The sequence below is a fragment of the Thermobia domestica genome, chromosome 18 (assembly GCF_964235325.1).
Source record: "Thermobia domestica chromosome 18, izTheDome1.hap1.1, whole genome shotgun sequence".
Classification (NCBI taxonomy): domain Eukaryota; kingdom Metazoa; phylum Arthropoda; class Insecta; order Zygentoma; family Lepismatidae; genus Thermobia; species Thermobia domestica.
The window spans coordinates 17,808,059-17,933,407 of NC_137471.1; the positions used below are offsets into that span (position 1 = coordinate 17,808,059).

The 125,349-nt window shown below is 37.4% G+C and overlaps 2 protein-coding genes across 3 annotated transcripts; one reads left to right on the forward strand and one right to left on the reverse strand.

The window, feature by feature from the left end:
- Nucleotides 1–16,286: 16,286 nt before the first annotated feature.
- LOC145675635 (carbohydrate sulfotransferase 11-like) lies at nt 16,287–89,604 on the forward strand. 2 transcript variants are annotated; one of them, XR_014129173.1, is made up of 6 exons: nt 16,287–16,392; nt 28,072–28,197; nt 39,805–39,921; nt 48,265–48,500; nt 60,423–61,897; nt 87,763–89,604. XR_014129173.1 is itself a non-coding variant. In XM_081746183.1 (5 exons), exons 2-5 carry the CDS (start codon nt 28,093–28,095, stop codon nt 61,078–61,080), a joined length of 1,116 nt encoding a protein of 371 aa, XP_081602309.1. In that variant the 5' UTR covers nt 16,287–16,392; nt 28,072–28,092; the 3' UTR covers nt 61,081–61,955. The 2 variants fall into 2 exon arrangements, 1 of the variants encoding a protein (XP_081602309.1); XM_081746183.1 differs by lacking the exon at nt 87,763–89,604 and having other exon boundaries at nt 60,423–61,955.
- Nucleotides 89,605–101,937: 12,333 nt separating this feature from the next.
- LOC145675634 (sperm flagellar protein 2-like) lies at nt 101,938–118,363 on the reverse strand. Its single transcript, XM_081746182.1, has 2 exons — nt 118,031–118,363; nt 101,938–107,938 (listed from the first exon to the last, which is right to left on the reverse strand). Exon 2 carries the CDS (start codon nt 107,783–107,785, stop codon nt 101,942–101,944), a length of 5,844 nt encoding a protein of 1,947 aa, XP_081602308.1. The 5' UTR covers nt 107,786–107,938; nt 118,031–118,363; the 3' UTR covers nt 101,938–101,941.
- Between the last annotated feature and the right edge of the window lie 6,986 nt (nt 118,364–125,349).

Below are 125,349 nucleotides of genomic sequence, written 5' to 3' on the forward strand. Positions count from 1 at the left end.
AATTCATACAAGAGAATGATCGTGTGGGAGAAATTTACAAAGAAACATCATTCTGGGTGGGCAAAGCTACATCGATTTAAAAAAAAAAAAATAGGTGTTACTAGGTGGTGGAGCAACCACAAAGCTCTATCATCCATAATAGATTTACATTATGATAATGTTGAATCTTCTAAATTCGTTACGTGTATTGTTAGATATGTCAACAGGCAATTTCGATTGCAAAACAAAATTTACAGTGCGTTTCCTTCTAGGACAGTGGTGCAAATTCGAAAATTTGTTTCTAGCTGTAGTCATGCTAGACATGTTTTTAGTTACTTCTTCTGTGTCCATCTTTCTCCAAAGCAAGTCTTTAGACTATGCTAAGGCCTGGTAGTCGGTAGATGCATTATTACACGGAATTAGAAGAAAAAGAAGTGACAAAAATTTTAAAAGATTGCATGACAAATGTAAATCCCTGATTAAAGACATCAAAGCTTATTTTAGAAATGGGGAAATTGATATAGAAGGTGATTTTCCAGAAAAAAGAATTCCTAAGGTGAAGAAAATGCCTTGTGAACAAGTTTCCGACGAGACTAGAAATTTGTGACATGACCAGTAATACAAAGCACTATACTTTAACATTCTCGATTATGCGAGTAAAAGTATAGAAGAACGGTTTGTACCCAACAAGACTCTACTGCAAGGTACGAGGATATAGTTGCAATGGAGGTAGAAGATTTTCCAGATGATTGCTTGCAAACTGTTTCTCAATTAGCAAACGTGAATAGAAGTGAGTTGTTGCTAGAATTAAAACAGTTTGCAAGCCAGTATCGTAATTTGAGTGCAGATTTTAGTGACAAGTCTGAAGAACTAGAAGAGAAAGAAGTGTGTAAATTTGTGAGAATTACAAGTAATGATGGTGATTCAGATGAAAGTGTGACATCTGAAGAAGAATCTGAAGATAGAAAGAAAAGGTCTGAAACTCAATGTGGTACTAAAAGGAAGTGTTTAAGATGTCTCTCATGTGCATTTCCCATTCTATATGAACTATCATCACAGTCTGGATTATTTAGTAATTTATATACTATGTTTAAATATATAATGAGCATTCTATCCACTCAGGTAACTTGTGAATGAGTTTTTATCGAAACTGAAAATTGTAAAAAACAGACTCAGATATTCTTTAAGCGAGAACTTACTATCTCCCTTAATGTTGATGAATGTTGAGTGAGACTTGTTTATAAATTCAGACAAAAATAAAGTCATTGATGAAATTGCGGTGACAAGCGAAGTTTTGAAAAGAAAATTAATATATTGATATGTTCCTGATACTTTGTAATTCCTGTGTGCGTCTGAGTCATTTTCAATTTTACAATTTTGTGCTTTATGATATTGTAATCATTTATTAGTAGTAATCAATCATTTGCCTGTTTGTATTAATATAAATCTAGAATAAGCTTCACTTTGTTAGTGCATTCCAATATTTTCGTGTTTTTACAGTTATGTGGTCATATAAATGTTGTAATACATGTTAAATATGTGTCATTAGTTCTCATAGAATAAAAAAGATGTTTATAACTATACGGGTTCCGCATAATTTTGCCATATCAACACATTTCTCTTTATTTCACTCATAGCCTCATTACATCATATAGTACAATGCTGAACTGACGCCGAAACCTGTATCATGATTTATATCTACGTTATATTGCTTAAGTATGTTTTACCTTGTCATTTATCGTAACATAGATAGATTTAAAATACTTCAGAAACTTTTTCTTCATAAACAAACCTTTAATCATTGTTGTAAGTACCGAAGATACGCTGTGAAAAGTTTCTCGATCAGGGGACCCACAACCAACTTTAGCCGAGGGCCCGTGATTACTCCAGACCGGCACTGGGCAAATCCATAACATTGTACCCTCGCGATATGGTCTCTATAAAGAACGAAAGACGAGACTGACAAACTGACGAAACAGACACACCCTCGTATTCTATAGGCTCCGGGCTCCGGGCTCCGGGCTCCGGGAGATTCTGGAGGCAGAAGAAAGAATAAAGTCCAGAGTTGCAAGCCGTTGAGTCGTAGAATAGTCCTTGTAGATGTCACAAACAAATGAAAGAAAAAGTGTTCTATTACGCTTCTAGACTAGGATATTACAGAAACCCAGTCTACATTTTCATAATAGAATGCTAATATACCGGTATTAACTTGTCAGAACATACATTCTCTCATTTTTCCTTATCAAATCTGCCATACTTGGTTAGCAGCCAAGTTTCTCTCTCTTCTGCTTGTAATGTTATTACATGAAACTGCAATGACAGACCTTCTTTTTTTTTTAATCGATATTTTCATAATCTGATTGCTTGTTACTTGTACACCCTATAGAATAGTGTTGCCAATTTTGCGGAAAAGTCGCTAAATATAGAGGATTCGCCTCCCTACATACCGTCATTAATTCGTTTTTCAGGTTTGCGAGCGTTTTGGTGATTTTTTTTTTTTTTTTAATGAAGATTTCGTGACTTAATTACAATTATTTGTGCTGCAAACCACTTGTTCTTCCTTAATCAAGAAGTGCAAGCGACGACAAGACAAGCAAGTAGGCCTTTATAGCGTGATGACCCCTGAATATTTCCACTTTGTTTTCTGTTACCCCTTGCCCTGTGATGAAGAACAACATCAATCTTCGATATCCTCTAGCTTCCAGTTTCCATTCAGAAACCTAAGCAAATACAGCATTATCGAAGATATCAAATTGATTAGCTATAGAAATGCAACTTAGAGTATAATGGCTGTTATATTTTCCTTTTTGGACTGGATTTTAAATAGCGTCTCTTTCAACACTAAGCCTATGTAAAAAAAAAAAAAAAAAAAAATGGACCTACATGTTAACGTGGGACCCGAACCACATCATTTCTCGCCAGGAATCGAATCCTGGTCTCCTTACTTTTTCTCCATTTTAAAACTTATATAATACTATAGCTACAATTTTCAACTACTTTTTACCCAAGATTAGTTATTTCATCTGTCGTTTAGTGACTTTCTTGTGTCAACGTTTTGGCAACACTGCTATAGAACGAATTTCAACGGATAACATAGGAAAAAGCTGTTCATTTGTTTTTTGTCCGTGGCTCTGTAGTTTTGATTTGGCCACGAGCCAGCTACTACATCTCTTATGAAACCATAACTTTCGGTTATTTAAATTTAACGTGTAAAAGGCATCTATCACATTTCTGATTGGAAGAAAGCTGAAAAATAAGTTTCTTGAGGACTCTTCCTATCCTGCCAGTATTCCCCATTAAAGCATTCTATCAAAAATTAATAGTATAATGTAGCAAGGACTTGCCTGGCTCACGATTCCTTTATTTTCTGTGCTGTGTGTAAGTGGCGGATCTAGGCCGGAGCCAGGGAGGCCTAGGACCCTAGTTTTTTTTTTTGGGTGACAAAAACAAGTTATTGTTTATATATTTTTGAGACTTCTGTAAACTCATGATATACCGTAAGACGGGGTAGTTTGCACAATATTTAAGGAATTTTAAAGAGAGTCGCATGTAACTTACAAACGTAATTATTTAGAACACCATGAAAAAAATGAAATGAAATATTTTAGTTTTACGTCCCACGGTTATGCCGGTGAGGCTAAAGGAGACCGTGATGATGAGAAATGAATGAAATGATGGAATGAAGAAAGTGGGAGAAAACGGGAGAACCCCGACAAAACCCACGAACATGGTGTTTGTCCACCACAAAGTCCACACGGCGCGAGCTGGGATCGAACCAGGGATCCCAAGCACTGGAGGTGAACGCTCTACCACTGAGCCACCGCGCCTTAGAGCATTGTGTTTTAAACATATAATAACTAGATATATAAGGAACACATTCGTGCAAGTGCATTAGTAAACATTCAGTATAACCATAGTTATTGAAATATAAACTATGGTGCAAAGTAACCACAGCTATGGGGTTACTTTGCACAACATACAAAAAAAGTATGTTCAACATTCGAGCATAACTTTCCTGTGCAATGTTTTCCCTTCAGTATTTATGCAATTTACTTTCTACACAAAACTGCACGCAGTCTACAAATATTGATATTAGAATGAGGGTACCGGTATCGATACCTAGTATAAATTATCAATATTTGTAAGGAAAATTATGTATTTTCTGCTATCGGCACGGGAACCACATTCTAATAGTTTAATCTATGTCCCACAAAAACAGCAACTCAGAAACAGAGAAAGAAATCCTCGTGAACTGATTTGCCTTGGTTATTCCTTATGTCCCAAGAACATAATCCCAACTGTAATCAGTGGAAGATTTACAGGGTTTGGGACTTTCAGATTGAAGTCCACCTAAATTGCATGATTTATTTTGTAAAAGGATCTAATATTAGTCATGCTTATACGTAAAAGTCTCTCCCAAAAGTCTAGTGATTTATTTTTAAAAAAAAAAAAAGCCTTTTTTGAGTGAAACTCCTCTCAAACTATTTTTCGGTATCCACAAGAAATTCATTCCGGCATCTACCTAAATAGGAAATTTACCTAAATTTAGAATGCAGGAGATTCCACTAGTAACAATTTCCTGTCTAAGAGGTATTTTGGACCTGTGCAAAGTAACCCCAATTAGAGGCTGAAATCCCCTTCTCGCAGTTTTACTTTTTTTTTTTTTTTTCATGACTTTGAAACGTTTCACATATCACTTTCAACTATTGCGTAAAGGTTTGACTATAGCTAGCATTAATGTGTGGGATCACGTGTCTCCTATCTTTTTCAATGTATTTTGTATGGTGAGACAATATTCAAAATAATTCAATAAAATCAAGTCCGACTTGTGCCGAAAACAAATTAAATCATTAACCAGAGTATAATTCCAAATGTCAATGGATTTTTTAAAAATCTTTTAAGATGTACTCAATTTGTACAGAGCCTGGATATATATTAGACTTAAGGCAGAAAGTATTAGCTGAAGCACTTTTAGCAAAGTACAGGGTGATCAAAAAATCCCATTACCCACTATTGCGTATCCACATATTCATAAATGGTCGCATTGCGTTAATATGGGATCATGACAGAAGACAACTTTGAAGGAATGTGACTATGCTTTACAATTTATTCCAGAGAGTCTATGAATACACCATCGTTTGCATAACAGAGTATGATTCTCCTCCATGTGCGATGTAAAATTCTCCTTAACATTGCTGGCGTCAGGTACGTAGCCAGGATTTCGTGAAGGGAACGTCCCTGACATGAAATACTGTGGTCATCATACGAGGGGCTCGGTCATTCTAAACTATTTTACTGGAGCATCTTTTAGCCAGGATTTCGTAACGGAGGGGAGCGTGACATGAAATTCTGAAGGCCCAGGAGCTCGATCAATCTAAACTACTTTACTATCAACATGTATTGTTTTGTTATTACAATAAAATGAGGATATGTTGGTAAGTATTTTAATAACAAACTACGAAGAAATCTCGAGTAAAATAAAAAAGCGTATTGAAAAAGATTATACAATATTTACGTCCTTCCTCTGTTTATTCAAATATAACGATTTTCCTTACATTATGACCTCAACTATTATAAAAAGTACGTACTCGATAATGTCTTTATAAAATATTTTATAATATCTGTGTTCCTTTCTCTGTAGAATCAAATGTTAACACAACTTTCTTTCCACATAAATTTTTGTTTTTATTATTCCGTTAACTACTGTCTGTTTTAAATTTCAGGTTAAAGGAGCAGTAGAAAATTGTTTTTGAAATAACATGTTTGATACTGCAAGGATGCGATGACGAAAAATTATGATTAAAAAATATCCGCGTTGTTATACAGCGGCACTATGCCTTCGGAAGCTTGAAATCTCCCTGACTAGTAGCAGAAATTCTGAGAATTCCGTAATTTTTCTAGAAATTTCAAATTCCCAGACTCTTCCAGGATATTTCGCTCAGCTCGCCACCATGTATTGCAAGTAATACAAATCTCCTCATAAGAAAGAGTAACCAAAAACTTCCTATAGTTTATTTTTAACGCTGATCCTTCTTTTTCTCGTTTCATTCTGTTTCATCCTTCCTTAAATTTTTAAATTTCTGGTCTCGAAGGGGGGCGTCCGGACACCCCGGACACCCCCCTTGGCTACGTGCCTGCTGGCGTGATGGCAGTAAATGCACGTCGAACAGCATCCTTAAGTTCGTCAACTTTCTCGTAACGTATGACAGCGATCTTTTGTTTTATGAACCCCCCATAATGCATTGTCGCAAGATGACAGATCAGGACTTCGGAGTGGCCCTCCAAAGCTGCATGCAAATGGGCAGAACCACGACCAATCTATTTATCAGGACAATCATCTCATTGACATATTCTAACGGCAATAGCATAATGGGGAGGTGTTCCATCCTGCTGGAACCATGCTGAAATAGACGCTGCGGCCTCCACACACGTTTCTAGTCGTGTTTTTGGTCGTCTTGAAAGGGGCTTACCTTTTATGCAACCAGTTGCAAAGAGATTTTTTTCTCCCACCGTAAAATTGTTGGTTTTTGAAGGTTTCTGAATCCTTACAGTGAAATTATGTTGAATATCTCTTTGATTTTTCTGTATGGGGTCGTTCGTGAGCCCACGTGTTCATTACGACCCATTCCTTTATGGTGTAAGTAGATTCATCAGCCATAATTTAGAAGTATATCAGCATCTGCAACAATAAGAAACAACAATTCATTAACATCTATGTAATACGTAGGGGATAACAGGACTTTGTAATGATTCTAGAAAAGAAATGAACGAATTCTACTTTATAATTTAACGTCCCACGAGGTCAAAGAACATGGATGACTAATAAACATAACTTATATTAAAAGAATTGGTAGAGTAAAGTATAGGAGGAAACTCAAGAAAACGACCGGCCACGATATTGCCCGCCACAAAATTGCGTGACTTGGGATCGAACTAGAGGCCCCCTCGCTTCAGAGGTGCTCTCTACTATAGTGAGCCAAATTACCGCCATCGATTTACAATTAGGGCTATATATCGCTCCCAGAAAGCAGAAAGTTGCTAAGCGCCAAAATGTAAATTTCTCAGGAGATGAATAAAAACGAATGAAACATTAATTAATTCCGATTCTTTATTTCTTCTAGAATTCAGTTTTCACTGCAGACCTTTCATATTGTCTCCTTTCTGCACAATATTAAATATGAAATTGGTGGTCAGGATATGCACTTGGTTGGAAATCAAGGAAACTGGCGCTTAACATCTTTCTGCCTTTTGGGGGGCGATATGTTTCACCTACAATTTAAGGTGGAATTCGAACCGCCATTAGATAACGAACTCAGGACCACCTGCATCAAAGACGTGCGCGTTAGCCACTTTCTTATATAAAACAAGAAAATGCTTCGACCCAATCGTGATTAATTAAATTTGATTGTGTAGCAAGTCTTCTCGAGTCTAAATTGTCCGTAATCCAATACGGCACGGTTATGAACACACCATTTTTGAGGACAGTTAAAACCACCCATGTTCTTCAGAAGGACTCAGAATACTCAATGTGTTTTGCCTGACGATCATCAGCATCACACCAGTGATGGGCAAAATTATTCATTTTGGCGAATTTATTAATTTATTATGACTCAGATAAATGAAGCGCTTGGAGGATAAAGGTGTTATGTTACATTTTTTGAAACGTTGCACAGTGGGGCGAAAACGCAAAAAGCTGGCCAAAAGTAAAAAAACGAAAGTTAGTAATATAGGATTTTTTTATGTAGTTGGCTAGAGTGATGTTAGAAGGGCCCAAATCCATAAATAGAATAGGGTTTTTACTTTATTACGACTACCTGAGCCACTCTAAAGTAGACCCTTCATCAGCTCATATGCGTAGAGAACAATAGAAGAATTGTGACGCGTCCGTTGAAACGGTTGTAACTTTCGAACGCGTTCATAGTTTTTAAATCTGTAAAGTTTTCCTATATCGTACTCGTAAGTAGAATAAGTGTATGAAGTGAAAAATTAATAATAATGATGTAATAATTTATAATTTGAATCGCAAGTCAGGCAAAATTTTCACATTGTTTATATATTTTATTAACTTAAAGCGTTCAAAACATTATGTGCACCCTCGTGCACCACATTCATATTTTGTAGAATGGTAGTCTGAATATTAATTAATGCTGTCGACGAAAACGTAGCTGCCAAAACGTGCCAATTACGAAGCGTGTTGATGTTAATTATTGTTTATTTAATGTTACAGTGACAAGCCGTTGCAGTTATCATAACGGAATCAAATACCAATAATTTGTGTCATTTAAGTAATAATACATTTCTAATAAATAAGAACGTAAGTAACATGTAATTGTTCATCAAAATATGTGAAAAAAGTGAATGTTGTTAAAGATACATTGTGAAAATTACCAAGTATGTTGACATTCTTTTTATTTCGCCATTTTGGATCCGCCATTTTTTTTTTTTTTAACTTTAGTTGCAGAATCGTAATCAGCAACCTCAATAATCCCTTTATCGCCACTTTTGAGAACATTTCTACCACTTTTTTCGACTTTTGCAAATTTTATTCCGCCATTTTGGATCTGCCATTTTGTTTTTTCAACTTTAGTTGCAGAATCGTAATCAGAAACCTCAATAACCCCTTTATACTAAATTTCATTCAATTCGAATATAGTTATCATATTTTGGCCAGCTTTTTGCGTTTTCGCCCCACTGTGCGTTGCATTCTGGCGGTTCATGCACGTGTTATATGTTAATCATACCACGTAACACCTTATTTAGTGAGTCCTCGTCTGGGTCCAGGTATTTAGAAAGAATGAAGGCGGTATGTTAAGGGACAAACTTGTGAAAGTCAATTTTACCGTTATATTCAATTTGTTACATAACACATTTATCCTCCAAGCGCGTCAAATGAATCGAGCATTTGATTTGCGTATATGAATCACTGAGATTTCTGCGCTTCTTTTCCATTTCGATCACATGAATTGGTTAGAAGTGACTCGATCATATGAATCGTTTAGTATTCTGCGTGTTTTCCTTTCACAGGTGAATCGAGTGGGAAGAGAATGATCAGATGAAATGAATCGCTTTTCTCTGTGCCTCGCTGTCTTATTATTTTTGCTGAGTGTTACTTTCGCTCCACTCTTCAGGTAAAGTTCCCAGATAGTTTTACAGTCCAGATGCTATATTATCAATTCGAGCTATCAAGAAGATATGCTTTATATTTATTGCAATGCTGATTTTATATTAAAAAAAATATTACAAATGATTGACCTGATTTCATAAATTCATTGTAGCTTTATTATTGGACAAAACTTTGCACACATATATCGAAAAACTCAAAAAGGTTTCTTTATGACATTAGTAGATTTGCGACACCTGACTTTCACTACCTGAAAAATCATCTTTTCATCCAGGGCGTCCTGCTAGCAAGTAGTCATTTTTCCAGTGTCCCACGATACGTGATACTACTTGTAGTGCCTCGCTATAGAAAATGGAACACCCCCCCCCAAAAAAAAAGGGGTCATAAAAGAGAACGAGTTTTCAGAGTGTTCGATCATTGGCTTTATTATTGAACATATTGTCACGAAACTTTTCACACATATATTGAAAAACTCAAAAAGGTTTCTTCGTGACATAAGAAGATGGGCGTCACCTGACTCCCATTATCTGATTTTTTTTTTTTTTCAGAGCGTTCTGATAGCAAGTAGTCGCTTTTCCAGTGTCGCACGATACGTGATGCCACTTGTTGTACCCCGCTGTAGCAAATCGAACACCCCCAAAAAAGGGGTCATAAAAGAGAACGAGTTTTCAGTGTGTTCGATTATTGGCTTTATTATTGAACATATTGTCACGAAACTTTTCACACATATATTGAAAAACTCAAAAAGGTTTCTTCGTGACATACTACAAGTGTTCTATATGTGCCTCCTAGCAATTCTGCCAATACCAAGTCGATAATCAAATTCTTCCCACACTCGCTGTATCTTTTACATAAACTCACACACACACACACAAAAAAAAAGCCCACGGGGTTAGGTCCGAAGAGTGAAGAGGCCATGAAGTGAAGAGGCCATGACAGGAATTGCTGATTATTCCCACCACGACTAATCCATTGGAATTCAATCTTCTGTTTAGTCATTGTTGGATAATCAGTTGATTTTTCCTTACAAAGGCATCCTGAAGCTGTAAACTGGGCATATCATTGCCGAATGGACTTGACAATTGGTGGATTTTTGAACTTTGTTCGGAAGTTCAACGCTGCGTTATACTGTTAGGATAGACAGGCTGTTGTGAAAGAAACTCGAGGACAATATAAGGATTTAGGATTTAGCCCGTCATGTAGGAGGGATAACGTCCCTCGACGATCACGCTACCCGGGGAAAGAGAAGGAAGGAAGGAAGTGGCCTGTGACCTATAAGTTAGGTACCACCCCGGCATTTACCTGATGTGAATGAGGAAAACTCAGCGAAACTTCATTCAGGATGGCCGGCCTGGAAAAGCTTTTTAGATATTTATTTTTCGACAACACAAGCTTTCTCTGCGCCTGTCGCCATTTTGAAGAGGATCTGCCCATATGTATCTTCATCCTATTAAATCGATGAAGCTAAAAAAACAACAGAGCATCGGCACGTCTGATTGGCTACTCTCGTTTCTACCATCGTCTGATTGGCTACTTTCGTTTACGCCATGATTGTTGGCTCAAAACATAGCGATCCTATTGGGCGGAGCGGGCAGAGTACGGGTGGCGAAACTGTGACGTATGGCTTCAAGATTTTGTTGTAAGGGCAGATCCTCTATTTTATAAGATCCTTGGAATAAATACTCACTGCTGCGTTATCATGGCAGAAATCAGAAGCGAACCTGGAACACACACACACACACACACACACACACACACACACACAAACACACACAAAAACCTCTTTGAGTTTTTCAATGCGTCTACGAAGTTTTGTGAATAGACCCAATAATAACGCTAACCTGAATTTATGAAACCGAGTCAGTCGTTTGTAATAACCCGATATTGTTGTTGCACGACTGACTTGCTTTGTTTCTTCTCTTATCTCATTGCCTGCAAAGGCAGTTGTTGTTTCTTCTGTCTTCTTTCTTGTCCCTTAAGCTTCCCACCCCCTGCAGTACACAAAGATGGATATACTGCATGTGCAGCCTTTAAAAACAACGATGTTTCGCTCACACATTTAGTGGTTAGTGAATCACAATTCGATCATGACAAACCTTTCATAAGCAATAATTATGATTCATTTGATTCAATGCCATGATTCGATTATGAATGATCTAATCTCAACCAGTGTTGCCACAGTCCTAGCTCTGAAGTGGGCTGAAAAATAGTACCAAATTAAAACAAAAAGGGCTGGATTCATTATTTTGTACCAGTGCAATACATGGCTCTATAACACAAAACTAAAAGAGGTAAAATTCTAGAACACTCCCTCCCCCTCTTCCAAGAGTCAAATCTAGAAAGTGCTCTTTTTAAAAATTACTTTTTAAAAATATCCATCAAACAATTATCTTCGGTATATATTGTAAGGAAACCAAACGCGCCTTTATTTCAAAGTGATTAATAAACAAAAACCATCATGATTAATAAATATATATAACGAGGAACAAATCAATCATCTCCGAGTTTGTGTGTAAACAATACGTTATAATAAAATATTAAAATATAAATTATTGCACCGTATTCTCGCTTATTTCAAGACCGAAGGAGAATAATAGACTGTAAGAAGAATATAAGGTAAGTAAACTGACATTTGTAAAAAAAAAAAATGTAAAACTCGTCCAGTGTCTAGAACCTTCCCTGAAAGACATCACAAGAAAGAGATATTGAAAAAGTCTTACTGACACTTTTGCAAATGTGACAAGTATTTGTTAGATGGTACTGAATCGGGTAGAATTGTACCAACTTTTTCACAAAAAGGGCTGAAAATGCCAGTGTGGTACCAACGGGCCATTGAATGATAAAAAAGGGCTGAATTTGGTACAATTATACCAAGTGTGACAACCCTGATCTCAACACTACCTCAGATCCAGTGATGTCAATTTAGCCTATTTTCGTCTAAATCAAGCCTATTTGGAGAGGCATTTAGCCATACAAATCTACGAAATGCTAATAGCTTTAAATATAGCTTATTTCATAAAAGTCTTTTGCCATTGTTGGCTTTTTTATTAGCCATTAAATTAATTCTAAAAATACCTTTCTTTGAAAATAAAGTGTGGTTTTTAAAACAGCCTATTTTACATTATGTATTATCGTATTAATTGATTTCTCTAGACAGAAGGTGTTTTATTACACTTTTTAAATTCCTCTTCTCACTCCTTACCCACAGATTTACAACTACTTACAAATACGTACTACTTAACTACGACTCAAAAAGAATTTTAAAGTCGCTCCCGTAACGGCCCCGTTCCCTACTTCTTAATTATTTTAATTTTCGCATTTCATTGCAAGAATGAAAGTTTTCTAATACAAATTTAGTAAACTGTTCTGTTCTTCAAGCTACAGAGATTCTTTATTGAAGGAAACAAATAGGATATCTAATTAACTGGAAAACTCTCATTGCAATTATGATGTTTCATGTGGGTGTTCGGACGGAGAAATAAGAAGTGTTTGTAAGGAGTTTGACCTGCCGAAAGAAGTACTACTGAAAATTGGGACAACTTCAGTCTACACAAACACAACCAATTCACAATCCAACGATGGTGTATCCAGTTCCAGTGCCTCGGCTAGCTGTGACGTCATCGATGATAACTTTTTTTTTTCAATTGAACTGATAATAACATGATTGTTGACTTTCACAAATCAGATGAATTGTTGATGGATTTTATTGTAATTTAAAACCATGTAACTCAATTATAATCCTACGAACAAAAAGGGGTTTAAAATCTACAATATGGATTATAGGTTAGCCGTTCAAAATCTAGTCATTTTTTGCGTTAAAAAAAAAAAGCCTATTTCTGAAGGCCATTTAGACTATTTTCTTCAGAGGTTGTTGGCAACACTGCTCAGATCGTTCTACGAAACCATACCAGTAACCAGAACAGTGTTGCCAGAGCTACTGATTTTGCAGATCTCCTGCTTTTTTTTTTTTTTTTTTTTTACGTACTACTGATCTACTGCTAACGAAAATGAAAAGTTAACAATCTCCTGCTTTTTCATAATTTTGAGAAGTTAAAGAAATATATTATTATTAATATTAAATTTTCATTTATTCCTTTCATAAAAAGATAAAATTTCTCTGTATGCATACACAAAGATCTGTAGAGCATATAGTTATAGAGCTTTGCTGCATATAATATGAATACAAGGATACAACTGTACGCCATCTTTTGTATGCATGGTGGTTGGTGATCTTCATGGCTTACTATAAAATTTACGAGTACATGTTGTTTAGATTGGGACTTGGGTTGGAAGAGTAGCTTAGATCACCTCTCCACGATCGTTAGCGAAAAATCGTCTTACGTCATGATCACGTGTGACTGTACCATATAGTTATGCTATCCCTAGGTGCATGATAAGACTTTCACCGCACTCTACTTTGCTCTTTCACTACGTCTTACTTCACACAAGTGTGTATCAAACATTATTGATATAAAGGGACCATGAGGGTCTTTCTACCTCCAAAAGATTACCTAATCATCGGAAAATCTGAAATTTAAAATTCAAATTTATATATATGTATGTATTGTTTATTTTGAAATGAAAGTAATAATGAATTCTGGACAGCTTGTTTTGACCACTGTCCCCTTAATAATGGCAATTTTTTTCCTCTCCCTGGATTTGCACTTTTAAATGACGCCCCTTTACATGTCTACTGTTTTCTCCTGTTTTTCATCTTCAAGTCTTCTGCTTTTCCATCTAATCGGTCTGGCAACAATGAACCAGAATAACACCCAACATGCCTCAGTAGAAGGGGTCAATTTGCTGTGTTGACAAATGGAAAGATCGATGTTAATGTTATGACGATGAATATGTTAAATCTTCCCCTAGAGCATTTGACTACGCAGAGAATATTGGAAGTTTAGTTGAGCATCCCTTGGCAAAGAGACGTTTGGGTAAGCCAAGAAAATGTTTACTTGTTTACAAACTTTCATATCCAGCCTGCGAGGAAAATTAATATTGTGCTTATTAAGGAATCTGGCACAGAGGCTATATTTAAAGATTCCATCCTGAGATTTGACTGCTAGTACTGAGAAAAAATTGGAAGCATTTTCAGTCAGGGTCAAACTATGAACTTCAGCGGATTCGAACTCTGAACCTCCCAAATGAGAACCAAGAACGGGAACCAGGCACGTAGCCAGGGAGAGGCTAGAGGGAGCCCCCCTCTAAATTATTTTATGCCCCCTCTAAAAAACACGCTGAAGGGAATTTTCAAACTGACACAAAACCAGTGAAATTCTTGCTATTATAATTACCAAATTAAATTCAACTTTGCGAATTCTACCCATTTATGTGTAAAATTATATGTTTCTTTGCTAGATGTACCAAACATCTTCAACTGCCTTTACCCATTTCAAGAATTTGAAACCATGCCATGTTATTGCAACCTCGACAAGCATCCAAGAATATCAGGTGCACTTCCAAACAACAGTATCATAGTCCACAACGTTAGCTGTGAATATAAATAAACTGTAATGTCTCTCTAATTTTGGAAGGTAGAAAATTGAGTACAAACGTTCAATAAAACATATACTTCTATTTTGTAGTGATATAATCTAAAGTTGCTGTAATATAATTTTGTTCTAATGTTTCAAAAATAAATACTTCAATTTTAATTAAAATGAAACAAAGTACCTCGCAAAGAGCTCATATTAAGCACACAAAAATAAAACCAAAAAATTACATTCGATTATACATATATAATAATATTCTCTTTTAAGTTTTTCTATTAATAAATGCAAGTGCTTTGGTCTCAATATTTTTATCTTATCATTCTTAGGAGTTAATACAAACAAAAAGCTGCAGTAAAGGCTTACGAGAAATTAATAATTTGTAAAACAAAACTACAAAATAGCCCTTACCGCTGGTCTAAGTGAATAGAGCGCGCGTGTTTGAATGTGATCTCGGTGTTTGATACCCGTGGAATTCTTGAATTCGAGAGCAATGTGGTGGTTCGTATTCCACTTTTAACTGCAAGCTTCCCGTTTTTTTTATAGCCTCAGTATTGAAGAAAAAAAAAGGTACAAAATTTTAACAAACAAACAAACAAGTTGGCCTCGTAGAATCATAAATCAATTCTAATGAACATATAATGATGACATTATACAATAAAAGTTAATTGGAGTGTTTTGTTGTGACAAAAAAAAGTCTATGTCAAAATATTCTGTTTATAATATTTTGTTTTCTGCAAATGGGACAATCCTGATTAATGGGTCATGTGCTCGCTCTAACATTCAGTTAATTAGCTTTTGTTTAGTGTAAATGCGACGTACAATGACGTTCCTCATCTACGTTTACCATAGCACTATATTGCTCCAAGCACCTCAATTGTATTGCATCGCAGTTTTTTTAAAAAAATCTTTGTATGTTAATGATCAATGTTCTTAATCTTGAATTTGTGTACTGTAATATTGTCAATACAGAATATTATGAATAAAAGAAACTATACCTGTTACAGATTTTGTAAATAATAAATAAGTATGCAATTTTATGGTGTTTTGTCATGTCTTAATCATTGCCCCCTCAGTATTCATTTCTGCCCCCCTAAGAAATCAGGCTGGCTACGGGCCTGACGGGAACCGCTAGCCTATCTTCGTCCGGTTAAGTTGTGAGACTAAGGAGATTATTACAGCAAGGAATAACAACAAAGATTAGACACAACACATGATTACGTGATTAGTCTTAGTGTTAGATAGCTGACGTCTGCTGTAAGGGGTCAGTGATTTGATAACATGCCACGTAAGTTTCTGGTGAGCAACATTTTATCAAGGGATTTGTTTGGGTTCTCCCGTTTCCTCCCACAAGCTGTATTATACTCATTCACCTAAAATCATCGTCTGTCTCCTTTAGCGTAAAGGAGATAAACCGCATGTCTTAAAACTAAAATATTTCACTTTGGTATTTATTTTCTGCGGCGATGAACTTCTTTGGCGTTTCTTAAGCCATGGGATTGGTGAGATATTTGAAAAAAAGAAACAATTTCGAAAAACAATAAAATAAGCCCTTCCCCCCCCCCAAAAAAATTGAAGCTGCTATCTTGAAGTCAGTTGCGAGTGAAAACACCACAGATTCCCGCTGTTTTGTTATCTCTGGTTGTTCCGAGGGCTCTTGTGGGAGGAAGCGACTGTGATTGCAACCGGATGATCGACAGGAAGTTATTTGGAGGGACGCGGGTGGATGATAATATTAGGAATGGAGAGTGAAGCATCTTGGAGTCAAATTTTAGCAGCGCGTGAACTGGTTGTAGGCAGCAGGTAAGTAGTGTTTTCTTTTTCTTTCTTTTTTCTTTTTTATATCATATGTAAATATTTGTATGTATAAATATTTGTCTCAAAAATGGTGCGTCTACTTTCTTACCCGCGAGTATCACGAGTGAATTCTTTTCAAATCCCATACTTGCCTTTCTTCCTAGTCAATAGAACTGAACGAACAAACAAACTTTGGCAAATATAGAAAATATGCTGCAATTAGTATGTTAAGCACAAATCTCGGGGGGATGAGGAGGACATGTTCCCCCAATCTTGGAACTGGGGGACTGAGCCCCCCAATAATCTGATTTGAAATGTGTTTTTCGCGGGAGAAATGTGATGATTTGTGACCGACAGCCACAAAAAAAAAAAAATGATAGTGTCAATAATAACTTATAGGAAACTGGTTACTTTAATGCACTGAATCTAGCAAAGCACACCGTTAATCACAAGATTGCATCTATTGTTGTTTAGGTCTCCTTATCTGTGACACTCATGTTCCTTTATTCACATACTACTTATAATTGCTAGAATGAGGATGTTGGAGGAAACGAAAGAATCCGGTGAAATATCCCTGATACGATGTTGTCCACCACAAATTCACAAGGCCTAGAAATGAGCTAGGGAACCGGTCAAAACCCCCACAGCCAAAACACCCACACTCAAGAAATGTCAAAACGCCCACACAATCGGTCATAACCTCCACACAAATGGACAAATCTCCCAAATACACGAACGGTCATAACCCTCACAGCCAAAACACCCACACTGGTAATCGGTCATAACCTCCAACGGTCATAACTCCCACACAAATGGACAAAACAGCCACACATAGCAACGGTCACAATCCCCACATAAATGGACAAAACCCCCACACAAATGAACAAAACTCCCACACAATCGGTCAAATCTCCCACACTCTGAAATGATCCTGGTTGTATGTCTTGCCCTTGTACTTTTCAATAACATTTTTTGTTCCACTTAAACCGATGTTGCAACTATTTTTCTTGCACTGTTTTGTAATGACAGAAACACTAAAGTGGGCTTCGTAAAGAGCCGCAACAAAGACGTGCAATCACGATATTTTCAGAGTGTGGGGGATTTGTCCGATTGTGTGGGGGTTTTGTCCATTTGTGTGGGGTTTTGTCCATTTATGTGGAGATTGTGACCGTTGCTATGTGTGGGAGTTTTGTCCATCTGTGTGGGAATTATGACCGATCGTGTGGGCGTTTTGACATTTCTTGAGTGTGGGGGTTTTGGCTGTGGGGGTTTTGACCGTTCGTGCGTTTGGGGGATTTGTCATTTGTGTGGGAGTTATGACCGATCGTGTGGGCGTTTTGACATTTCTTGAGTGTGGGGGTTTTGGCTGTGGGGGTTTTGACCGTTCGTGCGTTTGGGGGATTTGTCATTTGTGTGGGAGTTATGACCGATCGTGTGGGCGTTTTGACATTTCTTGAGTGTGGGGGTTTTGGCTGTGGGGTTTTTGACCGTTCGTGCGTTTGGGGGATTTGTCATTTGTGTGGGAGTTATGACCGATCGTGTGGGCGTTTTGACATTTCTTGAGTGTGGGGGTTTTGGCTGTGGGGGTTTTGACCGTTCGTGCGTTTGGGGGATTTGTCATTTGTGTGGGAGTTATGACCGATCGTGTGGGCGTTTTGACATTTCTTGAGTGTGGGGGTTTTGGCTGTGGGGGTTTTGACCGTTCGTGCGTTTGGGGGATTTGTCATTTGTGTGGGAGTTATGACCGATCGTGTGGGGTTTTGACATTTCTTGAGTGTGGGGGTTTTGGCTGTGGGGGTTTTGACCGTTCGTGCGTTTGGGGGATTTGTCATTTGTGTGGGAGTTATGACCGATCGTGTGGGCGTTTTGACATTTCTTGAGTGTGGGGCTTTTGGCTGTGGGGGTTTTGACCGTTCGTGCGTTTGGGGGATTTGTCATTTGTGTGGGAGTTATGACCGATCGTGTGGGCGTTTTGACATTTCTTGAGTGTGGGGGTTTTGGCTGTGGGGGTTTTGACCGTTCGTGCGTTTGGGGGATTTGTCATTTGTGTGGGAGTTATGACCGATCGTGTGGGCGTTTTGACATTTCTTGAGTGTGGGGGTTTTGGCTGTGGGGGTTTTGACCGTTCGTGCGTTTGGGGGATTTGTCATTTGTGTGGGAGTTATGACCGATCGTGTGGGCGTTTTGACATTTCTTGAGTGTGGGGGTTTTGGCTGTGGGGGTTTTGACCGTTCGTGCGTTTGGGGGATTTGTCATTTGTGTGGGAGTTATGACCGATCGTGTGGGCGTTTTGACATTTCTTGAGTGTGGGGGTTTTGGCTGTGGGGGTTTTGACCGTTCGTGCGTTTGGGGGATTTGTCATTTGTGTGGGAGTTATGACCGATCGTGTGGGCGTTTTGACATTTCTTGAGTGTGGGGCTTTTGGCTGTGGGGGTTTTGACCGTTCGTGCGTTTGGGGGATTTGTCATTTGTGTGGGAGTTATGACCGATCGTGTGGGCGTTTTGACATTTCTTGAGTGTGGGGGTTTTGGCTGTGGGGGTTTTGACCGTTCGTGCGTTTGGGGGATTTGTCATTTGTGTGGGAGTTATGACCGATCGTGTGGGCGTTTTGACATTTCTTGAGTGTGGGGGTTTTGGCTGTGGGGGTTTTGACCTAGACCCATGAGCTAAGGATTTATTGCACCAAAGATGGACGATCTACCAGTTCTTTTAATTTCCTGAGTGGCACGGTGGTTCTGTGGTAGAGCGCTTAACCTCTAGTGCGTAGGGTCCCCGATCAAGTAAGTTTGTGATGGACAACGTCATGTCTGTGGGTTTTCTCAATTGCCCTCCCTCATTCTCATGCCACCAATTTTTCCATCATTATTCATTTGCCCTAGCCTAAAGTACATAGTCGTGGGACGTTAAACTCTAAAATTTCATTTTTATTTCATTCCTTTTGCTTTCGTCATTTCTACTTTTCCTTTCTTACACTCTTCAGGACAGGGCTGTTCTCTTTCGTATGTGTAATACGTGCATTCGCATGGAGCGGCAAAATCTCTCATAAATATATTATTATTACAATAAATATTTCTTGTTGGAAACAGACTTCATGATAATGGTAGTTAAGTTTACTAACCTGACCTTCTAAGTTGAATACTACATTCATAAATCATGTTCAGGTCGCAGGGGCGGATCCAGAACCGACTTCTGGGGGGGGCGGAGGGTTGTCATACTGCTACTTTTAAGGGCTCCAAACTTTGGGATGGGTTTTATTTATATATATAAAATAAGAAAGCTTCCTCTTCTGGGGGGGCGATCGCCCCGATCGCCCCCCTGGATCCTCCCCTGGTTTAAGGTCACATGGATAGTGCTAAAGCAAATAGTCAAACAAATCCTAGCATGAATTTCTTGATTGTTGTCAAATACAAGAACTCAATTCTCGAACGGTAGCGAACATCTGTTCCATTTAGTTACCTATCACAGTTTTGATATGAAAACTAGTCTTGTGTTTGTCACAAACACATTCCTTATCATTCAAGGTGCAAAAAAGTTTTCTTTAAAAAAAAATAATAATACATGTAGAAGGAAAATCAAGAAGTAAAGATAAAAGAGCTAGTTGCACTGGAATTGCAAACTAATATATTGAGATGGAAGCTCGATATTCAATTCTATAAAAAAGATTTACATTTTCCTCTGCAGGTATGTTTTCTTTATCTTTCAGTAACATAGTAGATTATTATTTAAAGAAAAATGGACGTAACGAGATTGTATTTGTAGTGTTTAGGCCTTTCTGAGTGCGAGTGATCTTTCCCTCCCGTTCGTTGTTCATGATAGGGTATCAGACTTAAAATCGTGGTTTTAAGTTTTGTTCTTTCTGGAGAAAAGTTGGGGCGGCAAATAATACAATTGCACGAGGCGACAAATTGCCAATTGCCCTACGTCCGGACTACCGGCCTCGAGAGGCACGCCAACAGAGAAACAGCCAAGACAGTTAAATATCCCACCTTCATCTTCAGAGGGTCTTAAACCCAAATGAATTTTGTCTCCTGGTCACTGAGCCACCGTACCCCCTAGGAAGAGTGGAGATGCAAATCTCTTGACCGAAAATTACGTATTATACACAAGGGCGCCCATCAGGAGGGACAAGGTGGGGCGCTTGTCCCCTCTAGAGGAAATTGTACTTCAGAATATCGAAAATTCAATAGAATTTTTACATTAATTACAGCAAAATTTGAAACTATTTTTGAAACATCGCTTATACTCGCCCCCCTTGGAAACCACAACATGGGCGCCCTTGATTATACGAGCATACGAGGTTACTCTTCTAGCTAGCCGAGGTATAGTAACTGGAGTACGTAGATTTGGTACACGAGGTTCCAGGTTCAGTGACCGGGGAGACAGAATTGAACTCCCACTTTAAATTGTACACCGCAATAAATAAATAAATAAAATAAACCACTGTGTGAATATGATTTGGACCCGTTTTTAGAAACAACTTTTGGTTATTGTTTACCATGTGGAAAAATATATACAATGTCCCCTAATAGATTCAAAATGTGTCTCAACTTTGCTGTGTCCCATGAGTTTACGCCACAGAAACAACTGTTAAACACAATTACGACATTTTACACATTTACAAGTCTTTTCTATCCGTATACATTCGACATATCAGAAGTGCAGGTACATTTTGAACATTTTTAGAGCACTTCCTATAACCACTAAAAGGCATCTAGACGTTTTTAGTTGGCTGATAGAATACTTCAGGATACATTTTTTTTATCATGTTCAACAATAACCAGTAGTCCTTTGTTCAAAAAAAAAAAAAAAATAACAAATTGTTGTTATTATTTGCAGCGTAGGTAGTGTAGTGCTAATATAGCACGTTGAAACTAAGCTACCAACCAATGAAATTCCGTACAGCAATGATTTCCAACTGAATGCTCTGTGACACTACAAAATTTGCTGCTCCTCTTCTCATTTACCCACACGGAGAGGGGAAAGAGCTTCTTGAAATGTAGACAAGACAACGGTGACGTCGATTGGATAGTCGATGGTTTCGTAGACCTACTACTCATGAATCCATCAATTCAAGTACACTCCCAACACTTGCTTTTTCCATCCCCTTCCAATCTTTGCTCAACGCTTTTCTCCGATTATGAAGCACGCTTCTACGTCTTAGACAGGCCAATTGCAAATGACTGCCGTACAGCATTAATAAAACACGCCATCTGCAACTAACACTTTTGCGATCGATTATCCAATAATTGGATTGCCTGACGAGACAAGAAGGGGGCCGGAAGAAATTTTCTGGGGAGCACCTCCATGGTTTCTATATTATGTCTGGTATTTCTGGTATGTAATATAAGTGGTTTGCTCAGGGGAGGCATCCTGCTTTTCCCTTCGGGCGCCCATGGAAACAAGTCTAGAATCTGCTATGCTAGGAAGTCCTCAAACATACGCATCATCATCAGAGAATGTCTTCTCTCTCAAGAAGTGACTGAAATATCAGATCGGTTGTAATCAGCGGAAGAGATATCGGGGAAATAAGAAGGATAAGAAAATGTTTCAACTGCAACTCACGGAGAGCCTCCAACGTCTTTGTGTGACAGCATTGTCGTACATCATGAGTACACCATCTGTACTGGCGATTGCTGGGTGTTCGAAAACAAGTTTGTGGTCCACTTCATGTAGATCAGTATTAATGATTTCACCTCGCCTTAGAAAGATATGATGAATCACTTCCGCGAAAGGCCACTATAACGGCAACAGCACCTTTTGCTGGTGGAAAGATGTGTCGAAGACCATCCTGGACGTTAAACACGAAGCAACAATTTTCTTGGATTTTTACAATTGTCATTGCACACCCATTCTTTTTATCTGACGTGACAATTTGAAGCAGTAAGTTTTCGTGATTAATCTTTATGGTCAGAGAGCAATTGTTGTTGTTGGTTGTCAACTTATGTAGTAACCACTAGTCCAAAATTTTCACTTTACCCATTGAATGTAACCGTCGAACAATAGTGCTATGGTGTAAGCTTTATTCATCTGCAATGACACGAACACTTTTCCAAGGATCTGCTTCCACCTTGTTCCTGAGGAGATCATCTGGTCAGTGTCTACGTTCCTCATCGTTCGATGCTCTGTCACTGAAATGAATTTAGCAAACGAACGCTAAATGAAACTCTCTACTTCCAAGGTGAAATGAGAAAAAGGTAACGTAATTGGCACTACTTTACAAGAATGTAACCCAAAAAGTCAGTAGAAAACACATTATAAAATTTACTTTTTGAGGCTCGTTTTGGCGCCCCATTCATTTTTGCGCCTCGGGCAGTCGCCCGGGTTGCCCGGGTCCTTGGACCAACCCTGGATAGGAGACGAGACGAGGCCTGGTTGTGCTTAGACGTCCGCCCCAAAGGCACGTGGTTATGTGGTTAGCGTACGTGTCTTTCGGGCGGAAGACTCAGGTTCGATTCCCGATTGGAGCCAATGTGGTTCAGATTTCATGTTAAGTTGTAGATCCAGGTCTCATATAGCTTTACCGCTGAAAGGGACACTAAACTCATATCATACCACGCCATACCGCATGAGATGAGACAAAACTCTTCCAATAGAAGTGTAACCTACTACTTAACTTAATATTTATTGTGTACATGTATTGATAATAATAACTAATATGTAATAAATTATGGAAATTGGACACTTTTCTTCCCCCCCCAATCGAATTTTGTAGTAGTTTTTGCACTTGAGGTATTTCTTCAATTGTTTTGTTTAGTGGATTTTCTTTCACAATTTCGGTTCAAAACTTCATTTTGACTTTAATAATTAAAATTGAGGTGAATAAAGTACTTTAGTTCAGCTAAAATCAGTAAAATTATGAATTATGTTTAAGAGCGAAAGTTACATACGACTTTCTCCATTTAAAAACCACTATCAAGTACCTCGTCTCAACTCCAGTCGTTCAGCAAATCAGAGGTTCACATACCTGTTTCCATCACAACCAGGGCCGGACTGAAGGGGGCTTAAGGAAGCTGTAGCTCTGGGCCTATAGATGGATACTGGCCTCCACTGTGATCAAAATCTCAACTGACTATCTAAAAAGAATCATGAAGATACAATCATTATCATAAAATAAAATATGACCAAAAATATGAAACATATTTCCTTCAGTACTTTCACAGAAAAGTATTAGGTAAAGTCATCAGGGGCCACATATTTTTTCTAACTCCGGGCCTCCAGATGGCAACATTACATTGAAACTATGGGAATGCAAACTATGAATATAATCCGCCTATTTTTAACGATTATCGAAGTCTCTGAGTGAATAATGTTAAAAATATTTATCCGAACTAACGAAATCGAATATTTGGAATACGACAATAGAAGTATTTTCCTAAATATATGCACTTTGATGGGTAACACATTTTTGATCACTAGTATCACTATGTCCACATATAAGTTAGTAAATATCGAGTCAGTGGCGTATTTAGGGGGGAGATTCTGGGCTTAAACCCCCGAAATCTTACTATAGTAAAGTATATGAAATATCTTGCTGAATTTTCACATTTTCAGGCAAAGCCTCCCGAAAGTTAGCAAAGCCCCCCGAAACAAAATCGTAAATACGCCACTGGACATGATTAACTAATTGGCATAAACAAAAACTTGAAAAATTAAATAATAATTATTATTAATATACGAAATTTGAAACAAAATACGATAATATTATTTTTTAAAAACTAACATTATAACAAAAATTAAAAATGAGATTCCTACAGAAGCAGATACATTTCTCAAGACGAGACAGTGTCAAATCCTGCCTCATATGTATCTTTACATACTTACAAAATGTCAATAAATGAAATACTATTCATTTCCAACACAATTCATGCAGTAAGCTAAGTAATTATGACGCCCCCAAATTTCTAACTTGTAATAGAAGAAATTGACCCATATACTGCTTTTCAGGGTAAGACCGCGGTGGCTCACTGGTACAGCACACACTTCTGATGCGAAGTGCTTCTGGTTTGATCCTAGTCTATGTGTGTTCATGGGTTTTCTAGAGGTTTTTATCGTTTCTGCTACATTCTTATTGTCCAAATCTCCAATCATACTGTTAAATTGTTATTAATCATCCATATTTACTCAATAGGACATGTGCGTGGGATGTAAACCTAATCCCCTATTAAGGGAAGTTATTATTTCCCTTAATAGCATATATAGCATCTGGCTTACTGTGGAGTTTTTTTCTATATTCTTTCTTAGGATGGCGCAGTGCGACTTACAAGGTAACTCTTAATACGTCCGTTACACCACATGATAACTCTTTCGAATTCTAACTTCTTGCAATAGATAACAAAAGTGATCATTTTCTGCTAAATTCGTAAATCGAATCAATCCGTTGATATCTTCATGGGTGACGGTGACAGTATCGATGACATTCCGTAGCTTTTTTGAGAACCTATACAGCAGCAAAGCATTGTTGGTTGCATATGATAGGAACTATGTAGCTTTTCTTAATGTGAAAAGTTCATTAGTAGTTAGTTTCGGGTGATCCTCTTTATTGTCTTTACCAAACATTATCTTTTAAAGTTACTTTGTAAGATTCAAAAAGAGCAGTTGGGGGAAGAGCTAAAAATTAAAAAAGAATGGTTGGGGAGAAGAGCAAAAAATTTTAAAAAACAGCAGTAGGAGAGAAGGGCAAAAATTCCAAAGGAACTGTTGGGGAGAAGAGCTAAACAATCGAAAAGTGTGGTTGGGGAGAACAGCTAAAAATTCAAAAAGAGCTGTTAGGAGAACAACTATAAATTCAAAAGGAGTGATTGGGGAGAAAAGTTAAAAAATCAAAAAGAGCGTTTTGGGAGAACAGCTAAAAATTCAAAAACAACGGTTGGGGATAAGAGCAAAAATTCAAAAAGAGGGGTTGAGGAAAAGAGCTAAAAAAAAAACAAAAAGAACGGTTGTGGAGAACAGCTAAAAATTCAAAAAGAGCAGTAGGAGAGAAGAGCAAAAAATTCAGAAAGGGCATCAATATTACTGAAACGGAAGTACTAGTAAATTTTTCAACTACGTATTTCCAGTTTTCATGCAATGTTGCAGGTGGTGATGATATATTCTCGCTGAACCGATGGAAAAAACATTTCGTCGCTATCTCTTACCATATTTTTTATATAGTAACTAGCTGAAATACCAGCTTTTCGCATGGGTCAGATAAAATATCTATGTAAAGAAATTAAACAACGAAAGGAAAAAAATATCGGTCATTTTCTACTACTTTTACATATCCCGGTAAACGCCCCTTGAGACCACCTGGTTCGAATTTTGAAAAAAAATGACTCGGCTCCCAGCCAATGAGGGCTGTATTTGGAAGTCAACGCCTGTGATAGTATCACCATTCATCTCAGCGAGGCGAAAACTATGAATTCGAAACTAATATCTGTCATTTTCTACTACTTTTACATGTCCTGTTAAACACACCCCTGAGACCCCCCCTGGTTCGAAGTTTGGAAAACACGCTTCGTCTTGGTCTAGGGCCTGGACCAAGGTACCCATGACCAAAATTTGGTAACTCTCGGTCCACTCGTCTGGTCTCCAGGCCGCATACAGAGATACACAGATAGACAGACACACAAACTCTTTATTTTATTAGATGGACGTTGAAACTGGAAATGATTTATAATATTTATAATACTTCTAGTTTCAATATAAGCTTAATGGAGGAGATGAAATCTATTCTTGGGACGCTGAACCGATTGCAAAAAAGCCGCTTCTTGATATATCTTACTGTGTTCGCTCTGATACCTGTCGACGGGAAGACAAACACAAATAAAAAGATATTCTATAAAACTTTCGACACTTGTGCATAATATAGTTTTATTTCTAATAAGAAATGACAGGTGCATTTCCCCGGAATACCCGCTGGATACTAACTACACCACTATTCTCAATAAAACATTCTTGAGCTTTGTCCTCTAGTAATTTCTAACTACTCTTCCAAAGGAGTGAGTGATACGTGTCCCAAAAGTCTCTTAACAGCCATGGTAGAGACTTCTAGGTCAGAGGGGGCCGTGGTGGCTCAGTACTAACCATAAACCAAAGTTAATTAGGACGCAAGTCTATAATTTTCATTTTAAAGATTGTGATTTCCAAAGTGTTAGTACTATTTCTGACATTATTATCTTTTCTTTTCTTTTTTTTTTTTTTTAATGGACGGTTCGTGATCAAAACTAAGTTTGTATTTTTTTTCTCAGAAGCCAAAAAACTATAAAGAACACTTAGATTTATGCCATATAAATCAAAGTTCAATTTGTTCACTAATGTAATATTTGGACATTTTATTTTCGTTAATGATGATATAAAGGTAATCAAAAAAGTTCTGTCGCTTTTTGTGGAGTACTGTGTTCAATTGGCCTTTACAATGTGAGTTTAATGCGAAGGGCAGTTGTTGGTGTGGGTATATCCAACATACTACCTGGTTGTGGAAGTTGTGCATCAATGAACTGTGTGCTGTCAGCAGTTGAGCCGTGTTCAAGAAAAAATCAAAACTCTGGAGCCAACACTTCCGAATTCAAAGGGAACCTTCTGTTAGAAAACAATACTAAGCCCCAAGCGGCTAGAATAACCCGGGACACCATTCTACGCCTGGGATGAGAAACATTATGCATCCACCATACTCCCCGGACATTGCATCGTCCAATTATTCCTTGTTCCATTCCTTGGACAATCACCTTAGAGGACGCCAGTTCAAATCCCTCGCAGAGGTGCAAAATGCACTTGATACTTTCTTCGTTTCACGTCCCACCAAGTTCTACCGCGATGGAATCCATGACCTTCCAGAATGTTGTCAGAAGGTCGCCGATGCTGATGGGGCTATTTTTTATCTTTCAGGTACGTCTTAGGTAACATATCGATGTTCGAAGGTGGTGGATGAAAAACCGACAGAACTTTCTTGGTTACCTTTTGTTTCTGAATTTGTTTCTCAACTAATATCGATCGTTTTCGATTATTTTTACAAAGCCAGTACCATTTTTCCATATAAAGAAAGTGCCCCCCGCCCATAAAGGAGAATTTAAAAAATGCTAGGACATTTACTGAATTTGAATTTGAGCTCCGTAAGTTTAACTGCTTGCGAGATACTTTTTTTTTTTAAATATTCGGATCCCCACTACCCCCTTAGGATGTGTATTATAATGAAACCGATATGATAATATCCCATTATGGATTAAGGCATAACTATATACCAAAAGTCATTTCATTTGACTTTGCAATTTGGCCGTGATGGTCAGGCACACATCGTCAGATTATTCCTTGTTCCATTCCGTGGACAATCACCTTAGAGGACGCCAATTCAAATCCCTAGTAGAGGTGCAAAATGCACTTGATATCTTCTTCTCTTCACGGCTCACCAAGTTCCTTCGCGATAGAATCCATGGCCTTGCAGAACGTTAACAGAAGGTCGTCGATGTTAATGGGGACTATTTTTGATCTTTCAGGAACGTCTTAGGTGACATATCGATGATCGAAGGTGGTGGATGAAAAAGCAACAGAACTTTCTTGATTACCTTTATAATATTGTAAAAGTATCTAGATTTGTAAAAACAATGGATTTAATATTTTTAAGCGAAGAATACTTTATTAAATAACGAAACCATACTTTTTACATATTATTAATTAATTTTCTTTCTAATTTTGGTGAATGTATGGTGTTAGAAGAGGTGGTGATGCTCTGAGATGCTGCGGCTACTGAAGAAAGGGCCGGCTGCGTCACTCCTTCTCGTCTTCCTGGGCGTCTCTCTGATCATCACGACCACGAAATACATTGTTCTGTTTCCTCAGGTCAGTATGTTATATTTTGACTACGAATCACATTATTATATCTAAACTTATAATTTCAATGCTATACGTATACTTAAACTACTAAATTAAAAGGGGCTAAGAACTTTTCCAAAATGAAACTGACACGCCTTGTCGATTAATCTGACCTTAATTGTGCAAAATCTTACAGTTAATGTTACCCACGAGAAGAGTCGAGAAATAAGATTATTCAGTTCAAAATATCTTGTCGTCGCGAATTCTGTGGAGGAATTTGAAGCTTAAAATATATAAAATTTTAACCATGCCTGTTGTGCTGTATGGTTGCGAAACATGGTCGCTTACTCTGAGGGAAGAACATAGACTGAAAATATTTGAGAACAAGATCCTGACACGAATATTCGGACTCAAGAGGAACGGGAATGGGAAATGGTAAAAACTTCATAACGAGGAACTACATAATTTATACGGTTTACCAAACATTGTTAGGGTCATCTAGTCTTGGAGGCTGGGCATTTCATGTAGCGAGAATGGAAGAAAGTAGGAACGTTTTCAAAATTTCAACTGGAAATTCAATTGGAAAACGACCATTAGGAAGACCTACGCGCAGATGGGAGGGCAATATTAAGATAGATCTCGCAGAAATAGGAATACAATGTAGGAAACTAAAAAACGGTTTTTCGGTTTTCTCCAAGAACTGGTTCGGTTTTCACCGAAACCGGTTCGGTTTATGTGTTTTCCAAAAGTTTTCACGAAAATTGTTTCGGTGAAAACCGAACCGGTCTTGGAGAAAACCTAAACCGGTTTCGATGAAAAACCGAATAGGTTTTTGGAGAAAACTGAAACCGGTTTTGGTCAAAAAACCGAAATGTCAGTTTTCGAGTTTCGGTTTTTCTAGAAACCGGTTTTTATTTTTAAAAAAAAGGTTTTGCCCATCTCTAGTAGGAACTGGATCCAGTTGGTTAAACGCAGAAGTCAATGGAGAGGTTTTGTGAACGCGACGTAATCAGTGTTGTAAACTTTTTGCTTCGTTTCGATTTCCGAACAATTCTTTTTCCTATCGTTTCGGTTCTCGACAACTTTTCTAGCCTCGTCTCAATTTGTTCTCTTGTCTTTTGTAAACGTATGTGCAAAATTTATGTCCTGATTTTTTCATAATTTCATTTTTTAAAATATATAATTTCATCTAGAAACAATCAGAATCCTTCCGCATTACAAGAGGCCCACATAAGATGTATAACATTTAAACCAGGGTTTTTATTATTATTATTATTGAAGTACGTGAAAATGAAATGAAATCTTTAAGTTTTACGTCCAACGGGTATGCCGGCTAAGCTAAAGGAGACGGTGATGATGAGAAATGAATGAAATGGTGGAATGAAGAAAGTGGGAGGAAACGGGAGAACCCCGGGGAAACCCACGCACAAGGTGTTTGTCCACCACAAAGATCATTGGAGTACATACAGATGGTGATCAGAAAAATGGAAACACCTGTAGTTGGCAACACGTCAGATGTATGGGTTGGCAGTGGTGTCGTGGTGCCCGCAGCGCCGGACCGCTGGTGATGGTGTGTTAGGTCGGTCTCCATACTACGTCAGGCGCAGTGGAACAGCAGTGTCCAGTGGCTGCAGCAGACGGAGGTAGTGTAAAATGGGAGTCCTCTCAGATTTTCAAAGAGGGCAAATTGTTGGTGTGCGGTTATATGGAGTGAGTGTGACGGCAGTGGCTACTGTGTTAGGTGTGTCGCGTGGGACAGTGTCAAAGTGATGACGGCCTACACAACACACGGGAAAACCACATCGGGGAAGCGGAACAGTGGGCGGAAGAAAATAATGAGTGACAGGTCACGCCGGGTATTAAAACGCATTGTCACACAGAACCGTCGTGCCACTGCGGAGCAAGTGACGGAGGAACTTAATCAGCACCTCCCCCACCCTGTTTCGACAATCACAGTCCGCCGCGAATTACATGACATGAACTTACGGGGTGGTGTTGCACGGGCCAAACCGCTCATCAGGGACTATAAAGCTTTTGCACGCCGCAAATGGTGCCACGACCATGCAACTTGGACCGTTGAGGACTGGAAACGTGTGATATGGTCGGATGAGTCATCCTTCACCCTATCCCCAACCACGGGTCGTGTTTATGTGTGGAGAACGCCCAAAGAAGCTTATGATCTGCAGTGTCTCCACCCAACTGTGAAACATAGCGGCGGCTCGGTGATGCTGTGGGCCGCCATATCATGGTTTTCATTGGATCACACTTAGCGGACGAATCACTGCCAACGATTATGTCGCAATTTTAGGAGACCACTTGCATCCTATGGTGCGGATGTTGTTCCCGGACAATGACGCCATCTTCCAGGATGATAATGCACCCATTCACACAGCTGGCGTTGTTGCAGCGTGGTTTGAGGAACATCGGGATGAAGTTCAACACCTCCCCTGGCCCGTCCAATCCCCAGATCTCAACATAATTGAACATCTGTGGTCCGTCTTGGAAACACGACTCCGGCGACGATTTCCACCTCCATCGTCTCTCACAGAACTGGCCGATGCCCTGCACGAGGAATGGTGTAAAATTCCACTTGCTACCATTCACGACCTCTATGCCTCCATCCCAAGTCGCATGAAGGCTGTTCTGAAGGCAAAAGGTGGCCCGACACCATATTAATCTGGTAAGTTGCAATTTCGTTCAGGTGTTTCCATTTTTCTGATCACCATCTGTATATTGGGCAATCACTTACGTATCTTTAAACGTTAACAAATGCTCTTCATTGGTTCGTATAATCGCTTTTTTAATTTATAGTTTTTATAGTATGAATTACGTAATAGTAAAACAATGACTGAGAACTAAGATTTGAGTGAACTAGTGTTGCTCACGAGACTCATCTGTTGAAATTGAAGAAGCAGTTCTCATCTTGTGACGAACACTAATTACATTTTTTTCTTTTTAAACACACTATTAACATAAACGGCAAAGGAGTCCGAAAATGAATCGTATACTCAGAGTCGGATTTAGCTTTAGTGGGTCCCTAAGCTATTGAAGGTAATGGGACCCTTTAAGTACCAAGATGAATGTACGCACTTTCTAGACAGAAATGAACGAACTAGTGATATTTTAGGAAGCAGACTACTAAAAGGGGCCCCATTCCTTACATCATCGAAGTCTACACAACACGAAGCACTGTTGCTATATGTAGATTTTATGTTATTTATTATTTTTCTTACATTTTGGAAATGTACATCCAGTTGTTTCCTTTAATTTTTGGGGCCCCCAAGAGAGTGGGGCCCTAAGCTATAGCTTATTTAGTTTATACGTAAATCCGGCGGCACTGCATATACCAGTCGATTAGTTTCACTGAGCTGAATAACCCTTTGCTTCCCAAAGAATGAATTTATAAAGATAAAGAAAACCTTTTTTATGAAATATATGTTTATTATGATACTAAGAGAAAGAACATTACAATAAAATTTTGGAGCAATAATTACAGTGTTGCCAAATGTCGTGGTTTCTGGCTCTGAAACTACCGGGCAATAACTGCTATTGCATTTTTACTATATTAAAGTAAACACATTGCTAAATATTAGATGATACAAATAGAAAACCAGTAATATCACAATAATTGATATATTGGGCCAACATTTCTAGGAACCAAGTGGTGTGGTTCACCTTCTAACCACAAGGCTACATCTAGCATTGCACTTTCTTATAGTGGCATCGGCGCAAATCTGTCTTCAACATTGGGGGGGACGGGTAAGACTGATCCCATATATATAAGGGATGTTCAAACTATTTATGAAGTTGAAAAACAATGCTGTGAAGGATCAGGGGAGTAGAATTGTCTTCAATGGCTTATTTAGGGGGCTATAGGATTGGGCTCAAGCTCGCCCCGAAATAAATTTGTTAGTTTTTCGCATTCCACGCACAATAATAATCCTTCTTACCATTTCTAAGAAAGTCATTGACTTTCCATTTTCTTATGCTCTTTGTTCAGAAATAATACTGTATTTTTCAAATTTCATTCCATGTAGAGAACTGCGTCCTTTTGTTCTTTCTTTCGTCCTTTCTACGTTTTTCTTTCTTTTTCTTGGTGTTACTTACTTTCATTTTGCTTATCATACTTTATCGGCCGTTGTCAGTTGCGATTCAAGTCGGCCGTCATCAGTAACACCAAAACTAAGAGGAGTTGATAAGCGAAACTGGTGTTCCACACCAACTTGCGCGGATATCAACATGACAGGACTTTGGTTATTATAACAAAGGAAAAATTATATCGGTTAATTATTTTTAAAAGAAGGAAATGTTTGAATTAAAGAAAATAAAAACGGGGGAATAATTAGCCCCGGAAATTAGATGCTTTCTTTTTTTGTATGAATAAAATAAAGGGTTAGATTCACTCCTAAATTTTTGTATTATATCATATAGGATTTATCGGTCTGCAATTCTTGCCATTATAACCAATTTATGCATAAGTTAAAATATATTTAATTCTAAACTCAGGTAGGTAATTGCTCACTTCCTTCCTTGTGTTCGACATAGCCCCTCGAAACAAAATCCTAAATACGCCATTCGTTGTCTTCAACATTGGATGGTGGGCAGATTTGAGGCTTATTCTAGAGAAGGGAGATGAAACTCATATTACGGTAGATGAATCTGATTTCTGAGGTGAACCTGTTGTAGAGTATATTATATACTGTATTAGGCAATGTAGATGAAGTAGTAGTACATATCAGTATTACAAATCACTGCCGTAAACACATTCTGAAATCTGAATGCATGCATATTTATAATTAGTATGTTTCTAATTAGGCATCCACAAAGATCAACGTTAGAATTGTTTTATAATAATATAAATAATGACCCCCAAAACTATGAAGAAAGAATATTAATTATGTATGACTCAACAATACTCGTATTTGAGCAAAATGATGATAATCTCAATAACATTACAGGAATCATAACAGAAAACTGACGCATGTCATATACTCTTTCGTTAACAGATGTAACCTTAAGATTATAGAGAAAAATATTCCAGCAATTGAATTCTTTTCCTTGCTTACGAAGCATCCTCTCTCAAAAGAAAAATTGGAACAAAGCATGGTTCGAACTAGCAGAGAAGACAAAACAGGCAAAATTACGGTAACCACACAAAATTTCATAGACATCAGGCAGGAAACTTCCACAACTTTTAGAACAAAGAAACGCGATATTTTGAAAGCTAAAATTAAGGAACTTGAAGATAATAGTAAAAATAAAAAGATTCGGGACATGTATAAAGGGATCAACGAATTTAAGAAAGGTTATCAAAATCGTTCTTATATATGAAAGAAAGCTGATGGAACAGTTCTCACTGATACAGATAGCATTTTAAATAGATGGAAAGATTTCTTTGACGATTTGCTTAACACGCAGCCAAAAACTAATGTGCGTGGAGAAAGGAAGATACACACAGCAGAACCGTATATTCCAGAACCCAACCGAATAGAAGTAAAAATCGCTATAAAGAAATTAAAGAAACACAAATCTCGGGTGTAAACGAAATTCCGGCTGAGTTAATTTTAGCTGGAGGCTAAAATTGTGGAACAAGGTACACAAACTCATTCTCCTTATCTACAACAAGGAAGAATTGCCACAAGAGCGGGAAGAATCAATCATTGTTCCAATCCACAAGAAAGGCGACAAAACTGACTGTAATAATTTTCGAGGCATCTCTCTTCTGTTAACATCCTATAAAAATCCTTTCAAACATTCTATTAGCAAGATTGACCCCATACGCAGATGAAATTTTTGGATGAGATTATCAGTGTGGATTTAGACGAAATCGATCAACTATCGACCAAATATTTACCATTCGCCAAATACTCGAAAAGAAGTGGGAATACAGTAGCCCGGTACATCAACTATTTATTGATTTTAGAAAGGCTTATAACTCGGTTAGGAGAGAAACATTGTTCAACGTTCTTACAGAATTTGGAATACCGAAAAAGCTAATTAGATCAATTAAGGCATGTTTAAATGAATCCCAAAGTAAAGTCCGGGTAGGAAAATTTTTGGCCACGAGCTTTCACGTTAAGAATGGCCTGAAACAAGAAGATGCGTTGTCGCCATTATTATTCAACTTTGTCCTGGAATACGTTATAAGGAAAATCAAAGATAAAAACCAGGGCCTAGCGCTGAACGGTGTTCACCAGGTTATGCGTACGCTGATGATGTAAATTTAATAGGGGATGATAGGAGAAAAATAGAAAGAAATGCAGAGGTCTTATTAGACGCGCTTGCATGGACATGGGTTTAGAACTAAATGCAGAGAAAACTAAATACATGAAAGTGCGTCGGGACCGTAATACGTAAAATTATGTATGTGTTAAAGTATTAAATAATACTTTTGATAAAGTGGATACTTTCAAATATCTAGGATCAATATTAACAGACGAAAATCATATTCACGAAGAAATTAAATGTCGACTAAAAACAGGGAATTCGTGTTATTATTCAGTTCAAAACCTCTTGTCGTCGCGAATTCTGTCGAGGGATTTGAAGCTTAAAATGTATAAAACGATAATCATACCTGTTGTTCTGCATGGTTTCGAAACATGGTCGCTTACTGAGTGCAGAGCATAGAGTAAAAGTATTTGAGAACAAGATTCCGAGAGAAATATTCGGACCAAGAGGAACGGGAATGGGGAATGGTGGAAACTTCATAACGACGAACTACGTAAATTATACGGCTTACCAAACATTGTTAAGGTCATCAAGTCTAGGAGGCTTAGGTGGGCAGGACATGTAGCCAGGATGGAAGAAAGTAGGAACGCTTTCAAAGTGTTAGCGGTAAGACCAATCGGAAAACGACTATTAAGAAGACCTAGGCGCAGATGGGAAGACAATATTAAGATGGATCTCGCAGAGTTAGGAATACAAAGTAGAAACTGGATCCAGTTGGCTAAGAATAGACGTCATGGAGAGCTTTTGTGAATGCGGCATTGAACCTCCGGGTTCCATAGGCTATAGAGTTAGTTAGCTTACGAAGCATGAGTAGATGCCTAGGCTGATACTACAAATAGATTAAATGCGCACTTACTGAAAAGATGGGTTCTACTGACATTGGATAGTCTATATACTCTTCGTGTGCTAGGGCCTAGGGGAGAGGAGGAGATAAGATTTCATATCAGGTTACGACACGCACAGTCGCACGCCTTCATTTTCATTAAAAATGGAAAAGCCAAGAGAAACAAATTTCATCTCACTTTCCTTTGTGGCAGTCGGACACAACTCATCACAGTTATCTGCAAAAAGCACTTTTCAAATCGGATTATTGGGAGAGCCTCCAGTTCCAATGTTGTGGGGGACATGTCTCCCCATTTCCCCGGAATTTGTGCCCGTACCTACAGCTGAGACAACTTTCCAGCATGAGGAGAGGGGCATATCCTCCTCTGACATTTATTGCAATTTGTGCCCAAATAGCGGAAGTGGAATTAATACATATTCATGAGACTACTAAAGTCACTAAAGCACGAAGTTCGGTTTGAAATACTACAGAATACGATTCTTTTTTTTAAAAAAAAAAATGGAAAAGCCAAGAGAAATCAATTTCATCTTACATTCCTTTGGGGCAGTCGGACACAAATCATGACATTTATCCGAAAAAGCACTTTTTAAATTAGATTATTGGGGGGACAGTCCCCCCAGGTCCAAGATTGGGGGGACATGTCCCCCTCGTCGCCCCCGGGATTTGCGCCAGTGCATCTGCGAGATGTTCCTCTTACTGGTATATGTGAAGCTTTTGCAAATCTTCTTTCAAGTTGAACATATGGCTTATGTTTACTGAGACCAGAGTCGCAACTTGTGAAGGCAGGGGGCAACTGCCCCTTCCCCCAAGAGAAGCTTCCCACCGTTCGAGGAGGCCCATTTTAAGACAAAATTTTCTTACTCCACATACGATACGAACATGAAATTATAAGTGGAGCATCAAACAGATTCACTACAGTACATAAAACAGCACACAAAACGTATATAGTACGTAAAGTAAATATGAATAGAACATTGCCAAAAGTCAAGTTGTTTGAGTACAATCAATAATAAGTATGTGCATCTTCTTCGAATTAGCTAGCACGCCCCACGCGGAAGTCACGTGCTTGAAATATCTCACATCTGGATTTGGAATCTCCAGACTAGATTTTTTTTCGTACCTTTTGACCTAATCACGTGACACAGTCTGGTCTCAATCAGGGGCGGATCCAGGGGGGCGATCGGGGCGATCGCCCCCCCCAGAAGAGGAAACTTTCTTATTTTATATATATAAATAAAACCCATCCCAAAGTTTGGAGCTCTTAAAAGTAGCAACTTGACAGCCCACCGCACCCCCTTAAAAGTCGGTCCTGGATCCGCCCCTGCACGGCAAACTGGATTAGCCCTTTGTGTAGTTTTACTATCTGGATCTGAAGTGAAAAACATCACTTTATTTTGAACTGTTTTCGATGTTTTTACAACAGTGGCACCATCTTCACGATATATTGTTCAATACTTTTGGTTGCTGAAATATCTTAGTTTGAAATATAGGCGAACTAGAAGATTAGATAAAAATTTTGGAATAGAATCAGACAGGATAGAATTAAGAATAGCTGTGAAGAAATATGTTTGAAAAAGACTAACCAGAGGATTTGATATGACTTTGAAATAGAGATGCAAGGGCTCGGAAAAAAACGGCTTTTTTGAAAAAAAAACTCGGTTTTTTCTGCTTCGCTTTTTTGCTTAGGATTTTATTTTCAAATTTCTGCTTTATTGATAAAGCAGACTTTGTTTCGCTTCTCTATAACACAAAAAGTCATTTAATTAGTGGTTGATGCCGATAATAATATAAAACCTCGAAAGTAAACCATGAATTTCAAAAAGATATTTCAAACGATTTTACTTCAACATTTTTACGTTATGAATTCCAAAGGATTAACCAATGTATATAATGCAAAAAAAAAAAAAAAAAAATTACCTCCTATATACAAAAGCGAGCAGAGTTGGCAAGAACCATGGTTGTTTCTGAAAATGCCAAAAACCCGTTTTTGGGGGGAGTTTAAACCAGGTTTTTCTGGATTTAAACCAGTTTTTTTTTTATTTAGATATTTTGCTTTATGTATTTATATTACATATTCACAGACATAAGTTTGTTTTGCCTTGGTGTTATTATGCAACAACGGGGTTATGCTGGAAGAGGTCCCATAAGCTTAAAGAAGTCCGGTCAGTAAATTTCTTAAATTGAGAAACTCCCGCCCTAGCCATCGGGAAAATCCCGTCATTATTTTAAATGTAAAACAATAACAGGAAAATCCTGTTATTGCTTTCCATGTAAAAGTTAAAGGTCAACGTATCATAATCAGTACGCTAAAACTGAGGTATTAAATTACAAATTTAGTATGTAGATATAATTGAAAGTCCAATCCAAGCTAATGTTGGAAGCTACGTAGGCAATCGATAAATTTTGCCAACTTCTATTAATATATTTAAGCAACTTTGGCTTCTTTATAAAACAACAGACATGCAGAAATATATAATTTGGTTTCATTTCGTATGTTTAGGCTTAACATCCTTACGTAATACCGAGGTTATCAAGGAGAAGACTTTCGCTTAAAGTGACATCCGAACCGCTACTTGGTTTACACATGAAAGAAGGGTTGTAGTTCGACCGAGAATTGAACATGGGACACCTTGATTAAAAGGTGAAAAGTAAATAAGATTAATGCAGATGGTTTGACATGTGGAAACGTCACCATGAAGTTCACACGATTCGCATTTTTGTTCTTTTTTATTTTTTTGGTTTAAACCAGTTATTTAAAAAAAAAAAACAGCTGGTGTAAACGAGCCAACCCTAAAAGTAAAAACTTCTTTTAAAAAATATACAAATAACTAGCAAAATTGTATGTAGTGTTTTTATTTCAAAATATTCCATACCCTCTTTTTGAAACAAAATAAAATTAAAACAAAACATAAGAGAAATACTTCGATTTATATGATACACTTAAAGGCTGCACATCTAGAGCTTTTGGTTCTGTATATTCCTGAAATTCTACAGTTAAGTTTTATATAACCACCATGACGGTTTACCAAATCCTCAAGTTTTCTGAATTTTCAACAAGAGGGATTCAACATATCATTACGGAACTCTCCCCCCTACCAACAAAAAAGGACTACGAAATATATTTAAACTAAATACAACTGCACAACAAACATGACTGAGTGGTTAGCTTTTGCGCTTCTATCGGGAAGTCCGGGATTCAACCCAGAATTCGACCATTCTGACAAAGCTTTTCTTTATTTCATCTGTGAATGTAGAAATAGTGCGTGTACTGGCCGACTAGGAGTGTAGGAGTTGGCCGATTTCCTTTCTTATTGTTTTTAAATCGTTATTATTACTAATTACCAGCAGTGACGGTTTTGCGAAGGTTAGGGGGTCGGTCTTTCGGACTGAAGCCTGTTCCCCAAAGTTGCGGAATGTCTAAAACGAACGAAATATCTATTACTTATGCCTTTACTCATAAACTTTAAGCTCCCGTCAAATAAAAATTACGAATGTTTAGAAAAACTAAACATTAATAAGAAAAACCCCTTCCAAAATACTTTTCTAAATTCGCCACTGATTCTCAATATAAAATGATCTTCAAGATTGTATCCGGAAGATTATTCCTAAACATATAAACGAAACGAAATATTAGTTATACCTGTACTCATAAACTTCAAGCACCTCCCAAATAAAATTAGGACTTTTTAGAAAACGAAACAACTAGAGAAACCCCTCCCAAAGTACTTTTCTAAATCCGCTACTGATTATTTGTATAAATTGGTATTCAATGTTGTATCCGGAAAATTATTGCACAGCTACAGTATAACAAAGATGTGGAAGTACGGTTTGACGGACATATTGAAAAACGTATGCTTTGACGGATATGTAGAAAAACGTAAGTTTAACTTTTGTGCTAGAAGCTAGAATACTAAGATCTTAGAAATGAAACACGGATGACAAACTAAAATGATCTAGAGAAGAAAAAAATGTCGATAACTCAAAAGTTAAAATAAAGTTAAATAGCCTGTAAAATTGCCCTCAAATACTACATTCTTCATGTTAGCTTTAATTCGTAAAACATGTGCTCCATCCATCTTGATGGTTAATTACAGAGCTAAATATGGCATTTAGGTCATGGAATTCTTATCTAACTATAGAATATACTATAAGAAAGTTATTTAGATAGAAAAATCATGAAAATGAAAAAAGCCAAAATTTCCAAAATTCTCGTTTTTTTTCCAAAAAGCCGGCTTTTTATGTAAAAAAAAACATCGATTCAAAAAAGCCGGCTTTTTTGCATCTCTACTTTGGAATGTAATCAAACAGGTTGAAATTGAGAATGGCTCTGAATAGACCGTGAAGAAATGTGTTTTTTGAAAAGAGAAACCAGAAAATTCGACATAACTTTGGAATAAAATCGAAGCGTTGAAATTGGAAATATTTCTGAGTATGACCATAAAGAGTTTTATCGGATGACACCTAAAACCTTTCATTCCATTCTCCTAATTCTCTCTATCTTCCATTTATAAGTTTGATCTTATAAAGTATATTGGCTCCTTTTAATTTTATTTTAATTGCAGGTAACATCATTAGTTGTACAGTGGAATGGAATCATGACATCAACTACAGTTTCACTTCGCTTTAACCATAGTAATGTAACGGAAGAGCGCCATATCTATAATCACCAACAAGTAGAAGTAAGTATTATGTATTTCCTTTATTGACTTGTCGTTTTATAGGGTATTGTCAAACAAAAGAACTGTGATATTCTATATATTAAAATCCTGGATTTATATGTTTGTAATCAAGAAAAGTTTATATACTTGTGGACGTTTATATGTTTGTGACCCTTTCTTTTGACAATCATATCTCGGGAAGCATAAGCTCTACAAAGATTCCGTTTTCACTAAACGGTTTGCAAATTTTGTGTAGATTGTTCAGTTCTAATTGAATATTTTAAAAATGAATGGCCGTTATTTCTTTATTACTTTTTTAAGGGGTACACTGAAAGTATTGAAATTTTAAAAAGTAAAGCATCATATCCTACGACTTACACATTCCAACATCATACATTTGTATACGGGGTTAGTATATCTCTCCGGCGTTTGTTTTATGGCCAAATGCTAATGAAAAACGAAGGATAACTATGTCTCCAGTCTAACCAGGGAAGAGTCCGAATGGGGAACTCGAGTTGCTGAATGACATATATCAAACATGAAAGAGGGTGTGAAACTATGTGCATATACACATTTATAGCGGCTGAGGGCAACACGGCAAGGCAGGAGAGCCGGAAGAAATATCGCCGACCGTAGGGCCAAGCAACACAGAAAGCTAAGGAATCACTCGTTTTACGCGTGAGTGGCCACAGAAATTAAGGTCAAATGTTAAGTAGTAGATGCATGATAAGATCTGCTATATGTAATGAACATCAAGGCCGCCATATTGAGTGACCATCTTGAATTTGGATTCACAGTATAAAATATAAAGTCGGTCATGTGGCATATGAAATAGCACTGAAATTTTACCAGAGATTCATTGGTATTAACCATTTTGTAGTAACTTTATTGTGAGTTGAGAACTAACATGAAAGAAAGTCTTGAGGGAATATTTGAACGAACTTTAAAATAACCTATCGGAATAATGTTGGCACATGATGCACATCTAGAAAAAATTACAAAGAGCATTTGCACATGCAAAGAGCTAGTAAGTGTTAAAAATGGATATTTTTGTCACGTTAAAACACAGACACAAAGGAGGGCTGGTGATTACAGGTACAATTACGACGTGGTTCTTCTCAAGGAAAATATCATATATCATCGCATAAGCAAATATACTGATAAAGGTACATACAAATCTATGAAGGACAGTTGATGTGAAGAGTATCTATAAGAGTGTGATGAAAACACAAGAGCTGTTCTCACCTGACACGCTTTCATCTATCTCTAACGTTTCTTATTGTTCGACCACTGTATCAATATTCACCAAAAACTATATTTCTGATCTTCTCCACTTCCTAGCACTTTCTAGCTAAAGTGGGTCATTTTCTAGCACTTTCTTAACAGTAGCTCACTGATCAAGGGTACATTAACCTTCCTACTAACCACTCAATCTTACTTGAATACTTCGCTGATAAGGTAGATATTACCCAATGAGCTTTCTCGCGTATTTTCTGTCACCAAACAGGACATACAATAGGTGAGACGGACTCACAGAGTTTATATACGTTCTTCTTGCATGTTACTTCTCAACTCACAATAGTTACTATAGAATAGTTAACACCAATGTATTTCTGGTAAAATTTCAGTGCTATTTTTGGTATTCTGGTAAAATGCCACATGACCCAATTTAGCTTTTATATTGTGAATCAAAATTCAAGATGGCCACTTTCAATATGGCGACCATGATGTTTATTACATATAGCAGGTCTTATGCATCTATTACTAAACATTTAACTTCATTTCTGTGGCCATTCACGCGCGGAACGAATGATTCTTTAGCCTTTTCTGTTGCTGGGCCCTGCGGTCTGCTATATTTCTTCCGGCTCTCATGTTTCTCCATGTTGCCCTCAGCCGCTATAAATTTGTAGATGTACGTACATAGTTTAACATCATCTTTCATATATGATACATATCGTTCGGAAACTCGAGTGCCCCATTTGGACCCTTTTCTGATAAGATGAGTCTTTATTGTTTGGACTGTTTTGCCCAATGAACACCATATCACTGACATTATAATTAATTGTGTGTGTAATGTATTTGTTTGTTATATACTGTATGCACGAAGAAAGAAAACACTGATCATATGACCGCAAGTAGGCTCAAATCTTGCAAAACGGTGCGAGATATTGAAAAAAAAAATAATCGAAACAATCTCCCCTTTATGATATTCCTTGCCGCTTTTATAAAGACGTCCTTCACTTTTGTCTGTAAAGGGGCATGTACAGATGTGTAGAATGCCAAGGACATTCATGATGATAGGTAAATGATGCGTTGTGTAGAGAGTGCAGGTTCATCTAGTAATAATACATTATTTTGGAGTAAACCTCATGCGCAATGAGTTTTTTTTTAAGTGAGTCAAAACCTTTGTCCCCCTTCCCCCCGTAGCAGCATTAGTCGTAAAACAAAATTTAAAAGACAAACTTCTAAAACTCATTGGTCATGTGTAACGCCAGAATAATCTATACTATTATGTAAAGGCATGGATTGCGCACAAGCGAGAGTCATGATGATGCAAAATTAAAAAAAAAAATCAGGTATAAACCAGGGATCACATCGATTCATCGTTGGGACGTCAAAGACGATAGATCTAACTTCTTCGAGCTATGGAAAACGCTAGTGCTAACCGTGTTGTTCATCTTCGAGATCGCACAGGGGCAAGCAAGCAATATGAACTGGTTAAGCCGGAAAATTTAAAAAAATGAAATGAAATCTTCGTTTTACGTCCCACGGTTATGCCGGTTAGACTAAAGAAGACGATGATGATGAGAGATGTGTTATATGTGGTGGAATGAAGAAAGTGGAAGGAAACGGGAGAGCCCTGAGAAAATCCACGAGCACGGTGTTTGTTCACCACAAAGTCCACACGGCGCGAGCTGGGATCGAACCAGGGACCCTAAGCAGCGGAGGTGAACGTTCTACCACTGAGCCACCGCGTCTCCCCGGCAAATGTAAGATTATTGGACACGCAGCATATTATGTCCGGTGAGACATGCGATTTATGTTCAGGACCACATTTTACTGCTCATCACATTGATGTTTATGGACGTCCTGTCAAATCAGGTCTTGATACTGTAGTTCATCGTAGTAATCGACAAGCAACTTCCGGCTCTTTTCAGGAGCGGGCAAGACTAACTTCCACGAAATTTTCTGAAGAGCCACCATTTAAGATGGCAAAACATACAGTGAAATCTCATCTATTGACTACAACAGCAGTACCTGTGACCAATAAATATGCTCTCTTAGCGGAAACTGAGCTTTCATCAGCTGATCCGGACGAGCGGATGGATATTCCTATTGCTGAAAACACTCCACAAAATATCACAAAGGACACTCATCATACAGATGGTATTACGAGATATATCAAAAGCCTTACCATTTATGAGTACCCTGACAGTAAGGGCTATACACTTACGCATGGATCCTTTAAATACCTTAGTGTGCAGTATATCCAGATAGAATTAAATTTCAATGCCACTCACAAGAAGACTATGAAGAATTAACCAAATTTTGCAAACATTTCAAGTTACAATATGCTCTAGAAATGGCCGAAAAAGAAAAAGATCATTCGACAACTTCCTATTGATTCCAATCTAGCTAATATCAAGACTGATTTCAACGTTTTAACAGTTCAACAAATGAAAGGCCGAGGAGGTACTCTCTTGTCTTTGTTTTAGTGACATTAGAAAAGACACCTATAGTAAAGGAAATTTATGACTTCAAATTCCTGGAATTTTACGGCATTAAAATTGAACAGTATAGGCACTAAGCACCACGTTCAATGTTTCCAATGTCAAAGATTGTTCCATACAGAATCCTCGGGTTATGCCCAATCAAGATGCATTAAGTGCTCAGAAAAAGCATGTCATATGAATGTACCAGGAAACAAGAAGACAATTCAGTCAAATGTCCAAACTGCGGCAGCGGACATCCAGCCAATTACACTAGATGCTCTGTTAACCACAAAGTTTTAAGTCTCCAAAGTACGCAACCACATGCACTCAAGGCAGAAGAATTTCCGTCGTTATCTTCAAACTCTTCTCTGGCTTTAGAAACACCGAGTGGGACCAAACCTTCATATGCGGAGAAGGTTAACCCCATCAGTAAGACTGACACCTCGTCCGAAAAATCAGCCAAACCTGAAGAACCACTGTCAACACTACATGAACTTTTAACTGTCTTTAAAGAACTTCATCTCAGCAAATTACTCCAAATCAGCAAACTCAACCTACCAAGATAGCTGATCGCAATCCATACCAAACTGAGAATTATTTGTGAAATTACTGATGAATTACTCAAATAGACATTTGGAAATCATCAGCACATAGTACTAACTTACTAGTGCTACTTGCTAACGATAAAATTGTTAAAATTGTTACAAGAACTACCTCTCACCAAAAAAAAAAAAATCTAATGGACTGCGACAGTTGCGTCCGGCAACAGAGGAAATTCGCCCCTACAAGCACGTCAGTACAAATTCATTATAAGAGGCAAGAGCCCACACGGACTCGGAACTCGCATACTACAAACTGTCATGACGAACTTGCGAACTTCCGAACTTGCGAACCAGGGAGATAGAAATACTATTTTCAATAAAAAGTGTATAACTTACAAGAGAACAGCATGTATCCTGAAATGGGGAATTATTTTTGGAGATAAGATCCACTTAGGAAGTTTAAAAGTAAATATTGATTTCGTGACTGAGATGCCAGGAGAATTTAGAGAGAGTGCGATACGGACTTTGGAAGAATAAGAGATTCCACGATTAGATTTTTCTCAATCGATTTGTTTTTTTCTTTTCCGAGATATTCTACGTGGCCTAAGTCCAAAAGTGAAATTTTTGCAGAGACAATTCAAGTTCAACAACATATGAAAAATTCATATTCCTATTTTATTGGCAATCAAAGTCATAGGTACGTAGTGTAACGGATCATCAACTACGGTTGGGATAGGTTAAGAAGTTTTAGTGACTCGCAAATGAACATGTACACTCATGTCCAAAATTATTGTCGCATATCTATAAATATGTTGTTGTAGGAATATAATTTGATAACGATTTCGCCCGGTATTTCTTATAATGTTAGTATGTTTATAATCGGCAAAGACATGTATGTGGCAAATTTCACGTCAAAAGAGCAGTAAATAAGAACAATAAAACGAAAATAAAACTTTCTTATCCATTTAGCAACATTTTGTTTTACTCATTCTAATTTTCGTATTTATCATTCTTTTCCTATGAAATTTACCACAAATATAGGCCTACATTTCCCGATTATATACTTAGTATCAGTATTAAGAGTACCCTGGAAAATCATTATCAAATTATATTCTTACAAGAAGACAGGTATAGATATGCGACAATCATTTTGGACATGAGTGTGCAAGTGAGGGAGCGTTCCACCACTTGCTGCTGCAAGAATAACGTGTGAGAATTTCATTCTTATATTGTCATGTGAATAGCAATTGACAACTTTCGAAAAGGATCAATTTCAATAATAAAACAAGAATTTTGGGGAATGATAAAAAATGCACCAAAAGATTGTGATCTTTATCAAGAATGTTTGGAAATGGTCCAAAAAATGCATCAAAAGATTTCGATCTTGGCCAATAATTAGTTTTTCGATTAAGGGCCACAAAATTTTTGAACGGCCCCTAAATCAAGTTTTCGTATTTTCTACGGAATAAGCACATTATACTGACAAGGAACGGACATGAACGTGTCATCCGGACATCCGAATCAAACCGACTCCATTCGATAAACATAAAAAAAAGATATGTTTAAGGGCCATGGAGAACGGAGTAAGTCCCTGGGGCCCATTAACCCTGTTGGTATAATGAAAATCGTAGACTCGCAGTTAAATACCTATTGCATCAAGACTGTTCAGGAAAGTCATGGTTTATAGTTCATTCTCCTCAGCATGAAACAATGTATTCAGAGGTGCTATGTCAGGGGTGCCCACAAGGAGGGGGGCTATAACTGCGTCATTGAAATATTTGGGGGGTTAAAAATCTATATAAATATGTTTGAAAGGGTTTAAAAATTAATCGAAGAGATTTTTTTTTCATGGAAGAACACCTACAGATAGGCGATTGAGGGGGGTGCGTCATGGACATGAGGGGGGCTGGGCACCACTGGCTATGTATTGGGGTCCATAACGTACTTGAACACGGAAAACTGGGAGAATGTCCGGAAAATTTCTTCTAAAAATCTCTCCCATCAACTTTGGACCCCTCTGGAATGTCCCCGGGTAAAAGCACACAATCTAAATGAATCTCGAAAAATACTATGGGTGATTAGAAATGCACGTACTGAGTTCTGTATTGATAGACAGAATAGATATGAGGAAAAGCTTTATATCAATACACGTTTTTCCCTCATACCTATTCTGTTTATCCTAAATTGTCACTATATACGTCTCCGGACTCTTCATTACAATCTCTGAAGATGAATGCGATGTCTGTATTCGAAATGTCGGATGTCAATATATATTCACCTGGCTGATAGCTCGAGAATAGGTTCTACAAACAGAATTAAGCTGAATTAACAGAAAGTAAAAAGGAAATTACTGTTTATTCCTAGTGTGACGTCATGGAATCAATGTTGTTCCAAGCAAGGATGAACTCCAAGGTAAATGACCAAATGCTCTGATGTTGAAGATAGCTAGACTTCTGTGTACGCTGGTCTCTTGACGATGGTAAAGATGAAATTGATAAATTTCTCCATCCCTTGACTCAAGGCCCAGGGGACTATATATACAACAGTAGAGTATGATCTAATAATTTGTTTACATTTTTTTAATATGTCTCTCCTTCAAAATTTCAACATTGGACTTAAGTCTCGACAAAAGTTAATACTTAGCTTCTCCTGAACATTGTTAATAACTTTCACATTCAGTCAGAATTCTTTTACGGCGTTGGTGCGAGTGAAATTCTGCCCCAGATGCATTATTGCCAAAGGTAAAAAAAAAAGTAAATAAAGGAAAACTCAATAACTGGTTGATCAAAATAGTAACCATCTGCAAAAATCTAATTTTGTCGTGGCGCAAGCAACAATTGCGTTCCGTGGCAAAAGAATTCTGTAGTCTGCAATGCGAAGAAATTCTCAACTGCATATTGCAACGTCCAATCATCAGGGAAGATCTTCTCTTCCAAGAAGTGATTAAGATGCCAAAATCAACAATAATGACTGGGAGAAGTATCAGGGAAATAGGATAGATGAGGAAACGTTTCATACTACATCTCATGGAGAGCTTCCACCGTCCTTTGCGCGATAGTATTCTTGTGCAACATGGGAAAACCCATGTATCTTGACCATTGCTGGACGCCTGAGCACAAGTTTACCGTGCATTTCATCGAGTTCAGAACTGTAAAGATCCTGAGTTTACTCTCGACAAAGAGAGATAAGGTGGATCACCTCCACCATAGACCACCCCTTCCAGCAACAAATTATCCTGGATATTAGTGGCAATACAACCACTGTCCTCACAGTTTACAACTGTCGTAGTAGATCCATTTTTTCATGATAAGTGACGATCCAATGCAGGAAACCTTTCCGGTTACCAAATACAATCAGAGAGCCGCACGCCTTCGGACGGCAAACTTTGTTTGCCAGTATTAACTCATGTGGTACCCATGAGTTCAACCTTTTAACCATACCGATTGCACGGAAACCTTTCGACAGTGGTAGATGCCTAACTCCTCTTCAATGACACTCACACTTCTCCGAGAGTCTACTTCCATGGTGTTCCCAAGGAGCTCATCTTTGAATGCTGTCATCAGACTAAAATTTGTCAAACCAATGGTGAATAGCGCCTTCATTCTACATTCCTGCTTATAAAACACTGTTAATAACTTTCACAACTTGCTGTGTAGAATGTCCCACTTTGAGTTCGTCAAGAGAAATCACTCGTACTTGCGTGTTCTCTATGGGGGTTTTCATTCAAATCTGTTCAACAACACACTATCTTCTGACTGTCTGGATTCCCAGCCTATTTTTTCTGGATGTGTACAGAATTTGTAACGTAAGACGTGTAAGCATAGCCCATCCTTCTGTTGTGTCGCTGAGGATCAGACGTCAAAAGGAAACATTTCACTGTAATATATAGCCCAAAGGAAATTCTAAAATTAAACAAGCATAACTGACTTGCAAGCATAAGTGTCAATCTATGGAGCACGAGGGAGTAATTGATTTGTCTAAATGAATATTCCATTACGTGTGCAGTGCGTTAAATAATTCACAAAATTTTAGATTCAGATATTGGTTAGAAAATTTTGCCCTTCAAACTTCATAGATATGTAACTGAAATTCGCATGTCCTTATTTCAGAGAGAGCAGTTGGTGAGGCGACTCATCCTGAGGAAAGGTTGTGAATGGTTGCTCCAAAGCAATGCTGGAGACAACAGAAGTCGCTCTCGTATACTATCAACGAACAAAAACAATTTCTTAATCAACCACCGCCATCGCCTTGTCTATTGCTGGATTCACAAAGTAGCTTCTACTTCCTGGATCGCCTTTTTCACTCATCTCGTCAATAGGAGTCGTCCTTATGGTGATTATTACAGGTAACCATTATTCTCTTACTTTCTTTGCCAAAGACATTTCTGCTATAAGTAACAACCAATGAATAAGATAGTCAAATTGTCAACTGGAACCTATGAGTATCCCGAAACTGAGTTTCTTCCGAGGTTTTCTTTTAGTTTCGATTGATCTGTTTAGCATCCATTTCTTTCACTACAAAATCTTATTAATGTATCCATTGCATCTAATTTAAGGCTACTCTCAAAGAATAAATGCATTCTTCATAAACCTTTATTGGACGATTCTCGAATATATATAAACAGTGTAGGCCTATATTGTAATTAATGATTTGGCATCACTAAGAACTTGCTCACCTTGCACTGATAAGTGGTTAGTATGTCATTTGGGTCCTATTCGCCTCATTGTCAGGCTCGACCCTTCCGGGATGACAGTATATTTCGGCAGAGCATTCCTTCCTGTATTACCTTGTCTTGAACTTTCACTGTCTTTCTTTGTAGTCATATCCTTAAAATTTATCTTATTTTCCTCTTCTATTTCTAACTTTATTCATTCTGCTCATCGTCAGTTCTCTTAGTACGTTCTTGCAATTGCATCCTAGTCCCTTTTCATATCCCCAAACAATCGTCTACATACATAAAAATCGTTATAATGTTCTCTCCTCTCGCTTTCTTGGTTTTTTTGTTTTTATTTGTCCATTACAATTTCCGCACGTACCAGAATCCATCTCGACCTTATGCTTAATGTTTCTTTTATTTTCATAACTTTTTAACCTATACTACAAAGGCTTTTATCACTTTCTCGTTTTTCCACCTCTCATAGTCTTATCTTTTGTTCCCTCTTCCAATGCCCTCAAGACATACTCTCTTTTAATGATAGGAAATATTGCTTTCACATCTGCACTACACAAATCGTTTTTATTTCCTTTCTCCTTTTCGTTCTTACATACTCTTAACATCTATTTTTAACTCGTTTGTTTCCTTATCCTTTCTTTTATCTCTTTTGCAGTCTTCTTTAATTCTTCTCATAGGAGTTCGAAAATATTATTCCTACACTCCATCACTGGTCTCAGACGAACTCTCTTTTTACGTACCTAGTATATTTGGAAATCTCTTCATTTTTGGTACTTTGCCTTCCTTATTCAGCAATTTCTTGAAACTTACTTCTTCATATTCTTTACAGTTTCTTTGTCACATCTTCTTTCATGATTTTCTTTCCTATTACTTCGTGTTTTATCGCACAGTTCCTCAATCTTCTCCTTGTACAATTTATCTTCCTTGACTACTATTTTTCCTCCTTTGTCTGTTTGTTACTTAACAATGTTCTTTCTTATTCGTACTACTTTCAACCTTCTTTCTTTTCCTTCTTAAGGTTTCCAGTTTTTCTGCCTACGTTCTGTTTCACCACTGAAACTACCTTTCTTCTTATTTCTCCGCTCTGATCTTCTTTTATCTCCATAATGGTCATACGTAACATGAAAAGAGAGATAGAAAAGGTACATAGTAAATCCATTCCGTGAAAAAATCAAGATATAGTTTTGATTTTTTTTTGACAATTTTCTAAAATATAAACAGATATTTCATCAGTGAGCTCAATATCTGGAATGACTAATTTCTTATGAAAAAATCTTTACAAGGGGTAGTTTAGTTTTTGCAATGAATTTTCTTAGGACGAAGGTTTCGAAGAACGTCCTATAAGTTCGCTCGTACTGCACAACAACATTTTTCATTAGCAACTACAGTATAAATGATTTACTTAAAGTTATTTGAGCGAGAAAATTTAGTGTAGTGGCTCGTATCTTTCATTTTATTTATTTATTGCATTGTTTTTAAAAAATCGTTTACAAACGAAATTTTATCAATAAACAAGAAAGAAAGGGGTAACGAATTCTTTATTTCTGAAAATAAGGTCTGCTACACTAAAAAAATTCATAGGTAAATTTACAAAAAAACGGTGATAATCTGTTTGTAAATCAAACCTCTATGTAAATCAATTTACACCTATAAAGTAAAATTACTAACATGAAATGGTGTAAAATTATATTTCTATCAATAAAAATATCACGTTTTCTTATAAATTTACTGTACATTTGTAAAACAACCAGCAAATTTTGTAATTTAATCTAAGAAAACGTATATCAACTTATAAAATGAAGGGTAAATGATTTTATATTGATATTTGGTAATTTAAACTAACTACAGATTTTTTTCCCAGTGTACGTACAGTTGGCAGCGTCTCTTTTGCTTTTAATATAGCTGTTTACGAATTGTAAAAAAACGAAAATTATATGAGAACAATTACGAATAAACAATCTGCATGGTTTATCTTCAATTATATCGTATTTTTCAATATTGTATCTTGTTCTTGGTACGGAGGCGGCCTTAGTAGTATGCGGGACCCCGGGCGGGGGGTTCGGTAGGCGAATCCAGCCCTCCCCCCAAGCCAGGAAACATAGGTGAAATTTTTGAGGGGCTAAGGGGTTCTTATGGCATGGGGGTCGATATAACTTACGACATTAATGATTCGGAAACATTTTACATGCATGCAAGATTAACAAACTAGAACACATAATAAAACTATCACTGACTTACGAAGTAGCTGATTTGACGGTCACAGACGGAAGTCCACTTTTCTGGCTTTTCGCTGTGCAAAATCGTTGATAAGGTCCTCGTAGTCCATTGTTGAGGCAACTTCCTTTTCGATGGACAAAATAGCTATACCACACAATCTGCTTTGCGACATTGTTGATCGTAGATAGTTTTTGATAAGTTTCAACTTCGTAAAGCTTCTTTCCGCGCTGGAAACTGTCACAGAAATTGTCAACATAATTCTGTATGCAATAACGATGTTAGGAAATGAATCTCGAATGGGCCAAACGTACTGAAGACACTCTTGGGCGGCATTGATGTTACCAGGAAGCATTTCTCGAAAAATCTTCAATTCTGCGCACAAGTCAATTCCGTCCAAATCGCGTAAATCTTCTGAGCGTAACATGCTGTCCAAATCCAAGCAGCACTTTAACAACTAATCGTCGTTCAATGATTGCAAACCCTTCAAGTTGTATAGAAATCCAAAGATTGAAGCAGAATCTTCCAGTTGTTCAAATCTTTTTTCCATTGAGATAATTGCTTGATCCACTATCCATAAGAAATATCCTGTTCTGAAGGACTCTTCCGGCGAAGATGTTTCTTCGTCGTTACCCTCATAATCGAATTGTTTTTTCTTGCATCTGACTCTTCGTTCCTTGAATTTCTGAGCTATGTTCATTTCGGACGCAATTTCCTTTGCTGCGATCATAGCATCGGAGAATCCGGTTTCCCGATACTTTCTCAAGAAAGTAACAAGGCCTTTGATTTGCTGTATTGCCACATCGAGCTGCATGTCAGCTGATTGCAAAGTTTTGCTGACAGCATTCACAGCAAATAAAATGTCATACCATATGATTAAGCTCAGAATAAACTCGAAGCTTTCGAGCTCATAATTTGCAAGACATTCGGCTTCACTTTTTACTAGCGGATCATTGGCGGTATCTGCGACAGTCAACAGTGCCTCCCTGATTTCTTTCGTCTGACAACGTAGCGCTTTCACATTTTCCAGGCGGCACTCTCACCGCGTTTCTGAAAGTGATTTTGTAGTCATGAAAGGCACGGTTTCTTCCGAATTTTCCACCTTTCAGCCGAGGCAGCAAAGCATTTATATATTCTCTGTATGACACCAAAACACGTCACTGCTTGGAAGTTGCATTTAGACATGTCTCCTAAAACAAGGTTCAAACGGAGTGTAAAATGCTCGACTGTCCATGCGAAGAATGTGCGCTTGAACTCCTTGGTGTTTTCCCTTCATGTTCGCACCATTGTCGTACCCCTGGCCACGACAATCGGCGATGTCCAGACCGAGGTTCGCCAGTGCGGCAAGAAGAGTTTCAGACAACCCCTTTCCTGTTGCATTGTCCACATCCAGAAATTTGATGAAGTGCTCTACCACCTTCACTTCCGGATCTGATACGTCCACAAAACGCAATATTAGGGACAATTGCTCTTTCTGCCCAACATCAGGCGTGCAGTCAAGGATGACGGCAAAATATTTAGCAAGTTTCACTTTATCAATGATTTTCCCCTTTAGTTCTGACGCCATCAGGTCGATAAGCTCGTTTTGCATCCTATGCCCGAAGTAATGATCGTGAGCCTCGTCGTTCTTAATTCGGCGGAGATGTTCTTGCATGGTTGTATCGAATTTGGCCAGCATCTCAACTAAGCCTAAACACTGACCATTGTTCGGCGCATAAAGTTTCTCCGTTCTCCCACGAAATGCGCTGTTGTTTTCGGGCAAGGTACCGGTACTGTACAATAGCTAGAATTCTTGTTAACACTGCGCGCCAATGCAGTTTTTCTTTTCTAATTCGTTCTAGCATCATGTTATCTATTGCGCTACCATTGGACATTCTCCGAGCTGATTCCAACCACGCTGTCATGCACTTAACGTGATTTACAGAAACTTCGTGGTGCTGAAGTTTATCGCCAAGATGCTTCCAGTCGCAGCAGCCTTCGTTTACTAACTGGCCTCTAGTAGCTGTCGTGCCAAACAACTTACAAGGAAAGCAAAATACTCTGTCTCTGATCTTCGAATAACTTAGCCATCGCCTATCCACTGTTTCTCCGTTCGGCATCCTCCGTGTAAAGAAATTGTTCGAAAAATGTCTGTTACCTTCGTCCTTTGGGTATTCACAGTCACTTAGCCTGATTGGATCCTTCTCCACTAACGTGTCAGGCACTTCACTGTTAATATGTTTCCAATTACCTGGATCGTATATGTCCTCGAACAGTGTGCTCGTCCTTTGAAGAGTGTCAGAAGTATGCAGATGAATGGTCGCGCTTTCACAGGAGAGGTCACTTTCTGGGTCTGTTACAACAACGTTGTCCCCAGAGAATTGCACCAAGTTTTCATTGTTGCTTGTGGGACAACAGGGCGTAGAAACAGTTTTGTTGCCGGCTAGTTTGTTTTCTTCGTCGGACGCAAAACTTGGTATCACAACCTGGTCTGTCGCATCACACCGGTCGCTCACAGTCACAGACAAATCATCATCCGTGTTCTCAAGTTTTTGGTGTTGATCCGCTGGTTTTACCGCTACAACAAACTTGTCCAAAGATCCCTTTTGTTTCTGAATGAAATCTTTATATTTCCGTTTCTTGGCTTTCGCAGCCCCACTTTCGTATTTACGGAATTTGTCTCTGTCTCTGCCACTCATGATGGACACTTATTCTTTGCCCAATAAACGAATAATCGGAAGACACTTACGCACTAATCATAATATTACGTATCCACATCTCACTACGACTGCGCGGTCCGAATTCCGAAGCCAAACTGAGGTCCTACACAAGGCGTGCAATAGGAGCTATTTCTTGGAAGCGATGACTCAGAGGTGTCCGTAGCAACAGGACCACTCTTCTGACCCAAAAGCAACAAACAACATGACTTCTCACTCTATTTCGACAACAAAGAAAAGTTGAGATAAGGCCATTTAGAGTCACGTGCATGGTATTAGCGTTGCCTTGTTTGCTTACCCATTGTTAATCCGAAACTCAAGGGCGTAATTATTACGGTACTTTAAAACCAAAAATATCATGCTAAACGCTTTCATAGTAATGGTGTAGATTTCGGGAATTTAAGGCTTCTAAAAGTAAAATAATGAGTAAGAAGTTCTGGTTTATGAAAACTGGTTTCCGAAGAAATCCACCACACCGTATTATTGGCCAAAGTATTCACTTAATCCTTTTAAGTTTTTTCGTTCGTTTTCGACCGATATTGTAGTGTCTTAAAGATTCGATTAAAAGAGAACTAAGAATGCTATTTAGTTCCGTTTTTTTTCTATTTTCCAAGAGAAGAGGCATTCAAGAAAGCCTTGGAAGGGTCTATACGCTTCCGAGCGTCAGAACTTAGGGGGAATGACGTCATCAATTTACAAATTCCCTTTTTTTACTGAGGTCTAACTTCAACACTTTTAGGTGAGCTTCTCTTTAATCCTAGAATCCTAACATTTTCCCTAAACAATTAGTGAACCAATTAGTTTTTATGAGATTTTTTTCGGATCTTTTCGTCAACATAGAAAAGGGGTTCAGAGGGACAAAATGGTAAAAAAAAAGGGATATTTTTGACCAAATATCCCACTTTCGCGATTCTTGCTCCGCTCGGCTACATGATAGGGACATTTGAGTGGCACTTTCTGAAAGCCTACTCAATTCTAAAGAGAACTACGTATGTATCACCATCCTGCGATAATGAGGGACGTGTCAGGAAATTTTTGAAGTTTGTATAGTATCCTTGGAAAATTTCGGAAATATTCGCAGAAGATGGAAATATTTTTCCCGCTCCGTCCTTAGTATTGAAGATAGGAAATTGGTGTTTGGCACAAGTAATTAGTACACTACGTAGTATTCCAGATCTCCAGATCTCCAGATTTCCAGATCTCTATGTTTACCCAGGGCCGCACCAGAGGGCTCCAAAACGGGAAAAAAGGGATTTTTCAGCAAAAATCCCTATTTACTCAATTTTTCCCTCCTTAGGGACGTCCGAGGGACATGAGCGTAATACAATCTGGAAGCCTGCTCTATTCTGAAGAAAATGGTGTATGAATCGTGATCCTACGATAATTAGGGACGTGTCAAGAAATTTTTGAAATTTATATAGGGTATTCTCGGACATTCTGGGAATATTCGCAGAAGAGGAAAATATTTTTCTCGTCCTTAGTGTTGAAGATAGGAGATTGGTATTGGCACAAGCAATTAGTACACTACGTAGTATTTTTGAAAGTGATTTCTGGATCTCTATGTTTACCCAGGGTCGCGCCAGAGGGCTCCAAACCGGAAAAAAGGGATTTTTTCAGCAAAATCCCTATTTTCCTCAATTTTTCCTTCCTTAGGGATGTCCGAGGGACATGCGGGTGATACCATCTGAAAGGCTACTCCATTCTGAACAAAACGACGTATGAACCATAATTTTACGATCATTAAGGGCGGGTCAGAAATTTTTTAAAATTTGTAGGGTGCATGTTAGGGAAATTCTGGGCGTTTTTTGATACTCTCTCAACATGGGTAAAAAATTTTCCCGCCCTTACTATTGAAGACAGGAAATTCGAATTTGTCACAAGTAATTAGTACACTACGTAGTATTTTTCCAAATTTTTTGAGGTTTGTGCGCAGACCCAGTAGAGCCTCAGGGGGCTCCAAACTTTGAGGAAGTTTTTTTTGTAAAAAAAATCCCGATTTTTCCTCAAATAATTCCCTTCTGGCATATTATCTGGACATGTAAGTGGTACCGTTTGAAAGGCTGTTCCATTCTGAGAAAAACGAGGTATAAACCATGATCCTAGGATAAATAGGAATGTCACTGTCGCTGCTTATCCGAGACAAAAGAAAAACGCCGAAAAAGGCAAGAATTTAAAAGGGTTAACACTAAGCTACGGTACATTAGAATGTTGCAGAGGCCCCGCATATTTGAGTTGACTGTGACAAGAGAATATCCTATCATGGGGCCTGGGGCGGATGCCCCAGTCGCCACCCCCAAAGGCCGCCTCTGCTTGGTATAAACTATGTATAAATCGTGAACACACGAACATTTTATGTGAACAATCGCGAACAACCGGTGAACAAATGTCTCATATAGTTTATTATCAATTCCTGTTCGATTTCCGAAAAAAATTCCAGGTGCGTGAAGTTGCCACAGCCGAATTTGCTTTCGGTATAAATTATTTATAAATCGTATATAACGGAAAATGTACAGACAATCGTGAAGAAGATATGACCAAATGATCTACATGGATTATTTTCTATTTCTGAGAAGTTTTCAGCTCTGTGAAGTTGGCACCGTCTTTTTTTCTTCGTATAAATGGATTACAAATCGTGAACAAACAAAAATTTTATGGGAACAATTATGAAGAAACGAAAATTCTGTGAAACAAATTATCTGCATGGTTTATTTTAGATTCCCAAAATTTTTCATGGGTGGACTTTTCATGGGTAGGTGAATTTTTCATGAGTGGCAAAGTGAACTTTTTGATGGACAAACATCGTGCGCGTAAGTTTTCTCGGGATTATCTCACTTTCTTCATTACACCATTTCATTAATTTCTCATCATCTCCGTCTCCTTTAGCCTAGCCGGCATAACCGTGGTACGTAAAAGTTACAGATTTCATTTCATTTCAATTAAATTGTTCAATTACAATCCTATGACATGGCATAAGTCATTCTCATTAAAAATTTCAGGGAGTTGTTTGTTTTACGCATGGGGATGAGTTTTTTTTTTAATTGCCCGGGGAAATTTTCTCAACGAGTCATGTTTTATAAATTTTAAAATATTAGCGTTTGTGGAAAAAAAAAATGTCCAAAGATGAAACATACAAATCGGTGGGTCTTATTGAGTTGAAGGAAACAAAATGAGTGTAACACGTCATACCTAGTTGTCTATAAAATGTAGCAAAACGAATTGTAAATCTGAACAAATAATGTTGTATGAGAACCGCACTACTTACTGACGGGGAAACTAATACTGAAATAATAATATGTGTGGATTCAGCTGTTCAATGTAGTAGTATCAACACGATAATACTTAATAAGGTATAGCCAGTGCTTGAAGTGGGGCCCTATGCGGGGATATGGCATATTCCCCCCTAAGGAAAATTGTAATCAACATAACCCTACTTTTGATCGCTTTTCTTGCGTTCACGAAATTTTCCTTTATAATAAGGGGGTGTATTTACGCTGAATTGTACTGAAACATACCACTTCATCAGACTTCAATTTCGAACACTGGATATAGCTTAAATGAAGGATTTAAAAAAATAAAATAAAATAGGACGAGCCGTTTGGGCTGTACATTCTTTATACGCCCAACGTTAAATGAAAATGGAACGTTGCCATTTACCTGGACTCACAATATAAGTGAATGAAGTTAGTATCTTTTACGCTAACGTGTCGATGGCCAGCCCCCATTTTAAACATGCATCCATTCACCATACTCTTACAAAATTTATATCGATAAAATCTTAGTTCAGGAATAGAATCTTAACTTCTGGTGCGTGGGATTACTATTTAGATTCTAGCTGAAGTCAAGTCTGTTTGTAGTGGGAAAACACAATGTGTGAGGGTTTTCTTAAGGTTTTCCTATTTCCTCCCACTTTCTTCATTCTTCCATTCAATTCATTCTCACATCACCGTCTCCTTTAACCTATATAACATACCGTGGGACGTGAAATTAAAAGATTACATTTTATATGTGTAACCATAAGTCAGTTATGGGCAAACTTAAAAAGTTAAATGTAAATCACTAAAACATTTGATTAAATACGATTTCAACCTACAATGTACACTCATGTCCAAAATTATTGTCGCATGTCTATAAATATGTTGTTGTAGGAATATAATTTGATCACAAATTCACTCGGCATTTCTTACAATGTTAGTATGTGTGTAATCGGCAAACACATGTATATGGCAAATTTCATGTCAAAAGGACAGTAAACAAGAACAATAAAACGAAAATAAAACTTTCTTGTCCATTTAGTAACATTTTGTTTCACTCATTCTAATTTTCGTATTTATAATTATTTTCTTATGAAATTTACCACAAATATACATTTCCCGATTATACACATAGTATCAGTATTAAAAGTACCCTGTAAAATCATCATCAAATTATATTCTTACAAGAAGACAGTTATAGATATGCGACAATCATTTTGGACATGAGTGTACACCAAGACTTCGGAAAACAGCTATATTATTAAATTTAAACATTGTCATAGTGTGGCTGCCAGGCGCGGTTTTTACTTGATTAGTCAAAATCTCTGCAACCTAATTGTAATTCAGTAGCAAAATCGCAAACAGGAAGAGGAGCAAGTAACCAAAAAGAAATTCTTAGCTTTACGGGGTAGCGTTATCTTTGGCCAAGACTACGCTTCAGATAGTCAAGTTAGACCATATCTCACAGCCAAGCAAATTAAAGAGTCTATTTCCTTGCAGAGTAACTGCATTTATTACATAAAGCAAAACTGTACAAGTTCCAAAAGCAGGAGAAGTAACTGTCTGTAAAATTGTATATAAAATCAGTTTAGTTACAATACTGCAACCACACAGTGACGAGAGATAGGAACACAACACGAAATAAGCACTTTCTAAAACTGAGTGACTCGGAGGGAGAGAAACAGACCAGATACTTCGTTAGAATGTGTATGACATTTCCAGGGTTGTTTAGTTACGGCCCAAACGATGCAAAACCTTGGGTACTATAGTGCGTCCAGTAAGAGAACGTCTCTGACAGCTCGCAGTGACATTGCCACTACTCGCATGTCAAGTTTTTTTTCTCGGTGCAACTGTAGTGGCAATTTAATTAATAGTATAAGAGAGAGTGATCGTGGTTGGTAACACTGGTGTCAAAGTAGGGGCTGCAATGTCCCACCGCATGTGGTAAGAAACGTCAGAGACTATCTCTTGTTGGCCGTGCTTTAGACCCTTATCGCCTGTCTCATAGGCAGTGGTACTACTCATAGAAGCGGTGTCCAGCCAAACCTGGGTCCAAAACGACCGGGATGGTTTACTACTCGAGGTTTTACCAAAATATCAAGCCTTGAACAAAACGGTTTGAGATAACAGCTAGGTGTTAGCTGGCTGATTGAAGAACAGAGCTTTCAGCCAAGGGAACTTGTAGGGATACCTAGAACTTATTCTCGAAAGGGTCGTTGTGGAGAGCCAATCACAAGCTCCTGGCAAAGCACGATTATGAGGATGAACCTGAGCAGAGTGGAGGATCTTAAAAAATGCCAGGAGTTACTATAGCTAATTGTGTATATCTCGCAGATCTATCGTATCTACTTAGTAATTCCCAGGAAATAGTCTGGCATCTGAGTATTTAAAGAACCCAGGTGCATCATGTGCAAAGATGCACGCAGTATAATACAACTGTTCGTGTGCATATTCTGAATTCAAAAGTTCAAAGGTTGAGCATGCGTACTGAGTTAGAACTCCTTCGAGGGTACCTAAGAAGAAGTGATTATCTTTGAGTTAACTCTGATTGGACACGAACCGATCCGAACTGTAAAAGTTCTTTCGGAAATCATCGGGAAAAAGTCTTCCGTTATCTGTCGACTCGGTAGTCGGAACACGTCATAGAACACAGCGGAGTTATCACAAAGATGTTCACAGCTGTGCCTGCATAGTTCATGTTGCCCATATATTTGTGTCTGTTCAACCCTCTGGGTATCTCCTTGATAACACAAACAAAAGTAATTTAGGTATATTTATAACTTATCATATTATCCTCAAACAAGAACAAATACTTATGAAAATATTTAATCAAAAAATATTCTTATTTTTAAAAGAATCAAGACACAAAACCTAGAGTAAGGTCCTAAAAGCTACCTTTTCAGGAATAACCAGAGGTAAAAGTGCGGGGGAACGCGGGGGGATGCCGTCCAACCACCTCCAAAAAATATGTACGGCGTCGCCCGAGTTCCTAAAAGAGTACAATGGGCGAAGATAGGCAGGGGGACGACGTGACCCCCCTGCCGCTACCCACCGTTCCCCTACCTTTCCAGACCCACTTTTACTCCTGGAAATAACAATACTACTAGTAGTAATACTAATAGCATCAATTAAAATAGTTATCAAGAAGACATTCATATAGACGCATATATACTTATGTCTTCCGATATTTTCAACATATGAAGGAGAAATTAAGGAAGGAATTATCTTAATTACCAAGAGTTGAGCAAAAGCCAACGGGCAGAGCTAAAGAGTCAAAATCAATAATTTTGAGAATTGCTCAAGAGAATAAAATGCAATGTACTAATGATTCTGTAATATATTGTAATATGTTGACAATGGCAGATTAGGACTCTTCAGAAATTAATGTATTATTTGAGAATCTTAAAGTAAAAATTTGTTTTTCTATTTTTCAGAGAAATTTCCCGGTTGTCTGCGCAGACAGTGAATGAACTAGAAGCAGCGATAGAAAAGTACTTCAAGTTCCTTGTAGTGCGGCATCCCTTTGATCGTCTTCTGTCTGCCTACAGAGATAGGATTCTGGGCAATGGACGTTATTCCTATCAAGCCTGGGTTCACAACCCAAGAATAATACGCCTCTTACGTCCCTCAGCAGCCATGCAAGAGATCAACCGCCATAATTTATTCTATAAAAATAAAACAGTGAAGATTGCTCCGTCCTTTCGTGAGTTTATACATTACATTTTAATTAACAAACCAGGGACTGTGGATATTCATTGGGTCCCGTATTCTATGCAATGTTTGCCATGTTTTATCGACTACGACGCTATTGTTAAGCTGGAATCTGCTTCGGTTGACCAAGAATTCATTCTGAGAAAGACTGGAATACAAAATATTCAATTCAAATCTCTTCACGAGACTCCAGGCGGCTCCACGAAAGATCTACGTCAAAAGTTCTTTTCTGAAATTGGTTGTGAAGATTTACTAGACCTCTACAAACTGTATTATGCTGATTTCATACTTTTCGGGTACACGGTAAATGAGTTCCTGGAATTTTGTAATAAAAATTCTCGCCTCCTAAATCCATTGCTAGAAACTGTTTCCGAAGCTTGAAATTAGTTTATCTCTGAAAATTCTGACTGACTGACTGATTAGCTCCTATCAAAGTGCTTAAACCAAAAACTTAAAATTTGACTCCGAATGTATTGCAATAGGTCGCACACATATTTTGAAACAGTTCTACTCTGGAGGAAGAGGAGGATCCAGGGGAACCCACAATGAGAAAAAAGTTGTAGGTGGCGTACTTAAAAACGTAGGCCACATGAGTATTTCCTGTAGTTTTTGGACTTAACGTACAGCAGATGTATAACTGAAAACGCATGTTTTATAATACTTTCTGTATAAGTGTTCCATCTATACGTACTTTCTGTATGAAACAATGTAGGTGGTCAGGGTCTCACATACAAATGGACGTATATAACATAGAGCTGACGAAGGTAACATAAGTATATGCATGTGATATACGAAAAACTGTTAGATGCCAGACATCCTGCAACGCCATGATGTAACATCTCAGGACAGTGCCTATGTAGCATACGGATAACGTATGCTCCGTACTGATTTCTATAGTAAGCAAGAGGATACCGTATATTTGTACAATACAACGCTGTCCGGAGAACGGATTTTTCTCTGTGCAGAAAAGGAAACTTTCTTATTTTATATATAAATAAAGCTCATCCCAGTGTTTGGAGCTCTTAAAAGTACATCTAAGTAGCAGTATTACAATCCACCTCCCCCCCGTCAGAAGTCCGTCCTGGATCCGCCCCTGCCTGGAGGTAGTATCAAGTATATGTGGCTTAAAGTTTTAAATTCGTCTTGTAGGATGTGTAAATCGAGGATCGAAGAGGGTACACAAATGGTATTACTTATGGTAAGCAATTAAATCAGGTATGTGTATGTAAAGTGTACGGTAAGCAATACACTTCTAGATCATAAGGCGTCTAGTTGCACTGTAATTTACTTCATTTACACCATTGTCAAAGCTATTATGAACGGATTCCACTAAAGGCACTATCATCATTGTCAGCTCACATAAAGAAATTGCAGCCTTGATCGCGTGTAAAACTGTCTCCCTTTGTTAGGATTATCCTTTCTTTCAGTCAACAGTAAGACATATTCATTCCAATCGTACACAGTATAATTTTCTCTATTGTTATCAACAATCGTAGTTCCTCTGTCATTATTACTAAAGAAATTATCATTCATTCTTATTCTTCTATTCACATGTTCCCAGCTGTGTTTGATCTCGGATCAGCGTTGCCAGATCTAGCATAATGATGCTAGATCTAGCATAATTTGCATGTCTTTAGCATCTAGCATCTTGCTTTTAGCATCCTGCCCAAATCTAGCATAATTTCAGCAAGTTTATCAAAAAGCCGCAAACCCTGGAGATGAGAAAGAAGTTGGTCGTGGGAAGAAAAAGAACGGCAGAAATGTATCCTCTACCATTGATTCACACAGTCGGTAAACCATACAGGCTATCTTATTTTCCGAAATAAGTTAGAAACGACTTTGGGCTTTTTTTTTTGGCTCCACCCAGGGTTTTCTAATCCTTTAACTGCGAGGCATGGGCGGAGCTATTGGGGCCATTCTCCCCCAACTTTTTGACAACTTCACCATCTTTATTTCTGACTTCATAACCATCTGTATTCCTCAAATGAAAGGTCCGAGACTTACCAAAAATCTGCCCCCCAGCAGACAATTCCCAACTCCTCTTAAGATGCGAGGTAATTTTCTTTCAAAATATGTAAACAAACACATTGCATTCATTTATACGATATATACGCCATTCAGTCTGGCAACGACTGCACTAGTTTAGTTGAGTTAAAGCTTTGGTGCCTGATCTAGCATAATTTCGATCAGGTTTTAGAATAATTCGGAGCTGCGAGTCTGGCAACGCTGTCTCAGATACTGACTAGCAGAAGCAGATTATGAAACTCCACCTCTTCGTGACCTCTACTCCCACTTCCATATCCACTGTCAAACGAACTGTTTTCTGAAGTTCTGGTAGGTACGGGGTTCGAACCTTCTGTCTCCGGTCTTGAGTTCTTAGCAATTACATTGATTACCAAATTTCAAGGAACAAAAACATCACATCCAACAACACAACCAATATGCTGGTCTGGATAGTAGGGCAAGAAAGAACCTCGACGAAGCTTAAAATTTAATTTCTTTATACCCGGAGCACACTGAATACACATATCATCGGTGAGTTCAACGTTCTCAGCTGTTTAGAGAACCAAATAGCTGCACGATAATGTGAATAACACATGTAACCAATGTATTTTCCATTATTTTCTCTTCTATTGTTGAGAATTATGTCCAAACCACAAGACGGACATTTCATCACCGTTTCATCCATTGGAATATCAGCCACTGCCTGTTGCTGTTCTGTTCGATATCTTCCCAAAACTTCATCAAGCACATTAGCCTGTTTCATAGCTACTTAAAATATATGGTTCTCACAAAAATGTTAAATTGATTTCCCTGACATTCGCTGACACAGATTCTTGTTTTCCCCCTGACGTGAATTCTTGAATATAAATGTGTGTAGGATAAGTTCTATCATACATCTTTTAATGGCATCCTCTATCCCCATACCCGCCCAACACATTCCTTTAATTACCATTTACATATTTGTTATGTTCAATTGGAGTAATTGTTATTCACACAAAATTTAACATGTAAGTATATAATAAGGGTATGATACAGTACCACACACCTTGGCATTGCAAATTATACATGTTTGCTTGAAAAAACAATAAAACGTAATACAGCATGCTGTAAAATGGTGTGGGATGAGAATGAAGGAAAAGTAAGTTATAATTGCGTATGCAAATGTGGGGATTAAAAGATTTGGACCCTTGCATATAATTTAAAGGCTGAAGGCCAAAAGAATTAATGCAAATGTCGGTAGAGCAAAGGAAAGTATGCAAAATGCACAATTTTGAAAAGATTACGTAATTTACAACAGAGACTCTAGATTTCAGGGTCCTTGGTAGTTTTAACGCAGAACCTTCTCTCCGAATACCGCGACTTCTACTTCCGGTAAAACAACTATCTTGTTTGTGGGAAGTTTCTCAGCCGAGGAGTCCAATAAGTCTCGAAATATCGCATTCGTCTCTTCATAAAGATTCTTATCTAAACTAAGTTTGTTACCATTCCTTAATAAAAGAAAAATTTCAGGCTGACGAATGACGTTATTTCTTTCACGAGAGAAGTGTGACATGCTAATGATTTCTTTACATTTTTCACAATTCTCATTTTCTACTATTTCTAATTCCTTCACTAACGTCTCACAACTTTCTTCTTCTTCGTTTACATATGAGTTTCTACTCTTGAATTACGCACATTCCCAGAAATATAGTTCACCGGTACGTCCAGAATATTCAGTACCCTAATATTCTGCCCACCGCTCTGAGAATATGCGGACAATTCTCAGCTTCGTGTGCTGTTCCCAGGGCTGTTAGCTCTCGAGTTTGTACGAGACGAGTTAGGTCTCGTGGACGGTCCAGCCCTCTGTTCATGTATCCGGAGCTCGTTCATCTCTGCGGCGTAGTCACTGTTTCTAGAACTATTATTGTTATTGCGACCTCTGTTTCGCCGTCTTTGCCCTCGCCCATTGTCATCCAAATTTCGAGACACCCCGCTATCTCGAGTCTGCTCACCGGAATTTCTTGTTTGCCAATTCTCCTTTTGATAGCCATTTCTCGGATTGCCTCTTCTATTACCCCTCTGTTGGTAAGGTCCATTATCTCTATGGCTCCTTCTGTTATTACGTGAAGGGTTGTTCGGCCTACTGTTTCTCTTCGGGGGAAGACTGCCCTAATTCTTCTTCTTCTACGGTGAGCATGTTCTGATTCCCCTCCCGCTATTTTGGCGCGGTGGCTGATAAGTACTCTGTAACTCACTGACAATGTTCAAAAGTTCGTCAATAGTCCGCGGCTTCGACGACACAATACAGCCATAGATGGAGAAAGGTAGCTGTCGTGGAAGCACGCGAAGCAAAACTTGGGGGGCAAAGGTAGGTCGAGGATGCTGTTAGTATGTAACAGCTCTAACAGGTACTCTGTTGGCTTCTTACTTCTCCGTGTCTCGAATCTGGAGGTAAGAACTGAGGCACGGAGGTAAGCGAGTTTCTCCTCACTAAGGTATGAATCGCGAAAGTGGGTGACAAGTTCCTGATAGTTTCTGCATTTCCCCACCGTCACTTGATACCACTGACGTGAGATGGCCTTAAAGCATCGCCCCGCGAACGCGAGACTACGTATTTCTGGGGCTTCGGTCAGATCAAAATAACTTTCAAGCTCCACGAGAAAATTGTGGGCTTGGACTTCGTTCTCGTTCCCTGTAAATGTCGGTAAGGTCAGATCACGGTGCAAGAAACCGAGTGCAGATGCTAACTGGCACGGCTGTGGTACTGAGTTGTTGAGAGGGGCAGCCTGCTCATCCGAACTCCCTTGCCTCGAGAGCTCTGGGGACTGTCACGGATTACTCGGTCCTGCAACCGGTGTCTCGGATCCAACATTCGAGACAGAGGCTGCAACATTCGCATTTGAACTATTTTCCCGTACCGTATCACTTAATAGTTCCAACTGTTCCTCCCACCTAAGCTCGGCACGCCTCAACTTAGACTGTAATTGTCCCACTGAATTCTCTACCCCATGCAGCTGCCCGGTTACAGTACCCACACTCGATTTTACACTTTCGACCTCGTTGGTTACTGCAGCTATATTGTCACCTACTTTCTCCACATCATTCCTCAAGTGATTCACCTCGCGATTCACCTTAGAGAGAACAGAGCTAACAACCTCGGTAATTTCCTCTATCTTATTTTCTCTATTTACCTCTAATTGGTGCACACGTTCCTCTGTCTCGTGAATGGAGTTTTTGAGCTCCTGACAGGACACGGTGATTCTAGTCTCCACAGCATTCGCTGCGGTTTCTAACCTAGCTTCCAGCTCGTGGATATTTTGTGACAGTTCCTGCTTAATACTGACAGTGATTTCTCGTTCCACTGTCTCTAACCTCTCTAGTAATCTCTCACTAGCGTTCTCCTGTCTACGCGTGATCTCTTCCATGACACGTTCATGCGCCTTTTCTTGTTTTTCTAACCTACCAGAAATTTCTAACAATGACCTTTCTTGTTCCTCATAAATTTCTAATAGTGATCTTTTCTGTTTCTCTGAATTCTGTAATAGTGACTTTTCTTGTTTCTCTTCTTCCTGTTCTAGTTTCCCAGAAATTTCTAACAGCGATTTTTCTGATTCTTTTCCTGTTTTTCTAATTTTCCAGATATTTCCTTTAACATGTTCAAAAGAGAAGTGAGACACGGATCAGAAGCGATACCAGTAACTTGCGCGGAGGTGGACGGAATCGGATCCCTAACCTGCTCCGATTCTATTGCTCCCTCTGTGTGTACATTATTTTTCACTAATGGAACTACTTCCTGCCCTGAAGCGTCCTGTTCTACAACCGCGTCGTCATCGGTATGCAAATTAGGTGAGTGATACTCCATCACCTGTCCAAGTTCCTCAAAGTGATTCAAGTTACTGTCCGCGGATCCCTCCATAGCTCTACGTTGGCTTCGCGTTAATACCATAAATAAAACGAAAACAAAGCTCTAAATTCTCTAAGGTTCCAAATGTTCACTATTTCAACCAATTTAATTCCCCTCCGAAAGGGTAAACAATTCAAATATATCTCAAACACAACAAATCAAATGGAATTAACCAATAAAAAGAAACACATATAAATAAAGCTGGAACTTTCTGGATCTCACGCGGCAACCTGAAAGAAAGCTATCTAATCCGCGTCAGGCTTATATCATTTTCCATGAATCCGGTGAGTAATTCCCGAATGCTGGTGTGGCCTCATCACCAAATAAAAAGAACAAATGAAAATGACAAAATTTATGTTATTTTTATGCCACAACCATTCCAAAAACCAAGCAAACTTTAGCAAAAGGGATATAAAATTTTCTCAGGTCTACGTGTGCCGAGCCCCACGCGTACGGCAGCCAAGTTCTTGTAAAATGGTTTGGAATGAGAATGTGGGAGGAATAAGTTATAATTGCGTATGCAAATGTGGGGATTAAAAGATTTGGACCCTTGCATATAATTTAAAGGCTGAAGGCCAAAAGAATTAATGTAAATGTCGGTAGAGCAAAGGAAAGTATGCAAAATGCACAATTTTGAAAAGATTATGTAATTTACAACAGAGACTCTAGATTTCAGGGTCCTTGGTGGTTTTAACGCAGAACCTGAGCGGAAATTGCTCACAACATAAACAGGATTATATCACACGAATTCATGGAATTACCCTGATCATGATGCACAGCCTGTAAAGAAACATGGTACAGTTAAATATTTTGCACATATCATGTGCTGTCCTGAGGGTGCAGATAAACGAGACTCTCCAGGTTTTGCTGTTAATCCTTTAATGGGGATCATGTATCAAATAACACCGTACACTTTAACACTCACACACACAAGTGAAAAAAAAAAGATTTTAAAAATTTTGACTTTACGTAACTTATGTTATTATGCCTTTGATTATGCTTAAGTTCAATGTCCATGATCACGCGTATTTTCTTCTGAAGCGTGTCCTCTTCAGTGGCGTGTCTCCGGTCTTGTCCTTGTTTCCTCCACCACTTCCGGTTTGGGGAGATGTCTTGCACCATTCAGCATCCTGTAGAATTATCTGGAATGGGTTGATTTCCTCTTTCTTCCTGGGCTCCTCTACTGAATGATCAGCCGAAGGTGTTCACCATCAACTAGTCCTCTCTGACGGGAAACATTAGGGGCCTGTCAATACTAGTCTGGGCGTTGACCTCATATCATGACGCCGCCTCTCAATGAAGAGTTTGTATAAGCATTTTTCATGGGCTACATGTAGAACGTCTCACGACACAAAATAAAGTTAATTCTCAAATTACGAGGCGCTATGAATATATATATACAGCTATTTATATGTGACAGATGCAGCTCTTGGTTTGAACATAGTGGCGCGAAGCTATTTGGCACTGTTCTTCACGCAGTGTATTATTTGCACGACTTGAGAAATACACTGTTATGCTATCAAGCACACTCAAACATAAAAGAAGCCTGCATCATAGTTCGTCACTTTCATATTTACATGATACTAATTCACTTTCAAAGATGCAAACACATTCACTCGCAGAAATACATTCTTAAAGTTTTCTCGCTACACCGAAAACAAACTATCGGCCGTTGTACTATCTGAAGGACATTGTGCGTCCTTCCCACGAGTCTAAAACCACTTATTATTGCCCAATGAGAGAAATAGCCGAGGTTCGACGCGTACTCTCTCAAAATTAATAACCAACTAACCCCGAGTCCTCGAATCTTGTTGTTTTAACAACCGGCAAATTCTTTGTTGTTCCGAAGACTCGCTGCAGAGCTGTCCACATTTCAAATGCCGGGGTAGAGAGGGGTGTAGGCAGGGGTGCCCATCCCCCCCAAAGCTGATGGCGCACTCCCCCCCAAAGTGATGCCACTTTTGAGCTTGTTTTCAGTTTACCGCAGGCCCTGGAAAATGTAATCGCACAAACAGAAAACTATACAAAATATTATCATTAATTCATTTATTATACATCATGTAGCAATTGAACAGCATTACTTATTAAGTGTCGTACATGGTATAAATAAGAAATAAATAAATGCTCCCAGCAAAAAATGGGTAAATTAGCTACACAAAGCGATAAACCGACCAGCCCATCCTTTCATATAACAACTTGCGCGGTACTTCATTCATAGAGTTTCTAAGAAGGGGGTAGGGGGATTCATTCTCGAGATTTAAAAAAAAAAAAATCGCATCGTGTTCCAATGTTATTCTGACGACAGCTAAATTACTTATTCGACATTAGAATAAAATTCTTCCCCAATTTTTTTCTCGATGGCACAACTTGCACCATTCATCCCTCGTGTGGGCGGCCCTTCTCTCTTAAAACAAACCAACCTTTCCTTTCATACGGCTACTTGCGCGGTACTTCATTCATCGAGTATCGAAGCAGGGGGTACGGGGGTTCACCCCGGAAAATTTTTGAAAATTAGCTTCTCAAAATCGTGTTTTAATGCTATTCCGACAGTAAAATTGTTAGTTCGAAAGTAGAGTAAAATCCCCCCCAAAATTTTTCTCAATGGCGCAGCTTGCGCCATACATTCCCCCTGTGGGCGGCCCTGGGTGTAGGATAGTTGCACTAGCTGGTTGATTCACCTGTGTGACCTCATTTTGACCAAATTCCACATTTTGGAGTAGTTTCTTTGAAATAAATTTTCACTCGTTAAATATGTTTAAAAGGCTATATGCTCACCTTAAGGAGAACACAACTAGATTTCTGCTGATATGCATTATGTAAGGTAACTCATAAGTTTCACACTTTAAATCGTTGCACAAACAAAATATATCACTTTTTCTTCCACACTCACTTCGATGTCAACTTCCATCCCCTGCTGCCTCCTGGTGGCAGAATAGCAAACTTATCACCTGTATGACCGAGAGGGGTTGGAGTAGTAAACATTGGAAGTTTTGAATGTTGTTTTGAGATTTGTAGCATTTAAATGATAATTATACATACATATAGAACTTCAATAACATAAAAATAGACTAGTATGCAGCCTGTGTGGCGCTGTCATACTCTGTAAACATCTGTAAGCATACAGATTACCTTTCAAGACGCCCCTCTCTCCCTCAGGTTGGCATCTGCAAGAGCTAAAAAATATATGGTACGTCTTTTATTACACGTAACTTAACAGTACCGTCACCACTTACAGGTTATATATTGATATAAGCCTTTATTGTGTTTATTCATTCATCTAAACGAAATACTAACTAAATATACATCGTACCTTATCCAGAAAGTTTTTACAAATTGATATAAAGAATTATAGGTGAAACTACGTCATACATTAGACAGAGGTGACATCTTTAGGGTAAACAGCCAGGTTCCGTCGGCTGCTCCTGTTGGTGCAGAGTTTTGGATTTTCTAGGCTCACTTGGCCAGCCGGGGTATTCGTTAGGCCAAGCCACGCTATCCATATTGAGGTTGCCAAAAGTAGGCGTGGCTAGCAAAATCCACGCTCTATTCTATTCTGGAAATCGTATGTACATGCGAAGTTTTCGTGAACTCGGAAAACAATACGCTGCTCCGACTTTGTGTCTAGTCGACCCACTGTATCTTACCCACATACTAGGGACTAAAATCGAAACCTTATTTCTTTCTTAGACAGCTAAACTTTTATCGTATACTATTCTCAAAATGAAGATGGTAATAGTGGCTTCACTCAAGCAGCAAAAAGTGCGACTCTCTGCTGGAACAAAGGTTGAGCTTCGAAGTTCTCTTTTTTTTCAACCGTTTCGTCGTCCATACGAAACTCCAAGTTTCCAAGTACGTTTCTTCCATGATTTCACATTTACGAATATATTTCAAGTTTACTTTTTATATGCAGCATAATTAAACTATACCAATATTAATTCGATGTCACACATAAAAGGATACAAAACACTAAATATTTATATACAACACTTAACCTAATAAATGTAGCTTCCCTCTAATCCTTTATATAACACACAACTAAATAAAATGACATCTAATTACTGTAAAGATTAAATATGAAAATTAAGCAAAAATTAATTATGTAAAACACGAAATATATAATTTATTGTGTGCCTATTATAATGCTGTCAAGACTATATTAATAACTGTCCCTAAGACGTAATACTATCAGTGCTAATATTGCCAACTCTGAGTCATGTTAATCCTCACATTTACACTTTCAAGCAGAATCTCGTTTTGCTCTCAGCTTTTGAATTTATTCTACGAGAGCGTCTGAATCTCGTTTTGCTTTCAGCTCTTGAATTTGTTCTACGAGAGCGTCTTGTTCTTCTTTGTAACATAATTCCATTTTTTTCTGCTTTGCTTCCAATTTCTTAACTCAAGCACTTAATTTTTATTTTTCACCTTTGATTTTACTTTCCTCTGCATTTCGGATTCGTTTCTGTTTAAGGTATTCATCATAGCGTCTCCGAGCTGAACGAACAGAATGACAGAAATATTCTTTGATCCATAGAACAGATTCCACACCTCCATAGTACATATTTGCATCGTGCATCCACTTCTGTGCTATGAGAGAATTTACGGTTTGGTTTTGTACAATAAGTGTGTTATTGACTGAGAACCCGCTCTCAACTAAGGCATTACTGTAGGATAAAATTAAAAATATTTCCACAACATGCCACAAATCAGAATATTCTTGTTTCTTGGACATTACCTTTGCAAATAAGTCAACGTGTTTTTCTACGATGCTTTTGCTATATTTAGATACGTATATTTATGTAAACTACATAGTACATTAGCAGTTTGTTGCACTGCTGGTATATTGTACTAGCATTATAAATATACTAATTTACAAACAATACATGGTTGTACGTTGATTCTTGTCTTCGTGTCAAAGTTAGACTAACTTTATGACCGGCCTGGGTTCGATTCTCATGTTCGGGCTGTTATTTTTATATTTAAAGATGACCTAGTGGTTAAAACGAACAAGCACGTCACTCTGCTGGTGGTAGTGGTTAGAGCTAAAAATCATGCAAACCTCTGAATTAGATCACGATCCAACATAAACTCAACTGAGGTTGCACTTGCGCGTACCCACCATCCTTGATACGCCAGTTTCATGTTTACAGAGTGCATACAAATACCTATATATAACACTAACAATCTTGCAGTGATTCATGTAAGAGATGCTGTAAAGATAACTGGAAACAAAACAAGTACATGAAGTAAATTTTATTTGGTCAAAAACACATCATATATTGGGTTTACTTACGTGTACACCATTTACTATGTTTTTATTGATAACCCTACTTGAATATATACTCAGAACCTTTTAGCCCATTTTGAATTTTATTTAAAAAATTAAAAAATGATGAAAGATTGATTTAAAATGAAATTATACATTGTTGCCGGCTCGTATTAATTTTGATTATATATTACCACTTGCACACGTCATTTACTTAGCACTTCACTGAACTGTACATTAATGAAATTTGGGGGGGACATTGGAGTGATTCCCTGTAGACGAATTTTTTACAGATTCATCTTCTTTTTAGGACGATGATGAATTCAATACTCCATTCAAGTTGTCTTGACTTGGACCCTCCAATTATACAACATGCAGCTAGATTACATGATACACAACATATTGGTAGTACGATGAAAAACTTTGTCGTTCCACTTATTAATTATCATATTATTAGCGTTAGCATGATTAACTGGAATAGTAAGTTTACTGAATATTTTCGAATATATCTCATAGATTTTCGCAATGAGAATTCACATGGCTATTAACTAAGTTACTTTGTGTTCCTAAATATTTACCAACTTTCAATAAATTTTCACAATAACGTTCACATCGTGAAACTAGCTTCACAGTGGAATGTATTCATATGATTCACTTCACAAAACCATGAAGGATTACTTAATTTATCTTTGATTATTGTTACACTCGATTATCTTGTCTCTTCTTCAAATCACATCATGATGGCGCAATTGCTAGTCTTCGCGCGTAGAGTACAAAGCGTCTGTCTTCTTACGCCTAGTACTGACTACGCTTATTATTGAAAAACACTCTTTGATAGATAATATACACATTGACGAGTTTCATTCTTATTCGCCATTAAAATAACATAATCAAAGTACTAAAAATAGTAGGAATAAACATCGATTACGCTGGAATTGATTGGACTATTTTTTTATAAGGTCACAGCCACTTCACGTTCATTTGTGTCTTGAGCAGGTAATGCAAGTCACCACTACACATCGTTGCCAATACTTTGAAAAAGATAGGACCATAACAATAAGGTTTGCGTCAACGTATAGTGCATAGAGCCTTATTCCACTTCAGATGACACTGACTAGGGAATTTAAAATGGAATGCGAGTGAGGGAGGACACACGCTCACATGGCGCGCGGGAGGGACGATGATCTTCCTCGAAGATTATCAATCCTGGAATCTTCAGATATTCCTCTTCTTAAAATATATTTTTCCGATGATTACTCCTCTTCCTTCTTGCACTATTAATATTTGATATATTATGGTTCACTAACACTTTACACAAACGTAAATGGGCTATTCATCTTAAATGGGCTTCTTTTTTATCAAGTACAAGATAATATCTTTGCTCATAACACAATATTTTAATACAAATTGAATAACATATTGATTATATATTATATTTTTATTTTATATAATATATATATATATAATTTTCATATATTTATTTGTAATTAATGACCTATATAACTCGTACACCATTACATAAATAATAAAATTTTAACTTTTTGTATATGTAAGTGTCTGACTCGTGTTGTTATATATTACACTAAATATTTTTATTATATTACACTAAATATATTAAATTTTCAACATTTTAGAGAAAATGAAATATAAAATACAGAAGTAAGTATTCTTATACGTATATACACTTACTTATAGCTAACTTTCAAAATAACTTTTAATAATGTATTATTTTGATTGTTCAAAGATTCAAGATACAGCATTTAAACGACACAATATTAACTTATTAGTTAACTTTAAATATAATGCAATAATACAGTGGCATGAATATACGAAATAAATTTTCTTATTAGTAAATAGTTTTTCAAAACACATTACATATTAAAAACTTTATTTTCACATAGTGTTGAATAATATACTTGTGTCGAGATTTAATAAAATTTATCGGCGCATTTAAGATTCACAGCTAAATTTTTACAATGTAATAATTCAGTTGTGCTTCTCTCTCACCATTCGACAGGGTCGGCCTTGCTAAATTTTGAAAATACCTACCCACAATAAATCATTTGTTTCCCATCCCGAGACGAGGCCGGAAGATAGAACACAAGGTTAAAATCTAAAATAATAAAGAATGGGACTTACCAAAATTGCTTACTCAGAGCTATAAAGAAATATTATATTACCCAAAATATATGGGAGGGAAACCTCATCTCAATGACTTGGCATATACCTTTACTGGTTTTTCCATTACTTTGGAAAATAAAATATCAACTGCCATCTGGAAGTCGCATCGCTGGTCACAGATGCCTGCTTACATCATATCAAATAACCTTTTTTTACATTGCTTGAACCCGCTCATTCAATAACACATAAGGATTTTGTAAATTTACCAATGCAAATTCCAATACTTCGGATGAACATAGGTTTTTACAGTACAGAAAATTCAAATATTTGTCAACGTTCAATAATTTCTCTAAAATTTTGTGTATCCGTTTGTTATTACTTCTTGATTGACCCTTTTGAGACAAACATACTGGCACTGTGGTTAGTGCGTTGCAAAGAACAGTTTCAACACTACTTTCTAAATCTGAATTTTTAAATTCACTTGAGATTACATCGTGATACCTTTCAGAACTGTGTTTTACAGCTAAATCTAACCAAATCTTTCGAGTTTGTTTCGTTGCTTTCCACACCTTAAGTCGATCTACAGAATGCGAGCCAATTGATTTACCAGTTAAAGGATCTAACAATTCACCAATTTTCTCTATTTCTTATACGGTTTAAGAAGGAAATTTTATTTATTATTTTTTTTTGTAATTTTCGGAAATCTTAAACATCGCTAAGGTCAAATTTCCAAAATGTACACAGTCCGGTTTCTTACAAACATATATTTTTATCCTATTCCCATTCTTTGTTTCTCGTGCGCAACAGGAATTTTGAATTTCGTTCCAAAACATTTAATAAACGTACCTTCGTAATTACCTGTGTGGTTTCTGCAACAAATATTTACTTTGATAAACACTGACTTTGCGTACGCATATGATTTTTCACCGTCCACAATGACAACATCGAGTTGTATACTAGCAGAAATTTTAACTTTCGACTTACCACATTGCTTCACTAACTTGCGGTTTCCACGTATTTTGTAATTTTGTTTACTGCACTTATTTCCTTTCAAAATTTTATTGCTGGCAATTTTATGCTTGATTTCGAATGAAACACTGAATTTACCTTTTTGATCAAACTGGTTTTTCAATTTCCCCGTATGATTACGCATTAGTACTGTAACCAGATGTTTCAACCATCTAACACAAGTTCGTTTGACTAACCTAGCTTTGGCTTTCCTGTTACATTTCTTTTGAATTTTCAACGCTTTGCTACAACACGGTATTTTCACCTGATTTTCAAATCTTTCACGGACACCATCATGATTTTTGACGACTATTTGCTGCATATAGTTTCCTTCCGCATTAACTTTTAACTTTCTGAACAACTTCTGATGCTTACAAGATTTTGACTTTTTACTTTCTTTTTCACTTACCTTTTCTGACTGTGATTTTTCTACAACAATAACATTGATCTTTTCAATAATGCTTGCCACCATGCAATTGCCTTTGCGCTCACCTTGCCTTTTCTTAAAATTCCTACGAACAAATTTTGAATTTTTTTTCAAAAAATCGCAAAATTTTGTGCATCCTTCTTATTTTTCGTTTTAGTTTACGCAACTTTTGTTTCTCACTGTGCTTATGTTTAACGCGCCATGACCAATATTTGTACTTCCTAACAGATTTACTTAAAGTGTATTCCAGCTTACCAAACCTATTTTGACAAATTTCAATTTATTTGCGCCATGATGTCTCGCCAACATTATTCTTATCAATGCTACAAGTGTCTGAACTGATTTCATCATTCATTACACATACTTAGGTGCATAGGAAACAATAAAAAGTTATGCGCTTGAAATTCGTAACATACACATTCGTTACTACCACGTTGGAACTGTTACCGCTGTTTTGCCTATTGTCTATCTGAACCATAACTATGTTCATGAAGTACGAACAAATGTCATTACTTGGATTGCATGCTAACCTCTCTGTTTGTAACGTGCTTTGGACGCATCCTAGCTCCATTAAATTCAAAATATGACTAATGAGTAAAGAGCGCACTTTTTTGCCTCCATTAATTAATATTACTACATTAGTACAATTTGTAACGATTCTCTTTGAACGTTACATTTTCTCAAAGAAATTACTTTATAGAATCATTTAATTCGCTCTTAGTTAGTGTTATTTCTTTTCGTTTTTATTTTTCCCCAATTCTCGACCCTTTTGAAGGATTCAAGATGGTCGACAACTGGGCCAGTATGTGTAGTTAATGTATGCTACTTTCTTTGTAAGTCTATGGCCTGCATCGAGTGGATATTTCTCAATCCCAAGAGATGGCGTTAGTTGTTTGAAAACCGGAGTTTGTATTTTCGTTTAAGACTGAGTAATTTGTTGTGGACGTACATTATTGAATAACCATTTATATAATTTTATTTTCATTTAGTTATATCTAAGTTAATATTAAAATCTTTATTTTAGTTTTGCGTTATGCTGTGTAGTTAGGAGCGGCCAATCAGAGAACGAGCGGGATCTCTGAGCGCGTTCTCCTTTGTTCTACCTCTCTGTACTGAAATCATGGCGTCGACAGATAGTGGATAGTGCGCCGTTCCATCTTTTGAAAACAAAGTTTCTTTATACTGGCATAGCGATATAACTTTTTCTGTCAAGAATTTTACATAGGAGATGGTACAGTGAACTGATATTGTAAAAATCCGTGTAATTTGTGATAAACGATAATACCTCATCTATAATTTCGTCCGTGGTGTTGACGTTCCTTGGGATGATAACAGGAACTGTCTTTCCCTGCTACTGTGCCCTGGTCTTACTTGCTGTTTTCTAACTTTTCGTCATGACATTGTTGGTGTAGAGTTATTGCAGTTACATCAGGAACCATTCTCCTGATTCCAGTTCCGGCTCGGCCCTACTTCATTTCCTTGGATAAACTGTCTGTGACGGTGTAGGTATCACTCCGTACCGCCTCCAGTCTTCCTCTTACAGTTTTGAACCCGCTGCATTTCCTTGGATTATCGCCGGTGGTCTTCGGTGTTGACGAGTTGCTACAACGACTTACACGGTTGACTTACGTCCGTCTAGTTGAAGTTGAGGATGTGCTTCTAGTTTGCTGTCGACTTAAAAAGGTCGCTATTGGGTAAATCTATGCCTGTGGGTGAAGTCTGCGATCACCTCACGTCGAGCGACCTGAAGGATTATTGGAGATCGGTTGCTGTCCACGATGCAGCCTGAAGCTGTGCCCTTGGAACTAGTCTGCAGTGCTGATATTGGTGATCAGTAAGTAGCAATTGGGCTAGCTTTGATCACCGCCTCCAGGTAACTCTTGTCATTATTATTTTTCCGACTCAATCTATTGAAGAAACGAACGTTGTTCTGGGAACTGTAAAGAAATCTCATCGATAATTCGCATAACTAATACAATTGATTTTGTCTCTGTCCGTGACTAATTGGTTAAATAATATCAATATTGTGTATTTACTCCGTTGTTTCGAATCACTTTATCTAGAGAAAGACTGTAATGCCCTCTCTCTGGACTGCTTATATTTGTTGGCTGATGATATGCCAGATCACAAAGTGATTAATTTCATCAGCTTTGCAGATTGTAGACTGCAGATAAGTTGCATCACGCAGGAAAGCCACACCAGGAGAAGAAAACATAAAGCATTATAACATATCAGGAATACTTAACGATCACTCTTTATTTAGCTCCAATTAGGTTAAGGGGCGTATGCAGTTTCTGATGCGACATATGATTCCACGTACAACTCACGTTTACATTAGCCATCAAGCGCCTAAGGAGAATCATTATTTTACGTATACAATACACATAATTATCATAGCTTATTTCATATTTTTATTCATTTATTTATTCACTTCATCAAATATTTATATCTACTATAATTAATAATCTTCGTCGCAGAATATATCATAAATGATCTCCTCTAACAACATGAAGCACACTAGACACGCAATTACATTAATATAAAACCAACGCATTGTACAACAGAATCAGCCCCTGAGTGTCAATATTAAAACTGTGACTGCTATTGCCATTTGTTTAACCTAATTTAGGATTAAACAGCAAGTTCCTGATATGGTTATCAAATATACAAATACGAGGAAAGGAATATATTCCATTCACGGAATCCTTACGGATTCCGGACGTTTAGATTTAGCTGGACATTATTTAAGCTATATTACGTCCAGAAACAATATATAAAATTTATCACTTTAGAAGGAAACGTATATGTATCACACTTCAATCACCCATTTTTCTACATACCGAAACCATTCTCTTTTTTAACATAAAACGATCAGACTTCAATTGTCATGCAAAGAAAAAGAATAAAAATAGGCATTAATTTCACTATCAATTTTGCCAACATTTCAATGGTGCAGATAAATTTCATGTCATCTTTTACTTTGGAGATTAGATTGATATAATGAATCAATTCAACGTTAACAATAATTAATAACATTTAAATTTGGTTAATATAAGGAAAATGGGCGCACACAGACAAAATCACACAAAATGCTGTAATGGATCAAACAGGTCCATTACAGTTTGCCCCGTCTTCAAATTAAAAAAATATATAATATATATTTTTTTAAAGCAATAAAATTAAACGAACTACCTATAGATTGATTCAACGATTTAACACTCATAATACGTATTTGCGACGTTCTTCAGTACGATGAAAGCGTACTATGTAAACTCATTCAACATATTCTCAACTATTTAACACTAACGTATCCTTTTTCCTAGTTACCCGTCGCATCAATCTTATTAACAAACAACAAAGAAACTGAATTATATGTTCACAACATTCAACACATGATTAGCAAAAATGGATAGCAAGTTGAACACATTATTGAACTGCTCTCTTAACTACCAAGTTGATCACCTCTTCTCAAAAGAGTAACATCACAAAATTTCTTCCGAAATTTCCAGTTCATGAGTTCTTTCAGGTCAGACCAGTTTTTCAACCTTCTGAATTCACGTGCTTCTTTCTTTCTCTCTCTTTTGTATACATCTTGGCGCACGTAACGAACTTTCTTGCACAAAATTCTCCTCTTTTTTCTTCTTCTCTTAGGATTCATCATCATCATCGTCAGTTTGTTACGTCCGGGCTTCTTCAGATACGTACAACCATGTTTTCCTTGTTTAAGTTAACAAAATTTCATTTTCTTCTTTCGATGCTCTACTAGTTCCATTCTTGGCTTCTTCAGATACATCCATCCATCCTTTATTCGTTCAAGTCCACAAAATTTCATTTTCTTCTTCTTTCGGTGTTCTACTAGTTCCATTCTTTTTCTCCTTTCATTTGCTTTCTTATATACTTGTTGTACTTCTTTTGGTGATGTTGTTACAAGTATTTCATTTGCTTCTTTGCTGTCCAATTCAAGAACTTTAGGAGCTTCATATATTTTTTTCAAAATAACTTTGCTATCATCTGGTAATTTTTAAGGTAGCAATGTACTGCGTTTCCGAGTATCGTCTTGTTGATTAAACACAGCACTATTACCAACGCTTTCATATTCACTCGCAATAGGGAGTACACCTTCCGACAACAGTATCACTCTATCTTTTGGCACTGCTTCATATGATCCTATTCGTACTTTGTGACACTGTAATAAAGTAAACTGACCTGGCGCCGATCCATCTCTAATCATTCTTTCCATATCCAATTCTCTTTCACTTCCTTTTACTTGCTGTCGCTCATATGTACAACTAGGTTCATCACAGCTATCCATAATAATTTGCTCCTTTTCATTGATTTACACAGTCGCTGGGTGTTCCTTATCTAAAGAAGAATTACATTTCATTCCTGATTCACTGTTTTCATCTCTACTTGAGTTCTCTTGCTCTGAAGAAAGTGTTAAACAAACTGGTTCCTCAAGAGTTTTAATTTGAGTAGGTTTGTCTGGTTCTGAAGGGTTAGTTTTTGTATTAGCCAACGCAGTTATCTCTCCACTTTCACTAGTATTTTCGTCCGTCCTATTAGGCATTTTATAACATTTATCTGATGATATTTCATCTTTCAAATTGACAACACTACCACGATTACTTTCAGAAATTATTTTCACTTTTTTAGGAAGATTTCTTTTACATTTCTGACAATGATTCAAATATCCTGAAGTATAACCACAAAAACAGCAAACAGCTAGTTTCCCAGGTATTACCTTAGGTTCTTCTTGAGAAACCTCCATTTGTATAATGTGCGAGGTGTCTGCAGCATTCTTCACCTCTTCTATATTTTCAGAATATTGTTTGCTGCTTACTTGATTCTTTGGAATAGTTTCACACAACTTCTTATTTTCATCATGAGTTTGATCCTTCGAATCACAAACCTCACTAGCATTTTTATTTGACTGTTCCATTAGAATTCCTAACATCCTCTTAATAGTTTCAAAAGTTGCATTAATGTCATCTAGGTTCGTGTGCTTTTCTTCCTGTGGTACCTCATTCAAAACTAATTGCAGAACACTTTCTTTTTCGCAATCAGCATTCACTTTTTCACTCTTACAACGATCACATGTCCAAACTTCTTCTTTCAAAATCAACTGTTCCAACATTTCGTATGTCATGTTTATACACCTACAGTGGTAACTATAATCACACGTGGCACATATTACAGATGCTACTATTTTACGTCCTTCCTTCTCTGATACCGTTTTATTTATACAACAGGCATGCATTCTGACTTTAGTATGTTCTTTCGTGTCATCCATCATGTACATAATTTGTGTCCACAATCACATAATTCATCCGCTTCTGGATATCTCCTTTCCCTCAGGTTATACGACTTGTTTTCTCCTGGGTCACTTCTCACTCCGCCGTGATCGAAACTTCTTCTCAACACAAGTTTCTAGGTCCTAGATCAACGGTCGCCAATTTTGTAATGCCCTCTCTCTGGACTGCTTATATTTGTTGGCTGATGATATGACAGATCACAAAGTGATTAATTTCATCAGCTTTGCAGATTGTAGACTGCAGATAAGTTGCATCACGCAGGAAAGCCACACCAGGAGAAGAAAACATAAAGCATTATAACATATCAGGAATACTTAACGATCACTCTTTATTTAGCTCCAATTAGGTTAAGGGGCGTATGCAGTTTCTGATGCGACATATGATTCCACGTACAACTCACGTTTACATTAGCCATCAAGCGCCTAAGGAGAATCATTATTTTACGTATACAATACACATAATTATCATAGCTTATTTCATATTTTATTCATTTATTTATTCACTTCATCAAATATTTATATCTACTATAATTAATAATCTTCGTCGCAGAATATATCATAAATGATCTCCTGTAACAACATGAAGCACACTAGACAAACAATTACATTAATATAAAACCAACGCATTGTACAACAGAATCAGCCCCTGAGTGTCAATATTAAAACTGTGACTGCTATTGCCAATTGTTTAACCTAATTTTGGATTAAACAGCAAGTTCCTGATATGGTTATCAAATATACAAATACGAGGAAAGGAATATATTCCATTCACGGAATCCTTACGGATTCCGGACGTTTAGATTTAGCTGGACATTATTTAAGCTATATTACGTCCAGAAACAATATATAAAATTTATCACTTTAGAAGGAAACGTATATGTATCACACTTCAAGACAATATATCACTCATGGATTGCTTCGCTACTTAGTGTATTCACTCAATTCTTAAATTTATTTTATGATGTCTACAATGTTGTCTATTATCGTACGTTTCGTCTGTAACATGTCTGAGTAAACCGAAGTGAGTCCTCCATCCAGTAAGTCAATTCATACGCCGACGGGGTAGTCCGATGTCAACACCATTTCTCTCTTGTATTAAACGAAATTAGTCTTAAGTTGAGCAGATGTATAATGTATCATTAGCGACAGATAGCACATGTTCGTCTCACTAGTGGGCACTCCGTATTGTTTATTCTTGTCATATCTTGGTAAAGTTAAAGATTTATTAGCGACAGCTAGCACGTGTTCGTCTCGTTAGTGGGCACTCCGTATTGTTTGATATAATCCATAGTTTATGATCTATAGTCTGTAATCGTCACGTAAGGAAAGATTAGAGTAAGGCCGCGCTAAGAAGAGCTCCGACAACTCTCACGTGCGATGAAGCGCGGTTGCCACGTTTATCTTCTGTAACAATACAATATAACAAGGAGCACATTTTGTGGGAAAAGAATCACCTATGTATTACAACAAAAATATTATTTAACATTATGCTTGACGAAAGTATTAGTCAAAAGAAACAAACAAATTAGTTTGCGTTAAGATAGTTTACAAAATCGTAAAGAAAACAACCGTTACTTCTAAACACATAGGACCTTATGCAGAATCGTTTTGACGTATGATTAGCGTCATACTAAATGTCTGACTACTGCATGGAAACATATGTTAGTCGAACTCTTTAGTATGACATCGAACTTCTTCGTGGCTAAGAGGTTAGCGTACGCCTTTGGCATGGGAGACCCGGTTCGATTCCCGGCGAGAGCTCATGTGGTATGGATTCCACGTTAATCAGTAGGTTCACGTCTCATATAGCCTCGCTGCTGAAAGAGACATTAAACTCAAAATCAACTCAACTCTTTAGTATGACACTAAACACGCGTCATAACGACTCTGCGTAAGACCCATAATGTTATATCTTTTTTTTAAAAAAATTGAAAACTACTTACGTTAGAGAATGGCTTTCACTTGTAGACAATTTAATTCCATTTACTGTGGAATTCCTACGTTTTTTTTTTTTTTTTTTTTTTTAGGATGGATAAAGTTTCCGTCGGTTCAGCGAGGTCTTTCGGCACTTCTCTTTTGTGATTCTTTCATAGTTGTAGGGCTAATGTATAAAGCTGAATCTACTCTTTCAATCACTTTGTTCATTGGCAATAAAGGACCGTCGTTACGTTCTTTTTCCAAATATTCCCTAAGATTAAACACAAATTCCCGTGCCTGAGTTGTCAAGGACACCCCCTTTCCGCACTTCAGGCATTGTGTTCAGAAACACAAACACATACACATCCTAAATTTGTATTTTAGGTCTATGTGAATAATACGATTACAAACTATGTTCCACTGATGAATGAAAATAACAACGATTACACCACAATATTCACACCAATGCACTGAGATGATAGCACAAAAAATCAAAACAATCTGTCAAAACAAAAACTTGCACAGTAATGAGTAGGTATAAATGCGACAACACTGTTCTGTTACCATGGAAACAACCTAGTGTTTCCAAATGTATTTTTGTGGGTCTAAACCTATCCTCCCCTTCACATATTGGTGAAAGAATGTTTTCTACGAAAAGACAAACATAGCTGGATCATGTTCGTTACATTCTAACTACTCAATTTCTAAATCAATCCTTATGAAAAGCTCATTATAACGGTCTCTGTAATATATAGACTATGCACATTTTTTCGATGTCAACAAATTTCTTACAAAACCAATAGAAATTCTACTAATTTCAGCCTGACATTCCAAATCACGGTTCATTGCCCTCGAACTTTAGAAGAGCCGTACAGACTCGCTACCCTCTTCGCTTTCAATTCCACGAAAACCTACTCCCTGCGGCGACAGGGAAGTAGACCGGTTGTTATTCCATGTAACCCCACTTTTATTTACGTAGCAAACTTGTCAAAGGACAGAGTTGTGTCAATAAGTGGAAAAAGAAAAAAATCATTATTGTGGCAATAACGTTAGGCCTAGTGGAATTACGTTCCGCTGGAATGTTGAGGAGTAAAGTGAAGTACGATTATTTTTTAAATATCTAGTTTCTAAATATTTCAAGTTATAATCTGATTCAATCAGTGATAAAGTAATTCGATTCCTTCATCGTTCTGTCAAGTGATCGCTTTGATTCTTCTTGCTATGACAGTTCGCAACACTGTCGTCAACTTGCACGATGTTAGATCTGTCAGAGCTCACGTTACAATGGCCTTAGTCTAATGTTACTCCTCGAAGTAATTTTCATGTCTTTAGTTAAGAAGCTACTTTTAAATCGTCTTGTTGGACGCGTCGAAGACGGTGGGCACTGCTGTTGTATTCACGCCTAGATGTGATGGTGTCAAGGGTGGAGTGTAGGTTGCTGGCTGGTCTAGTACCTCCTATAAATGTTTCTGCCATATGTATTATTACCGCCGCTGTTAAATTGTAAGCCAGGTCGAGGTGTAGCGCCCTCTTAACAGTTGGTTGCGGAAGAGTAGTGGAAACGTTATGCTTTTGGGGAGGAAGGTTAGTCGACTCAGCCGCGTAATTACTCCCTCTGCAACGAAATGTTTTGTAAGCAGTAATGTACCTTTGAATGCTCCCTTCATTAATCATAATGTAGTTCACTAAAGTCTCTATTTACTTCAAATGCTTGGTCGAGGAATGTAAACTATTGTTTAATGTATTATTAAGGATATCGTCTAAAACGCTGTTGTTATTGGCTACTTTGTTGCGTTGGTGTGAGTTTTCTAAAATTTTCAAGAGACTAAAGTACATATGTCTGGTGATTTTTTTTTTTAACTATGGCTATTGAGTCTAGCTGAACTTTATGATAGTTAACATTAATACAATTCGTGCAACTGTTTGCTGTTCGGTAAAGAGATCAAATAAATATGATATGCAGATTATATGCTGTTATTTTAGCAACGGATTTTTTCTTCTTTCCTTTCATGGTAGCGATGATACCATTAGTGTGTAAGGATCTGGAAATTAAATAGCGTTGCGCTTACTGGCCCACGATCGTAGCATAAGGAAGAAAGTAGTTTCGGCGACCCACTTGATTTTTTTTCTTTTCTTTCCTTCTTTTTTTCTTCCCTCAGTATAATTTTTGCTACGAATGAAAGTGTAAACTTGTACATTACAGATTTGGCTTTCCAGCCACGAGATCATAAGGTCGTTACAAGTATGGCTTTCCAGTTCCGGATTTTAAGGTAATGTAAAATATAACGTCTCAAGTTTACAACCCAGCATAGGGGTGTCTCAAATTACACGCACAAAACCTATCAGTGCACTTTTTTCCCTTACATGACAAATACTTTATGTTCAACACATCTATCTGCTTCTAAACTTCGAACGAACATTAGGCCTACATGACATAACAGTTTGGCTAACTGAACCTTTACCTTTATCTAATACTGGCTGACTACTTATTCGTTTAACAGTGCAATCGCTAACCCTTGCACCCTTGTTCTACATCTGCACGACCAAACTCTTCAATTGGCGCTTCAATCGATTCGATTTTTTCATCCTTAGGTATTCGTTCCTATTTACCCCCACATTCTTTCTTTACTAGTTCTAATTGTGCCTCGAGTTTATCGTCAATTTGTTTTTTTGTTGTTTCAGAAATTTTTAACGTTTTATTTTCTAAAGATTCGTTAACCCTTTCTATTTTACTTTCTAACGCTTCATTAACTTTTTCTATTTTATTTTCCAAAAATTCGCGTACATTTTGGACTTCATCTTTATTTGCTTTATTTATTTAACTTAACATTACTATCATCCATTTTGCACAACTAAACAAAAAATTCTAAACACGAGTCAGACTTATCTTTTACCTTTACGTTTCTAAGCATGAATCACTACGTTCAATTTAGCGGCCCAGGGATTCTGTGCCTGATTGGTGCGCCATTCTTGTGACCGGCCAGGTTCGGTTCTCATGTTCGGGCTGTTATTTTTATATTTAAAGATGACCTAGTGGTTAGAACGAACAAGCACTTCACTCTGCTGGTGGTAGTGGCTAGAGCTAAAAATCATGCAAACCTCCGAATTAGATCACGATCCAACATAAACTCAACTGATGTTACACTTGCGCTTACCCACCATCCTTGATAGGCCAGTTTCATGTTTACAGAGTGTATACAAATATCTGTATATAACACTAACAATCTTGCAGTGATTCCTGTAAGAGATGCTGTAAAGATAACTGGAAACAAAACAAGTACATGAAGTAAATTTTATTTGGTCAAAAACACATCATATATTGGGTTTACTTACGTGTACACCATTTACTATATTTTTATTGATAACCCTACTTGAATATATACTCAGAACCTTTTAGCCCATTTTGAATTTTATTTTAAAAAATATAAAAAAATGATGAAAGATTGATTTAAAATGAAATTATACATTGTTGCCGGCTCGTATTAATTTTGATTATATATTACCACTTGCACACGTCATTTACTTAGCACTTCACTGAACTGTAGATTAATGAAATTTTGGGGGAGGGGCCTTGGAGTGATTCCCTGTAGACGATTTTTTTACAGATTCATCTTCTTTTTAGGACGATGATGAATTCAATACTCAATTCAAGTTGTCTTGACTTGGACCCTCCAATTATACAACATGCAGCTAGATTACATGATACACAACATATTGGTAGTACGATTAAAAACTTTGTCGTTCCACTTATTATCATATTATCATTAGCGTTAGCATAATTAACTGGAATAGTAAGTTTACTGAATATTTTCGAATATATCTCATAGATTTTCGCAATGAGAATTCACATGGCTATTAACTAAGTTACTTTGTGTTCCTAAATATTTACCAACTTTCAATAAATTTTCACAATAACGTTCACATCGTGAAACTAGCTTCACAGTGGAATGTATTCATATGATTCACTTCACAAAACCATGAAGGATTACTTAATTTATCTTTGATTATTGTTACACTCGATTATCTTGTCTCTTCCTCAAATCACATCATGATGGCGCAATTGCTAGTCTTCGCGCGTAGAGTACAAAGCGTCTGTCTTCTTACGCCTAGTACTGACTACGCTTATTATTGAAAAACATTCTTTGATAGATACTATACACATTGACGAGTTTCATTCTTATTCGCCATTAAAATAACATAATCAAAGTACTAAAAATAGTAGGAATAAACATCGATTACTCTGGAATTGATTGGACTATTTTTATAAGGTCACAGTCACTTCACGTTCCTTTGTGTCTTGAGCAGGTAATGCAAGTCACCACTACACATCGTTGCCAATACGTTGAAAAAGATAGGACCATAATAATAAGGTTTGCGTCAACGTATAGTGCATAGAGCCTTATTCCACTTCAGATGACACTGACTAGGGAATTTAAAATGGAATGGGAGTGAGGGAGGACACACGCTCACAACTTGCTTCTTTCTACAGTCTCCAGACTAAATTATAAGATCTCAATTTTACAGGTAAGCCAGAAAAGATCGTTTTATCTAAAGAAAGTTGATTAATTGAGTTGAGTTGAGTTGATTTTGAGTTTAACATCCCATTCAGTTCGAGGCGATATGAGACTTTGAGACTTGGACCTACTGATTAACGTGGAATCCGAACCACATAAACTCCCGCCGGGACTTGAACCCTGGTCTCCCACGCCAAGTGTAAGAACAGGTCACAACTCCGGAAAACGATATGAACCTCCGAAAACCTTAAATAGATATTATCGAAAAATTGTTACATTACTAATATTATTGAACAATTGTATTCTTCATATAATATTTAAAAATTGTAACGTACATTAACCATGTTAATAAATTTTAAGTTTCATACTGTATTACTTTTCTGTACATTTTTATATTTGAAAATTGTAACGTACATTAACCATGTTAATAAATTTTAAATTTCATACTGTATTACTTTTCTGTACATTTTTATATTTAAAAATTGTAACGTACATTAATCATGTTAATAAATTTTAAGTTTCATACTGTATTACTTTTCTGTACATTTTTATATTTAAAAATTGTAACGCATATTAACCATGTGAATAAATTTTAAGTTTCATACTGTATTACAGGCCTGTCCATGAATTGGCTCCCGGAGCCGAAGCGCGAGCGAGCACGAGCGGAGAAAAGAGCAGGTGAACACAGATGGTGGTAGCTTCGCCCCTTCCACTGCATCCGATAAGTGTTGCCAACCACACATGATGGCAAAAAACCTACGGCCAAGCCTGGTCAGAAATTCGCACGATGTTGAAGCATTGAGCAGACGCAAGCGTGAAATGTGCAAGTGTGCTCTCCCCCTCCCCCTCCCCATTTCGAAAGCAGTGACCCGAAAACACTGAAGGAAATAAAATTGGTACGTTTTTTGGTCGAGGAAGACGCATGATAGAGGTTACAGTTAGTGTTGAAGTAACTAACAAATGAACAAGAAAGAAAGAAACTAATATTAAACATGTCAGCTTACAGACGTAAAAACGACTGCAAAAATCGGAAACGAATTGTTTCAGACCTTTTTAGCTTGCTTGCACAATTCGTGACGTTGTATTACATTATCACTCGGTCTGTAAGTTGTCACTCGCTTCATGTTTGCTCAGTTGTAAACGCCTTTCGTTCCTAGATTGATAGCAGAACGACGGGAGATTGAAAATAATAATAATAATAATAATAATAATAATAATAATAATAATAATAATAATAATAATAATAATAATAATGCGTATTATTATTATTAGTAGTAGTAGTAGTACTAGTAGTAGTAGTAGTAGTAGTAGTAGTAGTAGTAGTAGTAGTAGTAGTAGTAGTAGTAGTAGTAGTAGTAGTATTCGGACCAAAGAGGGATGAAAATGGGGATTGGAGGAAATTCATAATGAGGAATTGCATAGTTTATACCGCTCACCTAACATTGTTAGGGTCATTAGGTGTAGAAGGCTCAGGTGGGCAGGCCATGTAGCCAGAATGGAAGAAATTAGAAACGCTTTCATAATTTTAACTGAAAACCCAATTGGAAGAAGACCACTAGGAAGACCTAGGCGTAGATGAAAAGACAATATTAAGATGGATCTTGCAGAAATAAGAGTACAGAGTAGAAACTGGATCCAGTTGGCTAAAGACAGAAGTTAGTGGAAATATTTTGTAAACGCGGCATTGAACCTTCGGGTTCCATAGGGCATAGTTAGTTAGTTAGTTAGTTATTATTATCTAAAAGAAATGTTCAAATGTTGTTAAGAGACAATTACACAGAAGAACTGAGTTCCGACCAAACACTAATTTGCCGGAAGGAAATTCCAGTGCAGTCCAGCCCACTTTAAGCGTTATCCGTGCAACCCACGTTTCATGTTCAAGATATTGGGAATAATTATTCGTATCATTCAGTTGGAACGTTTCCTTCCGATTTTACTCTGTTACAGTAGCCCTACAAGATTGTGACTTTCAAAATCAATCAGTATCTATCGAAGAAAGACAAGCGTGTAGCTTCAGTCGTTGATATGATTTAACATTCTTTTTCACTTTTAACAAGCCACAGGCAAGCAACCAGCCAGGCACAATATGTTTTTCATTATTAAAAAGACACTCTTTGTTAAAAAAAACACTAATGGTAGTCACTAATGGTAACTCTTAAAAATGGAAAATCTCTTTGGCTCTCTTAATATTTTGTTTGATTCTTTGCGATCAAAGTAACTTTAAAAGTGGAGTAAGAAATATTATTCTTCCTATTGATGGTGTAATAGTGGCTTCTAATCTCCACAACCAACCCCTTGCTAAGCCTATTCGTACACACATACATTCATAAACTAATTTTCTGGAGATAATACTTAGATAATTACAAACAAGTGCTACAGTTTTTTTTTTTTTTTTTTGTCAACAGATACTCTCTTTTCCCAAAAAGCGAAACAACATAATATAACAAACCCACACTCGGATTAAGAACTTGATTATATATATATATATATATATATATATATATATATATATATATATATATATATATATATATATATATATATATATATATATATCTTGAAAACCGGTTTTCCATTGGGCAAACTAGCAAATTTTTATAAATGTAAGCGTTGGTTTGATTCCACCACATCCTTCTTTTACAAAAGGAAAGAAAAAAGAAGAAAAGGAACGTACATAGTTTATCATTTGATTGCTGTTACAAGTTTGTGTTGTCTATAGTTAACGGTTACCACATTGTAAAAAACACTTTACACTAAATGGCAATCAGTTACCATACATACTTTTTATTATTATTATTATTTGGTGGACTAGTGATTACCGCCAAGGTTGACAACACTTCCGCTCCTCGAAGGACGAAACCCGAAGATTCACGAAGCACGAACAATGGTATTTGCACGTAGAATGCTCGTGAGCGCTCACGAGGAGAGTTTCCACTATCTGCTCGCCGTGGCCAGGGCTGCTGTATTACTTTTCTGTACATTTTTATATTTAAAAATTGTAACGTACATTAACCATGTTAATAAATTTTAAGTTTCATACTGTATTACTTTTCTGTACATTTTTATATTTAAAAATTGTAACGTACATTAACCATGTTAATAAATTTTAAGTTTCATACTGTGTTACTTTTCTGTGCATTTTTAATGTTGAGGAAAAGCATTCTTGTCATTGTTATGACCATTATTGTTTCTTTATTGTTGGAGATTAATTCGTAACTTGAAAATTTAAAATATCATTCAATCATTTCGACAAATTATCTACATTTGTGTTTTAAAAGTAAAAGAGATTTGTTTGTTCGTTCGTTATTTAGTGATCTTCCTTCTTAGTAAAAGGTTGTTTACAGTTTTTTAAAAAGAAAGCGTATTTTTAAAAACCTGAGTCCAGTATTTCATTGCAATTGTTTTCTAGTGTTAAATTAGAACAAAAAATAAGTATAATGATTTACCACAGGGGAAAATCCATGATCTCTCTGTGAGAAGGAGATCAGTAATCTCAGAAAAAGAATTACCATGGAATTTTATGTTTACAAATAATAATATCTATGACTATGGCCAGACTTCAAGTTACCGCATCTATCGCAAGTTGAAAAAGGTTGGGAAACGCTGCCATATACTTATATGTAATTATTCAGACTTACAGTTAAATGAAATCTTTGAGTTTTACGTCCAACGGTTATGCCGGTTAGGCTAAAGGAGACGTTGATAATGAGAGATGAGTGAAATGGTGGAATGAAGAAAGTGGGAGGAAACGGGAGTACTCCGAGAAAACCCACGAGCACGGTGTTTGTCCACCACAAAGTTCACTTGGCGGGGGCTGGGATCGAACCCGGGACCCCAAGCACCAGAGGTGAACGCTCTACCACTGAGCCACCGTGCCCCCCAGACTTACAGTTAGTAATACACATTGTGTTGATTTATTGGTTTGTTTTCTTTTAGTTTAACGTCCAACGATTATGTTGGAGCGGTTAAAGGAGACGTGGAGCAACTGATTATAGTGAATTCCGAACCACTTTGATCGTTCAGTTTTATCCCCACCGGGAATCGAACTCGAGACCACGCGAACCGAAGTCAAGCGTGCTAGTCACTAGAACAAAAGGGGGGCCTCACATTGTGTTGATTTAAATCATTGAGTCAGTGTTGCAAGATCCGAATATCAAAACGTAGTTCCGAAAGCAGTGGATTTGAACTATTTGTAGCCCTAATATTTAGAAATGAATTATTTGGCAACTAATGACTGGTACTAATGAAATAATTTTAACATGAGCTGGAAAATGTGCTCGACGTATTGCAAGAAGAAATTATGATCGATGGACGAAAACAATTGTAGAGTGGATACCATGAGGCAAAAACGACCTAGGAAACGTCCTCATACAAAAAAGTGTGACGAAATCAAGAACCACTGCGGAGTAACCTGGAAAAGAATTGCCCAAGATATATAGTTGTGAAGGAGACTTGGAAAGACCTCCAGCAAAGGATTGATAATGGTTGTGATGATGGTGATGATTTTATTATATCTGGATCTCAGAGGTAAACTAAACCAAGTCATAATTTCGTAATTTTACAGGAGAAGCGAAAATCCGGTTCCTTAATAAAGACCTATAGTACTGATTTTCAAACTATACTAAGTAGTTACAAAGTAGTAAGATGTTTTTAGACTTACATTATTACACCACTAGAACGAACAGTCTATTAAAAAAGTATTCTTAACTTAATTTCGATCAAAAAATGACTTACCATAGTCTACCTCTAAAGTTCAGAAATATATATAGGGTGTTTCAAAACAACACTGACAAGCTTGAAAACTATGGAACCTACCGTAGTCGGGTCAAGACTTCACTTAGGAACTAGTGTATTCAATATCCAAATATCCATATTTCAGAATCCTGCAGTACTTGCACAACAATTTTTATAGAGGTAGTTGGTGAGTACTTCAAATGATATGCTCGTAGCCAAACTCCCTCTATAAAAATGGTTGCATGAGTACCTTATGATTTTGAAACGGATTTTTGAATAGGGCACATATTAGTTCCTAAGTGAAGTCTTGACCCGACTACGATAGGTCCCATAGTTTTGGAGCTATGGGCTCTTATAGTTTTTTTTTTTATGTTTTTGTCTGCCTCTAACTCCGAAAGGAAGCATTTGTGAACCTATATTGGTCTATACTTTTTGTCTTATCTTGGTGTCAGGAATCACCTCCCAAACGTTGTCGGTGTTGTTTTGAAACACCCTATATAAATTGGGGTGAATTAAAGTGAGGATTTTGATGCACTCTGTTAAATGTAAAGTTTTTGATGACTTACAGATAATTAATGTATTAGTGAAACATTACGGTTATAATGGATGTATATTAGGAAGTGTATATAGTGCGAGCTGGGGACCAAACCATGGACCTGAAAAAATACGAAAGGTATATATTTTAGCAGTGAGGCAATATCCCGTAACTGAATAATGATGAAATAATGTAAAGAAAAGTTGTGTTTTAAATGTAAACCAAGTGAATGAAGATAGAACTGTTTGAATGATATTGTTTGTAGAAACGCAAGTACTTTGAGGATTTGGACGTACAAGATATGAATTTGAATGGATTTTGAGTTTAGTATTTTGTTTGACACCGAGGGTATATGAGACATGGACACTGATTAATAAGGAAGCCGAATAACAGATGTTATAATGCTGTTGACCCCAAATTTATATAATTGTAAATGGAACAAGGGACGGCATGCATTAGAGATAACTAATGTATTAGTGAAAAATGTTAAGTTTAAGGTAAAATAGAGTTAAATATTGGATAAAACTAGTGGATTATTTTAGTGTATTATTTGAGAGAGTATTTTTAGTTTCGGATCAAGTGACGAGAGGTGGCTGTAGTTGGCCATATATAAATTATTACACAAAAAAGAGAATAAATATTTAAAAAAGAAAACGCAAGAAAAATTGGATACTTACAGGAATGAGAAGTTGTAACGCCTTGGATGTTTGACGTGAAGTTACTGCAAAGCACACACCTTTTGCAGATGGTTGAAAAGAAATCTTTTGTATGTACAGAAATTCTTTATTCCGTTGGATGCCCAGCATTTATTGCTAAGGAACGAATAGACCCTGTGTGTCAACTTATTCTTTAGAAACAGCTAGTTGCGTAAATTTCGTGATGTATTGAACGGGTTTGTAGGGGGGTACTGTTTAAAAAGAATTTTGCCTTTTAGAAAAAAAAAACTGCTTGAAGAAACGCTCTAATTGGACTTAGCTGATTGCAGGGGGGCTTGAGGATTTGAAGGGAAAAAAAGAAATTTGTTTTGAGGAAAACGGAAAGCGTTACTTTAGCTTCTTTTTCGAGAAAAATATAAATTGGAATGTTTGTGGATAACAGGTATATTTTGCTTTTGGACTTTCGTGTACGGTTGTGTATTGACTAAAGTGGCAACGATTCAAAGTATCTGTTAGAAAATACTTATATTTGGAAGGTAAGTTGAATTTTCTTTCCTTACATATAGCCTATAAAGAAATGAAAATGGAATCTTTGAGTTTTACGTCCCACGGTTATGCCGATTAGGCTAAAGGAGACGGTGATGATGAGTGATGAATGAAATGGTGGAATAAAGAAAGTGGGAGGAAACGGGAGAACCCCGAGAAAACCCAAGCACACGGTGTTTGTCCACCACAAAGTCCACTTGGCGGGGGCTGGGATCGAACCCGGGACTCCAACCATAGCCTATAAAGAAATAATGAAAGAAGTTAACTGATTAAACTGGGATATAATACAATTTTAGTATGAGATTTGATTATTTTTGTTGTAAATTGTAACATAAGGTTAATTTATATTTCTTGAATTTTAAGAGAAATGAAGGAGAAATATTGAAGAGCTGTGGGTGGGATTAATTTTTAAAACTGTATAGAAATGGATATAAATGCACAGAACTTAATTTTAAGCCACCCAAGTAATTTTTATTGCACTTTTAACGTATGTTACTTATAAATATTTTCATATGGAATTACCTAGAGAATAATACTGTTACGTGTTTGCGCAGGAGGTGTTGAATTTATATTAATTATTTTTTGTCTTTTGAGTTAAAAATTGAATATTTTTTTGCTTGCCAAGTTTTATTATGTTATATTAAAATTAAAATAGATGGGGATGACACATTTGAAACATATAATGAAATGAACATTGATATGAATTCGTTGCTTCAAAGATTTCTTAACAGCTGTGTCTTTTGGAAGTCAGGAAAACCTTATGTACGCTAGTAAGAACATAGTAGGCAGTTACTTATGAAAGGTGGGTATAATCAGCTTGAAATTGTTCTCAACTGCAGACAAAATGAAATGGTGATGAGACGATCACAAACCATAAGGAACTGATGGAAGATGGATGACACATTTTCCATTGGATTATTCGAGTGAGAAGACAAACCTTCATAAGCAGCCACCTATTCAATGCGCACTAGTATATATTCGGTTTTCCGGACTTTATTTAAAAAAAAAAAAAAAAAAAAACATAGGTCTATATCTGTGTGAATATTTCACAGGAGAGTTCAAAGTTTGTCCTCCGGTTTTGCATTTTTTATATAGCTATAATAAGAGAAAGGATATGCAAAGAAGTCGCACTGAGGCTGAATTAATTACAGTAATAGCATCTCGCTATTCACAGTAGTATCGCATGATGTAATCAATAAGACGCCAGGAACTTTTACTTAGTGGGGTGTTCAAAATAAACATACACCCAGAATAATGATATACATTTTTACACAAACTCAAAAAAACATTTTTACGCCATGGTGTATGTAAGGAAATTTAGGGTGTGCAGAGTACTCCCTGGACATATTTATTTTTACAACAGAAGTTGTAAACGTAAAAAATAAACTACTGCAGTATTAAATACAGAAAAAAAATGTTTTATGCCCGGAAACAATACAAACTATTAATTTACTTGTTAGGGAGAGCCATACCCTCCCTTGTGGAGTCCATGTACACTCATGTCCAACATTATTGTCGCATGTCTATAAATATATTGTTCTAGGAATATAATTTGATAACGAATTCGCCAGGTATTTCTTATAATGATAGTGTGTGTATAATCGGCAAAGACATGTATGTGACAAATTTCATGTCAAACGAGCAGTAAATAAGAACAATAAAACGAAAATAAAATTTTCTTGTCCATTTAACAACATTTTATTTTATTTATTATAATTTTTGAATTTATATAATTCTTTTCCTATGGAATTTATCACAAATATACATTTCCCGATTATACACATAGTATCAGTATTAAAAGTACCCTGCAAAATCATTATCAAATTACATTCTTACAAGAATGCAGTTATAGATATACGACAATAATTTTGGACATGAGTGTACCTATATTGCAATATGTTGTTGTGTGTGTTTGAAACCGTGAGTACCAGAGCCATCTTAACGGTACCATAGCCACTTGGCCGGAGGCCCCGCGAGCAGAATAGCATGTATTTATTACATGTATTAGGAGCAAAATTTCGTCATAGGGTCCGATTGGAACAACAAACACACTTGTTTGCTCCGGGGCCTAATATGCTATTAAAACGGCACTGGAGAGTAGATTAGATTGGACAGTAGAGCAGACGACACTAGCTCGGGGCCCCCTTAGGCGCCGGGCCCGATTTGAATTAATCGGTCCAATCAGCTCAAAGCCAACCCTGCTTAACGAAAAGTTCGCAAACAGATTAGTAGAATCAAATTTCCACAAGGAGAATTTCGATGAAGCAAATATCGCAGAAAACTCGGGAACAACAATCGAAACTGTAACCAACCTCGCAAAACAATAATAATAATAATAATAATAATAATAATAATAATAATAATAATAATAATAATAATAATAATAATAATAATAATAATAATAATAATAATAATATTTTTTTTAATTTTTGGGTGCCATTCCGACATTTGCCTGGTGCGAATGAAGAAAAACCTCTCTGAACATCTTGTGTAATTTTCTGAAATTTTGAGTGTAGCAATTTTCGAAATTACAAGTAAGATTGCCTTTGAAATTCACCATACTGCTTCTTCTAACTCTATTAGTCTTTGCGCTATTAATCCTCAAAGTTCAATTTTCAGTACTTTCTCGCGCTCATAGCTCGGAAAGGAGGCCGCTTTCGACTTCGGTGTAATAAATTTGATTTTGCATGTTTCCCTGTCTACTTTCCACCCCTAAGCGCTGTAATAGTAATTATGAAATTATATATTTCAGACATTTCAATGGGAACTCCTTACAGCAAAAGAAGTATAGTAACCTTTGACTTCCATTCTTTCTTTTGTTTACTTTCTCCTGTTTTAAGAATTTGACGTGAATTAAAAATATACAAACACTTCACACCTACACCGAATGGCCAAAGATCAGCGATAAAACATCGACTTCAGATTTGGAAGATGGTGTGATCGATCCCTCGTGGGTAAATATTTCGACTTGAGAGTTTATCATGATTCGTCCTCGGTATCACTAGGGAAATGTTTATGGCCCAATTGACTCACTTCCCTCATTTCTGTCCTCTGAGCCTCAGATGTTTCAAAACCTTAAAATAACTTAACATGTAGTTGAAGTAACTCAACGCTACTATCCTGTAGTCGATGCACATCAATATTGTTAGTTTTGAGATTAGATATGGAGGAGCGGCATTAATTATTATATCCTGTTGAAAATTCGTCACCACTGATTTATCTACTGTTCTGCATAATTTCTACAATGTAATTTTCTCACAAGGGAAGTATTAATGAGCTCGTATCGAAACCTACCGTAAAATTTCACTCAGAGGAAGGTAGTCCCACAGAAAAACCACACACAAAAACGCAGCTGCGTTTTCGAAGTGGAATTAAGCAAAATGGAGATTGGAATGTCGCGTATCCATGTCGACAATTGCACAATACGATCAGTACCACCTCTTGTAAACTGTCTGTTAATAATAAAAAGTCAATAACAACAATGTGGGTACATACTATACCTAAGGGGAAGTCGTAATGGTGTATCCAAGCCTCGTCGCAGACGATGAATATTTCTATTCCCTTTCCAGCCTTACAAAAAAGTAGATGTAAACAAACCCACCTGACTACCAGTCGGTCGATGACCAGTGATTGGTTGTTGTTCTCACTGCACTAGTATCCTACCGCAATATAATCCCTAGTAAAATAATGATTTTGAATAAAGATATCTCATATCTGAATTTATCCTGTATTTTGTGATAAGAAATACAAGATATATAATATTTAACAACAGATGTAACTTTATTTCAACCATACCTGTACTTGGACATTAAGTATTTACTGCGCATGCGTATGCGTTCGCGCGCCGACTCCGCTCATTTGAAATTGTAGAATGCAGGGTTTCATGGCGACGATGAATGACAATAATCCATCTTCGTCTCGTGTTATAAAACACAAAAGAGGACAACGAGAACAGAGGCAATCTCGTTTATATAATGATTTGAGGAAATACATATTTCCAGCATAGCAATAGTTAGTGCCAGTGCGTTAATTATTTACCAACCAACCGTAACCTTACACTTCGGAAATTATGCAACGACAGTAAGCTAGCAGACGATCTTGCTCTTCACGTCTCTCACTGCTGAAGCACGTGTGAGCCGCGGAGTAATACATTTTCGCTTTGTTTATGTCTACTTTGTTCTAAGGCTGGAAAGACTTTAGGTGCACAACCTTCCACAGTCAGAGATTCAATAACAGCCAGTTGTTTCAACCGAACGTCTCCACTGGATGCCATAAATTGCTTCATTACTCTGGAACGAGAAGAGATAGGAAGGTGAAACAAAAGACATTCTGTAGCTTAATCATCAGTGCATTAATGATAGACAGTTCAGAATGTTTGCAGTACTATTGGCCAAGTAGTGGGATTCGAGGCATTACTTTTTGAATCACCCTCGTATGTTGCAGATTACAAGATGAGGGGAAGCCTGACGTCAATTACAGCCTTCTACGTCAACCCATCTGGTACCTAGAGCAATTTGAAGATAACGCATTGACTTCAACATTACTCGAAGGAGAAGGTCCGAAGTCTTATTCGTTTCTTTATGGGTTAAGGTATAAAAACCATCTGATATTCATCAAGAATTGGTGACGGTCTATAGAGAGTGTGTTATGTCGCAGAAACAAGCGACTGTGTAGTAGATTATGACAGATGATGACAGAAGTGGCAGACCAGCAACGTCCAACACCGACAGGAATATACAGGGTGGCCCAAAAGTAGGTATACAGTCCCGTACTGATCAACTCATTGCTTTTTATATAATTTGTTATTGTTATCCATCAGGTAGACTTAAGGAGTGTATCGAAAAGTAGTTAGCAATATTGGGGGTGTCGGTGTGCCCTTGCGAGGCTGCATAGACGGCAAAACCTGGAAGCACCTGGTCAGTTGAAGTCTTGTAAACGGATAGCTGCGTGCTTGTTGCTGTGTTTCGAGTTAAATGGGAAATGTCGCGTGTGAAAGGGGAAGTGAAGTGTGAAATCCTGCACAATTGGTGCACCGTCAAAGGCATAACATACAATCAGATAGGAAAAAAGTGTGGGGTTCATCATACAACTGTGAAATCGGTCATTGAGAAATTCGGTGAACATTACAGCTTTGAAGATATGCAGAGATCCGGGCGAAAAAAGGGTCTCAGAAACCCCGGACTCGACCGTGAAGTTATGCGGTTGATACACCAAAATCCATCAATGTCTGTGCGGGATTTGGCTACTAAAGCGAGAACGTCCATAGGAATGATTCAGCGTATCAAGGCCAGACATAATTTGAAGAGCTATAAGAAGCAAAAAAGTGCGAAACAAACACCAAAGCAGAAACAAACGGCACAAACAAGAGCTCGCGAGCTGTATAACAACATCGTAAAGTCACCAGAGCGATACGTGTTTGATGAACGATGAGACGTACGTAAAAGAGGACTCAAAAACACTTCCGGGACCCCAATATTATACTGCACGCAATGCTGGGGATGTATGTGCTGCACAGAGGTACGTTGACGTGGAAAAATTTGAGAAAAAAGTACTGGTATGACAGGCAATCTGCTCCTGTGGTTTGCGCTCCGGTATTTTTTATGCAGAATCCACCATAAACGCAGAAGTGTACCGAAAGGAATGTCTGCAAAAAAGACTGCTGCCATTGTATAAAAGGCATGCAATCCCCCCCCCCCTTGTTTTGGCCCGACTTAGCAACAGCACACTATGCTAAGATGACAGTACGGTGGCTCAATGAACAGAACATCGAGTTTGTAGGGAAACACTTGAATCCACCAAACTGATCACAGCTCCGTCCAATCGAAAGATACTGGGCAATTGTCAAACGCAACTTCCGAAAGAATGATAAACCAGTGCGCAACATGGCGGACTTGAAGAGAAACTGGGCTGCAGCATCGAGGAAATGCACCGTCGAGACTGTGCAGCGATTAATGGCTGGAATTAAACAGAAACTACGTTCATATGTACGATGGGACATGTAAGTTGTATTTTCTTTGTCATGTAGATACATGGAGGTTCTCTATTAATAAAAATGTGGGTTTGCTTCACTTTTTATCTGTTCTTCTGACTTTCCTGACATATGCAATGTTGCTAACTACTTTTCGATACACTCCTTAGTTTCTTTATTATTTGTTCTTAATGTCTTTTTAATTATATCTTAAGCACGGAACAGCCGAAGCAAATAAACCTTTAAGCTAGAATGTTATACTTGAACAATGCATGGATGTATACCTACTTTTGGGCCACCCTGTATGTGACGTCGATGCGAAGAATCGTGAAGACAGACGAGTGAGGTGGCATGACATTGCAAAATCTTATATAGTTCAGCAAGCAGTATCGTCTGTGAGCAACTTTGCTTCAGGAAAATGTGTGTGTGCTGGAAACAAAACATCCTAGTGAGGGGAAAAAAACACCTTCGAATGGACGTTTTCCTGATCTACCTCATGTGATATGCCAACCAAGAAAATACATTCCTTCATCGCATCATAACGGGCTGGCTATGAAATTCCAATACTGCTATGGATACTTGAATCATAACACCAGAGCATACATAGCATGGAAACACCCGTAGTCACTGCAAATCAAGAAATTTAAGAGCACATCATCCCGCCAAGGTAAAAAAGGGCCTCTGTATTTTGGGACTGTTCGTTGTTATTCATGTTGAACTTCTCAAGGATGTTATAAAATAGAGGATCTGCCCATACGTATCTTCATCATGTGAAAACTCAATGAAGCCCAAAAAACAACCGAGCATCATCTGAGCCGGAACGTCTGATTGGCTATTTTCATTTCCGCCATGATTGTTGCCTCGAAACATTGCGATCTTAGTGGCGCGGAGTGGACAGAGTAGGCGTGGCAAAGCAGTGACGTGTGGCTTCACGATTTTGTTGTATGGGCAGATCCTCCTTGGAATTTCTGGTAAACGGTACGAGAGTAACTGCGGACATGTACTGCGAAACCATAGACAGTCTGAAAGTAGTAGTACGTCAGAAACGAACAGCGACGCAATTAAGCTAGTTGTCGCCCTAGGCAAGAACTCGCCTTATCCCGCCCCCCTCCCCTCTGAGCACCCAAACCAAAATGCTCCCCGACTATATCTGATATTGGCATCACACAGTAATTCTCCTATTCCATTTTTCTTTAAATGGTAAAGCTTGATTTCAAAATTGCAGTACATAATTTAAGATAAAACACCAAACTAATTAGTATTTGATTGTTAAATAATCTGAGAGTAGCATGTTTGACATATTCTTATAGTCTTATCATAAGAACTGCAAATCAGAATGTTTTTTGGAATTATATCGGGATTTACATACGTGTAGAGTGAATCAACAGTATGTTGCTTTAGAATAGAATATGTAGTAATAACAAAGTCAAGTTCTTGTCTAGAGCATTATACTTGGATACTTTATAAATCCCTTAAATCGATGTAAGTTAAATGAAAACATAAAAAGCTGGAATTAAAATTTAACTTTGGCTATTTTGACTGCAAAGGTTTTTTACAATGTCCTCAAAAGATAGCTTTGAAGCTAACTTATGCTCTATGGATATGATCCTAAGGCTTGTGAGTCGTTATTGTTTTGTTAAATTTCTGATGTAATTTTTATTATCTTTAGTTTGTTATAACTCCTTTCCTTGCCTTATAGTGAAAATAAATAATTCCACAGTTTTGCGCCTCCCAATCCGGCGCCCGAGGCCACAAGCCCTGTTTGCTTCCTAGTTACGTCACTGGAAACGAAATAGAGCACTTAACGAGGGGGGTGTGTTGTTACTGGATGATAACGCACGACCACATTCAACCCAATGTATATACATCGTAAGGTTCAACCGGGAAATTCTTGACCATCCTCCATATAGCCCTGATTTAGCCCCTTCCGACTACCATTTGTTTAGACCCTAAAGAAAATATTTAGGTATTATTAATCCTTAAAGACGTATCACTCTCTCAGTCACGCAAATTAACAATAGTTCACTGTCAGGCTAAGAATTGTCGCTAGTAGTCCTGCCTACTACTTGGCGCTAAGATATGTCGCTAGTGTGCAGATAATTTGCAAACGAGCCAAAGGCTTGGAGAATTAGGTGCTATTAATATACAGAAGAATAAGAAAGTATGCTTTTGCTAAAGAGAAGTAGAATATTTAAATGTAAGCAAAAAGATTAAACTGAAAATAAAATGGAGGTGAAAACGATATTGGTTCGGAAATGTAAAGGCTAAGTCCCTTAGACCACTGATGAAAGTCGGATTACTGGTTATTTCTGGGAGTGCAACAAAATTATAATTCTATATAATTATTCTAGTTTATCAACTTTTTATTTTCTCAAGCACTGAGTTAAAGTCAATTATTTTAAATTTGTTAACAGTTTCCAACAGGCATTTGGTATAAGAATGTTGAATAACAGCTGTCGCTGAAACTAAATCTTCTGTGTCCCCACATAGATCAGCAAACATATTTTGGACATCTTTGTGAAGCATATCGGTATTGAGCCAAGGAAAACATGTAATCAGTAGCCATTCCACCTCCTGCATAGATACATTCGACTCAGTAAAGAATTCAGATTCTAACTCGGATGATTCCTCCTCCCCTTCCTCTTCACCTTCTTCCTTCCCTTCTTCTAACGTCTCCGCTTCCTCCAAAATGTCTGACAATAAATCTGACGCATGTGTTGGCTTTGCAAGTTGAGGAACCTGTTCAGAGCTACTTTCGCTGTCTTCTTCTTCGTCGAACTCCACTTCATGTTTTTTCGGCCATGGAGCGTGTCTACGATACTTTTTGTGTTTACTCTCCTCTGACTCGTGAGGCAACTCTTCTTTCTTCCCTTCTTTTAACGTCTCCGCTTCCTCCTCAACGTCTGACAATAAATTTGACACATGCGTTGCCTTTGCAAGTTGAGGAACCTGTTCAGAGCTACTTTCGGTGTCTTCTTCGTCATCGAACTCCGCTTCATGCTTTTTCGGCCATTGAGTGGGTCTACGGTACTTTTTGGGTTTACTCTCCTCTGACTCATGAGGTAACTCTTCACAAGTGCAAAAATGAAGTGAGCCCTTCCTTTTTCTTGATTTCTTTCCTCCAGAAGACTTCCTGCGCTTGTCCTCTGTGTCCTTCTTCAAGGATGAACGTACACTGGAATCCCTTCTGCTTTCGTCAGTAAGGCGTACAATCTGTGGATATCCAGCACTCGAACTGTAAATGTATCCAGACGTCTCCTCCGCATCTGCATTTCCGTTTGTTGTAGCGAGTGGTTCTCCTGACTCTCGACCGTGACTTAAAGTAGATTCTATGGGGCTAATTTCCTCTACTAAAGACCCGCTTAAAAGCGTAAAACTAGGGATGAACGGCTCAGTTAAGCGGCTTTCGGACTCTTTTGGTACATCGACAAACGAAACTCTTTCTGGCGTCGACTCACTCTTGCTATAACTCCCTGTCTGAACACCTTTGTCATGTTTCAAGCTTATCCTACTACTAACAGATCCTCCGGGTGATATCAATGAATTTTCAAATAAAATCACCTTTGATTCTTCCTCAGGTACCTCTTCTGGATGGACATATGGTTGCGCTCCTATTTCTTCTAGCCACAACAGATCCCGTATCTCAGGTCGTTCGCCTACAATCACATATTTACCTGTTAATAACGAAAAAGCTTTCGCAAGTCCCCATTTTGGGTTCCTACTCTTGCAGAAGCTTAACAGTAAATTTCTGTAACTAATTTTGCGAAACTTTGACAAGAATATCTGGAATAAAATCTCCTTAGCCATGGACAAACGAAGAGAAAGTTGTGGGTCATCGACGGAAATATCATATTCAAACCAAAGCTTCACTTGATTGTATGCCGAATAATCCACAGCCCCTTCCGCGTCCTCATCCAAGATCTCGAACTGTTGCAAAGTAATCAGAAGTTCCTTCTGCGTTGGATATTTCAAATTCAAAGCATAAATCAGGAAATCAGTCCACGCCACGTACTCTGCAAAGCCAAAAGTGGTATCTACAATGAAAGATACATCTACAGATGTTAAATCTTTCCATGATTTGGGTACCAGCTGACCCTCTTCCTCATCAGAACTTGCTATAGCATCTGCTAGTGCGTAAGTAAATACCTGTTGTGGCATAAAACCATGTGAGGCTAGCCGCGAGAAAATGTCATACATCTTCTCAACTTGAATCACTCGAAATTCGTTGTCAAGATTTCTTTCCTGTACTGGCGGTGGGGGTGGCGGCTCCGGATGAGGGAAGGTAAGCACTTGGTTGCAGATGAAGAAATTGTCGCCCTCCAATAACAATCGGGGCTGAGTAGGTCGCTCCTCCTCGATTGCCCAACAGAGGACATCACAAAGAGTTATGACGCAGCTTAATTCTTTTTGGTACCTTTCTTCATTGACCTCTACCATTGAAGAAAATAGATTGTGAAATTTTTCTTGAACTTCTGACAAGTCTGTTAGCGCTCGTGTTTGTATTAGTTGCAATCTATGAAGCACTCGGGCTATCTCGTACTCTACGGCCATAGTCCACTGCTTTCCAGGTGAAAGAAGAATATCCGCCTCTACACCAGGTTTCTTACCAGCATCTGCTCCTTTAGCTGTGTCATACTTTTTGGTTATTTCAGCGTACGTGTCTTTAATTCTGCCAATTTCTTTCATTGCATAATTCGTTATCTCCTGTATAGCACTGTGACAAGGAGTGTTTGATTTGTTTAGATTGATAAACAAGTCAGCAATCGCCTCTCTTATCTGTGTCACTTCGAGACCCTTGTCCAGAAGAAAGGTAGGAGCAGTCCTTGTTGAAGTCCTACCTTTGGCTCCTTCGTTGCTGTCGTCGACTAACTCTATCTCTGGAACGCTCACTCGGCGCATTCGCTCCTCCACTGGAAGGTTCCCTAACATACTGAAGAAATAGTCATACAACATCTGCAAAGTCTCCGTTGAACGATTCAGCTCAACTTGCACTAAATAAGCATAAATGTTTGTGTACATGATCATTTCATTTGCTGCCCACCCTTCAGTAATTATCCAGCGCCTCTGTTGCTCAGCTTCTTCCTTTCTCTGGAGGCAGATTTCGAATGCTCGATCGCTGAATTCTTTGACACGCATATATAACTCAATCTTCCCTTCTATATCTTCGCGTATATCTTTCGTTGTCTCATTGAATAGCCTCTGGAACTCATCAACCACAAAGTGCTTGGTATCAGGACGCGAAATATATTCCAAGAAATGCGTTTTCATGTTATGTGCATAAAAAATTACTGATCTGTTAAATATTCTTTGTGACATGAAAGTTCTTTTCAGTTCCTTGATATACATGTCTTCAATATTGCTCCAGATTCCGAGAAATATAGGAGGTGTATCTTCTGGTAATGGATCATCTTTAAACTCATAATTCTGTGTTCCATCTTCTGGAGTTTCAACATGTAAATCTACTGTTTTCTTTAGTTCATTTCCCGATGACGTTTGAATTTCTTCTAATTCCTCTGCTGTTTCACGTTTTCCTCGCATCTCTTCCCTAAAGCGGATGATCAATTGTACGCCTGGATCGATCGCCAGGTATTTCAATTTAACATCATCAGGCATTCCAAACAGTATCACTTTCGCAAGAAACTTAATCGTCGAAAGATCAACATTATTGAGAATAAATGGTAAATAGATGCCTTGCTCGATGTAGAAAATCTCCATCGGTGAAAGTCTCACAGCTTCGTTCGTTTGTGAAACTCTATCAGCATTTGGTAGGGTTTTCTTAACATCTACGAATCTTGTAAAATAGGTCTTGGGCTCTGGGAGTGGCTCTTTAGGTGAAGGGTTTTTCACAAGCCTCGAATCTTTAATGTTTCCTGGAGATTCCTTAGACTCGCAAAGAAAGTTATCTTCTAGATATTCGAGTGCTCTACTCTGAGCATCTTCAATAATTAAATCACGAACTTCGTTTCGTTTCGGATAATCTGCCTGCTTTGCAGTCAGAGTTTCTTCGAGAATGGCTGCCTGATCCAGGTAATTGGGGTAATTCAATAAGACCCATCCTTTGACATCATTAAGTTTCGTAAGATATTCGACAATTAATTTCGCAATTACATGATCATTTATTTTCTCGCCATAGCACATTGTTTGAAGTACTTCTTTCCCTAATTTAGCCGCAGTTGACAACTCTATAATTTTTGGTTTCAATATTTCCGATGGAATTTGAGTCCATTTCTCATGAAACGGAACAACAGAAAACGTTCGACTCTGACTCCTTGAGCTTCTAGAGCGACTTGATCTCCTTCTACTTCTGACACTTGCTCTGGATTTTATACTTTCTGCAGTCCGTTTCCTCTCTGCTGCTATCTTCAACCCACATAGACTCCTTTTCATTGACACTTTGCGAACTTCAGTAGCAAATAACTCATCGTTAAATGTTTCTAGATCTTCGTCTAATGGCTGAATAACTTCTCTTCTGTAAGCTTCAATAAAAATAGGAATAATGTTTTCCAGTATTATCAAGTGGATAGATTGAGAATCTAAAAGCTGCTGTAGCATTTGGATGGCTTCTGTGTCATGTAAGCCCACTACGAAGGCGCACAAACTAAAATCAGGAAACAGTGGCGGATTGTCAGGTGGAAGGGCTGGATATACCAGATCAAATAGGTGAAAAACTATGTGGCCTAACACAAAATTCTCTTTTGCGTGGGGAACTGATTCTATGTTCCAAAGTGGAAGAAGATCAAGGTACAAGTCTACGTCATGTTCATTCAAAACATATTGACGTTCCATTTCTTCTAGAAGCATTGGTTCAGACTTACTGGACAATTGTTCATCGAACGCCTCTAAAAGATTAATTATGTCCATCCTTCCTGTTATGGGTTGGGACTTTAGAAACAGAGCTCTCCATTCATCCCAAAATTTGTACGGCACGATTTGATCATTTACACATCTTATTACCACTGCTTCCATCGACATTTCTAGAATATCAGACAGAATGGATAAGCATAGATCAAACGCATGCTGCTTCTTCAGTTGTCTTCTTCTTCCGTCTAATCTTAAATGTAATTCCTTCTCCCGTCGCTCGTTCAGCTTAGCAGTTTCTAACTCCACTTTACTGCTGTCTTGCCTCTGAAGTTGCAGAAATTCCAGGTCTTCTTCTTCCTTTCGAGACAACATCTGAAGGTTCATTTGGACATTTCTCCTCATTATATTCTCCTCATATTTAATGTTGGATAATTTTCTAGCTACTTGTTTCTCGTATTGTGACTGCTTTAACACCTTTCTACTCACGGCGGAATGAAATAGTTTATTTCGCTCATCAGATGCTTTCTCCCATAAGTCAGACAATAGCTTAACATGTATTTCCTGTTTAAACTTACGCTTTCGAGCTATGTCATTTGATTTTCTTTGAATTTCCTTTACACATTTCCGCATTTCTTCCTGATTCAAAACATTGAAGTTATAGAATTGTTTAGCTTCTTGTTGTAGGCGCAGAAGTTCTGTCAATGGCAGATCCTCCGACTCTAAACTATACTTGTTTCGTTTCTCGAAAGATGAAATTTGTTTCCGAAACGAGGTTCTTCTATCTTTCTTGCCTTGCTTGCTCTCTGACATCGATATCTTCCTTACACGCAAAGGCGTGTATTCATCTACAAGTTTGAAATACTTTTCAACAGATGTCACACATCTATTAGCGAATCTTTTTTGTTTCTCCTTAAACCAGTCTATCATTTGCCTTTTGTCCTCCAGTGCTCTGACCACCTCATCCTCTTTCATGTTTTCTATAGACACGGACACTTCACTCACCTTGAATCGACTCCCCTTTGTCAAATTTCCCGTTGAAGTTTTACCCAAAGCAGCAGACTGGACGTCATCTTTCCCTTCCAGACACAGGAACAGCAGATACAGCAGTCGAAGGCCAGTGGACCCTTCGCCCTGGGCTATGTTCGCGATCAACTCGGAAGCGCAACTCATCTTCACACGATCCAACCACCCAGCAATCCTTCCCCAATTCGTTGCGCACACGCTTGCCCTGCTGCTCGCAGCAATTGAGTGTCTCTCTTTCGTGGAAATAATGCCATACGATAGAAGAATCTTAGCAACCAATGTTCCATCTTTCATTTGCAAACCGAAAATTTCAGGCCTCATGTTGACACCAAGACCCATTTCAGAATTTAACCAATTGTCTAGTAGATCACTCATTTTTTGGTTCTTTCAAGACTTCTCTGGTATAAGTGTTGCTAAAGATTTCGTTATCTGATTTATATAATGTTATATTCATATACATCATTTGTAAAAATGCAAACTCTCCTCCGTTGCATCATCCATCTTTCACAAATACTTGTTGCCAGCGTCCTAAAACACCAAAGAGAAAAAAGACAATTACAACCAGATTTAAGTAACTAAAAATACTACTAATTAAAAATTGTATTTCAATTAGATTGTGTCAAGAAGTGATTGTGCTATAGGCGGGAAAAAGCTAAAGTGAAATTGAAAAGCATTTAGCTTGATAAATATTTTAACTTTATCATAGTTTTTAAGTACAGTAAAAAAAAGGATCCTTCACTACTTTTGATGCACCTCTACCACAAAAGTCAGGATTTTCTTATAATTAGCAAGATGATTGTCGTTAAATTGATCACTGCCTAAAATCTGTGATTTTTTTATTTTATTAGACTTAGCATTTTCTAACAGTAAACAACGATATTATTCCCGTATAATACATTTGTCAGATTTAAGAAAGAAAAAAAAAAACACTCGGCAAACTGTCATAATTTGATTATCGATCAGCCATAACCTTCAATCCACAGCCACACACACAAATAAATAAATAAATAAATAAATAGAAATTCTGGGGACCGGACCCCAGGGTACGGATTCGATGTATTTTCTTCCACAGAATTGACGATTTCATTTACTATTTTTAAAAAAGGGTTTGCAGAGAAAGGCAGGAACCTACTTGTAAATTTCCAGTTTAGCAGCCGATAGAAATAATTGACTAAAACGTTTCAAAGAATTTTTAATTCTTTGGATACAAGGTATCATCTTTATATCGAAATTTTTCCATATGTATTTTACAGCTACATCAATTACACTAAAAAAAACACACATCCGTTCTCTCTGTTCAGATGCTGTGTTTATATACCACAGAACGATTGATTGTATTGATATGCCACAATCTTTCTGTCTTTAAAGGGTTAAAAACTGTGAAGCGTCTAGATGCAGGCCTGGACTCGCAAAACAAAATTTCCCAGAATATATTTAATAACGAAAAGGAAATGAATATATTTTCCTGAAATATTTTCGTTATTTTCGGAACAATACACAAAATAATTAGCACATCTTATGAATTTTTGTCAGTAATAATTTTTGAAGGCGCCGAGGTGCTTGAGTGTCTTTTATAAAATCAAACATCAAACTAAAACAGAGTTTTTATTTATTCAGTTGTTTTAAGTAAAAATCATGTGGTACATGATAAACATAAACAATATAAACAATATAAACATAATGTATGTTTACAATGAAACATCGAGAAATGCGAATGACATATTAATCCAGCCTCCCTCTCCATCAATCGATACGGCGTCCTTCGAATATTCTTTGCGACCATCTTTTTCATGAAGCCAGTCTACCTCTGTCTCGCTGGGCGCCATTTTGGTAATGTTGCAATGTTGAAAGTAAAAATTTTCAGATAGGGAAGATAATAATGAAACGAGTGTGTGTACAGAGTATTTCAAAAACAACACTGACAACGTTTGAGAGATGATTCCTCACACCAAGATAAGACAAAAAGTATAGACCAACCTGGGTGTACAAATGCTTCCTTTCGAAGTTATAGGCTGCCGAAAACATGAAAAAATGAACTTTAAAGATATATAGCTCCAATACTATGGGACCTACCGTAGTTGGGTCAAGACTTCACTTAAGAACTAATATGTACCCTATCCAAATGTACATGTTTGAGAATCCTAAGGTACTTACGCAACAATTTTTATAGAGGCAGTTTGGCTACGGGCATATAATTTGAAGTACTCACCTACTACCCCTATAAAAATTGTTACGAAAATACCTTAGGATTCTGAAACATGTATTTTTGGGTGGCACACATAATAATAGTTCCTAAGTAAAGTCTTGGCCCGATTACAGTGGGTCCCATAGTTTTGGAGCTATGGGCGTTTAAAGTTCATTTTTTCATGTTTGCGGCAACCTATATCTCCGAAAGGAAGCATTTGTGCATCCAGGTTGGTCTATACTTTTTGTCTTATCATGGTGTCAGAAATCACCTCCCAAACGGTGTCGGTGTTATTTTGAAACACCCTGTATAAAAGAACTGGGAAGAAATATTTTTTGGTAATTTATCAATCGTTCTCTGTTCAGTACTCCTCTGGGCAAAGTTATCGCCCCTGAATGTTTCATAGCCACTATTCTGTTGACTTCTCTTTTCTTCATCCGCTTCGTATCTGATGAAGTACTTAACGAAAGTACTCATAAAGAACCTAACTTTTTCTTTCTTTTAAGCGCAGATCAGCTTTTTTCAAACTTTTTTAAACAGGGGACCGGTTTTGTTAGTCAGGACATGTTCTACGGACCACCCTATTCGTACCCCGTTCCAAAGCAACTTCACATTTTTTCTAATATTTTGAGCATACTAGGTTTCTAATATACCTATATTTTAAAAATAGTACAGTGATCTTTAAATAACGGACACCGGTTGCACGTCATTATTTGTCCGTAAATGAGAGGTTACACAAGTTTTGATTAATCACAGCTGATGCAGTTTGTGTATGCTGAATACATAAAATACACGAGTTATAAATGTAAATTGTGGCTAATACCGAAATACTGTACTCAGGCTTGGAATTATTGGGAATGTGAGCGGAAAATCTTCCTGTGCAAAGAAACAAAAGTACTGCTGGGAAATTGTTTGTATGGGCATGTATTTTAACATGTAACGCTTATGTGATAATTTCGTTTCAAGTACAAGTCAGTCTCTCTATATAAAAGTCCCTTAATTGCCTGACTAAAAGTAATCCCGACACTAAGAATTTCTTGCAATAATGTTCGCAGTAGTTGTCTGTCATCTAATCGTGCGGACACTAGTTTCTAATCAAAGTTCCTTTATACTTGTCAGATCAGTTGAAGAAATCAATTGAAGATTAATTTTCAAGTTGCAGAAAGTATTTTGTATGCTAAATACGCGCAAACTGAGAATCATTCTTGTTCATTATGAAGAGGTTACTGAAACTTTGGGGGTGAAAGAAAATAGTGTGTGTCCAGTGGCGTAGCACACTTTTTCGCCCCCCCCCCCCCCCCGCAAAGTATAGAAAAGGGGCCCTAGTTGTAAAGTCGATAGAAGTAAGATTGAAGTTCTACTTCTTTAACTCTTTATTCATCGCAAGATTTCGGGGCCCCCTATACGTCGGGGCCCCCCCGCATTGCGGGGGTTGCGGGGGCAGCTGCTACGCCACTGGTCCTACTGTTCATAAAACGGAGAGTTCCTGCCCATAATAACATATAATCGTATATTTTAACCGGGCAAAAATATTCGTATTATGAAGGGGTCCGTTAAGAAAGGTTTCACTGCATTGATTAAAATCCCCGTAATATTATCTTAGTGTTAATGAAAGAAAGTGCTTATTAGTTCTATTAATAATTGAGTTATCAAGAATATCTCTCTACATAAAAAAAAAAAAAAAAAAGTAAGGACTGACTGGCTGTTCAACGTATAAGCCAAATTGCTTACGCTAGAAAGTTTAAATTTGGACAGTGAACTTAATTTGTGACGTACCACTACAGAAGTTTTTTTTTTTTTTTCTTTCTTTTAAGAAATTCAATGCAGAAGGGGGGAAATGAGGGAAGCAATTACTACAACATGTCCATACTCTATCTCGAAATCCCCTAAAGCTACTGACATAAACTTTGGTATTTCGACTGTTCATTTAAAATAATTAAACATATGTTTTAGAGTTCATATATATATATATATATATATATATATATATATATATATATATATATATATATATATATATATATATATATATATATATATATATATACAGAGGGTTGATTAATTCGTGTGTCAATTTCATTTGTTCGTTGTGCAAAAGTGGTATGAGGTAAAGTCGTGCATTTGGTGTAACTTTAGACGAAGGACATAAGTTTTGTTTCGCCATAGAAGCATGTCACTTGTACTAAAGATTGAAGAGATATAGGGTCAAAGGTCAAATTTCGATCTTTTGCTTATGGGATTGCAATGGTAAATTCTGAAAGAGCCTGAAAAAACGTAAATCGAAGTGCTAACAAAGAAAAAGCTGTATGGTATGATTCTATGTCGCAAGCCGACCAAATATACGTCAATCAAGTGTCAAGGTCAGAGGTCACGGTCAGATCAAGGTCACAGGTCATCTTGAGAACCCATTTGAATACACTGAAGACAACGCAATGACCGTACCTCATCATGTCAAATTGGTCCTCAAGGTGACCTGTGACTTTGGTCTGACAGTGACCTCTGACCATGACACTTGATTGACGTATATTTGGTCGGCTTGCGACATAGAATCATACCATACAGCTTTTTCTTTGTTATCACTTCGATTTACGATTTTCAAACTTTTTCAGAATTTTCCATTGTAGTCCCATAAGAAAAAAAATCGAAATTTGACCTTTGACCTTATATCTCTTCAATCTTTAGTACGAGTGACATGCTTCTACGGCCAAACAAAACTTATATCCTTTGTCTAACTTTACACCAAATTGCACGGGTTTACCTCATACCACTTTTGCACAGTGAACAAATGAAATTGACACACGAATTAATCAACCCTCTGTATATATATACAGAGGTTTATATATACAGAAGTTTATCACAATAATAAACATCTGGAGTTGGAAAAACGTCAGTCTGGCAAAGGTCGGGCGGTGACACGTGTCGGGTCGTTGGTGGTGCTGTATTAAGACAAACTCTGTACTAAATAAGGAAAAGTAGAACGGCAGTGTGCAGTGAACTGAGCAGAATGTGCTGGTGTAACATGGGCGGAACATCTGATTTCCAAAGGAGACAAACCGTTGGCGCTCAGTTACGTGATGCGAGCGTGACGGAAGTGGCGAGTCTGTTGGCTGCGTCGTGAGAGACAGTATCCGAAGATAATGGCGACCTACAAAACTCAGAGTAAAACAAGTGGCGAAGAGGAATAGTAGTCAAAAGAATACTCCCAGTAACTCGTCCCACCGAACATCAAAACAGACACAAACAGCACCTCTCACAGCCTGTGTCGCATTATACTTCGCCGCGAGCCACTTGATATGACATACAAACTCGGGTTACACGGGCGAAACCGCTGATAAAGCTTAGAGCGCTTTATCACGTCAATGGTGCCGCGAACATGAAATATGAAGAACAATGATTACTGGAAACGTCTGATATGGTCAGATGATTCACCATTCACCATACTTCAAACTGCGGGCCGTGTTTATGTGTGGTGAATGCCCAAAAAGCGTATGGTCTAGTGTTTCTACTTAACCGTGAAACATGGCAGTCGATTGCAATATCCTACTTATCAGTGGATTCTTTGCTGACACTTATCGTTTACGTCACTGATCGTGATTATGTTGTCATTTTAGAGAATCAGGTGCTTCCTATGGTTCAAATGTTATTCGCGGCAATGACACCATATTCAGGATGATAATATGCGCATATACACTCATGTCAAAAATTATTATCGCATGTATATAAATATGTTGTTGTAGGAATATAATTTGATAACGAATTCGCCCGGTATTTCTTATAATGTTAGTATGTGTATAATCGGCAAAGACATGTATGTGGCAAATTTCATGTCAAAAGAAAAGTAAATAAGAAAAATAAAACGAAAATAAAACTTCCTTATCCATTTAACAACATTTTGTTTTACACATTCTAATTTTCGTATTTATCATTCTTTTCCTATGAAATTTACCCCAAATCTACATTTCCTGATTATACACATAGTATCAGTATTAAAAGTACCCTGCAAAATCATTATCAAATTATATTCTTACAAGAAGACAATTATAGATATGTGACAATCATTTTGGACATGAATGCACACAGCTGGAGGTGTTCGAACATGTTTCAGGAATATCGAGATAAAGTAAGCACCTCCTCTGGCTCTTCCAATCGTCGGACTTGAACACAATTGAATATCTATTGCTCGTTTTGGAGATATGAATTCGGTGCAGACTTCCGCCTTAATTCTTTCACGGAACTGAGTGATGTTATGCATGAGAAATGGTAGCCCTATAATATTCCACTCGCTACCATCCGCGACCTGTGACTCCATTCCATCTCGCATCAGAGCTGATCTCAGAGTGAAAGGTAGTCCAACGGTATTCTAATCTGCTAGGTTGCACTTTTTGAGGTGTTTTCATTAAACTGATAAAAAATGTATATATCAATGCTGATACAGGCACTTCAGATGGCTAAAAGACAGTACCGGTAATGAATTTAATATTAGGAGCACAAAAGTAGACTCCAGAGTATGAGCATATTACCATACAGATTACTACAGGGTTGCAAATAACCACTCGCCCGGGGCGAGTGGTTCATCGGTGCAGGCGAGTTCTTAATATCACTATTATTTATTTCAAAGGTAAGTAAATTATTATAATTACATGGGCGCATGGGGGGATAATCTAAATTAACAAAACATTGGCTACTTACCAATGAATCCTCCCTTGGAAAGTTTAAACACTTTTCTGACGTTTAGGAACTCACAGCTGGTTCCTTCCTCAGTGGCAAGGTGAAAACGATTAAAATGGAAAGGAGATAAAAGGAATAAAACAAGGAATACATACCACCAAATAAAGGTAACGTACAAAATGAATCCAAAAATGAGCAGAGCAGGGGGAAAAAAAGGAATGAACTGAATCAAAGAAAACGCGGCTTTTTTCATTGGTAAGTAGCCAATTTTTTGTTAATTAAGTAAATTATTTCTATTGTGGGATGTGGGCTGCTTTCATCTTTGGCTAGTTAAATTTTCTTGCTTATTTGCATCCCTGGATTACCAATACATATCTTAACGAAGAAAGATTGTAGGTTCACAGAAATTGGACGAAGATAACAGGTTTCATGTCTTTCAGTTATACCACCGATATTTTATATAGTAGATTTATATTTAAGCTATATCACTTATATTTAGAAAAAAAAAAAAAAAAAAAGCTATTTATACTTATGCCAACAAGATTAGTTAAGCATTAATTTTGAAAGTTTTACAGGCAAAACTCATTAACCGTAAATGAAAGAAATGCGTGTACAGAACAATTTTATATGTGTGAGGGATAGAACTTCTACAGAAAATCTTGCAATATACTTGAATCTGTCGTTGTAGAAGACATCAGCATATGTTTCGTTCCCTTGTTCGTGTCAATACACAATACAGAAAAAGTCATCTGTACGTAAGAGCAGGGCAAGCTATTACGCAGTGTGTGCAGAACGTATGTTTTTCTTGTAATGAAATGAACGTAACTTTCGGTGCAAAGAAGATATAGGCCTATCTAGAGAAACGGATACTAAGAAAGAATGGCTATGAAGATACCATGGGAGTAACATGAACAATTAGAAAGAATCGTCTTATTTGAAGAACACCAAAATAAACAAAGCTAATAAATTCTGCATTATCATCGAAAATAAATTGTATTTTAAATCGAACTTGTACACAATACTTTTTCAATCTCCTCTACAGTTTATCTATAAGCAGTGTGTACTCAATATTGCCAGACTCATGAAAATTTCCCACCAGAATTCAAACACTAGATATATATTTAAACCTTCCACAATCACAATCACGCCAATAACAAATAAGTCCTTTTATTTGTTGACACATTCGGTTATTAACTAAACATAATTAAAGATATTAATTAAATTTATAATTTAGGTTAATTAGCGAAAACCATATATTTTGCAATCTACTATGTGATATTAAAGGTGTTATTATATTTTGGGGTAATAGTAGCAGAACTAATCTTGTGTTTAAACTAAACTAAACTAAAATGTCGAAAAAGTAGAATAGTTCGACAGTTCTTTAAATAACTTCGTATTTTACTCCTACAAAGTTAAATTTATTTAATGTTATTGTATATACAAAGATGGAGTCTTAAAATTATTAAATAAGGTATACATAATTATCATACGTGTAAAAGAAATGACTTTAATATTGTTCAGAAGCAGCCTGTATCAAAAGATGTCACATAGGCCTATACGGGAAACAAATTATTTAACATGTTACCTCTGATTGCTACTGTAATGAAAAGCGAAGAAAAAAAGTTCTTAAATATAAGAAACTACAAAAATGATATTTCCTAATGCAGTGTTTCTCAACCTAATTCCTATCACGAGTCCCATTTTAGCTTGTGTGGGATTTTTAATATACCTAGTGCGGAGATCTTACGATATCCATTTATTTCTATAATAGTAGAAACCCATTTCTTGTATATAGTGAATACAGTAACTTCCCTAAAAGCGAATGAATTAAAAACCAAATTTGGTCAGTTCATTCATATTGCAATTATCGAATCCGATCCGTCATACTGTTTCAAAAATTTTAGGGGGCCTTTGAAAATTTTAAAACTTCATAACTTCCTTAATTTTGGGTCATACGATATAAAATGATGTAGGCCTAATTTATAATTTTAGTTTTAAAAAAATTGGACAGTTGTTTAAAAAGTTACTGAGTAGCTATTTTAAATGACTTGATAATGTGCATCACTAAGATTGAACCGGACATTGCGGCACTAATGAAATCACACCATGCTCAGGTATCTCATTAGCTTTCTATTTTAATTGTATTTCAATATGCAAGTTTTGTTGCATTTGTATTTTTCTGGTACTTCAATATGCAATTTTTATTAGTTTTATATCGTACCTGTTTCATTTAAATTGATTTTTAAACAACTCTGCACTTGTTGAAAATGTTTAGTAGACCTATTGTTTGGTGTTCTTAACAGTACGTATAAAAGTAAAAATATGCCTATTAGAACATAATTCAAAATATTTAAAAATATTTCCGGTATTATATTCTAATTATATTTCTCTCTTACGCTAATCTTCGCGCTCTCCAGGTTGAGAATCTCTGTAATAATATATTCTTTTTATATTGTATATGAAAATAATTTAGTTTTACACCCTATAATTATGAACTTTAGGTTGAGAGAGAGAGAGAGATCTATAAAAGTGAATAATGATCAGTTGGTGGAATGAGAATGTGGAGGAACTCTGAGAAAACTCACACACACACTCTGGTCCATAACAAAACTACATGGCTCGGATTTACTTGCGTTTATCATTCGTTCCCTTTAGCGTACTGAACACAATTATCAGACTTTAACAATTTCCCTTCATTTCAAAACAGAAACCACCAACTTTGTGAAGAAAATCCACTATATTGGCAACCTCGAGCTTGCATTGTAACATTATGGTTTTAAAAAAAAATAATCAAACGTACCGGTAAATGCGTGGTCTTAAATTTGTCCTGCACAGTTTCGACAGAATTATTTAAACTAATTATTTAATACCATGCGTCGAATATTCCCTTAACTCAGTCACCTAGAGCATAAATTTTAGAATTTGTAAATCACAATTCCTCTAAATCTAAATCCTTCCACTTCAATTTGTTAAACAGAAATTTTACAAGAGAAATGAGTTGCTAGTAGTGAAACGTAATTAATGTGTGAGTAATATGTAAAGTAAATAGAATAGAAATATAGTATGTGCAATGGAGAAACAACAGTGAAACAAGAAAATATAATGCGCACCTTTTGGAAGGTCGATCTATACAAACCATGAAGGTATGTAGAACGTATTTTAACCTAACCTAACCGAAATGAGGCTATAATTATATATAGGTGAATTTTTAGGAAAAAATTCTGAACCCCGATATTTAGGGGTTATGTTTATCAGAAGGGATCCAGAAATCCAGAAGCATGTAAAGAATACAAAATTTACAGGAGAAATGGATGATGCAAGTACTTAGACCTAACATAACCAAATCTAACTAACCTAACCTAAGCTAACATGAACTAATCTAAACTAACCTAATATTAGTAGAAATACGCGAAATTTTATATATATATTTGAAATTTATGTTGGACCACTACACTAACATAAACTAACCTAACCTAAGATAAACGAACCTAATCTAAATAGAAATTACCGACATTGTAACATTTTTTAGAAAAAAATGCTGGATCCCTTCTGCTAAACATAGGCCTAATTAAAATGTATGCATGATCTTGTACTAATTAGCTACAGTTTTGTTAATATTTGTAAACATAACCTAATTGCTTATATTTCTATCCAAATAGAACAAGTAATAAAAATATTTCTCAAAAGTAAAAGGAGGTCAAATACGATTATATCAATCTGATATGTGAGTTTTCATTTTACTTTCGTGACAAAGTATTAATACTTACTTCTTCAAATTGTCAAAATAATTTAAAAACATCACTTTGCTGTTAACTTCACTATTAAGGAGGAGCTTGTGTCCTTTTTAAGTTTAAGCACTTCAATTCATTCTTTCATCTTTAACGTCGGGTTCACTTTTAAGATAACATACTGTATTTCAAGCGACATTTTTGATTGCCATTCACATTTTCTTTGACTTTCGTTTCTTAAAATATTTATCGCTCTTCCTTCTGCTACAATGTAAACAACTGTTTTTCAATATAAAAGAACAAATATTGCTACCTGAATGGTGGTCGTGAAGTATTCAGGGTAACACTGAGGGAGAACGCGGAAGACGCCGTCACTCCATCTTTCCATCTTCAAAAAAAAAAAAAAAAAAAGGCGTCCCTACAGTTCCTAAAAAATAACAATGGGCAAAGATAGATAGGGAGAACGGTGTGACGTCATGCCGCTACCTGCCGTCCCCTTAACTTTTCAGATCCACTTTTACCGATGAGAGTAGCCTATTAGTGTCCTAATATATATCACAAACTTTACTGTTTGGTTATTCATACAAACTTATTCCTTGGGTTTCTTATTGAACCGCTATTTAATTCATGTTTTGTCTCTTGTAATAGAGAAAAAGAATAATTTCAATATGTCGAAATTGAGTAGATTATACTTAGATACACTCAGGTATTTTGATAGTTCTGAAAACGCATTCTTGTCCTTAAAGTCTGTAACACTTTTTTTTTTTTTTTTTTTAATTCCAGTTCCAATGTCTCTTTCCGTTCTACCTATGTGTGTATATCACAACTATATATATATATATTGTAAAACTTTGTCTCATATAGGTTATAGGAAAAACGTTAATAAAAAGAGCGTCCGGAATCGACTCCAACTACCGACTTTTATTATAAAAATTCCACTATAAAAAGTTTTTTACAAAATACTATACAAATAATCTCTCCAAGTATGCAAGGTTACTTACAGGTAAGTAAGGTCGCAGACAGGATCTCTACAGAGCCCCGTAGCAGGCTAAGTGGCTGAGGTTAGGATTCCCAGACAGAGCCTTAGGAGATAGGCGTAGTCCCGTAGCAGACTAGAGGCTTTGGGATAGATTACTCCTAATGTTCCGTGGCAAACAGTAGGAGGGACACCAGAAAACTGGTACCTAGTTGCTGTCGTCCACCAAATGTATACAGGTCCTCGGGTGGCGGTGACGCTGCTGCTCCGATGTCATAGTCTGCTCCATGGGAGAAGCCAGAAGTCCGTCGTCTGCAGGTGATAGTGGGTCCATCTGGTGTGTAGAATCCTCTTGCAAAACCATGTGGTGCAAAACCTCTTGTAAACACTGGCGTGTAGAATTGTTTATACACAACACCACGTGGGACATTACAATATATAGTAAAGGCTACACTAAAACCATATTTTTGTGCATTTTTTTCCATTCTGTAGTTAAGTCCTGGCGAAAATGGGAAAGATGTTCAAAACATTGTTTTACTGCTTTATTTTTCAGAAAAAAAGATTTAGGGTATGTTTGTAATTGAACATATACAAGCAAATGGTGCTGCAATATTTCAATTTTGAATTTTTAAACATATTTACTTAAAGCGCATTAACTAATTCTGTGGGCTATGGAACCCCGAGGTATAATGCCGCGTTTACAAAAGCTCTTCATTGACTTATATCTTTAGTCAACTGGATCCAGTTCGTACTTTGTATTTCTATTTTTGTGAGATCCATTTTAATATTGTCCTTCCATCTGCGCTTAGGTCTTCCTAGTGGTCGTTTTCCGATTGAATTTCCAGTCAAAAAATTGAAAGCGTTCCTACTTTCTTCCATACTGGCTACATGACCTGTCTACCTGAGCCTCCCAGACTTGAAGACCCTAATGTTCAGTAAACGGTATAAATTACGTGGTTCTTTGTTATGAAGTTTCAGCCATTCCCATTTCTCTTGGGTTCGAATATTTATATCAGGATCTTGTTCTCAAATAACTGCAACATGAGCATGTTAGTTCATTGTGAAATTACGCCGAACAGTGCAAGGAATTAACATAACGTATAAGTGGCACGAATCACTCCACGAGAAACCTCGGCGTTCTGCCCTGCACATTTTATTTTGGAGCAAGACTTCGTCGTTTTACAATAAACTTACATGCTCATGTTGCAGTTTTTTTTTTTTTTTTTTTTTTTTTTTTTTTTTTTTTTTTTTTTTCAGACTGTACATTTAATGTCTCCAATGTTAGGATCTTACTGAGTTTGCGAATAAGGTAAACTTTTCTGCTGAGTTTCATCAACAAATCAATGACATATTCATCGCAGGTTGTTTTAACGTACTCTCAATCCCTAATTTTTTTTTTAAAAAAGTATCAAATAACTGTATGAGTTACTGATCGATGAATATATGCAGAAATCCGTTTTGCTGTATTAAAACTCATTATTCTTGTTTTCGCTATATTTACGTTTAGTTAATTCCGTTCCGTAGGTTTAGTTGTCAAATTGTCGAATATTATTTCTTCAAGGCAAGATTGTTAGACATTTCAAGCACAATCCTTGTGTGGTCAACGTAAAGAGCGCTTTTATTGGGAGTTATACAAGCAAGAACATTAATGTACAGATAATTATCAAATTAATGGAAACACCTACAAGACGTGAAACTCACCAGATTAAAAATATCTTTGGACCAACTTCCGCCCTCAGACTAGCCATGATGCGACGGGAAATGGAGCCACACAGGTCGTGAACGGTAGCAAGTGGATGCATTCCGTGGCTAGTGCATCACTCAATTCCGTGAGAGGCGATTGAAGCAGACATTTGCGGCGGATTCGTGCCTCCAAAACGGACCACACATGTTCATTTATATTCATGTGCGGGAATTGGGCGGGCTACAGTCGTTCAACTTTATCCCGATGTTCCTCAAACCACGACGCCAACAACTTTAATTGTTGAATGAGCGTGTTATTATCCTGGATATAACGTCATTGCTCGGAAACAACATGTGGACCATGGGATGCACAGGTAAGCGCCTTCCCTAAAATTGTGACAGGTAAGCGTCAGAACAGCACCCACTGAAAACCAAGATATTGCGATCTGTAGCATCACAGAACCGCATGTTCCATGGTTGGACGGAGGAACTATGTATGGATCATAAGCTTCTTGGGCGACCGCCACAGACCCATAGTTCGAAATAAGGGGATCGATAATTCATCCGACAATACCACAGGTTTCCAGACACCGGTTCATGTTTCATATTCGTAGTACCATTGGTGTGGTGCTAGACCCCGTTATAGTTCTTTATCAGTGTTTTCACCCGACCCTGCATGTCCATATCATGGAATCTACCGTGACCTGTGGGAGGTGCTGAATTCCTCGGTCCCTTTCAACGCAATCTGAGTGACTTAGCACTACTTCTTCTTCCGACCATTGTTACTTTTTGCGAATTTATTTTTTGTAAGCCGTCACTACCTTGAACACTGTCTATTGCGACATATCTACTACATTTGCCACTTTCTTCATGCTCGCACTGCATAACGTAGCACCTGTAATTTGCCTCCTCTGGAATATGCAGGTATCGCAAAATTTACACAATTAACGAGCCACTGCATGCTGCCGTTCCACTGGTTCTCACGTAGTACGGAATTGCCTTACCACCACCATCACCAGTCCGTACTCCGTTTCCTTCTGATCGTTGCCACCCCAGGCATCTGATTTGATTCCAACTTCAGGTGTTCTCATTATATTTGGTCTAGGAATTAATTCGTGCGGGTGGACAAGAGATGGCGCAACGAACGGAGCGTCCCACAGTTCCGTGTATCCACACATGTGTTGCAAACCCCTGTCATCGCGTATCGTTCGTAGTATAGGGCAGTGGATTAAAGCGTCAACAACACCAGTTTGTAGTTAAGTGAACATGGCGCAATTTGTGCCTGATAAAGTGTTTTTGCGGGGTGTCCTGCTGCATTACTTTAACATGCAGAAAAGTGCGACTGAAAGTCATCGTTATTTTGGTGGAAGTGTATGGTGACCATGCTCTAGCTGAGCGAACGTGTCAGAAGTGGTTTGCACGGTTTAGAAGTGGTGATTTCGGCTTGGCAGACCAAGAGCGAGCTGGACAGCCAAAAAAATTTCAAGACGAAGAATTGACAGCATTGCTCGAGCAGGATTCGTGTCAGACGCAGGAACAACTTGCAGCAGCATTAGGCGTTGATCAAACAACAGTCTCCAAACGCTTGAAAGCCATGGGAATGATTCAAAAGATGTCACATTGGGTTCCACATGAATTGAAAGACAGAGACGTTGAAAGACGAAAAACCATTTGCGAATTGCTGCTTCAACGACAGAGCAGAAAGGGGTTTCTGCATCGAATTATTACGGGTGATGAGAAGTGGATCCATTACGAGAACCCTAAACGAAAAAAGGCCTGGGTGAAACCAGGTGAACCAGGTCCATCACAACCAAAACGAGATATTCACTGTGCAAATGTTATGCTGTGCATATGGTGGGATATGAAAGGTGTGGTGTACTATGAGCTGCTGCAACCGGGTGAAACTATGAATGGAGAACGTTATCGACGACAATTAATGCGTTTGAAGCAAGCTCTGGCCAGAACACGACCAGAATGGGAGAACAGACATGATAAACTTATTGTTCAACATGATAACGCTCGCCCACATGTCGCAAAACCGGTCAAAACCTATTTAGAAAATGTCGGATGGGAAGTTTTACCCCAGCCGCCGTATTCACCAGACGTTGCTCCTTCGGACTACTACTTGTTCGATTGCATGAACAACGATTTGATTGGACAGCGGTTTACTTCTTCAGAAGATATCGAAACATGGGTCTCTGACTGGATCGCTTCCAAGGATGAGGACTTCTTTCGCCACGGAATCCGTACATTGCCTGACAGATGGGCGAAAGTGGTGGCTAGCGATGGACAATATTTTTCTTAAGGTATTTATGTATTTTGGGTTTGTACTACAGCTTCAATGTGTGCGTACCAACCGCACGAATTAATTCCTAGACCAAATATATATAGTGGTCGAAGTGAGGCGGTATGCGGTAGTATGTCAAACGGCCTCTGGTTTTTCAGCGATCAAGACATATCGTCACTGGAGAGTTGATGCTTTAATAAATCAATTTTTATACACAGTAATTGACGAATAGCTTCGCACGTGAAAATATTTTATTTTTTCATGTAGAAATAATTTCTTAGTTGACAACACCGACATTTTTGTTATTTTTTTCTTACCTTTTGTTTTTCGAATGAGGTGTCTTCAAAGTTGTTCATTTAGTTTATATATTTTGCCATACTGAACTGTTTCTTTCTTATGTATATGCGTGTCTTCTTGCCTTAATGCATATAAAGGTCGTGTTTTGAGCATTGTTGGATGCAGGGGTTGCATGCTGTGCGGGACGGATCTTTTGGGGGATTGGAATACCCCTCAGTCGAGTGGGGGTCCGGGAGTTTTCCCGCAGGAGTGTTAATATAAAAACTCGGTTTTTGAACATTTTCCTGTATAATTCTCTATAATACATCAAAAGGGGATATTTTTTAATTATTTTTTCACAAAGTTGTAGGTGGGGAACCAAAGTCTCTCCATGCTCCCTCCCCCCATAACCAAAGAAAAACTCTTCAATACTTTTCAGTCAGTATGTAAATAGAAATGCAATTTTTTAGGCAACATACCCTCATTGTATTTCAACATTTAGATAGCCGGATGTCGAGTCAAAATCGTAATAAAACGCCACCTCTGCTCTTTTTCCACTTCGAACACAAAAACAGTATAGACCTATAATTGATTCTTGTGGGACTCCGTGATAATGTGGTTTGGTTGTTCCCATTTCAACAGTTTGCGTTGTTAGTTAAATAAGATTGGAGATCGTACAATGCACGCGATTTTAGCGCTCTACAAGTAAGGTGCTGTATCCCCAGATATTGCATGAAATTTTAACTATTGACTTTGTATTTATCTTCAAATAAATGTTTCGACAAACTAATGCTGTGCTTCCACTTGTTTCTGGAACTCCTGATGTTACTTAAAGACTGGTTTTTAGTCCATTTTCGTTATTACAACTTGCAGGGTACTTCATAAATCTCCTTGGTCTTTGTCTGTAAAAACACTTTAAATGTTCATCATAAATTTTCATTACTACTCAGGACAGTTTAAATTGTTCCGAGGAAATTAGTACTTTTTTTCTCCATTATGGATTAATATATCTTATAACTTTTATGTATTATTTTGTATTTTTCTTCAGATAAATAAATAAACAGTGTAATAATTAGTGCATTACATTATTTCTTTTTTTCTTTCCACAGGGAACGAGAGAATTAGGTATATACTTTGCAGGGCAGATCTATCCCTTTGTTAATTCGATCATAAAAGTGCTCCTGAAAAGACAACATGCTTCATACATGATAAAAAAATAAGGACATTTAACTCAATAAATCCGTACACCATCTGGTCTGGAGGGTCAGCCATTTGACTAGGTAACTAGGAAATTTTAAAGAAATTGCAAAATCTAATTGAACCCAGGCGTGGACTTTTGATACACTTGTCAGTAATTGGCATAAAATACAATGAACTTTTTTTCCAGTACTTTCTTACGTCTACCTATCTTGTCCACGGCTTTTCGAAATATTTAACTTTTTTTATTATTGAACTTAAAAATACAACACTTCATGACAAGCTGTAAATTCAAGAAATCAAAATATCGGAAAATCATACTACAGTTAAATGTTCATTTTCGGTAGTAAATATTCGAATTATGAGGGATGCTGATAAATTTTGAGTTTTACCTTTTTATGTTTGACAACAATGCTGTTTCGATTTAGGATATTTACGTGATTATGCATGAAATTTCAAAGCTGTAATACCTTTAGTCTCCTTTTTTCCTCGGTTATGTAGTAAAGAAGGTGAAGGCTATAGTACTGCCAAAATGTCTTGAGCCATGGCGAAAATGCGAACTAAAGCTCACATTCTCGACACACCCACGCGTTGAGCCAATAAGGGTTCAACTGTTGTTAAGCGAGAGAGCCTCAGCGAAAGAGTGGAATTCCTTCAGCCGATAGCAGCGCTTGGAACAGAAGACTATGGCATATATTTAGTATGGGTTTCGTGCAAACAGAATGTTCTGTTGTGATGATTCTCTCTATACAAGAAAAGTCTGTGAAGGAAAAGTTCTGATATAATGGTATGTGAACCTTACGTATGTGAAGTTCAGGTACCATTTTTAACGTTCACATATGGTAGTACGTCCTTTTGTAATCGTTCGTTCAATGTATCTCAATGAATCACTTTCTCATTAGAAAAAACTTTCACTTTCAAGGCAGAAAGTCACTTTTA

Excerpts from the sequence above, each read along its gene's own strand:
- LOC145675634 (XM_081746182.1), bottom strand. The coding sequence starts at position 107,785 with ATGAGTGATCTACTAGACAATTGGTTAAATTCTGAAATGGGTCTTGGT.
- LOC145675635 (XM_081746183.1), top strand. The coding sequence starts at position 28,093 with ATGCTGCGGCTACTGAAGAAAGGGCCGGCTGCGTCACTCCTTCTCGTC. Across the intron at positions 28,198-39,804 it reads ACATTGTTCTGTTTCCTCAG|GTAACATCATTAGTTGTACA; the intron begins GTCAGTATGTTA and ends TTTTAATTGCAG. Across the intron at positions 39,922-48,264 it reads ATAATCACCAACAAGTAGAA|AGAGAGCAGTTGGTGAGGCG; the intron begins GTAAGTATTATG and ends TCCTTATTTCAG.